The 144179-nt window shown below is 43.2% G+C and overlaps 4 protein-coding genes, 1 non-coding gene and 1 pseudogene across 5 annotated transcripts; 4 read left to right on the top strand and 2 right to left on the bottom strand.

Moving 5' to 3' along the window:
* Window positions 1-52338: 52338 nt before the first annotated feature.
* LOC133915895 (RNA-binding protein L-like) lies at window positions 52339-57838 on the top strand. Its single transcript, XM_062359280.1, has 7 exons — window positions 52339-52822; window positions 54862-55345; window positions 56157-56212; window positions 56294-56424; window positions 57098-57194; window positions 57283-57450; window positions 57535-57838. The coding sequence occupies exons 1-7, from the start codon at window positions 52538-52540 to the stop codon at window positions 57535-57537; spliced, it is 1224 nt and encodes a 407-aa protein (XP_062215264.1). The 5' UTR covers window positions 52339-52537; the 3' UTR covers window positions 57538-57838.
* A 19870-nt stretch (window positions 57839-77708) lies between these two features.
* LOC133914266 (uncharacterized) lies at window positions 77709-81934 on the top strand (annotated as a pseudogene).
* A 2294-nt stretch (window positions 81935-84228) lies between these two features.
* On the top strand, window positions 84229-85320 carry LOC133914665 (uncharacterized). Its single transcript, XM_062357721.1, has one exon. It carries the CDS (start codon window positions 84229-84231, stop codon window positions 85318-85320), a length of 1092 nt encoding a protein of 363 aa, XP_062213705.1.
* A 9677-nt stretch (window positions 85321-94997) lies between these two features.
* On the bottom strand, window positions 94998-95069 carry TRNAE-UUC (transfer RNA glutamic acid (anticodon UUC)). Its single transcript has one exon. It is a non-coding gene; the product is annotated as a tRNA-Glu (tRNA).
* A 6865-nt stretch (window positions 95070-101934) lies between these two features.
* Window positions 101935-103883, bottom strand: LOC133914666 (uncharacterized). Its single transcript, XM_062357722.1, has 2 exons — window positions 103644-103883; window positions 101935-101985 (listed from the first exon to the last, which is right to left on the bottom strand). The coding sequence occupies exons 1-2, from the start codon at window positions 103860-103862 to the stop codon at window positions 101935-101937; spliced, it is 270 nt and encodes an 89-aa protein (XP_062213706.1). The 5' UTR covers window positions 103863-103883.
* A 314-nt stretch (window positions 103884-104197) lies between these two features.
* On the top strand, window positions 104198-105317 carry LOC133915896 (probable cytochrome c biosynthesis protein). The gene is given in 3 exon segments (XM_062359281.1): window positions 104198-104256; window positions 104363-104396; window positions 104398-105317. Coding segments are annotated over 3 exon segments (528 nt in total). The 3' UTR covers window positions 104833-105317.
* Window positions 105318-144179: the final 38862 nt, after the last annotated feature.

The raw sequence follows: 144179 nt of genomic DNA on the forward strand, positions 1-144179 counted from the left end.
GCTTACCGCTTAATTAACTTAACCATGTTAATTCTTGCCACCAGCTTAATGCATGACCCTTGGAGTTGTGCTGTGAGTACCTTCGTACTCAGGGTGCTGCCCTTAAGTTGTTGCAGGTTCACGGGTTGGTGAGGAAGAGGCGCTATTTGCCTACTTTGTGCCTGCCGATCAGGGTGGCAGGCACGTGTTCTACTCCGAACTCGGTGCTCTTGGTATGGAGCCTAAGGGTATGTGGCTCTAAATCCTTTTGTTGTATAGTTTATTTTCTTCCGCTGCGTAGATCTTTTATTGGTTAGGAGTTGAGGGGTTTTGTCTACTCCTAGTTTGCTTTTGTTTTAAATTGTTGAAATCAGTTGCATGCTTAATACTTGTAATGTAAATGTTTATTACTCGCTCTTTATTAATCTATGTTGTGATGTACCTGTTGGAAGGCATGTGTTCCGATCTTTAGGCACAAAACACGTGCCAGGACTACCGGGATGATATTCTGGTTAATCATCGAGATGGTGATTATAAATAATGATCCTCCTGGTGATTAATTATGATATTATTTGGACGGTTACTCACAGCGTGGTATCAGAGCTTGGTTTAATTAAGTAGCCTAAACATTATTTGGAACGTTGTTTTGTAAGTGGTCAACTTCACCTAAACAACTCACTAAGTTTTGTTTATGCCTCTTCATGATCAATATGTACAAAAATGCAATATTATGCCGCTAAGTATAACTGTTTGTGAGTTTCGATGTTTGTTGCGGAGAGAACTGGATGAGAAAGAAACGGTAGCTAGGATTGAGAATACCGTCATTTCAAGTTGCATTCATGCATGCATGATCTATATACATGTATTACGGGATTCTAACAATATATCCGGCGAATGCATTGTGCTAAGTCAGAATTTGACGTTTCCCCTTTGTTTTGTTGTTACAGAATGGTTAGGAGTCATTGCGATGTGAATTATCTAGAGGGGTTGAATGAGAACAACCCTCCTCCACCGCCGACAATGGCGAAGGTGCTCATGCAGATTGAGAAGAACCGCCAGACTAATCAGGCACTTCTGGAGGCTCTCGTGCGCAACATGGCTCCTCATGGAGGGGGTGGAGCCGAGCGCTGAGATGATTTCTCGGATTTTCTGAGGACTCAGCCACCGATTTTCTCGCGGACTGAGGATCCTCTGGATGCCAATCACTGGCTCCGGACGATCGAGCAGAAGCTTGCTCTCCTCAGATGCGAGGATCACAAAAAGGCGCTCTTTGCCACCCATTAGCTTCAGGGCTCGACGGGCGCACGGTGGTTCAACTTCTTGGCCATGCACCCCGCCAACCACCGAGTGTATTGGGCAGAGTTCAGCAAGGCCTTCTGCTCTTTCCACATCCCGAGCGGCCTCATGGAGATCAAGAGGTGGGAGTTCGAGGATCTCAAGCAAGGAGGCCGAACAGTGATGGAGTACATGTAGGTGTTCAATCACCTTGCGCAGTACGCTCCCGAGGAGGTCAGCGTTGATGAGCAGAAGCAACGCCACTTTGTTAATGGCCTCAACTCGAAGATGCAGGACTGGTTGTCTGCACACGAGTTCACCGACTTCATCAAGTTGGTGAGCACGTCTCTAACAGTGGAGTTCAAGCTTAAGAACCACCAAGAGGAGAAGAAGCGCAAGAGGGGTTCCTCGCCTTCTGTGGGTGGGAGCTCATAGCGCACCCACATGGAGAGTCTACCTCCACCATCTCGCATGCTGGCAGTGGGTGCTCTGCGTCCGATGTGGCTCGTGCAGCTGCCGGCTTTCATCCCTCCTCAGGGACAGCCTCCACAATCGGCCGGTTCATAGAGCAGTGTGACCGGTGGCCCCGGCGGCCCATGTTACAACTGCGGCCGTGTTGGCCACTACGCGTGGGATTGCCCTTATCCGAGGCCGGGAGCCGTGGTGATCGCTCCAAGGCCACCACCGGCTCAGTCTGCGCCAAAGTCCTCCCAGGCGACCCACGTTCCCAAGCATGGCTAAGCACGCCACACCACCGCCGAGGACGTTCAAGAGGGTGACACCGTCCTGATGGGTATGTTGCATATGCGTTCTAACTCTGTCGTCGCACCTGCAGTTGTTCTTTTCGATTCTGGAGCTTCTCATTGCTTCATAGCGGCAAGTTATGTTTGGCGTCATGGCTTGACAGTCAGCACCACCCCTACGCCCTATCTTATAGATGCACCTGGAGCCAAGGTCCTTATTAAGCAATGTGTGTCCAACGCCTCGGTAATCATCAATGAGATATCTTTCGGGGAAAATTTGCTAGTGATGAACTCGAAGGGAATAGATATTATATTGGGGTTGAATTGGCTCTCCAAGAACAAGGCCATGTTAGATTGTGCTCAGCGGACAGTTACTCTATGTGGTCCGTCCAGCACTTGAATTCAGTTACAACTGGCGGGTGTCAAGTCTTGTCTTTTTGCTTTGAAGGCTGTCCCCACCAGAGATGTGATGAGTATTCCTGTGGTATGGGAGTTCCTGGATGTCTTCTCAGATGAATTACCGGGAACGCCGCCCGACTAAGCAGTCGAGTTTTCTATTGATCTCATGCCCGGTGCGGCTCCAATCTCGAAGAAGTCCTAGAGGATGCCACCAAATGAATTGGCAGAATTGAAGAAGCAATTGCAAGAGCTGCTTGCGAAGGGTTTCATACGTCTGAGTTCCTCACCTTGGGGATGCTTGGCACTCTTTGTGAAGAAGAAGGATGACACTTTGTGGATGTGTGTGGTTATCGTCCATTGAATGAGGTCATGGTCAAGAATAGGTATCCGCTCCCTCAGATTGACATCTTATTTGATCAGTTGACTGGAGCCCAAGTCTTTTCGAAGATTGATTTGAGACTGGGCTATCATCAGATCAAGGTCCGATTGGAGGATATACCGAAGACAGCTTTCTCGACCCGTTATGGTCTTTATGAGTTCACCGTGATGTCCTTCGGATTGACGAATGTTCCGGTATTCTTCATGTACTTGATGAACATGGTGTTTATGGAGGAATTGGATAAGTTTGTCGTGGTTTTCATCGACAACATCCTTATATACTCTAAGACTGATGAAGAGCATGTTGAGCACCTCCGATTGTTCTCGGCAGACTAAGAGAACATCAGTTATATGCCAAGTTCAGTAAATGTGAGTCCTGGCTCAGGGAGGTAGCTTTTCTGGGACATGTTCTATCAGAGAACGGCGTGGCAGTTGACCCGAACAAGGTGCATGATGTGCTCAATTGGGTGCAGCCCAAGAATGTCACTAACATCTGGAGTTTTCTCGGACTTGCGGGCTATTACCGCCGGTTCATCAAGAACTTCTCAAAAATTGCCAAGCCAATGACTGAATTGTTGAAGCAAGGCAACCAGTTCGAGTGGTCAAGTGAGTGTGAGTCCGCCTTTCAGACCTTGAAGAAGCTGCTCATGACCGCTCCAGTTCTCGCTCAGCCTGATGTGGACAAGGGCTTTGACGTCTATTGTGATGCTTCTCGCATGGGCCTCGGCTGCATCCTTAGGCAAGAAGGCCGAGTCATAGCTTATGCCTCACGTCAATTGAAGCGCCATGATGAGAATTATCCGACGCATGACTTAGAGCTTGCTGCTGTCGTGCTTGCTCTGAAGATTTGGCGTCATTACATGCTATGAAACTTGTGCCGTATCTATACGGATCACAAGAGTTTGAAGTACATCTTCACTCAGGCAGATTTAAATATGAGGCAGCGAAGATGACTCGAGCTGATTAAGGACTACGAGCTGGAAGTGCATTATCACCCCGGTAAGGCGAATGTGGTCGCCGATGCCTTGAGCTAGAAAGCTCATTGCCATTGTCTTAGGGTTGAGCCTGGGAATTCCACACTTTGTGATGAGTTTCCTTGGCTTGGGCTCGAGATGGTTCTAGATGGTTTTCTTGCCAATTTGGAAATCAAGTCCTCTCTCCTAGATGATATTAAGGCAGCTCAGAAGGATGACAAGGGCATGGCCCGTATCCGAGACAAGATGAAGATCGGCCAGGCCTTATGCTTTTCAGAAGATGATTAGGGAATTCTGTGGTTTGGGAACCGTCTCGTGGTTCCGAAGGTTCAGGCTTTGAGGAAGAAGATTCTTGATGAGTCTCACGATTCATTGTTATCTATTCATCCAGGAAACACAAAAATGTATCAACACCTCAAGCCAAGATTTTGGTGGACTCACATGAATTGGGACATAGCTCGGTATGTCTCTGAGTGTGATGTTTGCCGAAGGGTCAAGGTCGAGCATCTTAGGCCCGCTGGTACACTCCATCCTTTGCCCATTCCTTTCTGGAAGTGGGAGGAGATTAGGATGGATTTCATTACCGGCTTGCCAAAGACCTTGAGTGGGTATGACTCCATTTCGGTTATTGTAGACCAGTTGACAAAGTCCGCACATTTCCTCCCTGTCAGGACCACATACTCCGCCAAGCAGTATGCGGAGTTGTACCTCACCAGAATTGTGTGGCTCCACAGAGTTCCGAAGAAGATTATTTCTGATCGAGGCACGCAGTTCACTTCTCATTTCTGGAGGAGCTTCCAAGAAGCTGTGGAGACCGAGCTCTTACATAGTACAACGTATCACCCTCAGACGGATGGTCAGACAGAGAGAGTGAATCAGATTCTAGAAGATATGCTCCGAGCTTGTGTTCTCAGTTATGGGAAGAAGTGGGGCATATGCTTGCCGTTCGTTGAGTTTTCTTACAACAACAGCTTCCAGGCTAGTATTGAGATGGCGCTATTTGAAGCTCTTTATGGCCGGAGATGCCGAATACCGATGAATTGGTCCGAATCTGGTGAACGGGCTTTCCTAGGTCTAGATTTGGTAAAGGAAACGGAAGATCATGTTCTGAGCATTCGAAAGAGTCTTCTCACGGCTCAATCCTGGTAAAAGAGCTATGCGGATCGCTGCCGCCGAGAGCTCACTTTTGAGGTTGGAGATCATGTATACCTCAAGGTGTCGCCCCTCAGAGGAGTTCGCCAATTTCAAGTGCGAAGCAAGCTGGCGCCTCGATATGTGGGGTCATTCCAGGTTGTTGCTCGGCGTGGAGAGGTTGCATATCAGTTGGAGTTGCCGTCATCTCTTTCCGCCATACATAATGTGTTCCACGTGTCACAACTCAAGAAATGTGTCCAAGTCCCGACAGAAGTCGTTGATGTTGCACCCCAAGAGTTGCAACCAGACTTGTCATATTGTGAGCGACCAATCCGTGTCTTGGATGAAGTAGAGTGGAAGACGCTATGAAGTTCCATCAAATTCATCAAGGTTCAATGGAGCAACCACTCAGAAGAAGAAGCAACTTGGGAGTGTGAGTATAAAATCCGCTCTGAGTATCTTGAGCTTTTTGAGAGCTTGTAAGCATTGTGTAAATTTTGCACAGTTGGAACATTTCGCATGTATGTGTTCATCACCTTGTTAAATGGAAATGTGCATTGGATTCTATCTCTCCCAGCATGGTTCCTAGACTCATCGTGCTCTTCCCTGACTCGTACCGAATCTCGAGTTAAGCATAATCACGTAATCACATAATTAAGCATAAATATGCTTCTTAAGCATTATGTTTAATTTTGTGTAATTCGTTTGGTGACACTAATGCAATTCGTTTGAAATCATTTGGATGAGAGAAAAAATTCCGGGAGAGAAAGGAATTGAATTTGCAGTCAAACGTACTTCTCTGTCTTGTACGTGGGCCCACCGGCCGGCCCCACCATCTCTCCCTCCACTTGGGCAGCAGCCCCACCTTCTCCCTCACTCCCACTCCCGTGCCTCTCTCCTCTCCCATCCAGCCAAAGAAAGGGAGCAGCCCCCTCTTATCCCCTCTCTCTCAAACTCTCTCTTCCTCCCTCAAATCCGAGCTCAAGAGGAGGAATTAAGGTATGCATGTGGTACTCACGCGATCACAAGCTCATGAGCTATCCATCCCTCCAACTCATTTTCATTTTCCCGGAGGATTTGAGCCGGATTTGGTGTCTTTTGGTGTTTAGGGTTGAAATATGAAAAGCACCGGATTTCTTCGCCTCCTGAACTTTTCCCTTCGTTTCCTCCTTCAATCAGCGGTCCACAACCTCGGTAAAGGCCATTGGGTGAGTCCCCTAAACTCCAATGGCAAGAATCCACCTTTTGGATGGTTGGATTTTGAGTTTTGAGCTAGGGGTTTGAAGTTCATGAGATCTTGATGAATTAGAAGGAATAGCCGAGTTTTGATCGATTTCGGCATATGCATGTTGTCCTACACGGTAGAGGAAGTCAATGTGATGCTCTAGGTCCAAGTACCCACTCCAAATGTCGCCAAAATCGTCGCCAGTGAGCTCCCAAAGTGCCCTCGGCGACCACCAGCGGTCTGACTGTCAACCCAAGGTCGGTCAAACCGCCAGGCGCAACAACCCTCTGCACGGGGGCAGTCTGACCGCAACTCTTGGCGGTCTAATTGTTAGTATACCTGCGGTCTGACCACTGTATACCCAGACAGCACAGTTACTGCTTGCTGAAACTTGTAAAATTCATAATAAATTTTCTGTAGCTCCAAAAATTATAAAATAAATTTTGTTGGTTTGATAATAACCTACTCTACCTATTAAAAATATCCCCAGTCATGAAATAATTAACTAAATTGCTGAGATTAATTAATTATGTTAAATATTTATTAATTCACCGTTAATTCATCATAAGTCCAAAATTGATGAATTCAATTTTGCTAGTTTCCTTATGACTTTTTCTATCTAGGAAAAATGTTTTCATCCATTATATGAACATTGTGGCATATAGTTGCACTTCATTCATACTCATTGCATTGCACGCGTTATGTTCATAGAGCACGCCGAGCCGTCGATCCCGGAGACCGAGGGTGATCCCGATGTGCCCCACCTTTGTGAGCTAGTGCATTAAGATAAGCATCTATCATATTGCACCGTTTTAACCTGAAGTCTAAATTGTTAAATATGTTTATGTATGTATGCATGTGTCGTCAGGTACCCTTGGGTAGAACCTGAGCCGTTGCATTCTTCTACCTTGGTCACCTATTCATATATGTTCCTTGTAGCCCAGAGATGATGTTCTGTCTAGGTGTAAGCTTGACTTATATGCTTAGCAATGCATTAGGTCATCGGTAGAAGACGAACGGCGGTGTACTCCGTTATTCGTGAGCTTAGGGTCACTCCTGTCTTACAGTTATGTTTATGGTTACAAATACTTGATGTCAAGGTGGTTGAGATGTGGTGGTTGGTTGAGTGGTGAGTATGAGGAGACGTGTGAGCGGTGCTAGGAGGGTGTTTAGCCTGCCCGGATGTGGAGTTCCCCTAGGTAGACGGTAGAGGAAAACCAGGCACCGTAGACCGCTTGCATCGGTTAAGCACCGATCGTCAGTGTAGTCGGTTTTAGTACTTACCTTACTCACCACACGCTGATATAATGGTAGGCAAGCCGAATACCTTCACAGCTGTGGTTTTGTGGGCATGAACAATGACGGTGTGAGCGGGTGGGCTTGTAAGCGGTACTAGTTTGCTCAGGGAGTAGTTCTAGTACAGCCGCGCCAAGCGTTGCATGCCCCGCACAGTTGGGGCTGGTTGGGAAAGGTTGTCATGGGTACCCCCTTGTGTGTACTTAAGCAGGTGGCACAAGCCGTATGATCCTCGTTTCGTGTGGGTCCAGGAGTATCCCCCTGCGGGGTGTAAAAACAGTTTGAACTGTCGCACTCTCAGTTATGAGTATGTCTATCGCTTGTTTGCACCGGTCGTAGAGTCTCGGTTGTGGGTGATGTTTCGGCTACGTGTTTGTGGATCGGTTATGTTGGAGTTATGTTGTAGTGATAGTGGTGTTGGTTCAGATATGAGATGGTTTGGTGTGGTCATGTTTCAGGTATGTGGATGTGGTTCAGATACAGTGTGGTGGTTTGGGCATGGTGATCGAGTTGGCACCGGTTATACTTTGATACACTTGTTGGTTACGTTTATATATGTTCAGTTGGTGGTGCGAAGTTGTTTCATATATGTTGGTTAAGCTAGTTGCTGACACCTACGTCCCGGTTGTTTACCGCCTAATTAACTTAACCATGTTAATTCTTGCTACCAGCTTAATTCATGACCCTCCTCGGCCCCTCCTCGGCCTCTTTCTGTCGCCGAACGCTGCTGCAACAAGCTCAGAGCCCCACCATCTGCTCTTCTCCATCACCGTACGCCCTCAGCTCCTCTCTATCATCGAGAAGGCCATGGTGATGATACCCTCTGCCTCCTCTCTCTCTCTTTTTTACTTATACCCGTCATGATCCATGGCCGGTGGCCCATTTTTGCTCCACTCCGGTGAAGTTCCGTCGACTGGCCGCCACCCGTGCCCACGTCGCTCGGTCTAAGATCCCTTCGCCCCGGCCTTCCGATCTTCATCCAACAGCCTTGCATACCCCTTTGTTTTGCATAACCGGCCAACCGTGGACATGGACCGACCTCCCAGGCCATGGTCCATGGGTCCATAGACCAATTCCATGAGCTTTTCCAATAGAAAATTAAATCCGGTTTCACTTTATGGTGTCATAAATAACATTTTCAATTAAAATTAAAGCAATTTGGCTATTTCTCTAAAAATCAACTAAAATTTGTAGAAAGCCCCTAGAACTTCAAAAGCTCTATACTTTTTGCTCGTAGCTCCGATTTGGGTGATTTTCATGCTCAAATGTTTGTAGTGACATATAGAATCTTTTTATAGAGTTTTTACCTAGATTTAGTACTGTTTGGTGTACTGTTTGGTGTACTGTTTTTAGTAGTTTCCCTTGTCTACTTTTTCCAGTTTGTCATATAGGAGGTGAGCAGTTCGGGAATTTTCAAGATCAAGCTTTCGAAGACTTTGAGCAACCCTCCACTGACGGCAACTGTCCTTCAACATTTTGCCCCTGTTTTAAGATTCATGTGTAGCTATTTTATTCCTTCAATGCATGCTTGTCTAATTGGAATCCTATGTTAGGATTTACTAGCTTTGTATGATTATTCCTTGTCATCGTTGTTTAACCATAGGTTAAAATGGGTAGTATATGCTAGTGCAATCATAGTTAGGGAAAATATTAATCTTGACTAATGCCTATGCAACATAAATCAGGAGTTCTTTTGTAGCAACATGGTATGAGGATCCTAACAGGATGGTTGGTTTGAGGTGGTGCTATGCCGCAGGCTTGTGTTTGTTCCTCTGTGGGGTCCTAAGGATCAGTTCTTGAACATGTAACCAAGTAAATCTACACAACCACCAAGGAAATGGAGGAATCCACCCAGGAGATGAAGAAATCTGGTGTTCCTCGTGTTTCAACCCTAAACACCAAAATTAGTCGTAATCGACTTGAATCCGTTAGAAAAGAGCAAACGAATTGGAGGGATGGGATGCTCATGATCTAGAGATCGTGTGGATACCACATACTCACCTCGAATTCAAGTTCTTGAGGGTGGATTTGAGGGAGAAAGAAAGAGCTTGAGAGGAGAGGCAGAGTGGGCTGCTCCCCTTTCTTGCTCGGGTGGGAGGGAGGGCATGGGAGAGATGGAGTGGGAGCAGGTGGCTGCATGTGAGTGAGGGAGATTGAGTGAGGTGTGGGGCCAGCCAGCTAGGTGGGTCCCACATGTAAAAGAAAGAAGTCCATTTTCTGTGAAATCCATTCTTTTCTCTATCAAATTCCTTTCTCTCATCCGATTGACTCAAAACAAATTGCTCTAATGTGCCAAAACAACTTACCTTGAAATTAATCAAGATGCTAATGATGCATAATTAGACTTAATCCTATGATTATGAATTTTGGGATGTGACAAACCTCCCCACTTAAAAGAATCTCGTCCAAAGATTCAGTACGAGTTGGGGAAGAGTACGGTGACTCTAGGAACTTCAATGTTTTTATAGTAACAGAAAGATTTGAGGAATGTCCACTTGCCACCCTGTGAGGAATAATACCAAAGTAACACTCACGGATTGAAGAAGCACTCAGGATAATCGGCATGAAGCTGATCTTCACGCTCCCACATGGATTCATCCTCAGAGTGATTACTCCATTGAACCTTGAGAAACTTAATAGACTTGTAGCGCGTTTTCCGTTCGGCTTCATCGAGGATATGGATTGGATGCACACAGTAAGACAGGTCTATTTGCAACTCCTAAACCACATCAATACTTCGGTCGGGACTCGAAGACATTTCTTCAATTGTGAGACATGGAAGACGTTGTGCACGGCGGAGAGGGATGGAGGTAGCTCTAGTTGGTAAGCCACTTCACCACACCGGCCAATAACCGAAAAGGGCCAACATAACGGGGGGCTAACTTTCCCTTCACCTGAAAAATTCCTATGAGAGGAGAGACCTTAAGATAGACAAAATCTCCAATCTGGAACTCCAGCTCACACCGGTGACGGTCAGCATAGCTGTAGGTAGATGCTGGAGAATGGTTAATACATGTTCTTCTGCCTCTTTGATCAAATCTGGGCCTAGAAAAGCTCTTTCGCCGGACTCAAACCAATTCAACAGCGTTCGGCATCTTCGGCTATAGAGAACTTCGAACAAAGATATTTCAATGCTTGCTTGATAACTATTGTTGTAGGAGAATTCCGCAAATGGCAAGCAAACTTTCCACTTCTTGCCACACGTGAGAACACAAGCCTGTAACATATCTTCTAGGATTTAATCTACTCTCTCAGTTTGACCATCAGTTTGGGGGTGATATGCGGTGTTGTGAAAGAGCTCAGTTGCCATAGCTTTATGAAGGCTCCTCCAGAAATGAGAAGTGAACTGAGTGCCTCAGTCAGATATGATCTTCTTTGGAATCCCATGGAGGCAAACAATCCTAGTGAGGTACAACTTAACATATTGCTTGTCCAAATACGTGGTCTTGACACGATGGAAATGAGCAGACTTTGTCAATCGGTCCACAATGACCCAAATCAAGTCATTACCTTGAGAAGTCCTAGGCAATCCAGTAATGAAATCCATGCTGATCTCCTCCCACTTCCAGGAGGGAATGGGTCAAGGGTGGAGCATATCGACTGGCTTGAGATGTTCGGCCATGACTCTCTGGCAAACATCGCATTCAGCAACATATCAAGTGATTTCATGCTTCATACGAGTCCACCAGAATCTGGGCCTGAGGTCCTGGTACATTTTAGTAATCCCAGCATGGATGGATAGCAATGAATCGTGAGCTTCATCAAGAATCTTCTTCCTCAAAGCGTCAACCTTTGGGACAACTAGCTGGCTCCCAAACCACAGAACACCTTGCTCATCTTTAGATAAACATGTGGCCTTTCCTACTTTCATCTTATCTCGGATTAGGGCCATGCCCCTGTCATCCTTTTGAGATGCCTTGATTTCATCCAGGAGGGTGGATTTAATCTCCATATTTGCAAGAAACCCCTCTGGAACCATCTCAAGTCCACGCCTTCTAAAATCATCACAAAGCATGGCATTTTCGGACAAAACCCTAAGGCAATTGCACTGAGCCTTCTGACTCAAGGCATCGGCAATAAAGTTCGCCTTTCAAGGATGATAATGCACTTCCAACTCATAGTCCTTGATCAATTCAAGCCATCTCCTCTGCCTCATGTTGAGGTCGGCTTGGGTGAAAATATACTTGAGGCTCTTGTGGTTAGTATAGATGTTCCAACATTTCTGAGGAGATAGTGGTGTTAAATATTCAGGGCGTATACTACGGTTGCAAGTTCTAGATCATGTGTGGGATAATTTTCCTCATGTGGCTTCAATTGGCGTGAAGTGTAAGCGACCACACGTCCTTCTTGCATGAGAACACAACCAAGCCCGATACGAGAGGCATCATAATAGACATCGAAGCTCTTGTAAACATCCAGCTGTGCTAGAACTGGCGTTGTGGTGAGACGAGACTTCAAAGTCTGGAAAGCCGTTTCACACTCCTCAAACCACTTGAACTTGACATTCTTCTTTAAGAATTTGGTCGTGGGCTTGGCGACCTTAGAGAAGTTCTCGATGAACTGGTAGTAATAACCTGCAAGTCCAAGAAAACTTCGAATGTCAGTGACACTTCTGGGCTGCACCTAATTGAGAACATCCTGCACCTTGCTCAGGTCAATTGCAACTCTGTTCTTTGACAAAATATGACCTAGAAAGGCGACCTCATTGAGCCAGAACTCACATTTGCTGAACTTGGCGTAGAGTTGGTGGTCTTGAAGGTGGCCAAGAACAACTCGGAGGTGCTCAGAATGCTCTTCTTTGATCTTGGATTAAAAGAGGATGTCATCGATGAAAACTACGACAAACTTATCGAGTTCCTCCATGACGATTGTGTTCATTAGATAATGAAGAATGCCGGTGCATTAGTCAAGCTGAAAGATATGACAGTGAACTCATAAAGCTCGTAACGGGTCGAGAAAGCCGTTTTTGGAATATCCTCCGATCGGATCTTGATTTGGTGGTAACCCAGCCTTGAGTTAGAGAAAACTCGTGCACTGGTCAATTTATCGAACAAAATATCAATCCGAGGTAGTGGATACTTGTTCTTAATTGTGACATCCGCAATGTTTCGTCCTTCTTCTTCACAAATAGTGCTGGACATTCTCAAGCTAAGGAGCTCAAATGAGTGAAAACCCTTCGTAAGTAATTTTTGAATTTGTTTCTTCAATTCCGCTAACTCATTTGGCGACATCCGATAAGACCTCTTTGAAATCGGGGCCGTACTGGGCAACAACTCAATGGAGAACTCCACTGTTCGGTCGGGTGGTATTCTTGGCAACTCTTCTAGGAAGACATCAGGAAATTCACATACGACTAGAATATCTAGGAGATTCGTGGCTGCGACAGCCTTCAGACTATATAGGTGGAGACCGCCCTCTCCAAGGTGGAGAGAAACCCAAACCCTTAGGATTTTGAGAGAAACAACTCTCTTGGCACAATCAAGCTGAGCACCATATTTTGTTAGCTAGTTCGTTCCTAATATAACATCTACTCCTCTAGTATCAAGGAGGATCATATTTGCAGAAACTGAACTCCCTCAATAAGAACATTGGCCTTCAGAACGACTCAGTTGGCCCATAACTTAGTGTCAAGTCCATCAACGATATAGACAGAAGGTAGAGTCTCGATAGCCAACTTATGACTCAAAACATAACTATCCCTGATGAAACAGTGAAATGCCCTCGAATCAAAAAGAACAACTGCGATGTGAGAATTCACAAGTAGCGTACCGACAAGCACGTTATTGTCCTCTCGAGCACCCTCGGCGGTGGTCTAGCACACTTGGGCACGCTTGGGGACGTGTGTAGCCTAGGAGGACTGTGGAGCGGGTTGAGTGGGTGGCAGCTTTGGAGGAGTCACCACGGCTCCTGGCTTCAGGTATGGGCAATCATGGGTGAAGTGCCCGATGCACCAACAGTTGTAGGACGGGGTTGCCAGGACCACCCGTCACACTCACTTGAGAACCGGCGGATCTTGGAGGCTATCCTTGAGGAGCGAAGAAGGACGGGCATCTCACTATCCACATCGGCCTTGGAGCAGTCGAGGCTGACATGTGGGATGTAGGAGGTTGACTCTCCATTCGTGTGCGTTGAGAGTTCCCGCCCATGTATGGCGATGGCACCATCTTGCGCTTTTTCTTCTCTTGGTGATTCTTCAACTTGAACTCGACCGTGAGGGAGGTGCTCACTAACTTATTGAAGTCGTTGAACTCATGCGCCAACAGCCAGTCTTGCATCTTGGAGTTGAGGCCGTTCACAAAGCGGTATTACTTCCGCTCGTTAGTGTTGACCTCATCCTAAGCGTACTATGCATAGTGATTGAACACTTGCACATACTCCATCACCTATCTGCCTCCTTGCTTGAGGTCCATAAACTCCTACCTCTTGATCTCCATAAGACCCTTAGGAATGTGGAAGTCACGGAATGCCTGGTGGAACTCCGCCCAAGACACCCGGTGATTGGCGTGGTGCATGGCCAAAAAGTTGGACCACCACACACCCGCCGCACGCTGAAGCTGATGGGCAGTAACGAGAGCCTTCTTGTGGTCCTCGCACCTAAGGAGGGCGAGTTTCTACTGGATTGTCCTCAGCTAGTGATTGGCGTCGAGGGGATCCTCAGTCTGCGTGAAAGTGGGCAGTTGAGTCTGTAGAAAATTTGAGAAGTCATCTGGACGCTCGGCCCCATCTCCACCGTGAGGAGCCGTGTTACGCACGAGAGTTTCGAGAAGCGCCATTTGAGCCTAACGGTTCTGCTCAATTTGCATGAGCACATCCGCCATACTCGGCGGTGGAGGCGGCGGAGGATTGTTCTCATTAGAACCCTCAAGAAGGTCTCAGCGGGTTCTCATCCTATTGTTATGATAAGATGAAAGAAATGAAAGGTCAAATCCCAACATCGTGTACTAGCATTAGCCGGATATAAATTGCAAGTTATGCACACTAAGGCATCACACATCAACGAAAAGTGCACATTCAAATGTGCGGAGAGTCCGCAAAAATCTCCTGAGTGTCTGCAAAAATGCGGAGTATCCGCAAAAATCTTTGGATTGTCAGCAAAAATGGGGAGTATCCGCATACTTTTGCGGAGAATCCGCAGTTTGGGCAAAAATTCATATTAGATCTTAACAAGGGAAAATGCATGCTAATAAATATGGTGTGAAATGAACAAGGAAACATAGAAGCATGCTCGATCCTTATCTTCACGTTTCTTTCCCGAATGCATCTCTCCCCAAATAATCATCACAACCACATACATCACCTTTCGCACGAAGAGAATAAGTATTCACGAGAGTGGTGCTTGTGCAACTCGCCGCACAAGCGACGTTTCATACTTGGTTGCCCACGTATTTACTTCCCGTACCGTCACCTTACGGGACACCCCATATAATTGCCACATGGGTAGACGATCATAACTACCATCATATGGTGGATGTTCATAAGTTATTGCTAACATATTCACTTTCGTACCATCGCCATACGGAATACACTAGGCCCCCACTTCGCACTGGTTAAGCCACCCAATACTTGCCGCTATCGGGATGCGTTAATGCAACATGATTAACAATAACATGACAATAAGGAATAACACAATGCAAACACAAATAATTTATGTGCAGCAACCAAAAATGCATTATGCTTAGGGACATAGTATAGCAAGTTTATACATATTAGTATGACAGGATACTTTAGTGGGTTGACACACTTGCTAACATACGTCCTAAGTGTTTTTAGGCTACTTCATTAAAACAAGCTCTGATTCCATGCTATAAGGAACTGTCCAGATAATATTCTAATTAATCACCAGGATGATCATTATTCATAATCATAACCTCGATGATTAACCAGAATATCATCCCGGTAGTCCTGGCACGTGTTTTGTGCCCAAGATCGGAACACATGCCTTTCCAACATATACATCACAACAAATCTTAAGAAAGAGCGAATAATTAACATTATATTACAAGTTCTTAAGATGCAACAAGTTATTACCATTTTATAGCAAAAGAGAGCTAGGAGGAGACTAAGACTAGCTCAACTCCTAACCAACAAAAAAAACTAAAAAGCGGAAGACTAAAACTATACAACAAATGGAGGATGGAGCCATATGCCTTTAGGCTCCATCACAAAAGCACGCAAACAGAGTAGGACGCACTAGTCATGCCTGCCACCACCCTCAGCAGGCATGAAGTAGCCAAAAACCAACTCCCCATCACCGGTAACACCTGAAATAGTAGTATGAGTATGAAAGTACTTGCAAGACTTAATCTATAAAGGGGCACTTATAATTATCCTGACTCCAAGGATTATGCATTTGGATATTATAAAGAAAAGGCCACATGGGTAAGTAAACTTCATATGCAAAAGCAAATTTGACATAAACATGTGTGAGCACCAATACTAGACCAAAGTAACAAACTAGCCCATAAACATCAACTGAACATAACGTAAATAGAACCATAGTAGTAACGTCTATAACGTAAATAAAAACCATAGTAGTAACGTCTATAACGAACCATCTCAACCATACCAATCCACATTCGTAACTCTACAACTACTGCAAATGGACAAAAACATGATCATGACTGAGAGCGCGGCATTTTAAAATATTTTTCACCCTACAGGGGAGGTACTCCTTTACCAATACGACTTGAGGACCATACGACTTGCATGACAACACAGGTCCATACAAGGGGTACTCATGTCAACCTTTTCCAATAAGCCCCGACCATTTGAACATGCATCGATAGGTACAGGGGTTATCCAGAACTACTCTGGGAGCAAACTGGATACCCCAACTAGCCTCATGCCTGACACCATCGATCCGCACACCAAAAAGCCACAGCTACAAAGGTAATCGGCTTATCGTTCCCATATGCGACATGTAGTAAGCATGGGAAGTGTTAAAGCCAACCGCAACAATGATCAGTGCTTAAACGTTGCAAGCAGTCTACGGTGTCTGAGTTCCTCTCCTGACCTACCCAAGGGAACTCTACATTCGAGCAGGACAAATACCCCTAACACCGCCCACATCTCGTCTCATCTTAACCACTCATCCAACCAACATCACCAACCCATCATTGTGATCAATGTGCAAGTAAGTAAATCCTATGCTTGCGAACGATAAAACATTTCAGCGTTCGACTTCTACTAAGGACCTAATCGCTTGCTAAGCATAACGAATAACATTTTAAGTTAAACAACACCATATTAAACCCAGGCTACAAGGATACAAATTAACAATTAATCAAGACAGGAGAATTAGTGCATCAACATAAGTTCTACCCATCATAAACGCGACATCAACTCGAACTCATGCATAACATACATAAAGCATAATTTATCACATTAGACACATATGATCCAAACTACTAGGAGAAATATGCTTAAATGCTTGTCTTGCTGCTCAGGTGACTGCCTAATGCTACCCGCGCAACACTCGCAAAATTCTAGTAGATCGGCATCGCTTTTAGCCACGGCCAGGTCACGCGCCAGTTCTTCGCTCACTAAACAAGAACGCGTGCAATGATGATCGTGAATGAAGTGCAACCATGCATGCCACAATATGCATAAGATGAAATGCCATAAAACTAATTAATTCATGCCACAATATGCACAAGATGCATGCCACAAAGAATTAATGGTGAATTAATGAAGCCTTAAAATAATTAATTCATTCCAAAATGTTAACTAATTATTTAACAGATGAAGAAATTTTTACTAGGTAGAGGAGGTTATTATGAAATCAACAAAATTGGTTTCATAATTTTTGGAGCTACGGAGAATTTATTACAACCTTTACAATCCTCACATCGCCTTATAAATAGTAACTACGGAGCCTCCGCGAATTAGTCTCCAATGCAAAGGGAGACATGTTTTAGATAGTTTATAGAGTCTAGAATTCACTCATCAACCTAACAAGACAATTCCTAACTCAAATCTCATCTAAATTCTCTAAATTATCTCAAAAGCTCAAGAACCCTAGAACTTCACTCCAACTAGAAATTGACCAGCCAAATCACTCATTCACGCTAGGGATAGCCTAAGAGACATACCCATGATGCTTGTGGTGGTTGGTGACCGTCGGCTGATGAAGGAAACGGAGGAATCCCCCTTGGAGATGAAGAAATCCGGTGTTCCTCGTGTTTCAACCCTAAACACCAAAATGAGTTGAAATCAACTTGAATCCTTTAGAAAAGAGCAAATGAATTGGAGGAATGGGAAGCTCATGAGCTAGAGATCGCGTAGATACCACATACTCACCATCCAAGTTCTTGAGGGCAGATTTGAGGGAGAAAGAGAGATAGCTTGAGAGGAGAGGGACAATGGACTTCTCCTCTTGCTTGCTCGGGTGGGAGTGAGGGCATGGGAGAGAGGGAGTGGGAGCAGGTGGCTGCACGTGAGTGAGGGAGAGTGAGTAAAGTGTGGGGCGGGCCAGCTAGGTGGGTCTGACATGTAAAAGAAAGAAGTCCATTTTAACTGTGAAATCAATTCTTTTCTTTCCCGAATTTCTTTCTCTCATCCGATTGACTCAAAACGAATTGCTCTAATGTGCCAAAACATTTTACTTTGAAATTAATCACAACACTAATGACACATAATTAGACTTAATCGCGTGATTACGGATTTTGTTCTGTGACAATTATGATATTCAAAGTAGGCAAATAAATAAGCTATTCCTAAAAATTGGACAGTGAATTCACTCAAACATAATACAAAGGCAACAGATGTCAGCAACAGGTGATGAGATAAATGGGGGAAAGAGCAAGAGATAGCAGCGGCTAGGCCAAATGCCTTTGCCATGTGGTCCAGTGGCGGACTTCGCTTGGGCATGGATGCTTTAGTTGAACCCCCCAAATTTTATTTGTTATTTAAGAAAATAAGCTGCACTTGCCATCGTTGTGAGATATGTCATATGTGAGATTTGCACATGCTGCATTATGTACCCCAATTTTAATTTCATTTTTTGTTGTAAAAAAAGATAGATAAAGTTTTACCTTTATAATAGAAAAATTGAAGTTTTTCTAAGTGGTTTAAATAGTCACCGAGCATATGAATAGTTTTTTCATGACAATAATTTGTAAACGGAAAAGGTACCAAAGGAACAAGAAAAATATGGCTATTTCTTTTTTCAAGTTTTGACATCCTGCTTCTAATGAAGTATAATTATGACCTTTCTTATGATCCTGTCATTCTTCTCCTTTTGGTTACGTTGGTGCTCAAATCAACTTACGATAGTCTGTTTCTCAACTTTCCAAGTGAATAGTGCATGTAGGATGCATGTTTGCATTGTTATTCTTTGTGAGCATGCATGTTCTAATGTCTTCATATGATTATATGGAAAGATTATTTTTTATATTCATGCACTCTAGACAAGATGTTGCCATACAAATCAATTAGCAGTAGAGTGTGCCTATTGTGAAAGGCATATGCACTAATCCTAATGATAAATACTATATGATGTTACTTTTGGATAATGTATTAATAGAAAGACTTGGTAATTTAGTGGCCTATACTTGTATAACTAATCAGATCTCCTTTTGAGTCGTTTAGCTTTTTGGTTGCATTTCAGATGATATAGTTGAGAGAATACCTGGTTTACTATTTGATACTGATATGTAGTGAGCAACTAAGGGCAAGGTTAGTTATGTAGCTTTGACCAAAAATGCTTAATGATTAATTGCTTTTATCCCAAATGAGGTTGTATTTGGTATATAATGTAGTTTCATCACGCATTATCTTTATAGGATTGATCGGAGTCATCGACCTCGAGCCCTCCGCCGTCGTCCCCTCCCGGTAAGTGAATATGTTCTCACGGACATATGAACATCTGACACAATGGTGCTTGTGGACCTCTTGCCATGTGATGCGAATCATAGTCGTGCACCCAAGGCGCGGCTTGCTTGGGAACATCCCGTACAGAACGGTACAGGGTGATCAATAAATGGGCAACTACGTATGCGTTATTCGTATGGCGAAGGACACACGGAGGCCGCTCGCATGTGTTTAATTGACATGAGAGGTCTAGCAGTGGTCAATATGTGGGCAACTGCATATGTGTTATCCATGTGGTGTAGGACACACAGAGGTCGCTCGTGTGTGTTTAATTGACACGAGGGGTCCAGGATGTGATATATATGTTGCTTTATGTGTAGGTGTTACGTTTGTGATGAATATGGGACCCATTAATTAAATTCTACCAATTTTTTTAATTTTGTACACTAAAATAACATGACTAAATTCAAGTGCTTGAACTTTGGAAGAGATAATAATGCATTTACATCAAAGTTAACAATGTAAGGACATCATCGTTAACACTGCTTGTACCTGCAAGGTACTGTATTACTACAACTTGCGTTTACTAGTATTCGGACTTTACTATGAAAAATTTCCAATGGTAGAGGCCGTGACTTGCCAGGGAACATATGCGCAGTTAATGAATTTCTCTCCCATATGAAAAGGGTCATCTAATATTAAAGAGTTTCTCAATATTGTTCAAGAGAACATCCGTGACTTGCAAGGGAACATATATGCACTTGTGATCCTAGTGGCCATTATAGGTATATATGCTACTAATCTAGCATTGCAATAGAGAGAAGGAAAAGTAACAATGGAAGTACTAAAACAAGCATAGTAGTGACAGGATCAGACAAAGTACACTGCAAACACCAGTGAAGAACCATATTGGAACAAGTATATGACAGAAGCTATAAAGAAGATATAATTTAAATTGAACAGTATTCACTTTGTTCAAGTACAGTTTACCTGTCTAATGATTTAATATACTATACGAAAAGTTTAAAACACATACCTTGATTCCTTTTCTTTCCTCTAAAATAATATTACTCATTGCAATTTTGTCTTTATTGCATCTTGCTTGACAATGGCATATTGGAACGATAAATTTCATTGATGAACCATTGCAGACTTGTCAGTTTTTTCTAGGCAATAATAATTCAGTGGTCGAGTAAGTACCATAGGGTAGAAGATGACAGTTACCCCTAAGAAACTAGAAGCAAGCAGGAGGCCGGATAGGAGCCCAAGCCTGCTTGCAATAGAGGGTGCCCCGGTATAGAGGACGTTCGCAATAGAGGCCTCCCTGGCACTGAGGCCACTTGCAATAGAGGGCACCCCAGTAAAGAGGACACTCGCAATAAAGGCCTCTCAAGCACATAGGCCGCTCCCAATAGAGGGTGACCTGGTACAAGATGAGGTGGATGCCAGCATGAGGTCGGATAGGAGCCCAAGCCCGCACCAGCCGTCCTCCTCCAACAGCAGTGAAAGCTCGAGCTCGTATGATAGGCTAAGCCCTGTTCCGTGCGATCGGAAGAGCCAATGTAGGGAAAGTGGCAACGACTATGATCCCACTTGAGAGGTATTTAGCTGAGTCAATGTATTTTATACTTCTTAAATGAAGGAATATTTTTTGTTTATGTCAACTCTCCTTTTTTTTCTCTAGAGGGTGAGGGTGCAAAGATCTCCGTGTCAATCATCTGTGGCACAACCTTCCATGCCAGAACCTTCTGCTTCCTCTATGCCTGAAATTTTGGGTCTCTCTTGGGGTTCGCTAAAACGAAGACGGGGCGAGCGAAGCAGAAACAAGTTGCCATCCGACACTTATACAATAACACAAGGATGTGTTGAAGGGGAGCATGTTGCACCTCGTGAGCCATGCACCAAATTCCGTAACAGTTGTGGATTTTTGTCAAGGAGTACGTCCTAATCACAATAACTAATTGCTGGTTGCTACCAAATGAGACGAAGGAATTTTTGTGGGCAACATAGCAGAGAACCATCTGATTCCCCTTGGGAATAGAGAAAGCCACCATACAATATTCATTGAAAACTATGGGAAATAGCTTCTAGGGCTGGAAGAGTGAGCTGAATAAGGACTTCATGAAGAAGAACTTGGTACCCTTTAATAAATATGAAAATATTACGCTAGACCAATGGGCGGAGTTTGTTAGGTAAACGACCACACCAGAGGCAATCAAACTGGGTGAATCATTCAAGCACTTTGCAAAGAAGAACAAGTACTACCATCACCTAGCTCGTTTGGGTACACCCCCAAAATTTCTAAATGGAGGAGACAAGAAGAAGAGGCTGCCCAGGCTGGGAAACCCAACCCTGAAAATTGTGACGAGCGAAGCAGGAACTGGGTCTACGCACGGTCAAAACGAACTGAATCTAGGGACTTAGCCTTCAAAAGCCTTGAGACCACGGAAGTGACCCAGAACATTCATGGGATTGCTAACAAAGGGTCTCTAGAGCCCTACAGGGAGAATCATCTACTTATCAAGACCCTGGGGAACAAGGAACACCTGGGTCGCACTCGAGGCATCGGATCAAAAGTGGGCTGGGAGCATGGGTTCCCAGACGTGCAAGCCAGTATAAGACCCGTAATAGATATAAAAAGATCATAGCGGAAGAGATACAAGAACATGTTAAGGTCCAGTTCATGAAAATGTGGAATGAAAAGGAGAAGCAAAGGACGACATTAATGATGATAGAGCAACCAACCATTCTAAGCTTTTGGAGCAGCGTCAGATCCACGTAGGTCAATAATCAAGGATACCCTGTGGATGATATCACAAAGGTTACCTCTTGCATGCTAAATGTTCGAGTTGGCAAGGGAGACTTCGCTATCGAGGCTGCCATGGGCCAGGCCATTCCATGTCATGTGTTTCACAATCACGACATTCTAGCTGGTTACGCCAAGGTACAAGTGGACTCAGTACAACCACTTTTCATGAAGTACAAGCTAAACATCAGCACACCTGAGGGTATCGAGATTCTCGATGAGGCTACTGGCAACTTCATTATGTGGCCCAGATAGGATATCACCTTCAACTGTCAAAAGTCACAATCTCCAGCGTCACGGCCACTCCCGTGCCCAGCATCTCTGCCTCAGGCACCTCCACCCTAGACCAAGCCTCTCCACCTCAGGCACCTTCGCCCTTGAGCCAAGCCACTCCACCTCAGGCATTTTCGTATCATACTTCATTGTCTGCGACTTCGGCAACTCTGCCTCCAGTGTCTGCAGCTTTGGCACCTCCGCCTCTAGTGTCTACACCTCCACAGCCTTCACCTGAGCATCAGAGAGTCCCTCATGGTTACCCCATACGAATAGACTCTAACATATTCAATGAAGATGTGACTTATGTCCTCCAAAGCAAATGCATTATCCACTCCAGAATCTCCAAGGAAGGGCGATCTCACGAAAGAACCGGTAAAACATTGTGAGATCATGTGATGAAAAATTGGTTTGATTGATGAAATTGGCAAAGCAAAGTTATTTAGCATAATGATATTTGGTTGATGTTCATAAGTTGCTAAGATATGCTTGGATAGCATAGTTGTTTTAATGCATTATCATTAGTTGGGTATGCTTATGATAGCGTGTTGGTTTTGCTTGGAGTTTGCATGGTGTTACGTGAACTGATCTTGAGTTAAGTCGGGAAGGACTTATGCTCGTACTCGATTGTTGTTTGATTCAAGTGCAGGTGTTGCTTGAAGGCAAACATGGTCGATGACGGATCGACGAATTAAGTTCAGGGAGGAACTGAGGTTTGGCAACTACGCTCAGGAGGAACTGAGATTGTAGTGATCGAGGATGTCATGCGAGACGTTCGAGCTGAGAAAACAATGCATATGGAGACAAGGCTTCGCGATGGATGTAGGAGGCGATCAGATCATGAGAGGACGTCAAGACTAATTCATGTTCAAGTCAAAGCAAGCACGTGGGAGTCGTTTGGTGGCTGGATTTGAGACAAGAGTTAGTTTTAGAGATAAACTTTGAGTTGGTTCCGTATATGCATGTATGCATGGAAGATGTGCATGCATGATTACGTAAGAGTTGTTGGCTAATTAGCTTAATTAGCAGAAGTTGTTTGTCCTCTTATGATTAGAGGAGGATAGAGACCAGATTGAATATGACAGGGAGTTGTATTCAATTCGGTAATATTTTGTGCGTGAGGCTACCCTATAAATAGAGAGGTCTGTTGTATTGGGTAGAGTACAACAGAGCGTAGAACAGGGCAGCACAACACAGCAGAAAGATAGAGAAACTTGAGAGAGAGTTGTTTTGGGATTTCGTGAAAATCCTTATTGGACTCTTTGGAGAGGCATCTTGTAAACTCATCTATAAATGAAAATCATGTTTCGTAAGTTGATGAGTTGCTGATTCGGAATTTTCTCTATGTTCTATATTCTGCATGTTTGGTTTTGGTTTTCTAATCTCATGCTTTTATCAAGTTAAATCTTGGTTTAATCCATCTAAAACCTTGCTAGAATATCTAGTATTTGATCTGAGAAAATTTTGGGTGGATTTGGTTTGTTCTCGAGTAGCTTTTTATCAACTTGACTAAGCTTTGGTCTCCTCGATATTGGTTGACATAGTCTATTTCGACTAGGAATAACTTTTGATAACATATCCGATTTACTCGGTATTTGTTGCTTTAGTTTCATATTTGAACCTAGTTTCTGCTGATAAAATTTGAGAGTAAACCGACCAGCAGATCTTTTTGTACATCGTTTTTACTAGAGCATGTATAATATGTTTTCAGTGGAATACCTAGTTTAAATCGAGTTTCAATTTGGGTGAGTTAATCTTTGAATTTAGTTTCTGCAATCATTCACCCCCCCCCTCTGATTGGGTACTTTACGCATATTCGATCCTACAATTGGTATTAGAGCCTTAATCCTTTCTAATTGATCTTAATTGGTAATTAGAAACATAGCTTCAGATAGGTATTCCACAAAATCTTGTGTTTTCGATGGAGTTGATTTTTAGTTCTGGAAGGCGAAGATGGAGGCCTATATTCAAGCACAGTGCTTTGCAATCTGAGAAAAGGTCTACAAGGCATATGTGGTCCCTGAGAATAATGAAGTGACGGCATAGAACATGTCTCATGTCGAGGCGAACAGCAAGGCAAGAACCTAATTATCCAAGGCTTGGGAAGGAGTGATTTTGATCAAGTAATACATCTCAAATCGGCGTACGAGGTATAGAAAGCACTCTGTGACTATCGTGAAGGTTCAAATACTATTAAAGAGGTATGTCAAGATTTATTTAAGAAAGATTACATGCATTTTGAGATGAAGTCTGGTGAGTCACTAAATGATTTCTTTGCTCGGTTTAATAAAATTCTTAGTAGTTTCCGTGCTGCTAATATTACATATACTAATGCTGAGAATGCATGTCAATTACTAGGAGTTTTAAATATGTCAGTGTGGGAGATGAAAGTTACATCTATTAGATAATCTACTGTCATAAGTTCACTTACATTAGATGTACTTTATTATAAATTGAAAACTCATCAGCTAGATGTTTTTGCTAGGAAGAACGTCAATAAATCAATTGCTTTGGTCTCTCAACCCAGCATGTCTCATATTGGATCTTCTTCATCAAGTTTTGGATTATCTTCTTTATCTTCACTAACTGATGATCAGCTTGAGTTGATTCCTGAAGAAGATTTAGCACTACTTTCTACTCGGTTTTCTAAAGCATTGTAGAATGTGCGTATGAGGTAGAAAGGAAGTGGAGGTCCTCAAAGATGCTATGAATGTGGTGATCTCAACCATATTCGTTCCAATTGTCCTAAGCTTGCAGATAAAGCATCAAAAGAGGAGAAGAAGAAAAAGAAGCGATCGTTCAACAACAAGAAGAAAAAGAGCTTTCTCAACGGTAAGGTTGTGCATCGAGTTCTATCAGCGCTCGAACAAGTCAACTTGAGTGACGTTGATTCAGAGAGCAACGAGGATGACACAACATCTAAGAGCAAGACATTGCATAATTTGACTGGATTGTGTCTCATGGCAAGCAACAAAGAAAGCTCAACCGAGAATGAACTTGACAGTGACGGTATCGAGGCTTCTCGAGCGAGGAAGGAGAACATTTGGCTACTCGATTCCGGATGCTCATGCCACATGTCCAGTGATAAAAATTGATTCTCCTCCCTTGTACATGCATCTCATGCTGAAAGTTTTACTTTTGGAGATGCTTCTTTTACCTCAGTTGTTGCGCTGAAAGTTTTACTTTTGGAGATGCTTCTTCTACCTCAGTTGTTGCAAAAGGTACAGTGCAGGTAAATGATAAGTTTATATTCAAGGATGTTGCTTTAGTTGAGAACTTGAAATTTAACTTGCTTTTTGTCTCACAAATGATTGATGAAGACCTTGAGGTGTGCTTTAAGAAAAATGAATGTTAAGTATTAGATGCTTCCGGTGATCTGGTTTTCAGAATCTCACGTTTTGGAAGAGTTTTTAAGGTTGATTTTGATGCGTCACCTTCTTCTAAGCTTAGATGTCTTGTTGCTAATGTTTCTAAAGATTTATTCTTTTGGCATGGTAGACTTGGTCATGTTAGTATAGATCATCTCACTCGAGTAAGTGGTTTAGATCTTATTCGTGGCTTGCCTAAGCTTAAATGTGATAGCGAGTTAGTTTGATCTTCTTGTAGACATGGTAAAATGCAGGTTCACATCCACCTATTACCATGGTTATGACAAATGCACCTGGTCAACTTTTACACCTTGATACTGTTGGTCCTTCTAGAGTATAATCTTTTGGAGGTAAATGGTATGTGCTTATTATTGTTGATAACTACTCTAGATATTCTTATTTACTTTATGGCATCTAAGATGAAGATTTTGGTTATTTTAGAAGTTTAATTCTTAGATTTAATGTTGATCTCCCAGGATCTTTGAGAGCGATTGTAAGTGATAATGGAACATAATTTAAGAATTCTTCCTTTGATCACTTTTGTGCTGAGAAAGGTATTTAACTTTACTCAGTAGTGGTTGACACAGTCTGCTTCGACCAATAATAACTTTTGATCCACATATCCGATTTATTCCATATTTTTTGGGTTACTTTCATATTTGAATCTAGTTTCTACTGACAAAATTTGAGAGTAATCCGACCAGCACATCTTTCTACACATCATTTTTACTAGAGCATGTACAATCTATTTTGAATGGAATACCTAGTTTAAATCGAGTTTCAATTTGGGTGAGTTAATCTTTAAATTTGGTTTCCGCAACCATTCACCCCCCCCCCCCTCTGATAGGGTATTTTGTACATATTCGATCCTACAAATATTAAGTACCCGTCAGTTTGATTTCTTGCCTACACCGGATGTTCCTTAGAAATATGAGAATCACAAGCCATTTCTGCCATTGTTTCAACTCCAAGAAGGTTCATGGGAGATGAGGAGATTTCACAAATAGTAAATGAGGGCATGTCACACGGGGTTCTCCATAATCACTTCTTCTATCCACGCTAAAATTTTTCTTAGCGAAGACTCCTATCTCATGGTGAATTTTAAGGACATGTATGCTTTGTTACGCCGCAACAAACTCGACATCAATCTCATAAGCGTGTGGTGCCTGTAAGTGCATTCGATCTACCCCTATGTTCATATATCTACCAATATATGCTATATAAGCTAATGGGATATATCTCTATCTCCGAGAAGGGGATCATTGGATGAGAGAAAACCACCTATAGTTACCCAGGATATCTCATAAATAAGGAAGTTTGTCTCTAAGAACAGGAATGAAGACTTCAGAGGACCTCCGAAACCCCAATATATATACGGAGCATGAGAACCTTGTAGAGGAAAAACCTTTAGAAGTACTGACAAAACACTAGAAGCCATGACACGCATGCGAAAGCTCTACATCCACCAAGCTTTTCGTAGCCAGATCTTCTTTGACTATACACAAGAAAGCCACCCAACTAGGATAGTTAGATATATCTAGGTTAGCCACACACCCCTTTGTAACAGTCTCATTAGCCAGATCTTCTTTGACTACACACAAGAAAGCCACCCAACTAGGATAGTTAGATATATTTAGGTTAGCCACACACCCCTTTGTAACAGTCTCAGAGATCAATATAAGACAAACAAGATATAGGGTTTTTATCCTAAGGGAGGTCCCAACCTGTATAAAAACTCCTCCATGTGTTCCTTTGATTCGTTTACTTAAGCATCCTCCTACAGCTTCAACAAATTTGTAAGATCGACAGTTCACCAATCGTCGACAGTTGGCACCGTCCATAGAGATCATGACAATAGGCGTTGAAGATTCTACACAATATATGCCATCAACTTCGTGAGGACCGATTTCTCGGATGAGGAGTTGTACTAAAACTTCACCCCTCCCACCGACGAACTGGCCATCGATTGAGTGAACTTCCACTAATAACTTTCAAAGGATGATTCCAGCGATGAGGTAAGTCGCTTCAATGATCAATGTGCCAAGGACTACAACATCGAATTTGAACCACTTAGTTTCCAAGACAATCGCCAATACGCTATTCCCCACGAGGTAGGATCCTTCCCGCAGCTTTTGACAACATGGATTGTTGAGATACCTACCTAGAATAATCTAATGAGGAATCCATGATGGATTTAGACTCTTCCTCTAGTGGAGGTTACCCCCGAAACATTTTTGCCATTGAACACGGGGGTGATGATCTAGTCAATCGTGGTGACGATCGTGTAGGCATGCAGATCCCTCCCACTACAGGTCCGAACGACAGCCAACTTCCATTGGCCACACCTTAAGACCAAAACCCTAATGGAGCGTAGGGTTTACCATCTCCTGACCTTCAAGCAGGGGGCTTGGTGTAATAGATTTGCAATGGCGCAAGGGTTCCTCCTCCTACAAAAGGCTCTCATGCATCCTCCGACTACAAATCTGACAACCCCCGCCGGTAAGGGCTAGATACTAAGAGTATCTCTGTAATAATAAAAATCATATTGCCTAAGAATTTGCTTGAATTCTTTTCCTACCTTACTCATCTTCCCGTGCATCCTCATGCCCGACAACGGGATAATCCGCTTCTCGAATCCTTCATTATGCTTTCTATTTAGACTGCCTAACTGGAAAACCTTTCCAGGTAGATAGTCAGGGGCTTAACAGATATTTAGTATTGGAAACCCAAAAAAAATTGTGTATGCCCTGAAAACTAATTCTAACAAGAAGGGAAGGATCATTACGTTGCGATCTCAGGGTTGTGAAATGGCTCCTTATCGCGTTCCACGAGTGATTGGGGGCTATGACGCTTTCCACTCAAGTGGACCTAAGGCCAGCCATAATAAGTGCTCCAATTAGTGACTGACGTGTCCTAAACTAATCAAAGGAAGAAGCAAGCAAGGGAATGATGATATGCTGCTGAATGCATCCATTACTGAGTTCTCCCATCGAATGCAAAAGCATTTAAGATAAAAAAATTCTTACTAGTCTAACAAGCTATCAAGTTATTACAGACTACAGAGTAAAATTCTACGGTAGGGACCCAACCCTGAAATCCATCACATCCACAAAAGCCTTTGCTAGCCCAATCACCTCCATGACCTTCTGCGCCAACGACTCATCCAACTCCTCCCTGAAGTCCTCCTAGTGAACATCTGTGTCAATGTTTGGGTAGTGGGCCTTCAGTATGGCCAGCACAAAGGCAATAGCTTCCTCTGCGCCCCACTTGCCTTGGCTCGAGAGGTGCTCGGCCACTTTCCCTCGGAGCCCCTTGTAGGCCTCAGCAAGCTTAGTTGCCCGGGTGGCCAGTCTGGCAGCTTCAACGTCTCCTATGGGCTCCACCTAGATTCTGACTCCATTGAGCGCCTCCTTGAAGATGTCGAGGGCCACACCGAACTATTTCTGAATGTCGAACATTTAGGCCCCCTCCTGAGCGAGGGCGTCATGGGTTTCAGAAAGTTCTTGACAAGGTGAAGAGGTGGCATGTTTCGGTTGTCAGAGGCTTACCTTTTGTACAGCGCTCCAGCTCAATGCATGCCTTTTCCTTCTCGGCGGCCACCTGTGAAAATTGGCGACACACCTTGGTGATCTCCCTCTCGAGTTTGGCTACTCGGGTGGTCGCCTATTAAGCTTCCCTACGGACTCTCTGCAGCAGTACCATGTACCGCAATACCTATCATTCCATCAAATAAGCGGTTGTTTTGTAGGAAAGCACTCACCATGAAGAAGAGGTGAAGACGTTGCCCGAGTCTCAGACGCGGGGACCTTCTATGATTCCCCACCAGGTCAAATCCCCTAGAAGCCTATGCACTAGGTTTGAAGAAAGAGCTTGAGGGAACAGAGGCTCCTCTTCTCGCTCTTGAGAGCCAATGCACAGGGTTTCATCGGATTTTCTCTCGCCTCCCTCGGAGGACATAACATCTAGAGTCTAAAGAGGCTTGGGCTTAGGAACTGGAGATGGCACTCTGAGCAACCTGTGAGAAAAAAGATCTAAAACTTGTGCTCCTATCAATATAGGAAAGACGCCTATGACGATGATGCATACATAGAATGTTTCCTAGCTAGGTAGGGCATCAGCAGGACTAGGATGGACGTCGGCCTCTTGAATGTCTTCTCATGGTCTTCTCCTCTTGTCCCCGCTTTTGGTGTGGCTAGGGTTGCACCGCCTGATGTACACACAACAACGATAACCTTTCCATCATCCTTGGCTAGTGCCTAAAAAAACTCAGAGGTAAATGCTACAACTACAAAGGCTTTGGCTAAATTCTTAACTTACCAGAGTAGGGGCTAGTGCTTCAAGTGCTCAGGTCACAATCGTATCCATAGTGGTCATAGTCGGGGTAGAATCTTTGGTGTTCGGAGCTGGTGCTGGATCTGCGGGAGGTGGATTCAAGGCTAGGACCTCACAGGTTGTGGGTGGAGTAGGCAATGTTGGCGGCATGGAGTCATCAATCGGCAAGTCTATGCCCTCGAGGAGGTCGTCCATGTCCAGTACCCCATCACCGATGTAGGATGACGCCTGCAACATGGCACCACCACCACAGCTTCTAGTTGGGCCTCTGATCTGGACCTCGTCCGAGTCCACAATCTGAGCTCCCGTGTTCACAGCCTCCGGGTCAGGCTGCCCATGCCAGGGTACCTTCACAATTTGCATCTGCCACCGTTATGGATCACAACTACCCAGAAAGAAGAGAAATAAAAAAATAATAAGGTTCGTGAGACTCACCGACAACATCCGCTCTTGAGCCTCGAGCTTCATCTCTACGATGGGAACTGGGATGTCTAAGCAGCGAGATGTAGGGCCTAAGTCAAATAGGAGCTTGGTCCTCTAGTCCGCCACCTTCGGTAGAAGCTCTATGAAAACAACAAACAAAGACAATTCGTAAGAAATGAGTTCGCAGATTCTCTAAATGGTTACTTGGGATCGATTGGTACTATCTCACCTCCTTAGGCTGGGTCCATCTTGATTGTAAGTTTCCAAGCACCAGAGATCCTTGACTTCAGAAGGCCCTGGCGATGCTTGATGAAATCCCCAACGACGTCATACGCCGTCAACCCCTTCTCCCTTAGGTACTGGACGTCGTTTATAAGAGTCCGACAGACGATGGTTTCCTTTGGCTCCTCCATCCATGAAGCCCTCAACAATAGAGCTAGGCCCTAGTAAGGAAGTCCTGACGGGCCAGGTTGATAGTAGAACTACTTCTTGTGCTACCCCGACTAGGAACTCTTGGCGGTTCAATCAATATACTCTGCCGTCTTCCCTTCTCGGATGCGAAATACCTGAAGAGGTCGAGGGATGGGTGCATTCCCAGGAAGGCCTCACACAAATGTGCAAAAATGCTAAGCATCACAATTGAGTTGGGTTAAGGTGAATGAGTTCTAGGCCATAGAAAAAGAGAACCTCAAGGAAAAAGCTGGAAGGGGGAAGAAAAAACTGCAGTGGAAGAAATTGAGGAAAACTATGGTCTAGGCGGTGTCTCTAGACTTGGGATCATCTTCCCCGCCACCAGCGTGCAAGCGATTAAGGCTCGAGTAGGGATTACCTCATCGTGCACCACCTTGACAAAGGCCTCCTTTGAAATCTTGGACTCCTGCCAGGTCAGGATCGCGCTCGCCGCCACACAGGTGGTGGAGCTCTCCACCTTCTCGATCTTCTTTCAGCCCATGGCACTGGAGGAATCGCAAGTGGAGGGTTCTTGGGATTTTAGGAGGCAAACAGAAGCGAGATAGGCGCTAAGAGATGACGAGAGGTAGATGATGGCGGAGAGGTAAATGTTGAGTGGGCTCCCCATCTACTTTTACATAGGGCAACGACACTCAAAAATAGCTCTTCATCTAACATTGTGGCACGACTTGAGGCCACAATCTCCTTCTTTACTGTCACATCACATTTAATGCTCGACGTATGCAGAAGCAGTTGGAGCAGTAACCCAAGGAACCCAGGGCACCGTGCTATCATGCGCATATGTTTTCCCAACATGACTATAAATAATGGATAGTTACCATATCAAGGCACCATAGGGTTTCCCGGAAGTCTATGGGCATATCTCTATCTCCAGGAAGAGGATCCTTGGATGAAAGAAAACTACATGTAGTTACCCAAGACATCTCATAACTAGGAATCTTTATGTCCTAAAATAGGAAGGAGGACTCCAGAGGACGTACAACACCCTCATATATATATAAGGAGCCAGGGGACCCTATGGAGGACAAGCCCAGGCAAGTCAAACCAGAGCAACACGATCCAACATAAGCGGAGTAAGTCGCCAACTAGGTTTAGATCCATCTAGGCAAACTACACACCCTCATGTAACAGGGTCATACCAATACAAGACAAACATGACGTAAGGTGATTATACTCTTAGAGGCCAAAAACTATGTAAAAACCCATGTGTATTCTCTTGCAATCTATCTACTCAAAGCATCCCCTTTTGCTTCAACAACTTCGTTAGATCGGTGGTTCACAAATCGTGATAGCTAGCGCTGTCTATGGGGATAATGGCAAAAGCATTGAAGAATCTACACAGAACATATCATCGACATCACCCAAAGTTTCACAGAGAATCAATTTTTCAGATGAGGGGTTCTATGACAACTTTACGTCTGTTCCTGACGAACTGGTGATTGGTTGGGCGGATTTCGACGAGGAACTTTCTGGTGATGATTCAAGTGATGAGGTAAGTCACTTTATGGATCAATGCGCCAAGGATTACGATATCAAGTTCGAACCACTCGACTACCAAGACAACCATGAATGCCCTATTCACCACAAGCCAGGATCTTCCCCCATAATTTTTTATAACATGGATTGTCGTGATACCTATCTGGAGCAATCTGATGAAAAATCCATGATGGGTCTGCCATCAAGTCTGCTATGCAAGCCTTCCACGACATAATACCCATATCTTCAGTCATACCCATTGGCCAGATATCGCTCCACATTACCTTTGGGAAGCATGATAATTTTTGGACATAAAAGATTATGTTCGACATGGTTGACTTCAAGACGTGGTCATTCCCATCTTGGGAAGACCTACTCTCTCCAAATTCATGGCAACCACGTACTACGCTTACCAGTGCGTGAAGATCCTAGAACCAAGGGAGTCATCACTATCCAGGGTTGTCCCAAGGTAGATCTTCGTTGTGACAAGCGAAGTCTCGATATGGTAGCTCAATACAAACCATGCAAGGAACCTCGGTCGTACAAGGAGCTCAAGGATCAATATGGTAGCTCAAGGACCAAGGTGAACAAGGAGCCTCAGTCGTAACCGTGACCACAGCGCCTCAAGACGCAAATCCAGAAACCCGGGGCTGGGTTCCATGACTAGTTTGGAACCCATGTAACAACGCCTATGTTACCCCCGAAGTAATAAGTGTTATTACTTATCGGCTTAATCTAGTCTGTGTCATTTAAGGTTTCAGATTTTAGGTCTACAATAGCTCGTGGGTTGTTAATAAGCTCTATAAGTCCCAAGCATAAGTACTAAGAGTACCTTCGTAATAACAAAGATCATATTTCCTAGGAAGTCATTTGAATTTTTTTCTTGCCTTACTTGTCGTTCTGTGCATCCTCATGCCCGACAATGGGATAAGCCACTTGTCAGGTTCCTCATCCCAAACGCGCACCCGGAGTGGCAAAAAGCTTTTCTCGACCCAAAGGCAATATGAGTTATTTTCTCTTTATTGTGTTTCTATTTAGACTGTCTACACGAAAAAATTCTTTCAAGCAGATAGTCAGAGTGTAAAAAGTACTAGGTGCTAAAAATTGAAAATGACATATTGTGTACCCTCTGAAAGTAAATTCCAACAAGAAGGGAACGATCATTACGTTGCAAACTCGGGTTGCAAAAAGACTCCTTATGGCGTTCCACGAGTGACCAGGGGCTACGATGCCTCCCACTCAAGCCGACCTAAGACTGGTCATAATAAGCGCTCCGACTAGTGATTAACGTGTCTCGAACTAATCGAAGGAAGAAGTCAATAAGGGGGATCACGATATGTTGTCAAATGCATCTAGCACAAAGCATTTCTATCAACTGCGAAAATCGTTTAAATTCTTACAAGTCTAACAAATCTACCAAGTTATTTATTACAGACTGCAGGATGAAGTTTTAAGCTAGGACAACATCAATGATCTCAAAGAAAAAATGACACAAGTGCTAATGAGATTAGTGCGGTACTAGAAAGCTATCTAGCGTTGCCACAACTAGAACATTCGCAAAAGATCCTTAGAATTGGAAAACTAGTTTTATGACCTATTTAGAGCCAACATAATGGCAACAAGCTATCCCCGAAGTGGAAGGGTCTCTGCACGGTGGTCGAGCCTACTCGCCTGGGTCTCTTAGCAATGGAGGATGGATGAATCTTCGATAATTCTTGGAACGACAACCAACTCCAAAAGTCTTATGCATAACTAGTTGGGGCTGGATAAATACAATATACTAAGAGTTAACGACAACATATTGTGTTTGTGCCAAAGCAACTTCATTCGCATGGGGATGATGTTCTAAGTTACGAACTCGTTAGATGTGATAAAGGTTCCTTATCGCTTCCCTAAGTGCCAAGAGGCAACGACCCCTCCCACTCACGCTGGACTTAGGGCTGACCTGATTACACTCCTCGATTAGTGACAAAGTCATTCTACCCTAGCAGAAGGAGAAGAGGGTAACACTAAGCATGTTAGGTCATCGCTATCTCCTTGGTATCGAGTTCCTAAGAAGTCCCACCAATTTTACATTCCTTTGTTTCTTACTAACAAAAGAATAAGTTTCTATTCCCATACACAAGTTACAAAAGAAAGCCTAAGCGGACTTGGCGATTCTCCAACTAGCAACCATGATGGATTGGAGTACTACTCAAAGCTATGACCTTTTGTGTCAGGGTCTCATCACATTTCTATTCGTGATCTCCTCTGGGGCACACCGAGGTGGTTGGTACAAAATACCAAGGAGATGGTGATTCCTCAAGCACCATCCTCAAATCTTGTAAGGATGGTGCATCCCGGACAGTGGAGATCCCGAACATGTGGTGAGACGTCATAATCATCTATGAGAGCTGGCCTGCGCCAGCCTGAGCCGGTCTACACCCACCCGAGCCGGCCCCTTCCCTACCCTGTATCGCTGCAGCCTAGGCCCTGCCCTGAGCCGAGCCACTACGTCGAGCCACCACTGGTGAGGAGAGCTAGCGCACTACACCAACAAATGTACTCAATTTCCAAATGTCATCATGATCTTTTGCTAGAAAAGGGTGAATGATTCACTTCACCACCATGTAAAATTTTTGCTATGACAGTTCAACTTTCGAGCCTAGCTAACGACGAGTGTTATCTTCCTCATACTTTGCAAGGACAGGATGATATTTTTGAGCTAATCAAAAAATGTACCCAGATGAAACACCATCTTGAGGACTCGCTTGAGAACTCTGAGGCGTGCGAAATCTTGAGTTGTTAATCTCAGAACCCAGAAAACTCAATTAGACATTTCATCCTAATCAGAAACTTGAGTCTTACTTGATCACATGGTCGGACAAATTTTTTATCTTTGCTAGCCCTGTACTTGATCTGTCGACACCTCATTTCACAGACTGATGGGTCTTGATAATGAATAATTGATAGTTAGCATATCCAGGCACCCTAGGGTTTTCCATAATTCTCGGGGCATATCTCTATCTTCAGAAAAAGGGATCCCTGGATGAAAGAAAACTACCTGTAGGTACTCAAGGCATCTCGTAACTGGGAAGGTTTATCTCCAAAAATAGAAAGAAGGACTCCAGAGAATGTACACACCCCCATATACATATGGAGCTAGGGGACCCTGCGGATGACAAGTCTAGACAAGTCGAACCAGAGCAACACAAGCCAACATAAGCCGAGCAAGGAAATCGCCTACTAGATTTAGATCCATATAGGCTCCCTACACACCCACTTGTAACATGCTCAAATCAATACAAGATAAACATAACGTAGGGTTATTATCCTCTTGGATGGCCGAACCTTTATAAAAACCCATGTGTATTCTCTGCAATTCATCTATTCAAATTATCCCCTTTTTCTACAACAAGTTCGTTAGATCGGGTTCACAAATCATCGATAAAACGTAATCATGATCTCCTATCAGGTAAAAGATTCTCACCACTATCTGAAATCTTTGCTGGAATGGTCCAACTTTCAAACCTGGCCACCAACAAATCCTATCTTCCCTGTCCTTTCGCAATGATGTGATGATATTTTTTGGGCAAATTGGAAACCCTACTTGGATGGAATACATTCTCGAGGAATCATTTGAGAACTCGGAGGCATTTACGAATATATGATCTGAGGACCCCATGAACCTTGTTGGACACACCATCCTAATCAGGGACCCAAGTTCTACTCGATGACACAGTCAGTTAAAATGCTTATCTTTGTTGACTAAGTGTTTGACCTGGGTCCAATGTGAGTAGGATAGCTTAGCCATGTTTCATAATTAGAAAAACGGGCACCATGGAAGTACATGCCACTCAACCAAAGAAAGATAATGGAGAGTTGACTGAAATGAGCACTAAAGATTTTTTGAGAAATCTCCAGCGAACTAGTAGGTAACTACCATATCCAGATATCTCAGAGTTTTCCATTATTCTTGGGGCATCTCTATATCCAAGAAGAGGATCCCTTGACGAATGAAAACCGCTGTAGTTTCCTACGATATCCTATAAATATGGAAGTTTATCTCTAAGAACAGGAAGGAAGACTTCAGATGACGTATGCCACCTATATGTACGGAGCCTGGGGACCCTGTGGATTTAGGATTCCTCAGTGACTTCAGCGCTGACATCTACGTCAGGCCGAAAGACATACTAGAGATCAACCGATCTTCGAAGGCAATCTATAGCCTATCGACTTTAAGTCAGCCGGTCAAGGTGCTCTCCCAATAGATGGCATCAAGAGATCGGGCCTTCCGATCTCACCATAATTCTTGCTAATTGTAACATGAGCTACCGATGAATCAAGGGCTCTGATGAGAATATCCTACAGGACGAGCCCAGATTTACCGAGTTCGATGCGTCTCCTCAAACTCATCCGAGGATGAGAAGGAGTATCATGTTGTCATCTTGAAGTCAAAGATCAAGGAAACCAGGACAATTTTGATGCCCCTACTATCTTGACCATAGAGGAAGGCCTGGCTACTCCCATCGGAGAGAACATCATGATCGTAGATAGAGGGTCTGGTTGCCCAGTCACTCCAGCTCTCCTAGTCGACCTCCTCACAGCTATGGGTAACACCATGGATCAAGGTGCCATGACCTGTTGGTGCCCTGAAACATTTTTGATGTATTCACCAGTACTCAATAGATGTCTCGAATGGCAAAGTGGCTAGAACACACCAAGATCCTACTCAACTACCCCCTTATGGGAGGGTTGAATGACACAACCAGTGCCAACTGGATGCAGGAGATGGTTGAGTGCATCTATGGAGCTCATCATGTGCAGAGAGCTTCGCTCGGGAAAAAAAGCAGCACTCCTCGGGCTAGTCAACCACCAAGAGCAACTCCAGAAGTCATCCCAAGCGTGCACCCGAGTGAACCCCCATCCGGTAGGACCGTTGACGTCAAGCCTCTACCAAGAAGTCGAGGGACGGCGCACATTATGAAGCTCACAATAAGACAAGAGAACATGGAGAACCCTTGCCTAGGCCTCTCCAAGTTCCAGATGTCCGGACTCGGCTAGATTTTGGGGAGTGGGATGACTATAGTCAGATAAATCCTGTGGTTGCCAATTGTCAGGCCTTCACTCACTAGGGTATATCAATCCATCACTTCCGCAGGGCTAAATTTCCTAACAAGTGGTACTAGAGGCATGGTCGGATTGGATCTAGAGGCAGTGTGAAAGATCACGTGGAGGCACGAGGATTATGCATCTACAAGGAATCATGCAATGCATGGGTGGTGTGGGGAGGACACAACATAAGGTGGAGCATAGTGGTAGCTGTTGCACATAGGCGATGTGCGTGTGGTCGTGGCGGATCGACGTGAGTGTCGATGGTGGCTAGGGTTTCTAGCTAGATGTTGTTGTCAAGGTGGCATCAATGTCTTCACTAAGGTGTCCTAGAGGCGTAGCACTAGGTGCGTGTGGATCCTGTGTGGCTCGGTGAAGTAGGATGGTGGTGAGGCTACATGTGCATTGTGGGCAGCGACTATGTCTTCGAGTCATATGTTGTGAGTGAGGGAAGACAACTGCAGGCCACATGCGGCGATGGAGGTAATGATTGTGCTTCCCAGGTCGGTTGCACTTCGTGTCAATTTTTGTGCAATCTAGCAAGGTCGTGTAGGACCTCATCGAGTCAATGTGCAAGCAAACGTCAATTGTGGAATGCATATCGGTTTCGAAGCTAATCCAATCAGGAGTTAGAGGTGGCTCTATTGTTGGTTTAGTGGGCAACCAATGGAGATGCGACCCTTGGCTAGCTGCTCGGCCTAGGTGCTTGGAGCACTAGTAAGGGCAAGTGGTCAGATGGGCATGAGGAGGCCCAAGTGCATGCAGAGGAGAAGCCTATGTGGGTTATTGGCACAATGGGCCGGTGCGGTAGCCCAGGCAGGGCAGTTTGCCAAAGCAAGCACACCGAGGGAGCAGCCCAGTAGGAAGGGGGCTGAGAGTGGATGGCCCATGCGGTGGGACAATCATGCGAGTGGGCACGTCTTGGTGCAGTTGGATGCCGTGGACAGCCAAGCACGTGGAGAGTTCGACCTGAGTGGTTGGCAGGCCAGGCCATGTGCACTAGGTGGCTAGCAGTCGAGGCTCGTGGCCCAACACAACTAGGTGGAGTTGGTACTGAGCGAAGCAGGCTAAGGCATCTTGGGCCACAGTGGTTGTCCAAGCAAGCACAGGAGTTGAGCATGACACCGCTAGCCGAGCTTGGTGTGGAGACCTGATGCAACGCATATGCAGAGCAGACGTAGACTCGGCGTGATATGTAGGTGCTAACAATGATATGTGCCAATGCATTGCATAGAGGATACAAGGGCGGACAGGAGAACCATAGGCGACAGACGTGGACCAATGGGTTCGAGCATGGAGTTTCAACGATGACAGGCAGGTTTAGTGACATACTTGGGTAGGCAGTCAGTGGCAAGGTGGATAGTCTAGCGACTGATGTACAGGCGACAAGACATGTTGTGCAGGCACGTGCATGAGGTGTGTGGGTGTTGAAGTGTGACAAGAGGTCGCATACGCTGATGAATATTGCAACAGGAAAAGGAGGGGAGGCAGTCAGCCATTTGGTTGAACCTCATGCCAAGGTTGTGGTGCTTGGCAAAGAGCAGAAGATGTCAACAATGTTTGGTAATGGTGCACATGGCCACTGACATGAGGTCGACGATGGTGTTTTCAGGAGGGTCCTTAGAATGTCAACATAGTCAAGGAGCAAAGCAGTCTACTAGCGTTTCGTTTGAGGCAGGTAGACCTAAGCCAGATAGTTTGTTGGCATATGGCGAATAGTCTAGGGAAGGTCGGCGGATAGTTCACTTGGAGGATGAATATACCGTGGTGCAAGGCAAATAGGCTAGTGGCGATAGGTCTACAGGTCTCTCTTCCATTTGCCAAATATGCTCCGGTGAGTTCAAACACCCAGAGCATCGGACCATCCAATGAGGCAAATCGTCCTATGACTTCTATAATTCAGTCCAACTTTGTCTCAGCTGCAGTGGCTTCTTCATGTATTGCATCCATGAGACCTACTAACATATATTCTTGACAAACATGTTAGTTATATTAACTATGTTGTCATTAATCACCAAAACCGTAATCATGGCCTAATGGGGTCATTTTCACTATGGCGACAAAAACCTCAACGGTAACTAGTGGAACGTGAGTGGGTAGACTGTGTGTGCATATTACAGTGGATGATAACTCTCATGGCTTGGAGGTTGCAAAGTCACGTGCGCGTACATGTGTGGATATATGATGGGTAGATGTCATTGTTGCATGTGGACTTGATGGTTGCGGGTGCGTGGCCGTAAAAGCACCGTGTGCCAAAGCCAGTTGATGTGGTCAAAACACCACCGAGTCACGCAGCAAAGTCATGGTCATGTCGAGAAGTAGTTCTCATAAAAATAAACATGTCATGAGATGATAATAAACTTGCTAGACATTGCATAGCAATGATAACCCTTTTGATCCAGGGGTACCCATAAATGCACACGCGGTGGACCGTGGCGCGAGCTTATGCGCACTGGTGCCCGTGAGATTGGGAAAATAGAGGAACCCAAAGACATGTATATGGCCATACTCAGGAGAACTGTGGAGAAGTTAGTAGTGTGTGGAGAGCTGCTTGGGCATGTACGGACATCGATTGAGAAGATATGTTGCCATAGCAAGTGCTTCAGTCCAAAAATGGTACAGTAGGGATGGTTGCAAGAGCAAAGGTTCGCATAGAATCATTCAACCTACAAAGAATTCACTTTGTATTTTCTTTTTCTTGAGGTGTGTAGGGGCACGAGAGAAGAAAAATGATGCTATGCAAAGAGAAGAAATTACATAGAATGGCAATGTTAAATGCATGGAAGGAGGGAGAAGTGCATCTGGACAAATGCATGGAAGGATTCAATCATAGAAGCAACTGCATATTTATTTTGTAAGGGGGATGTCCATACAAAAAGACTAAAATCATCTAAAAGCACGAGGTAGTATTTGTAACCTCTGATGCTAGCAACGGTGAGGTCTAAACATCATAGTGAACTAGCTGAAAAGGAAAATGCGTAGAAGGTCTTGAGTTTTCATAAGACGAGTGTGCTTGCCTAGGTGACATGTATGAAAAGTGCTAGGAGCACCTTATTATATAGGCACTAAAAATTGCGCAAAAGATGATGAAAAGATTCATGGATAGGATGGTTGAGCCGGTGATGCCATGTTATGGTAGAGACAGTGACAAGCGCCTGAGCTGCTGGTGTGGAGGACGAAGTGAGAGGATAGAGATCGCCATCGCTCTCAAAGCATCACTGCTCTGGTTTGTAGATGCTTGATTGAGAACCAATGGGATCAAATTCCGCATAAATAGAATTGTCACGAGTTAAGCTGCGAACGGAAAGTAAATTCTTGATAAGGTTAGGCCCAACAAGCACATTAGCAAGGTGAAAATCATGAGTATTTGTGGGGATAGAGTGTGATCAAAATGAGAAATGGGAAGAGAAGAGCCACTACTAATGACAATAGCATTGGAGGACATGAATGGAGAGAGAGAGAGAGAGAGAGAGAGAGAGAGAGAGAGAGGTGAGGGAACTAGACTACAACACCATGTGTGATGAAGCACCTGTGTCGAGGTACCAGTGTAACACCCTACTTTACAACTAAGCCTAATTATTTGAAAATAGGAAATTTTGGCAACATTTCCTCTATAGAACGGTATAACTGACCAAAAGAGATCACAAGCAGACAGTATATAATAAAACTAGCATATATATAGAAATCTTCACGACGCTACCAACGTCATACCACAACGTAAACCAAGCAAACGGCAGACCACCAAAAATACTACTTATAACACCGGTTGAGCTATCAACATGTTGATGAGGTAGTGTGTGCAGCTACCAAGATCCATCCCCACATGCACGTCAACATCTAAACATACTTGTAAAGATTTAACAGGGGGTGAGACGAGCTCAGCAAGTAACAGCTATGAATATAAACACATCTCACTTAGTTCAAAAGTATTTGGGAATAAAACATTCTTCTCACATCAACAAGAAAAGCACATGGTTTTAAAGAGAACAGCCTTTCAGATCATTTGTCGAGAAAGTAACAACAAACTTCAACCCAGTCTTCCACACAATATGGCATTCAACTCCCAGAATTCTGTATTCTTCAAATATCATAAAAAGAAATGTATGAATGTCATGATGCAACTCCATTTGAGAGCTGGACGATGCCGACATCTCATGCAACTCCATGTAGCGGTACGAATCACGCGCGATGGCAGTGATCGGCCTTTTTCACCATATGAAGTGCATAAATGCATATGTATGCATGTGAATTGACGTTGATTCTTTATTCCTTTTTTAATAGCTCATGATAAAAACCACAACTGATTCATGAAGGCAAACTGATTCATGAAGACAAAGGTACAATCCAAATCAATAAGAAAAGCATTGATTTAAATAATCGAATGCAACGTCATCCATGATTTAAATGGATTAGAAAAGAAAACCATATACTTCAATTTTATTTGCAAAAGAAGTAAGACCTGAATATAAACATAGCACAGAACCACACCCCCACGTTACTTGCCTTTTACCAAAAGCGACAAAGAAAATTTCGATCAAGAACGCCCAGAAGCAGTACCACCTATACAGGTATGCTATTAGCACTAAAACCCATTTAAAACACATAAAATATGAAGCGTCCACCCTACGTCGGAAAACATCGCGTCTACGCCTATATTCCGGACAACTGAACAGAGATCTGTATCACATGAAATGATACACTAATTCCAATTCAGAGTCGAACTAAACTTCTCACTAATTAGACTTCGCTCCGATGAACGAAAAAAATACTTTGACTCGAATGTCGTATCTTCGAATCAACAACGATAATCAAAACGAATCAAACTATTGATCACATGAAATGATACGACACGAATTGCTTGATTTGATTTAATCCAACCACAAATGTCCAGAAATTACCGAGAATTCGCCTTCGGAAGATTGACGATGAATCCGACGAAATTCCGAAATTTCCACCTTTTTCCTCTTTTTTTCCCTTTTTTTCCTTTTCTCGTTCTTTTTTTTTTCTTCTCTTTTCTTTTCTTTTCTCTTTCTTCCTTTTCTTATCTTCCTTCTTCTTCCTGGCTTCCTTCGTTCGGCGCTGGTTGCTGCTTGCTCGGTTGGCTATGGCTGGCGGCTGGCTTCTCGCCGGAACACAGAGAGAGAGGGAGAGCAGCAGCCGGCGGCGGCGGCTAGCGGCGCGTAGCAACCGGCGGCAGCGGCGACTCGGCGCAGAGGCGGCGCACGGCGGGCAGTGCGCGGCGCAGCGGCGGCGATGCACGGTGGTGAAGCGTGCTGGTCCGGCGCGACAACGGCGCGCGGTGGACGGTGGCGCGACGCAGCGGCAGCTCGGCGGCGGCGGGCGCGGCGCAGGAGAGAGAGACGCGTGAGAGAGAGAAAAGCGTGAGCGCTAAAGAGTCTAGATGGATCGAGTTGAGGACCGATCCATCCAGTACTTATCCTTTTTTTATTTTTTTTTTCAAAACAACGAACAGTCTAAATCTATTGGGCTCGCTACGGGTATCAAGGTGCCTGGAACGGACATATGAATAGCAAAATGGGTTCGTCTCGACGAGATGAATGCAACCACGGTCTCCGATCGTCCGTACGAGCCTCGGATCAAAAAGTCAAAATTTGGTCATCTCTCTCTCTCTCTCTCTTTTTCTCAAAAATTCAGTATTACATTCTCCCCCCTTAAAGGAATTCGTCCCCGAATTCTGCCGCTTTCATAGCAACTATGGAATAGAGGTAAAATATTTCAAAACTTATGACTCACCAGTCTCAAAGAGCTCAGGATACTCCTTGCGTATTTGTTCTTCAAGTTCCCATGTTGCTTCTCGTTCTGTTTGATTTGCCCAAAGGACTCTCACAAACTTGATAGTTCTCCTTCTCATGACTCGCTCTGAGGAATCCAGAATACGTACTGGGTGGCACTTTACGGTCAGATCTTTCTCTATCGTGATTGATTCAACATCAATTTTATGCTCAGGGTCTCTCAGATATTTTCTTAGCATAGAAACATGGAAGACATTATGTACTCCACTCATTGAGTCTGAAATTCAAGACGGTACGTCAAACTGCCTACTCGGGCTGTGATTAGAAATGGACCAATGTATCTCGGGTTAAGCTTCCCAGAGATACCAAAACGTACAACACCTTTGGTTGGCGACACTCTGAGAAGAACATAGTCACCAACTGAAAATTCTAGGTCTCGTCTCCGGATATCTGCATAGCTCTTCTATCGACTTTGAGTAGCCAACAGGTTCTGACATATTTGGTGCACCTTTTCTGATGTTTGTTGAACCACATCCGGACCAAGAAGTGATCTCTCTCCAACGGAATCCCAACACAAAGGGGAAACACACCTTCGGCCATACAAGGCCTCAAAAGGAGCCATCCGAATACTTGCTTGATAGCTGTTATTATAAGCAAATTCTGCTAAGGCTAAATGGTCTTCCCAATTGCCTTTTCAAGATAGGACACAAGTACGAAGCATGTCCTCCCAAGTCTGAATAGTCCGTTCTGACTGACCATCCGTCTGAGGGTGAAAGGCTGTGCTAAGAGAAAGTTTTGTGCCCAAGGCACTTTGCAAACTCTGCCAAACTGAGTACAAATTTGGAATCCCGATCTGAAATGATCGATTTTGGCACACCATGCAACCTCAGTATTTCTCTGATATACAAGAGAGCCAAATCATGTGCCGAACTGGTTGTCTTCATTGGAATGAAAAGTGCGGATTTGGTAAGCCTACCCACGACAACCCAAATAGCATCTCTGCCTCGAGGTGAATGAGACAGCCCAACAACAAACTCCATAGTGATATGTTCCCATTTTCATTCTGGAATTTCTAAGGATTGCATTAATCCTGCAGGTCTTTTATGCTCGGCCTTTACTTGTTGGCAGACACCACAAGCTGCAACATACTTAGCAATATCCACTCTCATCCTTTTCCACCAAAACTTTTGTTTCAGGTCTCAATACATTTTGGTTTCACCTAGATGAATAGTATAAGGAGTCCAGTGAGCCTTCTCTCAATATATCCATTTTCACATCTGCTTTCTGTGGTACACAAAGGCGTCCTCTAAAGCGTATTGCACCATGCTCATCCACACTAAATTCTTTTGATTTTCCTACTGAAATTCTCTTTCGAACTTCTAAAAGGAGACGATCATGCTGTTGAGCTTCATGAATACACTTAGGTATAGCAAACTAAATAAACATTTGAGTCTCCTTCTGTATCGTACTAGTAAAACAAAAAGAAATCTTCATCCGACTCGAATCCAACAATATAGACATTACTGTTTTAGGAACACCTGTTCTGTTAAAAGCATCTGCTACCACATTCGTCTTCCCTGAATGATACTAAATTGTCAGATCATAGTCTTTGATTAATTCTAACCATCTTCGTTGTCTCAAATTCAGATCTCTCTGAGTGAAAATGTACTTGAGACTCTTATGATCAGTGAAAATATCACATGACTCGCCATACATGTAATGCCTCCCACTCTTCAAGGCAAAAACCATTGCAGCCAATTCTAAATCATGAGTGGGATAATTCTCATGAGTTTTCAATTGTCTGGAAGCATATGCAATTATTTGACCCCCTTGCATAAGCACACAGTCAAGTCCAATTCGAGAAGCATCAGTGTAAATTGTGAAACGCTTACCACTCTTGGGCAAAGCCAAAATAAGAGTGTTCACCAACTTATTCTTTAATGTTTGGAAACTGACCTCACATTCATCAGTCCATACAAATGGAACACACTTCTCGGTGAGTCTAATCATAGGCTTTGCAATAAAGTAAAAACTTTGTATAAAATGTCGGTAACGGCCAGTGAATCCAAGAAAACTCCGAATCTCTGTTACATTGGATGGGCTTTACCATTTCGTTGCCTTCTCACTCTTAGAAGGGAAAATGAATCCAAGAACACACAACATTTCTGTTAATACTGTACAAGCCAATTATGAAACACTCTCTTTGACTAGTTCTAAAACCAAGGCATTAGTTGCCTAGGAACATCCTTTTTGGTGGATACAATCACACCAAGAATATTGTTTGGCTAACTCCACAAACTCGGGTCGAAACCCCCAATAAGAATATAAACCTTCTTCGCTTCAACTTCAACTCTTTCACAAGGAGGATCAATTTAAAACCTTTATGGTTCAAGATTAAAGAAACATCAACACTTCACCTCTTCTACCAACATTACTAACTCCAAAAATACGAGTGTGGGTAGATCTACACAAGAGACAGTCATACTATCGGTAACCACACCACAACTTCTTCAAAGTAAAATTGCATGCAAAACTCATCCTCCTCAAAAGTTGCAAAGACATCGGTTAATCTAACCGACAAGATGATCACTGCGGAAGGCTCATGGAGAGGGTTGAAAATATGACTTCTGCAAACTCAACCCTGTTAATCCAACTCCAATTTAATTATTTTGCGAATTTAGTTTAGCAAGCACCATTTGCAACACTAGTTTACCATCAACGGGTTGAGCGTTAACATACAATGCTTCTTTCCGAGTCCTTAAAAGGCATACCCTCTCCTGAACAGCAACAAAACTACAAAGATACACCCCAATGGTTCATCCTCTTTCACAACACTCCTTTAAACAGGGGAGCAACCCTTAGCTCCCAAACATAACTCTAATCTCAGCACTTAAATTGCGGAATAAACCCCACTCTTCCCTTGAACCAGGGTTTGGATAGACTTACTCCCAATAGAGACAAACTTCTAGCATGTAAACCTACTCAGGCATCTCTCAATCAAATCTCCATTCTTAGAGAGAACTAGGTCACCAACAAAAATCCAAAACTTTCAAGTCAGAAGTTAGTCAATTACTTCTTTAACTTCATTCACTCCACAAGAGCCAACAAGAAACAAAGTTCTAGGATGTATCACATTAAAATCTGTCAATAAAACACCATAACAAGCCCTAACAACACCTTCAGTTATTAGGTCAGGAAAAGTTCCGGCGACCTTAAGTTTCAACATTCACTTCAACGAGCAAAACTCACTAGGTTCAATTGATAATGCTCCCATGGTGACAAACCAACTTAACATCCTATCATGATGTTATAGGTCATAGACTATTCAGCAAACCCTTGGCAACGCCAATGCTCCTACAACCCAAGTATATTCTTGGCTTCAAGCTTCAAAGCAAATGACAGGTTTAGCTAAGCGATATCAGAAACATAACACGATTCAACCAAAATCTCTACCTCAACCCCGCAAGGGCCAACCTTAGGTATTACAATTGTGGAACCTCACAAAACAGGTTTGAAACAACTGATGCATCCTTAAGGAAGGTGTCACTCCATTAGCATCACTTCGATGCAAATCGGTTGTTTCAACGCAATCGATAACTCCAACTCCAATAGCCAGTGGACTATTCCACAAAGGCTAACTTAACAAAATAACTACCTCAATAATTATTTTCAAACATGCATAGATATTCCAACTACAAAAGATTATTCTCAGATATTAAAGAAACTGACACATAAGATATGTAAACATTTCAACTTAAACACGAGGTGTTAATTAATCCTTAAAACATCAACAACTAGGGTACAAGTCTAGCAAAAGATTAGAAAAAACTCCCAGAACCCTATTAGGATCTCGCTATTAACACATCTTCACACAATCGGCAAAAGGATCGCCCCGACTCCATGGGAAAAAAAATCCTACACCATTCTAATGGTTAGGTTGAAAACATTATCACCTTATCTTGTATGGTAAGGCACACTCGATCCATTTCTCCGACATTCCGAAAACGAATAGTTAGGGTCAACGACATGGAGGCCAGTCCATCTCGTATCCAAAATATTCGCTCTGTATGTGGATAGTTGGATCGCATACCTAACTCTTTGTCAACCTCACCTGGCAATGCAGAAAAGGCATCATGGGGCCCTCCACTTAACCCATCTACAGTGCCATACAACAATTATGCTATCGATCCTCTGAAGCTTCTCATGTTCTAATGACCAAGGTAACCACTTTAACGTCCTGACAATTTCACCATTCCAACGGAACTGACTCCAACAACTTAACAATATATATCAACGATAAAACACTAAAGAACATGTGGAGAATCAAACAAGTAACTTCAATAATACTTATGTGAGATAGTGAATATAAGCGAACAAAGATAAACAAGACGTATGCAATGCAATGCATCCCATACCCATTCTATTTGTGCAAGTGTGTCAGGTTCATCATTCAACTACCTAGGACCTAAAGCCTAGGCTCTGATACCAAGCTGTAACACCCTACTTTACAACTAAGTCTAATTATTTGAAAATAGGAAATTTTGGTAGCATTTCCTCTATAGAACGGTATAACTAACCAAACGAGATCACAGGCAGACAGTATATGATAAAACCAGCATATATATAGAAATCTTCACGACGCTACCAACGTCGTACCACAACGTAAACCAAGCAAATGGCATACCACCAAAAACACTACTTATAACACCGGTTGAGCTATCAATATGGTGATGAGGTAGTGTGTGCAGCTACCAAGATCCATCCCCAAATGCACGTCAACATCTAAACATACCTGTAAAGATTTAACAGGGGGTGAGATGAGCTCAGCAAGTAACAGCTATGAATATAAACACATCTCACTTAGTTCAAAAGTATTTGGGAATAAAATATTCTTCTCACATCAACAAGAAAAGCACATGGTTTTAAAGAGAACAGCCTTTCAGATCATTTGTTGAGAAAGTAACGACAAACTTCAACCCAGTATTCCACAAAATAAGGCATTCAACTCCCAGAATTATGTATTCTCCAAATATCATAAAAAGAAATGTATGAATACCATGATGCAACTCCATTTGAGAGCTCGACGATGCCAACATCTCATGCAACTCCATGTACCGGTACGAATCACGCGCGATGGCAGTGATCGGCCTTTTTCACCATATGAAGTGCATAAATGCATATGTATGCATGTGAATTGACGTCAATTCTTTATTCCTTTTTTAATAGCTCATGATAAAAACCACAACTGATTCATGAAGACAAAGGTACAATCCAAATCAATAAGAAAAGCATTGATTTAAATAATCGAATGCAACGTCATCCATGATTTAAATGGATTAGAAAATAAATCCATATACTTCAATTTTATTTGCAAAAGAAGTAAGACCTGAATATAAACATAGCACGGAACCACACCCCCACGTTACTTGCCTTTTACCAAAAGCGACAAAGAAAATTTCGATCAAGAACGCCCAGAAGCAGTACCACCTGTACAGGTATGCTATTAGCACTAAAACCCATTTAAAACACATAAAATATGAAGCGTCAACCCTACGTCGGAAAACGTCGCGTCTACGCCTATATTCCGGACAACTGAACAGAGATCTGTATCACATGAAATGATACACTAATTCCAATTCAGAGTCGAACTAAACTTCTCACTAATTAGACTTCGCTCCGATGAACGAAAAAAATACTTTGACTCAAATGTCGTATCTTCGAATCAACAACGATTATCAAAACGAATCAAACTATTGATCACATGAAATGATACGACACGAATTGCTTGATTTGATTTAATCCAACCACAAACGTCTAGAAATTACCGAGAATTCACCTTTGAAAGATTGACGATGAATCCGACGAAATTACAAAATTTCCACCTTTTTCCTCTCTTTTTTCCCTTGTTTTTTTCCTTTTCTCCTTCTTTCTTTTTTTTCTTCTCTTTTCTTTTCTTTTCTCTTTCTTCCTTTTCTTTTCTTCCTTCTTCTTCCTGGCTTCCTTCGCTCGGCGCTGGTTGCTGCTTGCTCGGTCGGCTATGGCTGGCGGCTGGCTTCTTGCCGGAACACAGAGAGAGAGGGAGAGCAGCAGCCGGCGGCGGCGGCCGGCGGCGCGCAACAACCGGCGGTAGCGGCGACTCGGCGCAAAGGCGATGCACGCCGGGCGGTGCGCGGCGCGGCGGCGGCGACGCACGCTAGTACGGTGCGACGGCAGTGCGCGGCGGACGGTGGTCCGGCGCGACGGCGGCGCACGGCGGACGGTGGCGCGGCGCAGCGGCAGCTCGGCGGCGGCGGGCGACGGCACCGTTAGGCGGGCGCGGCGCAGGAGAGAGAGACGCGAGAGAGAGAGAGAGAAAAGCGTGAGCGCTGAAGAGTCTGGACCATCCAGTACTTATCTTTTTTTTCAAAACAACGAACGGTCTAAATTTATTGGGCTCGCTACGGGTATCAAGGTGCCCGGAATGGACATATGAATAGCAAAATGGGTTCGTCTCGACGAGATGAACGCAACCACGATCTCCGATCGTCCGTACGAGCCTCGGATCAAAAAGTCAAAAATTGGTCATCTCTCTCTTTCTTTTTTTTCTCAAAAATTCAGTATTACAACCAGTCAATGGAGCTAGAAGGCTGTTGTTGGACCGCCATGTTGTTGTGGGCCTGGATCAAAGAGCCATGATCCCATGACGACAAGGTGGAAGACGTCGATGGCTGCTACTGGTGAGACTGAGGTGTACCATGGAACACCTACTGTGGTGGCGCACCAAGATGAGCACCGAGTACACTAGCCCCAGGACCAGTGGGAGCACGACCCAAGGGCCACGCCTAGAACATGCTTGGCCAACGGTTGGCATTGGGAGAGTACATTCCCGATGGTAGTGCAGGCATAGATCGATTAGTTGGCACTGGCAGAGCCACCACCCGACCCCATCTTCTTGTTGCATGGCTTCTTGCTGCTACAGCATCCAGAGGGCGACGGAGAACTAGTGGACGAGGGAGGTGGCACCTGGGCGGATAAGCCAAAATACGCTATAAATGGTAAGCTAGGCGACACATTGTTGTCCAACTGTTGCAACAAGAGTGAAACATGTTGGATTGGCCAAGCATGTTCTAGGCGTGGCCCTTGGGTAGCGTTCCTCGAGAAGGAGGGAGAAACGAACCTAGAGAAAGAAAGGAACTGATGGATGCATCATGATGATTGGGATCATGCCGTGAAAGCGAGGGTTGAGACTGCACAAATCATTCAACATAAGGTCACGATAATGTACCAAGGTGCCCAAATCATGAAGTGTGTTGGCTAGCATCTTCACCTTGGTGCATTAGGCGAGCACCGGCATGTCCCCTTGGTATAGGGTGTGGAATTCGGTGCTTCCATACACAAAGTGAGCTTCTTTTTTTTGTCGCGGAACAAAGATCTCACATAGGTCAACAGTGAGGAGGTAGTGTCATCGGGGGGTTTGAACGATCTGCAGAATCTTGCTGGAAACTGTGCTGTAGATCCAGGAGATGATCGTAAAGTCATTATAAACCCAGTCAAAATCGTCATGCATGGTGGAACCATTGATGTGATCAAGAAGACCGAACATGGCGAAGACAACGTTGAAAAAAGCTAGCTCCACAGGCCATAGTTGGACTCATGAAGATCAAGCACAATTGGAATATGCAACTTATGTTGATGAGCTGCATTTGAGAGGAGGGTGGGGGATGAGTGGCCACCTAAGTAGTGAGCAGTGGTGGAGAGCGGGACATGCCAAATGAGTTGCTCATGGAATAGGGAGGAAAGTAGGGAGGCACAACGGAAACTTAGGATCTCATGGTCATTGATACCATATAGAGAACGAGAGAATGAGAGAGCGATTTGATGCAACACACTCTTCTATTGATAAGTGGTGTTGTACTTATACACGTACAAGAGGCCGATGGTTGTAACACTCAACCAACACTCAAAGTCCCCTTAAACTTGTCTAGAACTAGGATGAAACTTACCTAAAACTTTAAACTTCCACAAAACTTGTCTAAGACTTGAATGAAACTCACTTGAAATTTGAAACCCACCCAAAACTTCTGTGAAACTTGTTTGGAGCTCGCCTCAAACTTAAAACACCCACGACATTTGTGTGAAACTTAGATGAGACTATAGAGAAACTCGCATGAAACTTGCACCCCAAAGGAGCTCATCCATTACTTGCCCAAGCCGTGCTACCCCATAGGGTGGGCTCTCAACGGGATGCTATCTTTAGGCCAAACCGTTTACCCAATCCCCATGGCCATGGTACATTTCAAGCCAGATCCAGTCGGTCCGATCTAGGCCGTCTATTCCAGATGGGACGGCTAAAACAACCTCAACTGCCGCTGTCTCCAATTTTTATCCATCCATCTGACAACATGTTGCTCCTCTTCTTTGTCATCGCGTTTTTAGGTGGCGTTTGGATGCTCACTTGGATTGGGATATGGATATGAAATGGGTTATGGAGACTGGGTTAGGAGTACGTATATCAAAATCTATTCCATATCCAGTGTTCGGTATGAAATGGGTTGGGAGTATGATACAATTTTGATTTTACCAAAATGTCCCTCACAAAATTAAAGCTGAAAACATTGTTCGGCTCAGTTCTTTTCTTCAGCTTCTTCTACGGAAGCAACATGCTGTAGCAACAACAAAAACATAAGAGCAGAGGAATATGATATGAAAGAGGGAAGGAGGCAGCGTACACAATTCTTTCATATCCACTCAAATAAAGATCAATCGAGGCTCTAGACGTCCGATGGCTTGCATCTAGCGCAAGAGTTGCTTTGATCGAGGATAAGGGCCCAAGCGTGGTTGAGCAGATCTTGGTGATGCAGGCCCTGGTCGCTTCGGTGCCGTCGTGCGGTGGATGATGAGCGCAATCAGACAAACGTGCTCGAGGAAGACCAACAGAAGACGAGTTGGGCGGTGTGTTGCTGCTGATGCGAGTTGCATGCAGCGGGTAGCAGGGTGGCTACGAGCGCGAACCGAATCAGGTTACGGTGTGTCGTGAGCCTTGTGCGGGAGCTAACCAATGTCGATGGCGGCATACCTCATCATAGGCTCTATTGAAGGCGACAAGAGATAGAGGAGATGACTCGCTTTCCTCCGTGACCGTGAGACCGGGAGCTAACCAAGCTCTCATATCCTGATTACAACCCACCTCCCCGTTGAGTTTTAATATGTAAAAAATAAACTACTCATATCCTTTTTTAAACCCCACTCATATCCCATTCCCTCGAACCGAACACGGGTTCAATTCTATCCTAATCATCATATCCAAACGCCACCTTAGGGTTTTGATTCCTAAACGCTTCCCAAGCTGCCATGATGCAGCCGCCGCCGCAGCAATGGGCAATGGCGCCGCAGCCCCCGACGCAGTACTACCAGGCGGGGCCTCCCCTGCCGCCGCCACCGCAGTACTACCAGGCGGGGCCTCCACCGGCCGCTATGTGGGGCCAGCCGCCGCTTCAGGCGGCACCGGCGCCGGCGCCGGCGCCGGCACTGTCCAGCGGCGGGGCAGGGGACGAGGCGAGGACCCTATGGATCGGGGATCTGCAGTACTGGATGGACGAGAACTACCTCTACAGCTGCTTCTCCCAGGCCGGCGAGGTGATGCGCCGTCTCCTTGTCCCACGCGATGTGTGGCTCTCTGTTGCTTAATTGGTCGTTAGAGTTTAATCATGCTAAAGGTGCGTGTTTTGTTGGTTGCTAGAGTTTGTATCCGAATTTTAGGTTATTGTTTATGCGTGGCTATGCTAATCTTATGTGCATTATGTGGTCGGTTTTTGTTGTTAGGTCTGCCTGATGTTTGTTTTACATTTACCGATTTAGAAAGACGGGGGGGGGGGGCGTTGAATCATATGCGGTGTTCATCTATTCTGTTTTGTTCTAGAGCATGGTTAGCTGTGTTGACTTGTAATTTTAGATGACAATACTGATGGTATTATTTGATGGTAATAGCGTTCAATTCCAATTGTTACAAGCAAAAGATGTTGGTAATTTGAAATTCGGCAAAGAAGATAAGACGAATCAATTCACATCTTCACGAATGATATTTCCTTTCTCGGTTGCGTCTGAATATAGCCCTGTGGACAACATGAAACAGGAAATCTAAGCAGTGGTAGAAACTTTTGCCATAAAAGGCCTAGGTTACGCCTTTTTTTCTTCTTCCTCTGAATATTAGTATATGTATTGGGTAATTATTGCGATGGATAGGATTTGATCTGATTGTAATTTTGGGAAGCATCATAGTAATTTTGTCAGTTTTACTCTAGGTGTTAGGCTCTTTATAATCTTCTGATTTCTTGAGTACAGTTTGACAGTTTCCTTGCTGAACATTTGTGATATGTGTTGAAGATTACTTAGATCACTGTAAGTTGTTGCTGCATTAACTTTGTCATGCAATCATGCAGGATTGGTTGTTTTGTTAAATAGCAACGGTGCTGCTTTTCATGTATTTGCTAAATTTGAATTTTGTAGTGCACTGCTTGACATTTATTGCTACCAAAGTACTCATACTACTGTTAACAAGACCTTCAATTTCGTACAAATTTTCAAAGTTTATAGGTCTGTTCACATGACTCATGTTTCAATCATTGTACAGTTTTGGTTGTAAGATGCAGATAGGTCATCAAATATCTACATTCCCAAGGGTTATAGGCTTATAGCTATCTATCAGTTGTACAGGTGGTGATTCATGTTATATTTCTGCTTCAGTTGTGTTTATTGATAGATTGATACAACTAGAAATGTGCTAGATAAATGTTCCTTTTGATTACATCACTAAATTATGTGCTTTTCTTTATACATAATTTTGTTAGAAAAATGTCTATTTGACCCCCTTAACTATCAGGGTGTGTCTACTCTACTCCCTAAACTTAAAACAGTGTAAACTCCTACTCCAATTTCCAAAATCAGACCAAATAAAGCCTTAGTTGGTATTGTCCTGGTGACAGATGGCGCAGCCAGCAAAATGCTGATAACTCAACAAATGAAACTAAACATTTTTTAACCAACGGGTCTCACGTGTCAGCAAATATTACTTCTTGCTGCTCTGTCTTTATCTTCTTGATTCAAGCCAAGCTGGTGCCACTGAGGTCACCACCAGCCACATCACTGTGCCCTCATCTCTCAGGCCTAGATATCCATGGCTGTCACAACCTATGCAACTTCGGCCTCAGCAGCTCGGTTTACTGGGCCTGGATCTGCGTCAGTTAAAAAGTGGATCACAGAGGGGTCATCGTGTCCGTCAAGAAAGTACCACACTGAAGTTGCTCAGGCCTTGCCAACATCGCTCATGGGGGTCGTTGCTTTGGTCAAGGAATCATCCCTTGTCTTAGCATATATGTGAAAACCTTATTGCCCTTGTTCACCAACTAGTTGTTTTAGTGTAGTCCTATGTGATTCTTCAGTGAAAGCTGACATTTTCCTCTTTGACCTTACTACCCCCTTCATTTTGTAGGAAAGTTCCGTTACTGATTTACATTTCAGTGTCTGTGTTGTGCCACTCTTCTGTGCTTGAGCAGCTTTTCTGAAGATGCACCTGAACAGATTCATAGTTTGAATTTTTTTTAATGTCATGAATCTTATGTTCCATTGGATATTCTGATTTATTGGCCTAATATTTTGTTGGCATGTTTAATGGTCAGGTTGTTTCAGCGAAGATAATTCGGAACAAGCAGACTGGGCAACCTGAAGGTTATGGTTTCATTGAATTTAGCAGTCATGGTTTAGCTGAACAAGTTCTCCAGAATTATAATGGCCAAATGATGCCTAACGGTAATCAAGCTTTCAAATTGAATTGGGCTACAAGTGGGGCTGGTGAGAAACATGGAGATGATGGTTCAGATTATACTATATTTGTTGGGGACCTGGCCTTGGATGTTACAGATTTCATTCTACAAGATACGTTCAGGAGCCATTATCCATCAGTTAAGGGTGCAAAAGTTGTATTTGACAGAACCACTGGTCGTTCAAAAGGCTATGGATTTGTTAAGTTTGGAGATTTGGATGAACAAACACGTGCAATGACTGAAATGAATGGACAATACTGTTCTAGCAGACCTATGCGCCTTGGACCAGCATCCAATTCCAACAAGAGGAACGCTGCTGGACAGCCACAAGCTCCAAATGGTAAGCAAGTGTACTTCTGTAGCTAGTATTAACTTTTGACTCTGTCTTAGAAAAATAAATATTTCTGTATAAATTCTTCTGCTGGATGACTGTGAACAGCTCTCTTTGATAGTCTGCACGCTCTTTCAAAGTTTATACTTTCTGAACCAATGCCCCTGTTAACAATCCATTTGATTTGGCAGGACTGGTCATCATTGCAAGCAGGATGAGACCCGTAGTCCTATATTGCCCTTTTCCCTATGTGCCATAGCTATGCCCGTTGCATCAGTAGCCTCAATCCTTTAATTAGGTTACGCTGTTACTTTATTTGCATTGGTAGGTACTGTCTTTTTTGAGTAATTAGCAGTTAAGGAGTCTACTTAGTTCACATATGGGGCTTATAGTTGCTTGCTCAAAAATTTCTGCCATGCTATCGTCTGTCACTGGAGCTTTACTTCTTCAAACTATAAGGTATCCTCAAGGATTGCTGTAGATCTTTTTTGCCTACATGGAACTTTTTAGGACTTGTAGAGTTGTAGTGCTATTATTTCTACATTGCAATAGTCAATAGTGTACTTTGCATGTTGAATATTGTCTCAGTTCTAATACTAAATGAAATGCTTCACACTTTTCACTTGGACTATTTAGGTGAGTCGTTTCTTATTTATGTTACTGTCTGCTCAACTTGACAGTAATTTGCACTACTAACATTCATGATTGATCTGTTGAGATTTCAAGTTGTTTATGGACTATGTACCATATTGATGATGTGCTTGCAAATGTTTGACTATGGCTAACATGTGTAGTCTTACTCATTTTCCATTTTCTGCAGTTGCATACCAGAATGCACAAGGAACTGATCCTGATAACGATCCAAATAATACTACTGTGGGTATACTAAATAGTTTTGCCTTTTCAAGCTGAACCACAAATGGGCATTTATTTCTAGACATGCTTCATTGCGTGCAGGTATTTGTTGGTGGCCTTGACCCAAGTGTGACTGATGAGCTTCTGAAGCAAACCTTCAGTCCATATGGAGAGATTGTCTATGTCAAGATACCTGTAGGAAAGCGTTGCGGGTTTGTCCAATATTCCAACAGGTATCAGAAAGTCTTTTTGGTTGTTATTTGATAGCATCATATTTTGGTGACTACATTGTGCAGACTTAGACGTCTTTGCTTATTAGTCATGCCTTCTTGAGATTCCCATTTTATGCCAAAACCTTTTTGTGCAAAGAATTTCATGCGGAAGGCTTACAAATTTGTATCTTTCCTACACTAATGTTGAAAACATAGATTCTTGTGTGAAATTTAAACCGTAGAGGAGATTACAAAATGTAAGATGGATAAATGTACAGATGCAATTTTCTGGACTAGATACTCCCATGGAATCTTTATACTAATGCTTGGCTCAGAATGAGGATTAGAGTGCACCATATCAACATTTTATTACTACCGTCCGATCTAAATCCAAGGGATTAAAATACAACTAAGGAACACTTCCTAGATCATACATCTAGAACCCACCATAGATTTCTAAGAAATACTAAAGCATCTAAAACATGCTTTGGAATTATGCTTAGGTTGAACATGTAATACTAGCTTTAACCATGCATATATCCTTATTTAACAATGATACAATTGCTTCTGAGCATTTCCTGTAATTATTGATAATACAAATTTTCCATAGGAAAGTACAAGATAAAATTTCCACAATGATATGCACATTCAATTCTAGTTTTACTTTTATCTTAGTTATGAGTTATGTATCCAGGGCATCGGCGGAGGAGGCCATAAGGATGCTAAATGGAAGCCAGTTAGGAGGCCAGAGCGTGAGGCTGTCATGGGGTCGTAGCCCTGCAAACAAGCAGGTAGCTTTTGTATCTAATTAGTATTGCTCACCGCTTCTTGTTTTATTAGACAAAAATAATCTGATTTCCTTCTAAATTATTGTTTCAGCCTCAGCAGGACCAGAATCAATGGAGTTGTGGCTACTATAGGTACCCCCAAGGATATGATCCATATGGTTATGCTCGGCCTCCTCAAGATCCTGTCATGTATGCTTATACAGCATATCCAGGATATGGAAATTACCAGCAGCAACCACAACAGCAGCCCCCACAACAGGTTAAGCATATTTCTCAAGGTCCTAGCACAAATTGTGTTAGTCTTGCACAACTAAATTGGTTGCATTGTGTTTTTTCTCTGCAGTAAGGATACTGTTCGTCGCAAACTGTTGACGAGATAGTTAGCACAGCAACTTAGGTGCATTGGCAGGAACAATTTTGATACTGTTGCTTGTGTTATCTTGCTTCAACGTCCTTGTACTCGCAGTCTGTGTTGTAACTTAGATATTTCTGAGGCCTAGAGTGACAATAGTGTGGCAGCTGTATGCGGAGGATTGGAGTGAACATTGTTGTTGTTGCAAGTTTTGTCGCATGTAGTTTTGCTATATGTCATGGGTGCCATATGAAATCGAGCCATCGCTTTGTGAAACCGAACCTCGTTTTTTTCACTTTTTTGACGCGCAATTTACTAAAATATTCAATCTGCATACGTAGTGTGATGCCTGCTTCCTGGTTGATGCCCCTTCTGTAGTTGTGCTGTGCTTGTGTGGATCGCACTGTTGATGGGTGTTTTGATGTTTGATGTATTGCATCTTCTTTTACTTTGGAATATAAGCAATATAATTCCTTACAATTTCAATATTTGACCTAAATTTATCTTTACTCTTCAACATCCATGAGTGAGCACACATGCAAACCACAGTTTCGTATTCACAGGACAAATATTCCCATCTATCATTCTCTTGATCATATAACCTCCAATCCTTGTGCCTCGTCAAATTGGCGTTATAAAAAATCACGAGAAAGGGTCTAATATAAGAAATGGAGGCAGTACACCCGAAAACAATACTCTGAACTCTAGAGTACAATAAAAACGTGAGAAACTGTACAACATTATCAACCAGTCAGTAGAGTGTAAAGCTTATAAAATGGTACGGGTTGATCATTTGAAGTGCTGCAAAACCTGTACCTGAGCATGTCAAACTGGTTAAGCCTCATCGTGCTCACAGAATCGAGCAGGGAAAAAAAGAAACAGGAAGTATATCAACATCTCCAACTCGTAAATAGAAACAATCAAGTTTCCCGTGCAATATACGTCAGAAATAGATTAATTAAGAATTGGTTCAAGTCCTCTTCTGCAGCTTAAAGTTGCAACATACATCTGAACACTGGTCCATAAAATTGTTGCCAAGAATGAGTTAAGATGCTACAGGCGAGCAGTGTTAGAAGGATCACAATGCTATAAAAATGTATGACACAAACAGTAAATCCAAGTTTCTTTCTAAACTGTGTGCTTCATGGTAGTACTACAGATATTGAAGCTAACAATTATCTGTGAATATGATTTCAAACAACTTAGACAGGGCCCTCCCAGAGGCCGTCTAATTCTTTCCATTCACCTCGTTTTTCTCGTCATGAATATTTTTGGACGGTTGTTTTCCCACAAAAAGGGAACTTGACGGAACAGTTCACTGTACTATGTCAAGGTCTACTGAAATATATAACAGAAAAAATTAGGCTGATCAATTCCGATATGTATATTATAAACCTAACAGCTTGAATGACTTGGTGATCCTGATATCTTCGTTGACTCGCACTAGAAACGATGATGCTACTCATTAGTAGAACTCATTAAGATAGTGTTGCATCCTGTAATGTATGTATTCACATGTCAGAAATTGCATTTGAAAGGTGTGCTACATCATACGTTACAAACAGAAGCAACCTGCAGTCTTTGACTAACCCAACCATCACGATCCGAAGTTGAAAATGCAGTGTATGCCACCTTCAGGCTGATAAGAAATCCCCCCAGGACACCAGCATTTGGCAGTAAAAACTATTGGCTTATGCAATACCAAAATGCCTCATCAAGTGTTTTCTTATAGCACCTCTGGAGCACAACTCACTCAGCAAGTCCTGTGCCTCTTTAACAAATCCATCACTTGCTAAACCTCTAATAAGTATAGTGCAGGTTGATTCATTGGGCATGCATCCATTGGACACCATATAAGCAAAAAAAATCAATAGGACAATCTGTTTCCCCTCTTTTGCAAAGCAAAGAAATAACAGCATTGTAGAGCACTGCATCGGACCTTATTGCATGATGAGGACAACCTTAAGACATATTTTTCACCACCACCTAATAATCAAGATATACGCATCGAGTTACCAACTGGATCAATTACAAGAGCACGTGCCAAGAAAATACAAGATCAGGTGAACTTGTTTGTTAATGATCATATCATTAATTTTAAGGAGAATTTTATACTACTCCAATCTTGTAATTTACTTATGTTTAGGTATTTGGATCAATACGATGCACAAGAGGAAGAAGAGTTGCATTGTTTGTTGACATATAGACAAAGAAGAGCTGAGGGATGTGTGGGAGAAAAAGGTTATCACAAGGTGTCTAAAGGTCATATGTAGCTGCAAAATCTATTCATTGGGATATGTAGCTGAAGAAATAGGGGAGCATTGGGATAGGACATATGCATCTATTCAGTTGAAATTGAACTGGTTTTACAAATTATCGTTCTCATTGCTGCAAAATCTAATTCGGAGTGCAAATAGTTGTCCATCAGGCCAATAGACACAATGAATATCATGAACACATCCAGCACCCAACAGGCAAGAAAATATACTTGACTTCATGAATTCGATGTGCTATTAAAGATGACTTTCATCTTCCTGTCTATGGTAAAACATCTATCGAACATGCATAAGTGCACAAAAGCATTCATTTGGGAAATCTGTACAAGCAACAACATGCAGTACAAGCAGCAGCCTACGGTCTACCTCAGTACGAGGTTGCAGGAAACTAATGAACAAGAAGAGGATATGAAAGGAGAGGAGAAGGGAGGAGAGGAGGAGGATGGTGGGAGATGTCGTCACTAACCTTGGGAGCGGAGAAGGAGAGGACGGTGGGGCTCCGAGATGGGGGACGACAGGCTCTGCGGACGGCAGGGCTCCGAGATGGGGAGGCTAGGGCTCCGGGACGAGGACGGTGGTGTCGGGGCTCTGGGATGGGGATGGTGGCTCTGGGGCTCTGGGACAGGGACGACGGCGTCGGGTCTCCGAGATGGCGACAGCGAAGTCGGTGAGGGTGCGAGGAAGGGAAAAAAATTAAGTGTCAAAGAGTGCGAGGCGTCGAGTAGTATTATAGGGGGAGGACTTTCACTGCCGGCTGAAGAAGTCCATCGACAGTGAAAGGTGACCTTCACTGCCGGCTCAATAGGACAACTAGCACTGAAAGGGGTTTCACAGCTGGCCCAAAGTCCACTGGCAGTAAAAGTGGTTTGAATTCATTTAGTCATTTCCTTACATTGTAAAATATAAGGGAAAAGAAAATGTGGTTGCTGATACTCTTTCTAGGAAAAATATGCTTTTAAAAAAATCGTTTAGATGTGCAAGTTCCTGATTTAAAGAGTTTGCGTGATTTATATGCTAATGACCATGATTTCGCTGTTCCCTATGTGCACTGCAAGGAGGGAAAAGGATGGAAAAAATATCACTTACATGATGGATTTTTGTTTCGTGCTAACAAATTATGCATTCCAGAATCATCCGTACGTTTGTTCTTGCTGCAGGAATCTCATGTAGGTGGATTGAACGGGCATTTTGGACGTGAGAAGACATTGTCTATGCTGAGTGATCATTTTTTTGCCTAAGATGAGGCGTGACTTGGAAAGGCATGTGCAACGACGTATTACTTGCCACAAGGCCAAATCGAAGTTAAATCCACATGGGTTATATACCCCACTACCTGTTCCCAATGCACCACGTGAGGATATTAGTATGGATTTTGTTTTAAGATTACCTAGAACTAAGAGGAGGATAGATTCTGTTTTTGTTGTTGTGGATCGATTTTCGAAGATGGCACACTTCATTCCGTGTCACAAGAGTGACAATACGTCGCATGTTGTTAACTTGTTTTTCAGGGAGATCGTGAGGTTGCATGGTGTGCCACGTACTATTGTGTCGGATCGCGATGTGAAGTTCATGAGCTACTTCTTGAAGACACTTTGGGGTAACTTGGGGATGAAGTTATTATTCGGCACAACTTGTCATCCCCAAACTGATGGTCAAACGGAGGTGGTGAACCACACACTTACAACACTGCTAAGGACCATAATCAAGAAGAATCTAAGAGAGTGGGAGGACTGTTTGCTGCACGTGGAATTCGCTTATAACTAGGCTGTGCACTCCACTACTCAGATGTGTCCTTTTGAGGTGGTGTATTGTTTTAAACCGATTACGCTGCTTGATTTGCTACTACTTCCAAGTCAACACCAAGAAAAGGAAGAAGGTATTGTTTGAACTGGGCGATTTAGTGTGGTTACATTATTGCAAAGATCATTTTCCAGAACGATGCAAGTCAAAGTTGCTGCCAAGAGGTGATTGTAGCATCTAGGCTCCTAGGTAAGAGGTAAGAGTTTCGGTGATTAATGACAACCGTATCATTGTGACTAATGTATGCACTTTGAATAGTATAAAAGAAAAAGAAAAACATAATTGACAATGATGTCTTGATACTCTTGCCCTTTAAAGAGCTTCTATGGACGATCAAAGGACCGGTACATGAAGGATAAGGATCTTCTAGTTCTAAGTGTCACAAGGAGATGAAGGTCACTTAGAGTAGTATAGGTTCTATTTCTTTTTAGTCTTTTGATCGTACTATAAAGAGGGGTTAAGAGTTGTAGCTTGACCTAGGTGAGTCTAGACATAGTTGATGCACACTTGTGACTTTCTATTGCTAGGTTGGCCATAAAAGCTTTTGGTTCAGTATCCAAGAAGTTAGAACTCAAGACACGGCTTTGAATTAGATAAATTCAGCGAAAATTCAACTCACTGGATGATACTCTGTAGAAAGAGTGATCTCACCGGAGCAATTTCCTAAGAGTTCTGACTTGAAAATTTGTTGAAGACCACGCCGGATAGTCCGGCGTTCGAGTGGTGAGATCAGCGGAGAAATATTCACAGTGAAGTCTCGCATTAAGTCTACACGCCAGATGGTCCGGCGTAGAAAAGAGTAATCACCGGATGATTTTATACAGAGAGGTTGCAAACTATCATCTGACCCATTTCAATGCGCCGGATGATCCGGCGTAAGTCCTGATTAATCGTCGGAGCTTTAACAGCTAATGGAATAGTTAATGGCTATTTTGTCAGGGGTATTAGCACCGGATATTCTGATGTGAAGTGAGTTATTCACACCGGATCTTCCGGCGTTAAGAAAAATTCTGGGTTGTTAGGCAACGGCTAATTCTTGATCCTTAGCCTATAAATACCCACTCATTTGGACTTCTCAGTATCTCTTGCGACCCTGTAGCAGCTCATACACTTGGTGTGTCATTTAGAAGCAAGAGAGAGCACTTGTGTTAATTCCAAGTTCTTAGTTGAAGATTAGGGACTTCTCTAAGTGCTTCAAGAGTAACAAGTGTGCATCTAGCTGTTGTCTAGGCTTGGTCTTTGTCAAGTGAAGCTTGAGGCTTGTTACTCTTGGTGGTTGGCAACACCTAGATGGTCTTGGTGATCGGAGGTTCTCTCGGTGAGCTCTTGGAGGACTTGTGGGGGCCCCAGGAAGAGATGATGTACTTGGTTTGATGCCCGCCAATCCGGAGATGGAGAAGGGGCAATCAAGAGGGAGCACTTGAGTCTTGGTGACTCAAGGGGGAGCTACATCCTTGGTGGATGCTCCAATGAGGACTAGGGGGAAGTGCCAACTTCTCGAAACCTTGGGAAAAAATCGGTGTTCTCTTCTCCAACTATTTACTTTCCCGCATTTTACTTTGAGTATCTTTGCTATTGCGAGTCCTTCTTTAAAATTCTCTCTCTTGGTTATCTTGCTTGTTTAGTTGCCTTATCCTAGTTTAAATAACGTAGTCGCATTCTCTTTTATCTAGGATAAGGTTTTATTTGTTTAAGCGGTAGAAGTTTTAATTAGCGCCCAATTCACCTCCCCTCTTGGGCCATTCGATCCTTTCAATTGGTATCAGAGCCTCGTGCTCTTGATAGGCTTAAAATCCTAGAGAAGTAGCGTGCCAAGGTTCAAGGGAAAGAACTTTGCCTATTGGAAAGTTTGCATGGCGAGCTATCTTGAGGCTATTTCCCCCGAGTGTTGGCAAGCCACCTCTGTTGGGTTTGATCAACCTTTTACCGAATAAGAAGTTAGGTGGAATGCTAAGGCTAAGAATGCTATATTTGAGAGAATTAGTGAAGAAGTTTTCTCTAGAGTTAGAAGCAAAGAATTCGCTCATGACATTTGGGTCGCTCTTTGTGAAATTCATGAAGGGTCTAGGAGAATTCGAGAGGAAAGATACCATGTGCTTATGAATGCTCTAAATCAATTCAAGATGTTTCCAAATGAATTATGCAATGACATGTATACTCGTATGAACATGCTTGTGGAAGAAATCAATTCCCTTGAACTCACCCAATTGTCCGATGGAGACATTATTCGTAGAATCTTGATGGTGCTTCCCAAGCCACAATACAATATTGTCATCTCTCTTCTTCATAAAAGGGACATCAATGACATGACCATCACCGATACCGTGGGAAAGATATGTGCTCATGAGATGTTCTTGTTTGGAGATCATGAGTCTTCATCTAAGAAAAACCTTGCTCTCAAAGCAAAGATGGTTGACAACAACAAGAAGAAGATGAAGCTTCCATCATCAAGTGAAAGCGATGAAGATGATGATAATGATGAAGATGATGATAATGACTCCGACACCGAGCCTGCTCTTATGAGAAGAACCACAAGGATGATCTCTAAGTTTCAAAAGAAGGGCTACAACTATGATCCCAAGAAGAACAAATTTCGCTCAAAGAAATTTGACAAGTTCGGTGGTGAAGACAAGAAGAAGTGCTACAATTGTGGTAACCTTGGTCACATATCATATGATTGCCCTTATCCCGACAAGAGAAACAAGAACAAGTCCAAGAAGCTTGATGCAAGTGAGGATGAGGACAAGCACAAGAAGAAGGATCAAGACAAGAAGAAGAAGAAGCTCTTAAACAAGAAAGGTGGAGGACGTAAGGCCTACATTGTTGGTGAATGGATCTCTGGTGAAAGCTCAAGTGATGATTCAAGTGATAATGATGACAACAACTTTGCGGGTCTCGCCATTGTCAATGATGATCCACCTCTACCTCCACCACCTATGTGCCTCATGGCAAAAGGTAACAACAAGGTGAGGAGTGAGGAAGATGATAGTAGTGATGATGATGGTCTTTCTCCTAATGATCTATCTAAGCTAATGAATGACTATGCTACTATTATCAAAAGGCAAAAGGCTAAAATCAAGTCGCTTGAAAACCAAGAACTTGAGTATGCCTATGATGCCATTGATCGTAGCTTGAATGATTTGGTTGATATGGATGTAGTTAAGGTCAATGCATCTACTTCTTGTGATGATCTTCTTGATATACCATGTGATGTTACATCATCCTCTAAGACTAACTTCTACACATGGACCTCTTCGGACCAACTACCTACAAAAGTCTTGGTGGTAATCTATATTGTCTTGTCATTGTTGATGATTATACAAGATATACTTGGACTTTCTTTTTAGATGACAAGGGCAAGACCGTTAAGATCTTCAAGAAGTTCGCAAAGAGGGCTCAAAATGAGTTTGAGTCCACACTTGTGAAGATCCGGAGTGACAATGGTACGGAGTTCAAGAACACTCAAATTGAAGATTTTTGTGATGATAGAGGCATCAAGCATGGGTTTTCATCAACCTACACTCCTCAACAAAATAGCGTGGTAGAGAGGAAGAACAAGACCTTGATCACGCTTGCAAGAGCAATGTTGGATGAGTATGGTACGCCGGAGAAGTTTTGGGCGGAAGCAATCAATACGGCGTGTCATGCATCTAACCGAGTCTACCTTCACCGACTATTGAAAAAGACGCCATACGAGCTTCTCATTGGGAGAAAACCCAATGTCTCCTACTTCCGGGTGTTCGGGTGTAAGTGCTTCATCTACAAGAAAAAGGAACGCCTAGGCAAGTTTGAAAAATGTTGCGATATTGGTTTTCTTGTTGGCTATGCATCAAACTCCAAAGCATATCGAGTATTCAACAATGCCACCGGTTTTTTTTGAAGAAACTTGTGATGTGGAGTTTGATGAATCTAATGGCTCCCAAGGACAAGATATTTCTTGTGATGATGTAGGTGATGAACCCTTGAGAGATGAAATGAAGAATATGGCAATTGGGGATATCAAGCCTAAAGAGGATGATGAAGATGTACCCTCTACTTCAATTCCGCACACCTCAATGGCACCCCAAGTTGATAAAGATGAAGACAAGGATGATCAACCACTTCCTTCACATGACGTCTATATCTCTCAAGAGAAAGCTCAAGCTCAAGCTCAAGATGTTGGACCACCACAAGATACACCTCAACAACCACAAGTGAAGCATACACACATTTCCAAGGATCACCTGAACTCGCTCTCGTCAGTGTGCTTCATTTTGTAAACATTACTCGTTTATCTCTTGTTCAGAACCCACACATGTAGATGAGGCTCTCAAGGATCCAGATTGGGTGTTGGCAATGCAAGAAGAACTTAACAACTTCACCCGCAATGAGGCATGGATACTTGAAGAAAGGCCTCAAGACAAGAATGTGATTGGAACCAAGTGGGTCTTCCGCAACAAACAAGATGAACATAGTGTGGTGGTACGCAACAAGGCAAGACTTGTCGCACAAGGCTTTACACAAGTTGAAGGTTTGGATTTTGGCGAAACATTTGCTCCCGTGGCAAGGCTTGAAGCCATCCCTATCCTTCTTGCATTCGCTTCACATCATAACATTAAACTTTATCAAATGGATGTGAAAAGTGCATTCTTAAATGGCCTTATTAATGAACTCGTATATGTTGAACAACCCCCCGGTTTCGAAGATCCTAGATATCCTAATCATGTTTATAGGTTGGTCAAGGCGCTTTATGGACTCAAGCAAGCCCCACGAGCTTGGTATGAACGTCTACGTGACTTCCTCATCAACCAAGGATTCAAGATCGGGAGGGTGGACACCACATTGTTCACAAAGATCATCAACAATGAGCTTTTCTTGTGTCAAATTTATGTTGATGATATAATATTTGGTTCAACTAACAAAGAGTTTTGCAAGGAATTTGGTGACATGATGTATAGGGAGTTCGAGATATCAATGATTGGCAAGCTAAATTACTTTCTTGGATTCCAAATCAAGCAATTGAAGGAAGGGACATTCATCCATCAAGAGAAGTACACGAGGGACATTCTCAAGAAGTTTAAGATGGATGAGTGCAAGCCAATCAAGACCCCCATGCCTACAAATGAACATCTCGACTTGGATGAAACGGGTAAATCAATTGACCAAAAACTCTATCGCTCTATGATTGGGTCACTCCTTTACCTTACCGCATCTAGACCCGATATTATGTTTAGTGTATGCATGTGCGCCCGTTTTCAAGCTAATCCTAAGGAATCTCATCTTAGCGTGGTAAAAAGAATTCTTAGATATCTAAAGCATACACCTAGTATAGGCTTGTGGTACCCGAAAGGCACTAGTTTCGTACTCCTTGGATACTCGGACTCGGACTTTGCCGGATGCCGTGTGGATCGCAAGAGTACTTCGGGTGGGTGCCACTTGCTAGGGAGATCCCTAGTTTCTTGGAGTTCTAAGAAGCAAAACTCAGTAGCCTTGTCCACAGCGGAAGCAGAATACATTGCCGCCGGAGCATGTTGTGCTCAAATCCTCTATATGAAGCAAACCTTGTTAGACTTTGGTGTTCGTCTAGAGAAGGTTCCACTCCTTTGTGATAATGAGAGTGCCGTAAAAATTGCTAACAATCCCATTCAACACTCTCGCACAAAGCACATTGATATCCGTCATCACTTCCTAAGAGACCATATGGCTAATAATGATATCTCTATTAGTAGTGTTCGATCAGAAGATCAATTGGCGGATATCTTCACTAAACCTCTAGATGAAGCCACTTTTAGTAGATTGCGAAATGAACTAAATGTGATCGATTCTTCTAATGTCATGTGATGCCTTGTCATGTAGATGCATTCATAATAGGAGCTTGTCTAACCTTCTTAAGATAGTGGTGAACGCGAGTTTTGTTTGAGATGGTGGTTCTCTAGTTTTTCTCAAGGTATGTTGTTGGGTTCACCATGAAGAAGCTTGAGAAGGGAAGTAATATGACAAGATAGATTAATTTTACGCTTCGCATTCACATGTCATATAATATGCACTCATGTTTACTTTCATGCATGTATCTTGCATTGCATAAGCATTGACGATAGAGAGATCACAAAGGAGAATATCACTCTTTGAGATGGTTATTCACTCTTGATGTGAGCATACAACTCTATAAGTGTGCTTAAATTGATATAAGTTCTTAATGCCAATTGAGTCATGCCCTATCGAATTTAAAGCCTTAATCTTTAAGTTCATAGGAAATGTGACTCAAACATTTCCTTTTGGAATTTTCTCCCTCTTTCTCTGGTTCTTATTTGCCTATTTCAAAAATTATATATGGTAAAGCCTTTTGGCAAATATTTACAAATGAGTGTTTGAGAGGGTAAAGATTTCACTCAAACTGGTCCAAATATGTGTTTTTGTTGAGTGGTTTGTTTGAAATTTGGACACAGTGAGAGATTTTAGTTCAGCGTAATTTTTTATATATCACCGAATGATCCGGTGTCTGCTCAAAGTTATCACTGGATTATCCGGTCAGTTTAATGAGAACGAGCTCAAAAGGATATGCACCAGAAGGTCCGGTGTTCAGAACATGCCTCAGAGGAACGTCCGGTGTTCAGAAGATGTTTTTTGGGCAGTTTAAAGTACTCTCTGGAAAATTTGTTTCGGCGTTTATCCGGAGTTCAGTGCCCAAATCGCCGGACTATCCGGTGTTCACAAACTAGGTCGAATATGCCCCGGGAATTTTGATCCGGTGTCTTTCCGGCGTTAAAATCCTACGTCAGTGGATCTTTCGGCGTTCACAAATTTGAGGGGGCCCCGCCTGTCATATAAATGTTTCATCGGGCGGCCGTCGTTGTTCTTCTGCTTTCTCGCGTCGCCGCCTCCCTCGTCGCCACCAGAACTCACCGTCATCTGCGCCGGCGACTTCTCTCCGCGCCGCCGCCCTGATCACCGCGGTCGCCACGCTGCCTCCTCTCTCCACTGCATATCAAGCTCCCGATGCCACCTCTCTTCCTCCACGCCGGCAAATTTCTTCCACGTCGTAGCAATCCAGCGCCGCCGGCCATCATCTCCGATGAACTCCTTCCTCACCGCCGGTCTCTACAGCTGTTAAGGTGTGGTGAGCACAAAACTCAATCAAAATCTCAAACAAGCCAAACCCTAGATCAAATTCAATGAATTTCATTCAAATTTCTTTCAAATCTCGATCAAATCTTAGGCAAATTTTATTTCATTAGCTCAAATTCCCACTCATTGCCATAAATTGCATACATATTCATCGATCGATGCTAAATTTGGTCAAATTCATGCAAATCCAAGCAAATTCAAGCAAATTCCATCCAAATTCATGCAAATCTGAATCAAATTATTGAAATTTGTGACAATTGACTTTCAATTATCATAAATTGAGTATATGTTCATCATTTTTGAGCTTCAATTGTTAAATTCGTCAAAGATCATCCAATATTACCTTAGTTTCTTGTTTTTCGTCAAATTGTTCAAATTAGGCTCAAATTCTCTGCAAATTGATCCATTCCCTTGTATCGTAATCCAAATCCTAGCATGATCATCATTTTTCCATCTCTTACATGCTTAGGGTATGATTAGAATTCTTGTTCTTGAAAATCTCTTAAAATCAATGCGTTCGCTCATCTCGGCATTATCTTTCATCTATTCAGATGGGTCGTGAGCTCACTGACAAGGGCAAGGGCAAGATGGTTCAGAAGGCTAAGAGGACTCCATCTGAGAAGGAGTGGGAGAGAGCCAATGCAGCAATGGATGCCTACAATAGGCAGCAGCAGGGACAGGGGATTCAGATCAGAGACACTGCTACCCCTGTATGTCGATCTACTTGCTCCCGCTCTGCTAGAGGAGTGAGCTCGACACCTTCCGGTCAATCAGACAGCCAGAAGAGGGCTCGTCAGGAGCCGGAGCCCGAGGAGCAGCAGCAGCAGCAGTCAGAGCCTCAACCACAGGCAGAGAGACATTTGCGTGACTTGACCTCTTACAAGTCACCAAAGGTCAAGAAGCTGCATTTTGTACCTATTGATGAGTGGTTTCCTGAGGAGAGAGAAGAGGGAACAGACCCGAGATTCCATACCCTTTTGCAGGAGAGCTTCTATGTTTCATATCAGAAGCTGAAGGTTAGTTTGAGCGTTCACAAGACGCTCAACTGGAGATATATGGGGATAGCCGCAGGGGGAGCAGATGTGAGGTGCCATTTTGATTCTATTCCAGGCCTTACTGACCTGCTGACAGATGTAGACCATTATGTTGAGGACTGGGTGAGAGTCTTCTATGCTACAGCCTGGATCGCAGAGGACAGATCTTTTGTGCAGTTCATGTTCCAGGGAGAGTTTCAAAGGCTGTACAGGACAGACATTCTCGAGGCTTTGAGGCTGCAGGAGTTTGACAGGAGTTTGCATGAGATTGTCTATCCAGGAGCCAGCGCTCCTCGCCGTGGTCTGACTGGAGGGATTTTCCCGACTGATGACCAGATCTGACCTCTGTTTAGGCTGCCGTTCCCTCTCGGTTCTCGGAGACTACCAGATATGCTGATCCCGGAGGTGCGAGTCATTCATAATGCTCTGAGGCATAGCTTGCTACCGAGGATTGCGAACGCAAAGTCGATCACCAGCCTTCAGCAGTGGCTGATTCTATCCATCTTCACTCGCCAGCCGTTCGATATTGTGGACTTCATTCTGTGTGAGATCGAGGATGTGATCGCCGATGGGATGACGATGGTCAGACAGCAGCCATATGCTCATATCATATCTTTCTTGCTTGCTCAGACCACCAGACCCCCAGAGTTCTTTGAGACTTATGAGTCCTCTCGGTCTTTTAAGGTATATGCTCCAGCTCCTCTTACAGACAGACGTCGTGGTCAGCGAGCGATGGCTCACGCTCAGGAGCAAATCCCTCCTGAGGATAGAGAGAGAGTGGCTGCTGAGGATGAGGCCCTTGCAGAGGCCGAGGCTGAGTTACCATAGGCATTCCTAGACATAGCCTCTGACAGTGACTCAGACTCTGCGGATCAAGAGTTCTTACCGCCTCTCCCTCGACGTCATGATCACGAGGCAGGCGGGTCTGCTCAGGGTGCACAGCATTTAGCCTCTTTTCCTTCAGCACCTAAGACGACCCCCCAGTGCCACCTCCTGCTGCATCATCTTCAGAGTTTTCTCAATTCCTGCAGCAGATGCAGCAGCAGCAGCAGCAGATGATTATTCAACAGCAGGCAGCTCAGGAGGAGAGGCAGTTGAAGTATCAGGCTGATATTATTCGCCAGCAGGAGCAGCAGACATTGATTATTCAGTCTCTCCAGCAGCAGCAGCAGGCCATGCTTGCAGCACTTCAGCAGCAGCAGCAGGCTCTGTTGGCCGACAGGGAGACCAACACTCGGCTATTCTCATACTTGCTTCAGCAGCCAGGGCAGCAGTTGCCAGCACTAGCTCCAGTCCCTAGTCCCCTCCCTGGCGGCTGCACTAGTCTGCTCAGTACTCCGGAGTCCAGCTTTCCACTATCCGCTCTTTTGGCTACCGGAGTTCTCTCAGAGCCTGTCGGGACATCTCAGAGGCCAGTGTTACCATCATTGACTTCACCTCTGCCCACTGGTCCCCTACGCTTCGAGGATACTCCACAGCCGACAGTTCCTGAGCAGCAGCAGCTAGTCGTGTCTCCACCAGTGCCTGAGCCTGCACTTGATGAGCCAAATGGTACCCTTCAGTCAGTGCAGCATCAGATTGATGAGGTGACAGCAGCTGCGGGGCACAGTCCGTCCAGCTCGGACTCTGAGATCGACGGCTCTCAGTTCGTCGTGGCCCCTTCTTCGGCAGCGTCAGATCCTCAATCTCCTCTAGCTCCGGATGCTTAGTCATGTCCTAGTTCCCTCTTTTTGGTGCTTCGATGCCAAAGGGGGAGAGTCTAGTGATAGGGGGAGTTTGTAGAGAGAGAGTAGCTGGAGAGTTTAGTGAGTTTTTGATTCAGGGGGAGCTTAGGTTTTTGGGTAGTTTTAGTCTGGATTGTTGGATCTTATGGTTTTTGATGTAATGACAGGCTATTTAGTTCTCTATATGGATGTGTTTCGCTTGTCATTACATTGTGTTTACTTTCATGCGCGCGCAATTCTTATTTATTCTATCACTTTCTCTTGATCAATTGATATATGCCGATGTTTGCATAGTTTGGTAGGATGCTCTTCAATTTCACATCTTTACTTCTAGTATGTGTTGTCATCAATCACCAAAAAGGGGGAGATTGTAGCATCTAGGCCCCTAGATAAGAGGTAAGAGTTTCGGTGATTAATGACAACCGTATCATTGTGACTAACGTATGTGCTTTGAACAGTATAAAAGAAAAAAAAACATAATTGACAATGATGTCTTGATACTCTTGCCCTTTAAAAAGCTTATATGGATGATCAAAGGACCGGTACATGAAGGATAAGGATCTTCTAGTTCTAAATGTCACAAGGAGATGAAGGACACTTAGAGTAGTATAAGTTCTATTTCTTTTTAGTCTTTTGATCGTACTATAAAGAGGGGTTAAGAGTTGTAGCTTGACCTAGGTGAGTCTAGACATTGTTGATGCACACTTGTGACTTTCTATTGCTAGGTTGGCCATAAAAGCTTTTGGTTCAGTATCCAAGAAGTTAGAACTCAAGACGGCTTTGAATTAGATAAATTCAGTGAAAATTCAACTCACCGGATGATCCTCTGTAGAAAGAGTGATCTCACCGGAGCAATTTTCTAAGAGTTCTGACTTGAAAATTTGTTGAAGACCACGTCGGATAGTCCGGCGTTCGAGTGGTGAGATCACCGGAGAAATATTCACAGTGAAGTCTCGGATTAAGTCTACACACTAGATGGTCCGACATAGAAAAGAGTAATCACCGAATGATTTTATACAGAGAGGTTGCAAACTATCATCTGGCCGTTTCAATGCGTTGGATGATCCGGCGTAAGTCCTGATTAATCGCCGGAGCTTTAACGGCTAATGGAATAGTTAACAGCTATTTTGTTAGGGGTATTAGCACCGAATATTCCGATGTGAAGTGAGTTATTCACACCGGATCTTCCGGCGGTAAGAAAAATTCTGGGTTGTTAGGCAACGGCTAATTCTTGATCCTTAGCCTATAAATACCCACTCATTTGGACTTCTCAGTATCTCTTGCGACCTTGTAGCAGCTCATACACTTGGTGTGTCATTTAGAAGCAAGAGAGAGCACTTGTGTTAATTCTAAGTTCTTAGTTGAAGATTAGGGACTTCTTTAAGTGCTTGAATAGTAACAAGTGTGCATCTAGCTGTTGTCTAGTCTTGGTCTTTGTCAAGTGAAGCTTGAGGCTTGTTACTCTTGGTGGTTGGCAACACTTAGATGGTCTTGGTGATCGGAGGTTCTCTCAGTGAGCTCTTGGAGGACTTGTGGGAGCCTCGGGAAGAGATGATATACTTGGTTTGATGCCCGCCAATCCGAAGATGGAGAAGGGGCAATCAAGAGGGAGCACTTGAGTCTTGGTGACTCAAGGGGGAGCTACGTCCTTGGTGGATGCTCCAACGAGGACTAGGGGGAAGTGCCAACTTCTCGAAACCTCGGGAAAAATTCGGTGTTCTCTTCTCCAACTATTTACTTTCCCGCATTTTACTTTGAGTATCTTTGCTATTGCATGTCCTTCTTTAAAATTCTCTCTCTTGGTTATCTTGCTTGTTAATTTGCCTTATCCTAGTTTAAATCACATAGTCGCATTCTCTTTTATCTAGGCTAAGGTTTTATTTGTTTAAGCGGTAGAAGTTTTAATTAGCGCCCAATTCACCCCCCCTCTTGGCCCATTCGATCCTTTCAGTGATGGACCGTTTAAAGTATTACAGCGAATCAGTGACAAGGCATACAAGATCGAGCTTCCGGGAGATGAGTACGGTGTAAGCTCTACATTCAATGTTGCTGATTTATCACCGTTTTTTGGTGGTAACGATCTAGCGTCGAGGGCGACACCTTTTCAAGAGGGGGGAGATGATGAGGACAACGTTACGACACATTCTTCACCGCCACCTAATGATCAAGATATACGCATCGAGTTGTCAACTGGACCAATTACAAGAGCACGTGCCAAGAAAATATAAGATCAGGTGAACTTGTTTCTTAATGACCATATCATTAATTTTAAAGAGAATTTTATACTACCCCAATCTTTTAATTTACTTGTGCTTAGGTATTTGAATCAATACGATGTACAAGAGGAAGAAGAGCTACATTGTTTGTTGGCACATAAATAAAGAAGAGCTGAGGGATGCGTGGGAGAAAAAGGTTAGTACATGGACTTTCCAAAGGCATTGGAGACTTTCTTTCAAGTTCTACACGGAATCAATCAAGGAGCAGCAAAATAGGAAAGATTGAGGCCGACTCGGACTCGGTTTATTGTAGCCAAACATATGTCGATTAAAAGTACCATAAGTCTCTCATACGAAGTTGGATTGGGCTATGTAAATACCCTCTGGAAACCTTATTTGATAACTTTTCCAACGGATCCAGCCCCATTGCCAAATTCGTATCGAGTCAATCTCAGTCGTCAAAATAATACATCAGTCTTAGGTTAGGTTTCCTTTTTTATGTTGTAATGAGTCCAATTCAGTTTTCATGGTCCTAGTCAGTATATATAGTAGAGTCCACGGCCCATAGAGGGCAGATTACTTTATGCATAAGATTGAAACATAGCTATTCCTTGTTCTTTCATACCAGCGTTCATGCGAAGATAGCTGAGAGAGATTAGACAATCATTGTTTATCGTTCTGCAATCCAAGGTCAAGTTGTCATTCCGCTGGGAATTGGGGACTTGGCGATCGTCACTCGTGGTCTCGCGACGATCATTTACAGGTGTGTGTTGGAGGTATTCCGAAGAGTTAAAGGTTCATACATTGGTGTGAGTGTTCAGCTAGCGACATCGTCTGCTTCACATCTTTTATCATCCGCTCTTCCCAAGAAGATCAGGTCACCTCTGTATCATTGCGGTATCTTGGATGTTGTCAAACATTTGAATAACCTTGCTAATTCTACCTTCTCTGGAGAGAGCACAAGCTATTGACGAATAAATGATTGTGTTTGGGCTCATCCCTTTATTGACCATCATATTTAACAGCTCCAATGCTTCATCAGTCTTGCCAGATTTACCAAGTCCATCAATCAGCGTGCTGTAACTAATCAAGTCAGGACTGCATCCGTTCACTAGCATCTGCTTAAGAAGTTTGACATGCTTTTTAACAGCATGACAGCTTCGTTGATAAGCCCTTATTTGCAGAAGCCACTGATTACCATTGAGAAATATTCCTAGAGCTGGACTGAGATTTTGTTTTTTGTTTTTTGTTTTTTTTTGGGGGGGGGGGGGGGGGCGCAAAGAAGCCTTTCTTTAGCCTGTCTGGATGCTAAGATATTCCTTCGAAAGTATGGTCAGTCATGAGTCTATCTTGAGAGAGTTATGTGCGAGTAGATATATATTTTGGCTCATATGTCATAATTTTGCTAATGTCTCATCTTCTGGATATACCCTATCAGCCGTGCCATTTTCATATATTTGAAAACCGCTCAAGGCTACTATTTGTCAATCCATCGAAAACAGACACATTTACAGTCGGTACATCTTTGCCATTTGACTAGGATGGAGTCACCATCTGTTGAGGATGATCTCCCGCCCCCCCTCTTCGAATGATAGCTCGAAGTCTGCTGGAAGGTCCACCTGCTTGTCACTATATGTTCGTTTTAGGAACTGCATGTGAAGGTTGCGGAGTTCGTGAAGCACCATCGGTCAAAGGATGTAGGCGTGCCTGCAGTCCCAGCTTCCCATGTCGACGAAGACGGTGGCGAGCCTTCGGCTGAAAGCCGAAGTCCGTGCCAGTGGTTCTGATTGACCGCAGCGGACTAAGGTAACAGCTGGTCTTCGCTCTGAAGCCGAAGGCCATCCCGAGGTAACGGAATGGAGAAGACTTCGGCGGGTCTCCGGAGCCGAAGATCATGACTGGATAGCGGGACTCGCTTTGGTCGCCCGTGACAGAGTTGTGATTATGTAAATATGCTTAATTGTACTATAATACCCTCGGATATTCTAAGAATGTAGCAGGTAAGGGGTAGGAACTGTAAACCACGCCTGGAGTGGTCAAGTACGGGCCATAAATAGACCACACTGTACCCGAGAGGGTCATCGAAACAGTTCTACACCAAACACGTATAACCTCGAGGACCCTTCGGCATTTCCGTAAACGATGATTCACCTTATCTAGGATTTCGGTCCCAACACCGTCAAATCGTCTTTCTCCTCTACCGCCTTATTTCTCTGCTCCACCAGGACAATGCGCTTGCTCCCTTGCCCCCACCATCTCTACGAACAGCCATCCATAATAATTTTTATTAATTTGAATTGATCGACTACTAAAAAATATAAGAAAATAGTTCGTGGATAAAATTTCCTTTGCACAAAACTTTAAGAAAAGAAGAAGGCACGCACTCGAGTATTGAATTGACGCTTGCTACCCTATTTGGGATGGAAAAATATTCAATGTAAATTCTTTTCTCGGTGGAAACATGAAAATCCAACAAAATATGTTTAGATGTACCAAAAAATTTGTCACCACCTCATATACATGTGTGGCATTTTTTTCCGAATTTTTCGGTGCATCTGAACGTGTTTTTAGAGGATTTTCATGTTTTCATCGAGAAAGGGTTTTCACTTAATGTTTTCCAACTTGGGTCACTGGCTTAAGCACGCACCTGTTCCCCACTTCCTCTGCTGTCTCCTCGCTTGTATCCGTTTCCCTCCACCGTGCCAAGCGAAACAGCGAGGCCCAGATCCACACCGCCGCGTTTCCCTCTTCCCCTGGATCTCCCCGCCGCGAGTCGCCATCCTCCAACAGATCCTCTGGGTCTGGCAGCCTCTTCATCTTCTTCCTCGCTACCAGGGTTCACGTTACCGACCTCCGGCGGTAACCGTGATTACCGGTCAAAAATTCAAAAAAATTCGGAGAAAATTCATTCGGCAAATTTTGAATTTTTGCGAAAAAATCGTGTTTTTGCCCTCTCGGTAACCGAGCGGTTTGGGTCGGTTACCGAGCGGTTTGGGTCGGTTACCGAGGCGATTTTCTCGCATTTTTGATTTGATCGGTTACCGAGCGGTTTGGGTCGGTAACCGCTCGGTTTTCTCAATTTATCGAGCGGTTTTATCGAATTTCAGCGCAGTTCAACAAAAAACCTAAAAAATGGTTCAATCTTGTGAAATCAATAACTAATTCATCTGAGCTTCAAATCAAGTGAAACAAATTTTGTTGGCTTCCTTGTAACATGATCTACATGATAAAAGTATTTATACTCATAAAAAAGTTCAAAATTTTCTGTGAGAAATTTTATTTGTTAAACCAAGGTAAATGCATAGTTTATTCTTTGCTAATCCAAAAATCATGAAACTAATTTTGTTAGTCTTCTTACATGATCCTATATCTTTTAAAAATATATGAACTCATGAATTAGTAATTGTAACATGCATGATTGTGTAAATGTGTTGCGACTAGATTAATTCATAACTGACCCATCACACCTCAAAAATTAGTGAAACCACTTTCATTAGATTATTTATATTATTATTTACGTAGAAAAAATAATAGTAGACATGAAAAAGTTAATTACAGTGCTGTTTCCTAACATATTCACTTTATGCTTGTGAACCTTGTAAAAATCATAGAGAATTTAATAAAACTCTAAATAAAGTGAAATCAATTTTAAAGATTCTCTTAAAATACGGTTTATACAAGAAAAATATGTGTTTGCATGTTACACTTTTCCTTAACGTGAGTTAATAATTGAGCCGCACGCTTCAATTTTTTTCATTTTTTTCAAACTTTCTCCCTATAGAATATGATGCAAACGACATTATTTTTGAAATTATTTTTCACAGAAGGTCTTAGAATTGTGTCTAGTTTTTTTAAAGATTTGTTTTGAATTTTTTTGAAGTTTTTTATTTTTTCGAATTTTTTGAATTCAAATTTCGGTTACCGTTCGGTTTTTGAAACCGGACTGGACCGGGAAGGTCGGTAACCGCGATTTTTGGGCGGTTACCGACAGTTTTTTTAACCCTGCTCGCTACTCCTCCTGCACCTAGGGTTTCCCGTCAGGTGTGCCGCATACGAGGGGGAGGGAGAGTAAATGACCAGGAATTCGACGTCTTCGGCTGGGGAGATAGAGGAACCAATCATCTTGTCTTGGGCGTTGCATGAACAACAGGTACACACAGGTAGCCCGAGCTCAAAATTAACCATTTGCTACAATGCGGCTATTTGATGATTTCAATCGAGCGAATTGCCATCCCTAAATCGAGCGAATTTGCTCATGAGTGGTGTGCTTTGGATCTGGAAGGAAGACCACTGGAATTAAGAATTCGGGACTACTTAGTGATTATTCAACTGAAAGATACCTTCTTGATGCATTTCCTTGCAATGCTCTTATTTTACGCTGTGGAATTCTAGGACGTGTTTCTGGACCAAGAGTATTTTGGTGTTAAGAAGGAACACTGCTGTTAGCCTGTGATGAAAAACACTGTTGTTTTGTGGGCAGTGACGGGTTCAGGACTAAAATTAACCTATGACCAAAAAAAAAAAAATACTTTTATAATCTTATAATTTTTTTGGATTCTATATACATATCCTACTAGTGTATTATCGTATTAAGGGTATTTATGATCACAGATCGCACTCTCCACCCCATGCCTATTAGCCTGTTTATATCAGATCTTGGTGGCGCTCTCGGTCTTGGCTTCTGCCTCCTGCCTTCCGCAGGCGTCAACCATCCACCTGCCGGCGCTCTCGGTTGGTCCTGGTTTCTGCCTTCCGCACCCGTCGCCTAGGTTAAGGAACGAGGCCTTATGCTCCACTTGTATGAGGGATGGTGCGTGGCTGGATATTATCGAAGGAACTTACTTTTCCAAAAGTTGCTCATTCATTCATGTTGGATATTACTTCACTCTGTAGTTTTTAGGCATCGAACCAGATTCTGATTTTGTTATAAGTGTTTGCCGGCCATTGCTTTTTAAGTGTCAGCTTGATTAGTCTTCTGAATTGATCCATCCAGATATTAGGATGGACGAGGTCACACAAGCTGTTGAGAACCTGAAGAAGGAATGGAGACAAGCAGTTACACAGCTTGAGGAGAGCATTGCTGCAATTGCATCATGCAGGAAAACAGGTAAAGGGACAGAGGAAGCAAATTCTCTTCCTATGCTGAATGGTTCTGCGCAGGATGTTCTGCACTTGCTCAAGTCACAGCAGTTCCGGCTTGATCTTCTAGCACAGCGGCTACCCACTTTTGACGAAGTGCAGTCTGGCCAGGCAACCTTAGAGTCATGGGATGGACAATACAGGAAGTTAGATGGTCTTGTAATTTTCTTTTCATTTTCCGTCTTAGATTATTTTTTGTACTAATTTTTATTTTGTGTTTGCAGGCTGTGTGCTAGCCTGAGGAATGCTAATTTACAAGTGAAAGAGAACATTAGAAAAGCTGCTCAAGAAGAGGTGTGTGATTTTGCCTCGACTATGTGATGGTAATCGGATTGTTTATTGTCTGAGCAATACATGCACGAGGTGTTTGAAAGTGACGCCACATAGTAAATCACTCATTTAAGAACCTATTCATATGCAACCTCTTCTTGTAGGTGGCTATGTACTCACAAGCACCCATGCAACCATTGTTGTGTTAGTTTTGGCAACTTCTGTATCAGAAGTTGTAAGAAACTACCTGTAGGCACCTTGCCACCTTAGAGCATTGTAGGTGCCATTATAACTTATAGGTTATCACTTTATAATTGTTTTTCTCTAGAGGGAGCTTCTTCTAGGGGGTGGAGAAGAGTCTACCATCTGCAGGCGTAATCTCTAGTAAGTTGATTTCCATGATGTCATTTTTCCTTTAAGCCAATATCTGGGATATTTAAGGAGTTGATTGAGTTTTTTATGATTTAATCAGTTATTTGGGAATTCCTTCCATTTGGTTTTGTCTAATATAGGCCAATTGAAATTTGAAAAGTCAGACAATGGCTATCACTAGTGAATTCTCGTTTGTTCTGTATTTTAAACTAAATGTGGTATAACAATTAAAAGTTGTTGTGTTAATGGATTGCAATAATGAAAGAACTGCCTTTTGTATTTATTGCCAAAAGTATAATGTGTTGCACTTTAATTAAGGAACCACCCTTTTACATTTATAGTGCAAGCAACATCTAGTTCTTTTATGTATTGTGATTTGTGACCTATTAAATGTTGGAGGACAAAGGCTGGTATGACATCTACTGCTGAAAGTATCACCGAGAGCCTACGTCGGTCTCGCCAGTTGATGGTTCAGGTTAGCATCTCCATGTGTTTAATTGATATCTTGAATGCTACTGGCTTATTGCTCTTAAACTTGAAGCTAATTGTTATAGATGTCCACATGAAATGGAAATGAGTGCAAATACCTTGGCAACTTTTGGTATGTATTCCTATGCTCTTAATTAAGCCTGTAGTCTGTATTCATAGTTTTTATCATTTTCTGAACGACTATTTTTTTTTGTTTGCTAAATCTCTTGAGCAAAAATAACTTCATCTTAATTTTGATGATTCATGTGATGGATCACTGTGGATAAAAGAGTGGCTGCTTGTAGATGATAGGGATCAATGATTGTAGTTAGTTCCGTACGTTTATATTTGAGCTTTTCTCCGAGTATGCTTTGTTATTTAACTATAAGAAGTTTGTCTGTTGTCAGTAAAAAATTACAGCACATACCTGTAGTATGAATCATAATGTTTTCTTATTTTCTCGCATTTTCAAAACAAGAGTCAAGTTGCCACTTGCAAACTAATTTATTAAAATTTGCAGATGAATCAATAAGTGTTCTCCGGAAGGCTGAAGGTGTATATCAAGGGCACCACTCTTTGCTGATGCGTACCCGTGGTTTGCTCTCCATGATGCAACAGCAAGATGTTCTTGATAGGTAGGTACTCTCAATCTTTTTTACAGTTCTAAACTGGCATGACTGCCAATCAGAGTAAAACGTGGTCATGTAGCCTGCATGCTAGCCAAATAACTGAAAGACATGTCTATATATAATGTGTACAGCTACTAATAGCTCTTCACATTTTGCAAATTAGTATCTACGAACCACACCCATCATCCATGGCTCCACTTGTTGAAAATGTGACAAATGCTATAACTGCCAGTACACAACTATCATTTGTTCGGATAATTCGAGTCATTGCATAGCAAAAACAGTGGCTTGCAGAAAACACGCTGGCATTTGCGTTGCATATATTACACAAGTTTGAAACTAAACAAACATCTAAAGAAAATTAACAAGTATATAAAAAGCCTTTTAAAAGTGTGTGTAAAAGACGTCATAACCACCAGTCAGTCATAGAATAAACAAGCTCTGGCAACCTTCTTTACTACCTCCTCGATGTTCTCTGCGCCTTGTTGCAGACGATACATTAGTTGTGCTTAGTAAAGGTGAAAAGGCACACATTTTGTGGATTGCTTAAGTTAGGGTCATAGGTTCTCTTATGAAAACAGATAGTATTGCTCCAATCTTCAAAGTCCTATTATTTGTAGCTTTGCATCTCCAAGAACGCGTGGGATGCATTAAGGATGCATATTCTCCTTGTTTGAAGGAAGCTTAGTCCAATAACACTCCAGGCATGACTGTTTATTCCTCATTCTCAGCAGTTTGTATGATATCCTGAAACAAAAAAATCGCTTAAGTAATATGTCAGCTGCCTTTTGTGCTATGCAGTCGATTTCTTATCTGCAAGAAAACTTTCTACCTGTCTAATAACAATTTTGTGTGTTGTGCCAATTGCTAATTAGATATGTTTCCCAGGATTATTCTGGCTATTGGCTTTCTCATTTTCTCCTTGGTGGTTCTTTTATCTCGAGATGTATTGGTCTGTTGACGCTGCAAAGGAAACTGGCTGATGCCATCAGATCAGGTTCATTAGCAGCTGAGGACATTGTAGGAAAAGCCTAGCATGGACCTGCCCCAGCAAATGTTCCACCTCCTGCTCCTCCCATTTATGATGAACTGTGATCCACTTTTGTCAATGTACACTAACCTTTGGGAATAATTTTAGTGCGTGCTGTCAAAGGTAAAATAAGGAATTGAAATTCGTCAGATAGTCTGCTGTGATCGTGCACCGACCTAGTGCCAGCCTTGTTCATTTGAAATTTGTAATGGTTTTGGTTACAGAGGTATGCTAGTGAATTTCAGGAGATCTCTTCGCTGGTGAAAACGATAAACTGATTCACTGAAGAAGCATTCACCTGAACTAAGTGTAGTGTTTTTGCCTTCCATTATTAGAGCATATTTACATCACCAACACCATTATGGCTCAAATCGTTCTCTGACTTGTAACCGGTAGAATCGTGTTGAATATTAAATTATGAGGTGTATACACACAAGAAGTATATCATATATGGATATGGTACATCTACACATTTTTAACAACTTTTGATATTGCGGATTCGAATCTGCGAGACCTGTTATACTCGGAGATTTCAAGAATCTATTCTAGGATGGTCTTAATTAGGTTAACCAACTAGTTTCTAGGTGCGATTTGGCTATCTTGTCTTGGTTAACAAGATGAAGAATTCACTATCGACTATGTCTAGATTCAGAGCAGAGACATGACCCTTATATAAAGCAGGGATCTAGACCCTCAGAGGGGGAACTCAACAGACTAATACATACGCAACTTGGCGCAAGCAACAGCAGGACCATAGTCATCAGAGATATTCGACGACTACTTTAGAATAGTTTAGATCCGATCGGCTCTATTGTAAAAGGTCTAGTCATATTGCTTATACTCGAGACAATTCATATACAACATCATCCACACAAGATGTAGGATATTACTCTGTATTGAGGTCTGAACCTGTCTACATCGTATCTCTTATTTCTTGCTCGATCTCTAATCTTGAAGATACCCTAGTTCAATTACGAATATATTATCAAGAACTAATCTTCGATAGTTGGAACTCCAGGTAGAGGCCTTCATCTGTTTTTCAGGATCGATCATGTCTCAAGTGCGCGTCTGTGTCGGATTCCTCGACAACAGCTTCTATGACCACTTTGAGTCAGCGGCAGTCATCTTCGCATCACCTCCTATCGGCTCTGAAATCATCTTCGGAACTATGGCATACCACTAGGACAATCAAGGTGGATTGATCTACACCGATATTATTGAGTCCAGCCTATTAGACGCATACTGCGAGGTTGGGCACCTCGACTGGGATCCTAAGGAACCTAGCGTTCTTCAGCTCATGGACACCGATAGCAACGGTGATCACGAGAGCAGCGATAATAGTTCCACCAGCAATCAGAGCAGCCAAATAGATCGATTCGTATTCATGGTCGTAGCTGTCGATGGAACACCTATTGAACATAACTTGGGAGATCCAGACGCTATGGTAAACAATGGTACTAGAATCCTTGAGGATCTAGCGATGGCGACTGTTGCCTTAGGTGCCAGTATCGCGGAGGAGGTACCCCCGACCATTGTCCCTGACACCACTCTTCATCAACGGACCACATAAGGTCACATGCACCCTGACCTTCAACGATGACTTGCTATGGAAACACCTCCCGGTCAAGTGCTTCCCCTAGCAATAGCTCCAAGATCGAGGAACGAGCTCCCTTGGAACAGCGACCATGGGGTGACGTTAGCTCAACCGCAGCCGAGTATTGGTAGTAGTGCCTTCAGTACTCTTGATGCCAACGTCCAAGGTGCACATCTAATTCTAAGATCTTTCCTAGAATTGGATCCGACAAATCACTTAACCAAGATGGTCAACCAGCTGAAGACTCTGCTCGATGTAGCTCAGATCTAAACTGTTCAAAAATAACCCTAGTGGCTCTTGGTACCCTAGCAGGCAAGGCACTAGTTCGAGGAGTCACGGACACAGACATCCTCGAGTCGAGGGATCGCAACGAGAAGCTCAGGTGGTCGAGCTTGAGCACATCCCTGCAGATCAAACTGTAACTACCCGATCCATAGGCATAGGAATCAGGACAACCTGAGGAACTGCATCCCTCATGATAGGCATGATTTATGGGAGGTGATCGACAATCGTTGTGAGGAGTGCCGCGAGGATGACCGGCGTTACAACAACTACAGATCTCCAACACAAGATGGTCGATGTGACTCCCCTGTCCGTAGGAACAAGTGTGGTAGCCCTCCCCATCACCTCCTAAAGAGTTCGACAGAGGTTGTGAAACCTTCGCACCTGAGCTTCGGTCGATACGATGTCCCGAGAAGTTTAAAGCAAGTTCGATCTAGAAATACGATGAGAAGCTCAACCCTAACGAGTGGTTATAGATATACACCACTATCATTCGAGCGGCTGGCAGTGATAACAAGGTAATGGCTAATTACCTACTAACCGCCCTCGATGGACTTGCAAGGTCTTGGTTATTGAACCTGCCCTCCAACTTGATCCGATCATGGACCGAGCTGAAGGCTTAGTTCATCGCCAACTTCCAAGGTACATTCCAGCGTCTGGGAACGGAAGACGATCTTCATCAGCTGAACCAAGGTAATGAAGAATATCTTTGTGACTTCATTCGGAGGTTTAGTTGATAGGCACAACATGATCCCAGACATCTTCGATGGGTCGGGCATCATCACCTTCAAGAGAGACGTCAAGGACAAAGATCTTGTCGGGAAGTTGGCTACCTGGAAGATCAATACAATCGAGGAACTCTTCAAGCTAGCTGACAAGTGTGCAAATGGTGCTGAAGCCCTGACACATGCCAAGAACCCTCAGTCTGACAAGGACAAGCCCGAGTCTTCAAAGAATGAGGGGAAGAAGAAAAAACCTGGTGACAAGCAGAAGGGTCTAGACACAATCATAGTCGCGGTTGATAGGAGCAAGTCACGCAATGCCAGAGATAATAAGGGCCTGAGACATGATGGCAGGAAGTGGTGTCCTTTTCATCGGACCAAGCAACATGACTTTGATGAGTACCACACTATCAACAATAAGCTCAAAGATAAGCTAAAGACTGCTATTGTAGAATATCACAGCAAACAGGTCAAGCCATACGCTAAGGATGACGAGCCTGGATTCCACGAGGCTAGCCAGAACTTGGCACACATCTTCAGAGGATCCATCGCGTATGAGTCCAAGAGACAATATAAGGTGATTGAAAGGGAGGTCAACCTGGCTTTGACTGGGCCTCCCCGATACCTCAAGTGGTCGGACGTCTTGATCACCTTCGGTCAAGTTGACCACCCAGCCGTAGTTTCACACCCAGGTTGGTATCTAGTTGTGGTCCAGCCCACTATCCTCAACGTCAAGGTCTTCAGAACCTTGGTCGACGAAGGTAGCTCACTCAACCTCATCTTCACCAAGACGTTAGACAAGATGGGGAACCAAAGTTTAGAGCTCAAGACAGAAGCTGAGCCTTTCCACGATATAACTCCAAACCTATCGACCATGCCCCTTGTCCAGATCGAGTTGCTGGTCATGTTCGGCGAGCCTGACAACTTCTGCACAGAGAAGCTGAACTTTGATGTTGTAGACTTCAAGATAACTTACAACGTGATCTTAGGTCGCCCAATGCCTGGTAGGTTCATGGCCGTAGTGCACTACGTATACCAGGTGCTCAAGATCCCAGACCCTAAAGGGGTCATAACTATCAAGGGAGGTCAATGTGCAGTGGTCAAGTGCGACAGGTAGAGCTTAGATATGGTCAAACACTTCGGCCGAACAACAACTACTGCAAGATGCACGGAGTCTAAGCATCAGAAACATTAATCCGCCACTAAGGTCAAGGACTCCAAGCTCATGAGCCTCACTAAGGCCTCCAAGTCCGATGACGCCACCAAGGGTGAGAACAACAATGGTGCTAAGGACAAGAAGACTGGTGGTAGTGTCAAGGCAATGCTGAAAGTACTTGATGTCGACTAGGGGGGGGGGGGGGTGAATAGTCATTTCTGAAAATTAAAACTCTGCAATGGATCAGACAGTGTCCGGAGACTCCGGCTCAATCCGTATCCAGAGTATCTGAGTTCACCTGGATTGTCTAGACTATATAGTAACTCAAAATTAAAGTAAATTTAAGTAAGTCTAATATAGTCTACGAGTTACTAAAGTTAGATATAAGATGTATATGCTCCTTTCAACAATAACCCGTACTCAAATACTCGCAAACAACAATATTGAGGCAAATCCCTAAATAACAATTTGAACGAGTAAAGTGCAAGAAAGTAAATGGAGATAAGATTTGTTCCCGAAGTTCAGCCACCTCACAAAAAAGTGCCTACGTCTCCGTTGAGGAGCTCACAAAAAGTCAGGTCTTTTTCAACCCTATCCTCACGCAAGCGACCATAAAGATCGAGCTAGGGTTCTTACTCAATTCACGGGTAATACAAACTTCTTGTGGCACTCCACAAAGATTGGGTGCTCTACGGGTGACCTCTTGCCGTCTAAAAGCATGAAGCTTCAAGAGAAAAGAACGCAAATTGTAGCTTGGCAAGAACTCAAAATGCTCAAAGGTTTGCTTGTTGCTCTCTTGCTCTAAATCTCACTCCCCAAACCCTAACTCTCAAATCTTGCAAAGATCAAGCACTAGAGGGGTTTGGGAGGGCTATATAATGCTCTTGAGGGAGTTAGTTCACAGGTAGCTCAGCAGCAATAAATGGAGGGGGTGAAGAGGTATTTATAACCTTCCCCTAAAAACTAGTTGTTACTGTGCTTTTCAGACAGACTCTGAGTATCCAGGTTCACCCGGAGACTCCGGGTAGCACAGAAACTCACGCAGCTAACCTGTCAGAACTAGCCGTTACACTGACTTGGAGTATCCAGGTTCACCCGGAGAGACTTCGGGTAACACTTGAGAAAAACCGGCCAAACACTAGTTCGGAGGATGACCGAAAGGTCCGGAAGCATCAGGACCCAGAGACTCTGGACCAACTCAGAGACTCCGGCTTTAGCACCATCGGCAGACAGAGGATCTTTCTCGGAGTCTCACTCGGAGACTCCAGGACACTAACAGCCTGCGGAGTATCCGGACTAACCCGGAGACTCCAAGCTCAGGCTTTGAAGTGAGACAGAGACTCTCTCTTGGAGTCTCAGTTGGAGACTTCGGAACGCTTACACAGTCTGGAGTATCCGGGCTAACTTGGAGACTCCGGGCTCAGACTTAAAGCCAGACAGAGACATTCTCTCAGAGTCTCACTCGGAGACTCCGGAGCACTTGACAGAATCCGGAGTTTCTGGACTAACCCGGAGACTCTGGGCTCAAACAACTCTGCCCTTTTTCCCGGTGTCTGTGAGTGATTGTGTCATACTTTGAGCACTGAGACACTAGTAAGACTTAAAAAATGCATCCCTCTTTATAGTACGATATTTCTAAACTCAAATTCAAAATTAAAATAAATTGAACCCTATGAGTTTCTTCATGCCTCTTCTCATTCTTTTTGAGGGACGTCGACTTCTTTTAACCTTTTTCAATGGGACTAAAACCTGTTCATAAACTCGATAAATTCATTAGTCCCTTAATCGTTTGTCATCAATTAGCCAAAACCCACAAGGGGCCTAGATGCACATTCAAATGCCCCTTGACCCGTTTGAGCCAACCAAGACCATCAAAATAGGGGTCGACCTTGATTCCAAATAGGAACTCGAGCTCATCACTTTTCTCCAGAAAAACCAAGATGTGTTTGCATGGTAACCGTTTGACATGCTCAGGGTCCCTAGGGAGGTGATCAAGCATTGACTAGCTGTGGAACCAGATGCCAAATTTGTGGTACAGAAGAAGTGAAGATTCATGGAGGACAGAAAACAAGCCATCCAGGAGGAGGTTGGCAACTCCTAAAGACGGGCTTCATTCGTGAGGTTCATCATACCATATGGCATGCAAATCTTGTCCTTGTGAAGAAAGCCAATAGCAAGTGAAAAATATGTGTTGACTTTATTGACCTCAACAAAACTTGTCCCAAGGATCCTTTTCTTGTTCCTCGCATCGACTAGATTGTCAACTCTACGACAAGTTGTGCATTACTGTGTTTTCAAGATGCCTATTCAGGGTATCATCAAATTAGTATGGGAGTAGAGGATGAAGAAAAAACTATTTTTTATTACTCCCTTTGGTGTATTTTGCTATGTAAAGATGTCTTTCGGTTTGAAGAGTGATGGTGCTAGTTATCAACTGTGTATTCAAAATTGTTTACAGCCCCAAATTGGGTGCAATGTTGAAGCTTATGTTGATAATATTGTAGTCCAATTTTGAACCAAAGATGCATTGATTGACGACCTCAAGGAAACATTCAATAATCTTAGAAAGTATTGTATGCTACTTAACTCCGAGAAGTGCACGTTCAGCGTCCCATCCGACAAGCTTCTCGATTTTCTAGTGTCAAGTTGAGATATTAAGGCCAACCAGGGCAAAATTGAGGCTCTCGACCAGATGCGGTCACCTCGAACACTGAAGAAAGTTCAAAAACTGTCAGGATGTATAGCAGCCCTTAGTTAATAATCTCCAAGATAGGTAAGCGAGGGATGCCTTTCTTCAAGCTGCTAAAGAAACAAGACCGGTTCGAGTGGATGAAAGATGCGAAGAAGACCTTTCAAGATTTAAAAAGGTATTTTTCATCTCCGTTAATTCTAACCTTGCTTGATGAAAAAGAGGAGCTCTTTTTGTACATTGTAGCTACCCCACAAGTTGTAAGCACGGTTTTGGTGGTCGAACGGGAATGTTCCAAAAAGAAGGCCAAGATTTAGAACCCGGTTTACTATGTGAGCAAAGTCGTACATGATGCTAAGCTACGATACTCAAAAGTGCAGAAGTTGCTGTGTGCCATCTTGATGTCTTCCTGAAAGCGTCGACATTATTTCCAGGCACACAAGGTCACCATTGTGATGATGTACCCACTGAACGATGTTATACGCAATAGAGAGGCAATTGAATGAATCACGTAATAGACAGTTGAGCTCAATGAGTTCAACGTGGACTACGCACCACGTACAAGCGTTAAGTTAGGAGTATTGGCAGAATTCATTACCGAGTGGACAAGTGTTGAAGAGGCAAAGCCAAACTTGGCCAAAGACCACTTGACACTTCTCTTTGATGGATTGCTCACGCTTCATGGCTCGGGGGCTGCCATCATACTCAAATCTCCAATGGGTGACGAACTTAGGTACGCCATTCAATTAGAATTTAAAGCTTCCAATAATGTTGCAGAATACGAAGGATTAGAAAACAGGCTCCGCATAGTTAAGTCACATAGAATTAGGTGACTAGTCGTGAAAGGGGAGTCATAGCTAGTTGTAAACCAAGTGCAAAAGGAGTACCAGTACTTGGATGACAACATGATAACTTATTTGAATGAGGGATGAAAGCTAAAGCAAAAGTTCGAATGGCTGGAAATCACGCACATTCGGAGAGGCGATAATTCCGCCGCAGATGAACTCGCTAGGCTCGCTTCACCTCGCTCATCAACACATGTGGGAATCTTCATCGAGAAAATCCTCAAAATGTCAGTCTTGACAGCCTCGAGCATATACGCTGCCCAACCTGATCAGCAGTCTAGTCAGGTCAGCGAGACAAAACTCACAGACACGGTAGCTGCACTACTCAAATGCGAACCAACTTTGATGACTTCATTCTGAGCCTATCTCAAAGGTCGAAAGATCCCAGACGATGATGTGTCTGCAGAGAAAATTGCTCATAAGTCCAAGCTATATGCTCTGGTAGATGGCAAGCTCTACCAAAAGGGGAGTAATGAAACCTTAATGAAGTGCATCACTCAGGAAGAGGACAATAAAATATTTCTCGATATCCATGGAGGCACGTGTAGTAATAATGCGTCTTATTGCACCTTGGTCGGAAAAGTTTTCTGCCAAGGGTGTATTGGCCGACTGCCCTCAAGGATGCTTTCGAGCTGGTCAAAAAGTGTGGAAGCTGCTAATTTTTCAGAAGGGAAACCACTTGACCAGCCAGGTTCTACACACTATTCCTCTTTCTTGGTCTTTCTTTGTCTAGGGCTTGGATATCCTGGGACGGTTCCCATAGGCCTAAGGTGTTTTGAAATTCCTATTCATGGCTATTTGACACATTCACTAAGTGGATAGAGGCTGAACCTATAGGAAAGATAACCGCATAAGTGGCTAAAAAGTTCATCTGGAGCATAATTACTCAATACAACATTCTACATTGGATAATTATGCTCCTAACGGTAGCCAGTTCATAAGCGGGACCTTTACTACATTCTGTGAAGAATTTGGCATCAAAATTTGTTTTTTTTCGGTAGCTCACCATCAAAGTAACGGTCCAGTTGAGCGCACGAATGGTATAGTTTTACAGGTTATTAAGACTCGGGTCTTCGATAGGCTAAAATCTTACTCCAAACGCTAGGTAAAAGAACTTCCCTCAGTGCTATGGGCCGTCCGTACCTCGCCTAATAGGGCCACCGGTGAAACTCCTTTCTTTTTAGTCCAGAAGTAGAGGCAATGCTTCTAATTGAATTGCAGTTTGGGTCATCGCAAGTGGAAAGTTGCTTAGAAGAAGGACAAGAGAAATTACGAAGGGATGATATCAATCTACTTTGAGGAGTACTGTGATCGAGCATCCATTTCAGCAGCTAAGTATCAGCAAGCATTGCATAGATATTATAGTAAGAAAATCCAGCCTAGGAAACTCACTGCTGGGGATTTCATTCTATGAAAGGTGCAGAAACATGCTAGGAGGCACAAGTTATCACCTAAGTGGGAAGGACCCTACATAGTAGTCGAAGTCACCCGACATGGATCAGTGTAGTTATCTACTACAAATGGTGAAATATTCGAAGACTCATGGAATATCGATCAACTTTGATAGTCCGATTCATAGATAAGGTAAATTAAAGGTAACTCGATTACATTTTTGATCAGATTGACTATCCTATTACATATTTTTCTTTCTGATCTGTGTGGCTAGCGCAAAGTTGACAGAAAGGATTCACCCAACTCTTACAAATAGTGAAGATCCTGAAGGTGACATGCCCTAGAGGCAATCATAGAGATGATTGTATCATATCTATATTTATGTACTTTTGAATAATGTGTTATTTCAAGAATGACTATCATTTACATTGATTGTCAAGTATGTGACTTGTTCGTGAAACTCTTTGTTTGTATCATGATGTTATTCTAAATTGATCCCTGATCACGGATCATAGGTATAGAGATACCAGATCAATAATGTGGATATTTATGTTGGAAAACATGATGTTGGATAGACCCACCTTGACATACTACCGGGATTGTTATTTATGATGTGCCATCAGTTGTTATATCAGATGGTGTACCTGTAGGATCCTTAGACCTGAGACCGTCATTGATTTCAAGAATGTGTAGTCACATACATTGTGGCTGCCAAATACTATTCTGTAACTAGATAGTCATAAAGATAGTTTTCCGGTTTGTCATGAAATATGTTATGGGGTGTGAGCAATCAAGATGGAATTTGCCCCTCCTTAATTATGGGAGAGATATCTTTAGGCCCCTTGAGGTAGTTGGATTGAGAAAGTGCATGGCCATGCTAATATGATTAAAGATTTAAACATGATGAACCCACTACTTGATCGAGTGAATGATTGAGCTATCACAAGGGTGGCACGTATCTCATCTTGAGCTTGACTGGTACTTTGAGGAGAAGGGACCGGTGTATGTGTACATCAAGGTTCAACCGATATGATCTTTGTGTATACTTGGGAGTCAATATGTCCAGCTATTGACCACTATTGATTTCTATTTGGTAAGAGTTTCTGAGTCGTAGCCGTTTATATATAAACATAATGGGTCACACACTTAATGTGTTGGAACAAAACATACGGATTGGATTTGTATATGAGTTTGATTGGATTGTGATCCATGAGGTGTTAGAGTCCTAAAGGGCTTCCAACGTGGGAGCCTATTAGCGGGTTCTATATAAGGATAGGCCACTTCGAAACCCTAGCTGCAATCTTCTAAACGATCAACATTTCAAGAGGCAGACAGCACTACTGGAGTAAGATCCTTCGTTTCCATGAAAACTACCTTACTATAATCAGTCACATTTGCCCTCTCATTGAGAAAGACATCATAATCTTCTGGAAACAGATCAACGGGTAACGCTTCTATACCGCTAACTGGTATATACCTGAACCATACAATGGTATAAAACCCAAATTTGACAAGAGCATAGAAATTCCCACATACAAACGATGTTCCATCCTTGGATTGGATTGTCATAAGATTCACTAAACATTGTGTGTATTTAGCGGTCAATGTAGAATTTAAAGATTCTGTTAATCTTTGTAAAGATGTCCATAATCTGCTTCGCATAGAGAGTTCACCAAATTTCATAGGAGAGAGACTCCTTAAAGAAAGCATATCCCTTAGATAATTATAATGAAACCTCACAATTGGTTGATTGAATTCGATATTATTGTTGAATAAGCACATATTATTCCAATTAGGACTATAATATCTATAACGGATTTCATAGTGCGTTTGCACATATTCATTTATATATTCTTTTAATATACGTGGATCTTGCAAACAGTTATTGACAATTTCCCTCTTCCTCCTCAAAGCAGTTATATGATTACCACTACCATATTCTATAGAATACGATTTGATTTTCTCGCTCAAACTATTGAAGGAATAGATAGTTTTTTTACAATCATCCAAATATGATACGTTATTCAAATCCTTATACTCACTATATTTTTTCTCGAATATATAATAAAAAGCTACTAATAGCTTCCGTTAAATGATGAAACATTTTCAGGGTCAATTTTGTTTTTCTATTAAAAATAGGTAAGGATTTATTCATTTTTTATGTTGCGTACCTTATACTCTACACCACAACAGGAACCAGTTATCAATTTCTTGAATAAAAGGAGGGATGAATAAGAAATTGGTGTTCCATCTACGAGATTCATACACTCAACTCCCTAATAGTCTAGATCTACTCCCTAATAGTCTAGATACATAGGCTATGACTTTATGTCAGCACTTATTTATGTTCAAAAGCACAATAGCACATGACGAAGTTCAAGTGTCTTCTCTTCAGGAAAATAGAGCACAATTGTTGGATTATATGGAGCTGGATATCAGTCTTTTAGGAGGAGTGCTTTTATTCTATTTCCCGAGGCACTCTTCAACGATTGAGGTGATTCCCGAGGCACTCTTCAACCACTCTTAGTGCTATCGTCAGGGTCACCAGCCTACTGTACCCTTCTTTCTTATTCAGGCCTTGTCTAGCTTAAACAGAAGAGGCTTGGTTAGCTTCCTTCCTATCAGGCAGGTGCTGTTCTTTGCAACCTACTATTCTTTAAGTACGCTGTGAGTAAGCAAATAGGTCACTTGCTGGCACTAGACGCCACAAGAATCGTTGGTATACAGCTTGTGTGCTTAGTCTAGCCTTGCTAGCAACCTCTTGCTACCAGAGGACTACCATATACCGTTCCTTGCTGTTACCGCAAATCGATCAATTCGTTACTTTTCATCGGAAGAAGTAGAAGTAGCACGCAACTCGGAAAGAAAAAACCTCTGATGCAATGCATCTTTTGCATAAAGATGCTACTAATGTAATGCTTAGAACTGATCTATTGCAAGGCACTGATATTCGATTCCTATCAGAACAACTCATGTGTGAAGTAGATAGATAAGTAGAGTAGCTTTAGCTTGCTTTGTTAACTTACGTAATGTTGCGTAAGATATGTGAATGTAGTTACGTGAGCTTGCTTGCCTCACATTCCTAATGTATTGTTGACAACGCTTGCAATAGGGCGTAGTAGTGTTGCGCTGGGTCGTCTTGTTCGGAAGCTGATTGAGAAGATATGCTGGCGAAAATAGGATGCGTAAACCTTGGACTCATCATAGCTATGCTATGGCTATGTACTAGTTGACGAGCTTGCCTCCAGTACTTGATAGATGCCCATGACTCTCTATCTTCAAGTGATCTTTGCCCATAGGCGTAGTAGTTGTAGCGAAGCGGCATATATCGTAGTTGTTCGGATAGCAAGCTACCTGACGTGATAAGGCTACTAGTGCCCTCCCTCCACTCATGCCTACTTTCACTAACCTATAGCTATTGCATGCAAGCTATAATCAAATAGGTTCCATAGCTCCGGCAACGTTGGATTGGATTCAGGACGAATGTGTCGTTAAGAGGGTTTTATTTTCAGTGTTCCTCTCTTTTTATTCAATTATGAAACATATCTTCTCTAATCACATGAAATCCATGAAAGCCAGTGAATACTAGAGCCAGTAAATTAGAAAAATTCCGAAAAGAAGACTTGTTCCATATGCAAATGCAAGAAACCAGTGCGTAGAGAATGAATCCCTGAATGGTTATAAAGCCATACCCAATCGACTTGGATTGCGTTTTTTTAAAAAAAATCATATAATTCGAGGTACGGTTCCTCATCTATGGAAGTCGCACCAAATATTGGAAAAATCAACTCGTAATTGAGCCGAACATAGGGCCAATCACCTATAAATTTTTTCACGTACGAATCCAGAGAACTAAAAATGCTTAGTAAAACGACTGGAAGAGAACCTATGAGCGGCAATCCACGAAAAGGAGGTTCGTTAAAGGCATCATATTCGGACATACTCTGCCGTAGCTCATTAGCTACATCACAGTAGCTCAAAAAACATTTCCACACTTTAGGATCTGCATTTACACTTTTTTTTAGGTTTAAAAAAAGCATATTTAGGTCCACACGTGAAAGAACCTCATGAATATCGAAGACTGCTACTGAGTTGACACCATTCCAAGAATGGAATTCATTCCGCAAACCAGGACCTATATCATTACCAAGATAAATATCTCCAGACATTACAGTTTTTCCATAAATATGGACCTTAGGATCGATAAACTTTTGCGCTTTTATTAATAACACATCCGATAACGCATCAATGACAATACGATCCTCGATTGAAAGGGGAATCACAAAATGGCGCCTATAAGTAGGATCACCTTCTAAGACTGGAAAACTCAGAATGTCGTCTTTTGTTACATAACCTGGGCCCTCCCGCCGAGATGGAAAAGTCAAATCAACCAAGTTGTCTATTTTTTGCATTTCATAATTACCATTTTAAATAGAATTGACTAATTCCTCAAACTTGATTTTATGCACAATTTTGGAATACTTAAACGTGTACTCTTTGTGCAAACAATTAATCAAATCATCTAAATCTATGGACATATGGATTTTTTCGATTTTTTCTCTCGGTGCATAAAACATGAGAAACATGGAATGTCAGAGTAATTCAAAGGAAAAATGTATTTTCGGCCTTCTCCGAAAGCTCCCGGACCACCTTTTCAAGCCAGATAGCGAGCGATCACTCAGCAATGATACCGCCGGCCGGGAATAAGTACCTATCCCTTACGGGAATCGAACCCGTGTCTTCGACATGAAAAGACGATGTCCTAACCACTGGACGAAAGGGACCAAAAAGCAATTCTTCATATACCTAAGAAAAGAGAATAGAAGTGGTTCCTTTTCTTTCTATACGAAATTCGACGATTTCGTTTGTGTTCATGTTGGCGATTTCAGATGTGAATGAGGCCGGTCGTCTCCCCTTCCTACGGGTTCCCCAGTGACACATCAACCACGCCCCTTCCTTTTCTCCGATCATAAATAAAGCCCCCTGATCTCTTTCTTTGTCTTTCATCCCCCCGTCCCCTTCTTTCTAATTCAAAAAAGAAAGGGGGGGGGGGCGGTAAGGCGCCTATGGTTTGACAGGCTCGCAACTTACAAAGGGCACTCGCTGCTCGCAGGCCTGCTCTTTCTATTATGATTTCTATGTCTATGAAAGCTCCTTTGACTCCAGCCCCATAAGCTATTCTTTCACCAGCACCTGCACCTACGAGACGACTATTGCTATTATTTTTCATTGCCATTCTTCTTCCTACTTCGAGGGGATCTGAAAAGAGAAGAAATGGACAAAAAAAATGAGCTAAAGCCAAGCGAACAATTAAACAACTCGAGTGAAAAAGCCAGGAAAGAAAAGCTCTAACTTGAGTAAAAAAGCCAATAACCAAGATAAAAAAAGCTCGGCGAGCGAGTAGGTTAGGTAAAAGACACTAAGCTAAGATTAAAGGTAAGTAACTAGTATCGATCCACGGGAGCAAGGAACAAGAAAGGTCTTGAGCTGCCAAGAAGAATGTACCTGGGTCGGGAGCAGGGGTTGGTGGAACAACTGGACAAGCCTAAGTATCTAGCTTTGCTCACCTTGTTGAAACTAGCCCCGTTGCAATAGAGAAATCCTTTCCCGTTGAGAATGAACAGCTTTACCAAGGCATTCCACTGTCTTTGCTGGAACTGCTGTCCTCACTGAACTAACTGCCCGTTTCACTTGTCCCGTAGCTGGCTTGGAATAAGAAAAGTCTTTTCTTCCTTCCCCGTGAGCTAGAAGGAAGAGAGAAGCTGTGGCTGGCTTTGTTCACTCGGCTGGCTGGTCTATTTATTGATATTTTGTCTTAATAGAGAAGAAGCTTTTTCCTGCGAAGATCAAGTTGAACGGAGAGTTCTAAAGGTTTTCCTGATGTACCAGTGTCTGTGTCGCTTTCCAAGTAGTCCTTTCTTATTTAATCAAAGAAAGGGCTTAAAAATCCAGAACTGCTAACAAACCAAGGATATAAGAATATTCATTAGGTTAATCACTTTTCTGTGTTCATTAGTTAACTTCCCCAGATAACAAATGTCTAGAATCTCCAGATAAGGAAGTACTCTTCTCAAAACACAACTGCTAACTACAGATAATTCTGCATTTGCTCCTTGGTTTAGACTTTAGAACAGCACTAGATCTTAAGTAATTGTGGGAGCAGACCCCCTAAAGCACCAGACCATTTTATGAACCAATTGCAAGTAAAAGTAGTCTTTGCAGCAAGTTAAACAATAGTATCACAAGTTCACAACTATGAATGCTCACACTCAGGATAGACGCCCAGCTTTATTAAGAAAGCCAAAGTTCATACAAGAAAAAAGGAAATAAGGAAAGCAGGGGACACCTGCGTTACAATGAGGTAATCTGACTTATAACGACTCCTGAACAACTCAAACACTAGAAAGCACTAGTATCACCAAACCAACAACTGAGCTTTCGACAGACGGACTTAGTCTTTCTTCAGGTCCCGCTAACCTAGTGATGTAGAAGATTAGCGCCGGATGGCACAAGGCGCTTTGCATCATTTAGTGTAAAACGCAGCCTCTCCACAGAATTCTGCTGCATGCTGGGCCCTGATGGTGGAACTGTCATTTTGGGGAAGAAGAAAGCCGCCCCCTTTTGCGGCAGAGTGGGCAGCATCGCTTTCCCTCGCGTAGCTTCGATGCCATGAAAAAGCAGAAAAAAGACAAGAAAAAGAAAAAAACAGTATCTTTTGGATTCTTGCCATTAATTACAGGAAAACTAATTGTGGAGCTGTAGGCTTCAAAGTAAGGGGAGGACCGAGATTATATACCCAGCAGCAGCGCGGGATCGAAGGGCTTGGTTGGAAGGTAAGTTGGTGGTTGGTTAGGGGTCTTTCCCGCGTGATAGGCTTGGCGCTTCCCGCCTGATAGATAACCACCACCACAGGCCCTTTTACATGCAAGACTGCCATGCGGCACGAATTTAACGGTAGGTACAATCCTGATAAGTTTGCTGCAGTTGAGTCATGCCTTTGTAAACAAACCTTTCCCACCTTTAACAAACGATCCAAAACCAAGAAAGAAAGAAAAGAAGGAATTTTAGCACAAGGTTCGCCAGACTTGCTTCTCGCTGCGCTCGATCAAAGAAAGAGAAATCGAACAAGAGCTGCGCTCGACCAAGAAGTCATGGGGCTAGCTCGAACGATATAAAGATGGAATCAGCAGTGTCAGAAGGTACTTCAACCAAAACAGAGTAGCATGGCCGGGCAGTAAGCTTTCGAAGCCTGTGTTCTCCGAATAGCAATAGAATATTTTCTGACGCAGATGGTATTTTCATTTTTTCAAGTGCTATTGCCTGGATGGTGTTCTCGGTATCGTTTTCTTCAAGAAGGGAAGGAATCGGGGGGATAGAGTTCCGGGCAAGACTGTTTGGCTCTATGTTCAGGAAAGGAATGCCCTCAGGGAAGAAAGAGGAAAGTAGCATAGCAGAGAAAAGAATCTCTGTTCTCAGTCTAAGTAAGCCCGTCCTAGCAATAGTGGCTGAAGCTGGTCTCGATCTCGAACTCAAACTGATGCCTAGCTGCCTCCATCTCCGCTTCCTTCTACTACCAGCGTGCGCTCATCCCTTGCTTGTTCTTTCAGGACTGAGTATGATGAAATATTTTGAGATCTGACTTACTTTAGTCCGTATCGTCGGTCTACTTCTGACAAGCAAAAGGCATAATATCCCCAATGAGTCAGGAATAGAAGATGCCAACGTGTTGAGACCGACCTAAAGATCTTGTCAAACAATACAGGCTTTCTTCCAAAGAATATCCCACTTTGTTGGCTGGCCTGGAAAATCTTCCTAGCCTTGACTGTCGTTGCGTTTAACGAGCTTGACAAAACTACCTCCCCGCTTCTCAAAACAAGGCAGATTAAGGGAGAATGCCATCTTTTTCGTAGATAGTCTGAGTTCGAGCTACTGGACTGGCTTCGGCTTCTTCCTTCGAGTTAGAGTGCCCAATGCTAATATTCTCAAATGCCTTAACCGTAATGGGAGTGGCACATTCGTTTAGACTTCATCCTATATACGCTTATGGACAGGCAGAAATGAACGGATACCATTCTCCAAAGATAGTAGCTTAATTAGCTTAGGTTTCAATCCTAACGCACGAGAAGAAAAACGAAAAGCATGGGACTTCCAGTACGATAGGGCCGGACCTCAATGGTCCTTTATGTCTGAAGCGGATGTGGGCGTGGTCAACCGAATCTGAGCCGTGTGCACTACCAGGCGTCGGAACGCTAATCGGAGCACATAGAGTGGGCGGTGGCAAAGCAGTCATCGCGCGTGTGTGTATCTCTCCCTGAGAAGAGGCGCATGGGGTAGCGAGGCAAATCGTGTTTCATCAAATGTGACATGTCTTGAGATGAGTTTTTTCTGCGTGCGGGGATCATAACAGCAGTACCCCTTGTGCTGATCACTATAGCCAACGAAAATACATGACTTTTTTCTCAAAGGATTGACTTTGGCCACACCGTCTTGATCAAAGAGCTCGGGTTACACAAATCTCCCTTCTTTGTGTACTGGAACAGCTACCACTTCCTTAGAACAGCACTAACTTACCGCTCTATACTATATAAAAATAAAAGAAAGAGAATAGCTCCATAACTAAAAAAATAGTGAACTGCCATGAATTACACACACGCTAGTAGTGGCTCGGCTAGAGGACTACAGCAGCCGAAGCCGTGATTTGTATGGTATGTCTTGCCCTCAATGTCCGGTTGGTTGGTAAGTCACTAAATCCCTATCTCCCGGTGGTCGAGTACCCCCGACGCGTCGAATGGGTTGTTTAGTCTGACTTCTTGTGCTGGCCCGACATCATTCTGTCTCCCGCATTCTCTCCTTTCATCGGTTTGTTTTTTTGACTTCGCTTCGCGATTAGAGTTGTACGCATCATGCATGGGAATCCTTCCGTCCTTGATGTTAACGCTCTCGTGCTGACTGTAGGTCCCGGGTCAAAGGCATCTCGAAGGAAGCTGCTCCGCATATGCGATCACCACACCTCCATGTACCTACAGATGAGGGCTCCAACGCCTACTGTACAATCATGTGGGAAGTGCATCCTGCACACCAGAAAGTCAGTGGCGTACGCCACACCCCCTCCCCCTGTACCTACACCCATTGAAACGTTTATTGTCTGACAATCTCCGACGCGACGCGCAACGCCCCATGCAAATCCCTACGTCGGTCGATCGATGCGCACAGAAGGAGAGCTTGTCCATAACGAAAACGCGTATGTTAAGTCGGTCAATCGATTAAACTATTTCTGTATAGGGGCAGCCGGGCCGTATTAGCAAGCGTGACGTGCCGGACTGACCCAGCACGTCTTTCTTTCCTGGCAACAGAAGATGCACAAAGTGGTTTCAGTAGCACTACCGAGTTCGCATCAGCGATTTTCTCACCAAACAAGCAACGGATTGAGCAACTAGCGCGAAAGCCGTTGCGCTAACGCGCATCCGTTTTCTTGCTTGGAATCAATGGGTTTTGTCAATGAATTAATCTACCGGCATCGGAGGGAGAAGCGGAGTCGGGAGCTGGAGGAAATAACACTTTTTGATGGACGAGAGAGGGAGAGGCAGTTGTTTCATTTCATTCGTTGACCCGGAAGGTCGTACAGCTCCATAATCTGAAGCGCAGGAAGCACTGACGAAGGATGGTCTAAGCCTAGAGCGGGAACAAAGCAGAGGCGGGGGCTATGACTAAAGCCCCCATGGATTGATACGGAACCCCCCAGACCAAGTAGTCGATCTGCCAGCACCATCAAGCAGGTACCGAGTTGAACCTCCGCTTTCAGTAGTTTGATACTCGGGCTTCAGTAGCCGATAGGAGGTGGACCATAACTCGTTGACCATGCAAAAAGGGGCAAAGGCTCGGGCTCTGATATCAATCAATAGCAGCCAGCCAGTTAGTTGAACCAATGCCAGTTGACCGTGTGAAAGAAATAGATCCAATTGACGGTCACAGAACCACTACGGGATAGTCCGTGAGACAAGATCGGGATCCAGATTCATATCCCTCAACCACTAGTGGAAGACCTTTCAAAGGAAAAGGTTGGTTGGGAGCGGGAGGGAGTCAATTACAGAAAGAGTAGAGACGGATATGGGACTGTAGCTCCGACCATGTCAACTATGATGCTCTCGCTGCTGCCAGTCCTTTCACCAGTGAATGCTGTCATGCGCTACTTCCCGAACCTCCGTGTCTAGGTCCTGCCGAAAAAGACTGCAAATGATTTACCATCCATCCCACTCATATAGGTACGTTATCGGATTTTGCGGATCGGGAAATGGATCGAACCGCGCGAAATGGTCGCCTCGGAATACAGGGCGCAACGGAACCAAAGTTCTTTGTTGGCGTGTTGCGTAACAAGGGCAAGAGGGGGTGGAAGCGTTCGCCGACTTTGATAGGCAACGCATTGCAAGCAAATAGAGCAGAGAGCTGACCCTTAGTTTCTATTAGAGTCGCGAGCTTGTTGTAGTCGGTCCTAAAGGGAAAACCTTGCAGCTTACTTGCTATATCCCCGCGTCCTTGCACGGCTCGTTTTCTTCGAGCCCTGCTTCTCCCTTCCCCCTCTCCCCAGGAACCGACCATTTGGAGTATAGCCAAGTGGTAAGGCATCGGTTTTTGGTACTGGCATGCAAAGGTTCGAATCCTTTTACTCCAGAGCATACTTATTCTAGTTCTAGAAAAAAAAAAGAAAGTCTCATCCCTAATAAATAAATGAAAGTAGATTTACATTCTTATTCTATTTCTAGGGGGAATGTTGAGGCAAACTTACGATGCTGACAAGCTGGTTAGGTGCCGAGTTGGATTAGACATCGCAGGTTTCAGTTTAAGAATTGGGAAGAGGTTAAGAACCTAGTGGAATCCACTGCGAGGGGAAGTGCTGAAGTGAAGAAAAGCCCCAATTTTGGAGAGGATTGCATAATTGGAGAGACTGCAAGAATTGGAGCAAAGCCGTGATCTGGTAGGCGACTGGTACAAGTGCTAGACTAGAGCTAGACAAGAAGCGTTGAGCAGGAACTTGAGCAATTCAAGAAACCTTAGAAGAAACTGGATATGTTGCAACAAGAAGGGCTTAGCAAGAATCTTGAAACAGGTATGATACCGGCACATATCAGCCTGATGTGATGTACCTGAATTCATTCATGTTCTGTGGAGTCTTTCGTTTTTTTCATATTATGATTTAGTCTCAGTTTAATTAGGAAGCAAATGCGGTTTCAAGATGAACTCAACCTCGAAAAGGAATTCAATTAGCTGTGCAGTTAACCCATTTATCTTTCATAATAGGTTGAAATGGATATTGCCTGTCACTTGAAAATAAGGTTGTTTCTTTTAGAATTCAGCACGTTTTTTTTTCATTGTTGTTAAACAGGTTGACGTTCCACTGGGAATGGAATAACAAAGGCTTTTGGCAGTTTGTGGATCGAGATGTGATTCGCTTTTTTAGTAATAGTTTCTTTCTTTTGGTGTGCTCTTCCTGGAACTGGTAATAGGCTCAATTTGGTGCATTCTACTTTGATGTTATGGTCTTTACAATCCTTGAATTGTTTGAACCTGACTCTCATTAATGGTCACTATATTTGCTCCCAAATGCGCTTATTTTGATTGTCTTTCTGGTATTTTATTTGGATTCTATTTATTTCAACCACCAACACTCATATTCTTAGCTCTTTTTTCAGCATGGATGCCACCCTGGAAAGTTTTTTAATAAGATTTGACAGACGTTCCTAGGGCTTCCAAATACATTAGCCAATATGAGACGTAAACATGTCAGTCAGCCAGGTCTAAAATCCACTTTTCATTCAGTCTTATTGCTTTCTTTTTGAGTCCTAAAAAAATTTGCAATTATGGAATCCTATCTTAAAGGCCAGCCCTATATTTTCTTAAGAAAAATTGAATAGAAAATTTCATGAGATGGGAATTTGTATCAGAGAGAGAAAGAAATGGCTTCTCTGCTTGAGAATTTTTTGCTATGAGGCTCTTTGAAGATCCAGGTAGACAAAGGATTCGTCATGGGGAGGCAGGCAAGGGGAAAAGGGATGTTTGCTTTGGTACCTGTCAATCATTTTGAATCCCGCTTTCATTGACCTTGAAGTCTGAGAGAAGGCTTTTTCTTTCTATTAAAAGATCACAAATCAGAGGGGTGATCAGTCCTCTTTCAATCCTTCATCTTCTTATGAGTAGCCGCCGCAGGGGGTCCTCAGTCTGAATCCTCCACTAGCATTGGACCAACAGTCAGTCTAGCTCTCGCTCTTATCCAATTTCCTTATCCTTTCAGGGCAAGGTCGGAGTAGTAGGCAAATACAATTTCTTTTGTTGCATGCGGACCCGCTTGTGAGACTGAAGAAATTTAAGCTAAATGACAATCTGAACCTACTTGCTTACAGGATCTTTAAGAAACTGTGGACTTTTGCACCTTTCTGTCTAGCTTGAGTTATCTTTTAGTTCTCTCCCCTCGGCAAAGTGGATAGGAAAGAGTCTTGCTTCCATTCCACTAGCACAGAATAAGGAGAGTGACTTTCTCTTTTGAACCTCTTAAGCTGACTTGAAAAAAAAAACAGTGGTACACCCCTCAGAGATATAGGGACCACCATGCTCGTCCACTTTCTTGATAAACGACTCGATTCATTTTCTCTTCCTTGCCGCTGAGACTGAGACATATCAAAAAGATCTATTACTAAAAGGAGATTGGGATCATCCTGTGGTTACCGGATGATGGGAATAACTAAGCAGAAATTTAGAAATGAGCATGAAATGTCTATAAATGAATTTTCTCATTATTCGTTATTTCCGGGTCTTTTCGTTGCATTCACTTACAACAAGAAACAACCACCAGCGTTTGGTGCAGCACCTGCATTTTGGTGCATTCTTCTTCCTTTCCTTGGTCTTTCGTTCCGTCATATTCCAAATAACTTATCTAATTACAACGTATTAACCGCTAATGCACCTTTTTTTTATCAAATCTCAGGGACATGGTCTAATCATGAGGGTAGTATTTTATCATGGTGTTGGATCCCAAGTTTTTATGGATTCCTTTTTTGTTACCGGGGTCGACCCCAAAGCCATAATGTCTCAAAACGAAGAGGCTATAGAGAAACTTTTATTTTTTCCTTTGTCTCGAACTTCGTGAAGAACTCCATTCTATCTCTCCAACAAAAAAGTGGGGCTGCGCCCCAGTTGTACACTCCCTTCGTTCGGAGAACCCTTGTTGATTCTGAACTTCGTTCGCAAAGTAAGCGTCCTTTTAACGGGCCAGCCCTTTTTAATGCGCCGCTTGACCCTGTTTTGAAAATGAGCTTTGCTCTTCTGGGCGCTGGGCGCTCCCGTGGTTCGCGAGAAGGAAAAAGGACTAATCTTTTGTTACATCTGGCACGAGATGAAAAAGAGAGAGCTTCGTCTATCGATGAACAGCAGATTGACGGAGCTCTTGGCATTGCTTTGTTTTTCTCTCCTTTCCTATCAGCGAGTTCCGATCCTTTTGTTCGAAATTTCTTCGTTCGTACCGAACCGCTTGCAGAATCAAATCCTGTTCCACAAGATCCTATATCAGCTATACATCCTCCTTGCATTTATGCCGGAGACGTCGCCAGTGCTATGGGCTTTGGGTTATGTAGATCAAAAATGATGAATGGGATTGTGGCACTCCACTCGCCGCCAATGCGGAAGGATGCCGCCGAAAAGAATGGAACGCTGCTTCGCTCTGCTGGATGCGTCGGATCCCATATAAGAAGCTCGCTCTTTACCCGATCATTCAAACATTTTGTGGGCGGCGCGCCTGCTCTATTGTTGCGTAGCAATAGAAGCCTGCTCATGCTGCTTCGGCGGCGCTTTTTCGCCTTCTCTTCGCTCTGGACAGGAGCGCTAATGGACACGGGGAGGGAGCAGGCGAAGCGTGTCGTTCGTAATGGAAAGAAAGACACCACTACTTCGCCTCTTTGTTGGACCGCCGGCGCGAACACATTGGTCTCTGACCAGGACCAGGAACCAATTCGAATTTGGATCTTGACATGTCGGTTGTTTTTAACCGTAGGCATCTCGCCAGGAAGTTGGTGGGCTCATCATGAATTAGGTCGGGGTGGCTGGTGGTTTCGGGATCCCGTAGAAAATGCGTCTTTTATGCCTCGGGTATTAGCCACAGCTCGTATTCATTCAGTAATTCTACCCCTTCTTCATTATTGGACCTCGCTTCTGAATATTTTGACTCTTCCATGCTGTGTCTCAGGAACCTTTTCAATACGGTCCGGATTGCTAGCTCCCGTTCATAGTTCTGCTACAGACGATACACGAGGAAGATTTTTATGGCGGTTCTTCTTTCTAATTACAGGCATATCTATGACTCTTTTTTACCAGATGAAGCAGGAGGCATCGGTCCGTAGAACCTATAAAAAAGACATGGTTGTGGCGCGAAGTACTCTTGTGCACCTACGTCACTCGGCTCGCGCGCAACCCCGCCCCGTTATGTTATGGAATAATTTCGCTTCTTGCTGGGCTGGTTATTCAGAGCCAGCAACTGGCTGCCGGATTTTGTCCCGTCCGTAGCGCTTCGGAAGTCACTCTGGCGTGGCGCTGCTGGATACTTCTGATCAATAGGAATAGGAGGAAAAAAAAGCTTATGATGAGCATCTATTGGAGTCGATCATTTCCAAGATCTAATTCGAGTTTCTTATTATGTAGTGGAAACGCCTCACAATCTTCTGTTTTACGCTTACGCTTAAGGGAAGAAATGTTCTTGGTGGATGCAGGCCTTGGTACCCCCAAAATTTGTATGCAAGATGAGCTTACAGGACTGCCAATCAAGCGAGCCACCAGGTTTGAGAATAAGGTGGGATCCAAGAATGTAGTGGCTGGTGAATCACTGATCAAAAAGCGGATTTTTGAGAGATTCTTCATCGATCTAGTGGCCGGTGAATCACTGATCAAAGAGCGAGCAGCCGCCAGGTTTAATGATTTTGTGGGATCCCTGGATGTAGCGGCTGGCGAACCGCTTCTTCTTCCACAAAGATTCAGACAAAACCGAGCTTGGATAGAACTGAAGAAGATTTGGCGAACGAAGAAAAAGGTAAAAGGGTTTAAAATTAATAAAATCAAAGGAGGTTATTCAGTAGCCATCGCAGGTTTCATTACTTTTCTTCCATTCAAATTCAAAAAAGCTCTTAAAAAAAAAGGATAGCGAATGCTCGATTCACCATTGATAGCTTTATCCCTAAAAGGAGGGATATTGTGATAATAGCGGCAGATCAAACAAGAACTTGATGAAAAAAAAGAAAAGATAGATAAAATTCTTAATAATCCGAAGCCCACCTTAATCCATTTTGTTGAGGATCTTGCACTTATTCCGGCCCTATATTTACATATCCAAGAAGGCAGGCACACGACTGGATATCAAAGGTGGGGCTCGAAGCTGCCATCTCCAACTAGTTGGTTGAATTCTTTAATCGACAGGTGAGGCGGAAAGTAGGTAATCGCATTCCGAAGCAAGGAGTTAGGATCGACAAAGCACCATTTCCTCCGCTATGTCTCGCTCTTCTATCAAGTGAAGAGCTCGCTGTAGCTGAACTGGAAGGCTACCAAAGGGCGCTAACCCTGTCTTTCCCAAAAAGTCTCGTCTTGTTTACTTTCCCTAGGGAGGACAAAGATTAACCAATAGTAGTCCCGAGGATTGTATGAGCAAGGTCCGAACTGTTTCTATTAGTAGCAACATGAGGAGCCCCGAAGGGAGAATAAGAAAGATTAACCGACGCCGCGTTTTCAGAAGAAGCAATTGGATAAGAATCATACGCTGTGAATGAGCAGACGAATCGACCGAGGGCTTACACACAAGAGCAGAACCTAACTCTACTTCTTTTTCCTCCTTTCCTCTTTACTGCCCCCGCTATCCTATCAACAGGTCAGTCAATAATATCTGTAGTGGAGAAAGAAGAGTAGCCCCCCAGGTCATCAATTAGTAATAGAATAATCCCAGTAGTAGTCCTCTTGCCTAGCGGAGTCAGCCCTTAATGGGCAGACCAAAGATTGGACATCGTTGTCTAAGCGTGCTTGCTTTGCGCACCGGCACAGCTGAATGAGAATCCGCTGGCTCAGATTGAGTGGCTCACTTCCTTGAGAAGGGCTTTCTATAACTAAGAAATGAGAATTGTTGACCCATATGATCTCAGGCTCATAAAGAGGATGAAACTGAGAATTTCATTCACACTTTGAGATTGAGCTCGTCAGTGATCTTTTCCAAGGTGTCTAGAGAAACCTGCTTTGAACATGACATTCGTACCCAAGGAAAGTTTTGGCAGGCATTACTGTGATCTTGAAGCCCTTGCTAGGAGCTAGTCGGTACGGCTCACTACTAAAGAAGGTTCTGGCATGCTTCGACTTATCCCACTGCCCGCTAATATGTACATGGCAATAGAAGACTATACCCACTTTTTCGGGGAAGGTTTTCAAAAGCGCTTAATTGTGTGACGAGTTTAGACGAGTAAATAGGCAGGGCCGTAGGAAGAGATAAAAGATTTCGCAACATCCCACTCTTCTTCATATTCCTTCGTGGTCCGCGCTCGTCCAACCGAAAGAATGGGAATTTCCCAACTTATATCCAAAAAATCATGTATATAGATAGTTATGTATTTTTCAAACAATATAGCTCTGGTAACCACTTCTTCCTTTCAATCTACTAGCGCTCAAGCCAATCCTCCTTCATGATTCGTCTCCTCAATCATCTGTAGGCTGTCGATCGCCTTTACTTGCCTTCGATTCTTCTGGACTGCCGGACAGGTCAACCCTTGAGCAGTACTGAGGGGTTGGACTGGAAAGCATACTTTATGTGATTCCTCCTTCCCCATTGTCCTCTCCTACCCGCCTTTCCCACATCCATCAAAGGGATGCTCGCTTGTCAAGCTATGTGCTTTCTTTCCTTCGTACCAGCACATGATGTTTTGAATTCCTTTCCTTATTTCGCTTGCGTGGCCTTTTCAGTTTCTTCGATTCCTTTCTCATTTTCAGTTGGTGCCGAGACCGAAAGAAAAAGAAATAAAGAGAATTTTTCGCTAACCATTTGAATAACCAAAGCTGTGTAGTACTGACATGGGCCTATTTTAGGTGATTTCTTGTGGCAGGGTATAAGTGGGCCTGGCCCAAGGTGACTAATTAAAGTGCAGCTGCAGTGCCAAAGAAAGAAATTTCATGTGGCAAGCATAGTGGCATGCTCTCTAGTCGGCGAATGAAGGATTCACTTCACTAGCTAGCCATTGGCTTAGGCTGCGACCCAAAAGCGAAGGAAAGAATACGACGGGAAGGATATTGATGTTCTAAAAAATAGGAAATGGAAGTAGATGAGCGTCTGTCAGGTGCTTGTTGACATGCCTCTTTATATTGGAAAAGAGCTTTCGGTTCTATTCCTTTTTAGTTTTAAGTAAAGGCTTTTTATCGACGAATAAATAAGCTCTTTCTACTTTGCCTTAAAAGCTCGTCCTAAGGAAAGCAATTTGAACTTGCTTGACAAGATAGCAGAAGTTCTAGTTATTACAGCTAAAGCGATAGCAACTCATGAACGAAGTGCTCGACCATAGATAGGGAACGAGCGGAAAAAAACTAGTGAGTTAAGAAGGGTTAGGAGCCATAGAAGAAAACTTTTTTCTTTAGGTCAAGGTGATAGAAAACCATTTTTACAATGGCACATAGCTGGAGGCCCTTCTATCTTCTATCCTATCTTATTATGCCGACGCCTTTCTCGGCCAAATGATAGAGGCGCTTCGGACAGGTAGAAGGACTAATTAAGTCTATTGGGTTCGGCCACACCAATAAGAGCTTGTATAGTTTGTATAGCGAACAAACGCTAAGAAAGAGCTTAACCACCAGTGAGTGGATTAGTCTACTCCTTCTTACAAGTAAGATACCCGCGCGATGCTAGGACAAGAGAAATCAAACCATTTGCAAAAGACCAGTTGAACTTTTTTATTCTCTTTCGCACCACTCCTTGACATCGTACCGGGTTGCATCTCGACTCTTTCTCCGTAACTTGGGCACGACATAACGTCACCAGGAGCTCGAAGCGTTGCAGTTGGCTGCGCCACAATTTCCAAAATATCTTTCAATACAGTAATGCATTCTATTAATACTAGAATCTAATAATTCCCGTTATCTCAATGTATACTTCAACGGCAGCCTCCTGCTGCACAGTGCATTCAGATTGGTTCGCTGGCGTGCTGTTACCCCTTTCAACACTTCAACTATGCAGGATTCTTAGAAAGTTGGTGATGCATATGCTCAACCGTCTACCTTGGGGGCTGAAACACACACAAATGATGTCCCGTCACCTTCCCGTATGGCAACAAAAAGGTGCTCATATTGACCAAGAACTACCTCTTCCCTCTACTGATGTGCAACAACCGATCGGAACTCCGACTCATAAATCACGTATATAGACATTTGGAATGGATATCTTGATGCCTTAGAGATTAGACAGGTAGCGAAACGTTCCGTTGGTCGGCAACGTAGAAGGCAGAGGTTGAAGCAACAAATTTGCTTCTTACGAAAACCTTGCCTTTATGAAAGTACGCTGTACTGGACTTTCTTCCCCTAGTTACGCAGAAGAGCAAGCACTGAAGCGGATGACCGGACCTTACCAACATACTAAAAAAAGTAGGATTGGCAACCGAAAAAGAACCTTATTCTTCTTCTTTACCAAGAGCGTATCTAGAGATAGAGAAATTGCTTTTGAAACTGAATGAAGTAAATACTCAAAAAGTATGATATTCTGCAAAAATACGAAATTCTGAGAAAAGAAGAAATGGACGCAAATATTATGGAAATAGATCTCGAGAGATCGGTTTAGTAAAAGGATCCGCCACCATATTCCCTGTAGGAATGTACTCTAAGATCACCTCCCTCTGTGCTATCATGTCTATAAAAAAATGATATCGCATCTTTTTGTGTTTGGTTTTTCCAGGATACTTGGGGTCTTTTGAGTATGCTAAAGCAGCCATACTATCACAATAAATTGTCACAGGACTCATTGGAATTGTGACAACCGAACATTGCTTTAGGAATCGACTCAACCAAACTCCCTCTTGCACTGCAACTGAGCATGCTATATACTCTGCCTCCATCGTGGACAAAGCTATACAGGACTGCTTCTTGCTACTCCAAGAGATAACACCGCTACCAAGCCAAAATGCGTATCCCGATGTCGACTTGCGTTCATCTGGATCGCCTCCCCAATTGGCATCACTATAAGCAACCAGACGCAAGTCTTTCCCTTGGTAGCATAGCATGTAGTCTGCTGTACCCTTCTGATATCTCAGAATTCTTTTGACCGCAAACCAATGTTCCGGTCCTGGGTTGGCTTGAAATCGGCTGACCAAACTCACAGCATAACAAATGTCGGGTCTAGTACACATCATAGCGTACATCAACCTTCCTTTTTTTTCTTTTCTGGCAGAAAACGTACTTAAAGAAAAGAAAAAGAGCGCAGTTCTTTCATTTCGGTATATTTATATATAGCTTTCGCCCTTTAGTTCAAACAAACTTCATCTCCTGCGTCGGCTGTTTCACCTCAAAATGGCCTACAGTACCTCGACGAGCACATAAGCGAGTTCAACCACATCGTGAACCAATTGAAGTCGGTCGAGTACCCATTGGGTGATGAGTAGAAGGCACACTGCTTTTTTTTTCCCCTCTATGCCGGATAGTTGGTCCACAACCTTACTTATATGTTATGTGGCAACGAAAAATTCTCTACTATGTCCGTGACCGCATCGTAAATGAATAGATTCGTAGGAAGGAGCGAGGCAAGACCAAAAGATTTTTTCCACGTTTCGTTATCCATGTGATATAATACCTAACTCTGCAATTTCTTTCTACTGCAGTGCCGGAATGCAAGCAATGTTCAGTTATAGGTGAATACCCTCCCTCCGTCTCACCAAAAGCAAGGAAAGTAGGAGTTACTTGAGGCATAAAAGCAAGAATGCCAGGATTTCCCATGAATTGCAGAGAAGTGGACTGGGTCTGATCGTATGAAAGAAATTCCTCCTCGATCAACATCGTAGGGGACATCGTTGGTTAAGTGGCGGGGGGAAAAGCTAGTTCTTTCTAAAAGCAAAGGATCCATAAAATGAACCAATCGAGCAACTACGGCAATGCTCGATGCTATTTCGGGGCCTATGAGTAAGCGAAATGAAAGGACAGGTCAAGTACAGGAATAGGTAAGGTTTTCTGTCGCATTTCTTTCTATAGCATTGCAGAATTGCTTTATGCACTTGTCGGCCTACTCAGCGAATGTATGGATTCGGCCGGGAGGTTGGTAAGCCAGTCTAATGCTGGAAAGGCTGAATTGGAATAAGTGGATATGGCTTGCTCGCCAGCGAATTACGTGCAGGAATGGAAAAAGGACAGCAGGTTAGCCCCGGGCTTAAGCCATTTGAACGAAGGAATGTTGAAGGCAGGCGTGTAGCTGGGTGAAAAGGTTTGGCTGTTAGGAAAGTAAGTTCAAGCAGAAAGAATGGAAAGAAAAACAATTGGTTTAGAATAAGTAATTTAGAAAGTAGTAGTTGACTTTCTTAAGCAAGTAGTGGGGCAAGCAAGATAAAGTAGTAACGAATATAGGAAGAAGGGTTACACAGCTTTCTTTCCTATTAGTAACCGCTACGCGCCTTGCTACCAAGTGCCAGTAGTGTAGGAGATCCCTGCAATAAGAGTAGTGAGTGAAATCGGTTGCTTGTTGCTAGCGGGAAGGAAGGAAAGGTCAGATTACCAAAAAAGCCAGCTGCATGTATACTCGTAGGAAAGACAAGATCAGATAGAACCGATAGAAAGTAAGAAGGGTAAGCAATCCTCTGAGCACAATCCAGCAGGTGGTAAGCAATCCTCTGATTCTTTTTTTATAGTCGTCCGTCATTCGATCGATAGTGCAAGCCTAAAAGTCAGCTATTTAAATAGTCAGGTATTGAAATAGCATGGTATTAAAAGGGTACCGAACTTCTATAATAGTACCGAAGGCCTTTTCTTGTCTCACCGGATATGAAATGCAACCTTCTACTAATAGTATGGGGGATAATATATTTGCCTCTAATTAGTACCCTAAGGATACTCTTTTTTTCTGCACGAACGATATAGAACTACTATCTATGTATTTGGTTACCTATGACCTATTACCAACTTAACTATGTTGGTCTTTCCCATTGAATGTCAGTCTTGAAACATTGCCTTGTATATTCAGAACAGTAATGAAATGTCTCTGAATCTGGTATCCAAACGTTGTAAGTCGTACCCGGTTATACGTATCACCCAACAACACGTCAAGGATGGTATCTCTTGAATAGGCGTATGAAAGATTTCTTGCTTCTTTCGAGGAACCGGACACTGGCGCTTGGGTAAGGCATTCTCGCAGCAAAATCCTTCGTGAGGTCTATCTACTGGGCTTGAGTTTGAGGTCTACATCGTAGGTAGGGTCTTCTAAAAACCACATGAGCCTTCACTCTTCTGTCTGAGGAGGGCAAATATAGGTATAAAGCCTGGGCGAGTGTCTTTGTCCAGCGCGAGAAAGCTCGGAATTGAATGCTTTGAATGCGCAAAATGAATGCTTTGGAACAGTTGGTACTTTCTGATCGGAAGATGCTCTTTGACTTTCGCCTCTATTGTTCATACTTATTTATGTGCTGCCAGTCGTACTCCTGTGAAAAATCCCATTTTTGATACAAGATAAGAAACGCTTCGCGCCTCGCATTTGACGGGCGGAGTTCAATGGATGCTATTTCTCCTGAGCTTAATCTCGGAAGTGAGTTAGCGAATAATAAATTCTTTCCATTTTTCCAGATCATTCTTTCTTTTCCCACGACTCCGGGTTGGTTTTGCAGTAGAATGAGCTGCAGACTCCCAGTGTTATTTCAACCTTAAGTTCCATCGACTTAAGCGTAAGCGCCCCACCTCTCTTTTGAGAGTGCGAGAGATTTCCGCGGCCTGTAAACACATGGTTTTTCCAGCCGTGACCCTACTTTACTTACTGATTTTAAAACCTACCTCCGGCTGCCCATTGGTTAGGATCGCCCTTTGGTTGGCGGAAGCGAGAATCATCTTTTTCTTTTTTGAAGTTTCCCAGTAAAGAAAAAACGGAAAAAGCTTATATTATATATAGTATCTGGCATGCCTAAAAGAGATAGCTGGCTTAAAACACGACACAAGTAGGACGCACTGAGGCCGAGCTTTCCTGCTTGAGTAATTGTCTTTCCAGTAGAGCTTTCCCTTGTTAAGTAGAGAATTACTGTCCTTCACTCATATTTTGAGAAACAGTACGCAGCACGTATGGAAAAGTCAGCCTAGGCAGTCAACCTTTTCTTGACTTCACGAGTTTCAAACCTGTCTGTTAGAGGGGAGACCTTGGTTGTGGAAGTTTTCCAAGAGAGTGAGTTGTAATTGAGCTTGATTTACTTGAAGGCCGCTGGCCGGTGCTTTTTGACTTGAATACCTATAACGGAACGGCTTAGCGCCCGCCCTTACGATTGAGATTTATACATTTTGAAGGGAAGCATCGAAGGGGCTATTTCCGGGTGTCGTACTGATCTGATCCGTAACTGGCGATCTGTCCTTTTTCTTTCACGATGAGCTGGATGAGCTGAGCCTACTAGAACGTTGTACCTTATGGTATCATAAGATAGAGTTAGTTGTCCTACGCGTGAATGAAGACACTATAGAATCTCATTTCTCTTTCTCATACATAGTATAGTAAGAAAAAGGCCGCTGGTCAAAGGATTCAGTGTTGGCATTCTGCTATAGATCGTATAGAAAATCCGTGGGTGACATCCTGGTATTCCGATTGTCCTAGCGCTAGCACATCGATACCCTGCACCGGGCCCATTCGCGATGGGATCAGGGTTACTGACCGTACGATCCGACCGGGATAGCATAGTGAGGCGACAGACAGTAAGAAAGAAAGACTGCTGCAGGCCCGAAGACTACTACCAAATCTGCGATTGCCTGGAAGGGCGACTTACCACTTTATCCATATGTTCCGGGAACTTCAACTTGGCCGGAGGGGCGGGCACTAAGATAAAGTTCATCAGCTGAAGGAAGAAAGCCAGCACTTCGTGCCGAAATGCGCCACAAATCAAACTAAAAGACTACCTGATTAGCTTGACTTATTTGCAAAGGCAAAGTTCATGCAACCCACCCTTATCTACTTCCTTTCGTTGCTTGACGGCAGATCGATCTAATCCTCGAGGAAAACTCATCAGAAAGGCTTTTCCCGCTCTAGTTGCTGTAGCTGGAAAGAAAGACGAAGTGCCAGTTCCATGAACAGAGGCCAACCCTAGCTCTGGAGCAACTAGTCAAGAAGTATCTACAACTGAGTAATTAGACTGACTACTTTTCCTTTCTCTGAAAAGAAGCTTATGTATGTTCCGATTCGAGGTAGTATAGGCACGCACCTTTTCTTTGAGAATAGCAATAGCTGAAGGCAAGGCACTTTATGGTTTGAAGCAGGCACCCAGGGCATGGTACCACAAGCTCAAGACCTTTCGATAGTCTCTCGGCTTCTTTCTCCTCTAGCCGTTGAGAAGCAAGCCTTTGCAGTGCTCGCAGTGCTTTTTCCAGGTAGGCAAGCAAGCCATTGGAGTGCTTCATAGGCTGTGCTTTATCAAGGCAAGCTTCTCTTTCTTTCGCCAATGAAGTTCATATAAGCGTATAGAAAGCCTTCTTTTCACAACCATGCACAAACCAAAGTGCTGCTGAAACGTGAAATCCATGCACCAACAAGTTCCAGTTCATAAGCAATGAAAAAGCAGAGTATATGGGAGGATAGTGGCTAAACTGTTCACTTGAGGAGAGTGGGAAGTGACTAGTCCGATAGGAGAAGAGCGGAAGTGCGATCTTTCGATCCAATCTACGTCGACAAAAATCCATGTCTCATGGCACGAGGGCCATTGCGACTTGATGTTGTAGCTTTACCGTCACAGTCTGTCCTCAAGAGAGGCATCCATTCCTGGCCAGACAAAGTTCCTATTAGTTCTCTTATAGGAAGCTAGTATACCTGAATGGCCTCCGGTAGCTGTCCCATGCAGTTCTTGCGCTATCCTGGCTCTTGCATTTCCTGCGGTCCCCACATAAAGCCTCCCTTTTTTCCTTAATACCCCTTCCTCCTCTTCCCAACCATCTTGTCCTCCTCTCGCTTCACTAATGCTCTTCTTAACTTCTTCAGCTAATGAGTCTCCTTCGTAGCTTTGTTTCACTTCTCCTATCCAATCCGGCAACAACTTGCTCACAAGGGTGCAACCAAAGAATTTGTAACGACACAATGATTTGAAGAACAATAAAAAGATATGTAAAGAACACAGACTGTAAAGGTAGAAGATCATTTCCGGGTAGATAGGAGAGCTATTAAAATCCACAAACATGAATCAGAGTTTCGACTGGGTTCTCCAGATTTAACCAAAAGAAGACGAGTCTACAAATAAGAGAATTTCTCATTTTTGGGTTTATACCGAGCAAAAACATAGAATTTCCATTGAAGAAGGAAGTAAGGATGCTAGCCGGAGAATCAAGAAATAAATACTTCCCATTCCGATTCTTTTTTAGTTCCCAAGATAGAATTTCTTTGTTTATGGCAAGAGCGGTGGGTGACAACGTGCAAGACTAGATAGGTTTGGCTTTGATCTGATCAATAGGAATAGAAGGAAGCGTTGGAGAGGTACCAAATGACTGAAGAGGGGAACCCATCTGACCACATGTAGAGCCAGCCCATAAGTAAATTAAAGAGAATTTCTTCATCTTCCAAAGTATGTGAGTGAGGTAAAAATTCCATGGATCGATCTCATCACTCACATCCAACAGCTAGTGAAAGATGTAATGATGAAGCTATAGGAGAAGAAAAAGCGTTGGTTTTGATTGGTAATCTTGAGTTGTCATCTTTTGAAAGAGAGTAACTTGCTGGATGGAGAGCAGCTAGGAGAATAAAGTTCATCTTTACCCCATCTTTCATTCCAACTCTATTTTCTTGTGTGCGATCCTTCTTTCAGGTTTGGAACCCAAGAAGCTCAATGGGCTAGTTTCAAGTTCGATCAGACACGAAATCTGGTATAGCCACCAGCCTAGATAGAACGGGCGGGGGAAGAAAAACTAGGAGCGAGCCACATTCAAGAGGGTTGTCAAAGGCCCTCTCAATAGAGCTATTTTGTCATTGAATCGATGGAGGGAAGACTCCTTCGGTAGGTGCCCCCGACTCTTCCTGTTTCAGGGTGGGATCTTATGGCTTAATCTCTGATTGCGCAGGATTCATCTTTGTTTGGTAACCTCAGACCCTGAACCAGGAGTTGGAAGCGCCTTTGCCAGACTTTCCAATTGAACACGATGCGGGCGATGCAACTCGGCAAGGAGAAGGCTGAACCCTGGTGCTACACTACAGTAGAAGCTTTGGCAGTTTACCATGGCTCGATGTTATAGTTGTCATGCTAAAGCCGTTGATAGCTACTTTGCTTGACGAGCTAAGTAGAAAGACTTTGTGGATGAATCCACAACTGATGGTGCTTTAGGTTGATCTGATCCCTAGTTCGGATTCGGAAAGGCTCTTACTCTTTCACCGGTTAGGTTCCCGGCTTGTGCCCCTAGCTAGTAGGTAGGTGAAAGCGCTTTTGGCAATTGGCTTTTCGAAAGCCTTTTCAGGGATTTGTTTTCCAGGCTGTTACGCTGTAGCTTCCCCAACTGATTGCTTTGAACGAACGTCAATCAATGTCCGACTTCAAACCGACTTGCTTGCCTTTTGAGCCTTCCTTTAATGTGGCACTGAACCCTGGCAGAGACCTTCTCCCATTGCCCATAGTAAGCCAGCCAAGAGTACCCTAACTTAAGAAGTTCTCTTAGCTAGCGCATGTCCATTAATGTGACCACCGCATGCTCCTGCATGAGTTTCATGAATGGTTTGTTGAATCGTGTCGTCACATCGTCGGTTGGTTCTGTCGATCATAATAAAGTGACAGTGGCAAATATGTTGGCTCATTAACGAGGATTAGGCATTTCTTTCATTCACAACAGTGAGTGACCTACAGCAAACGTATGCGGCTACTGAAATGGATAAATCTTCTAAACAATCTTCTAGCCACGTATGCGGTGCTAGCACATTGGTGCTCGGCGATTTGCCCAGTATGTATGGATACCATAGACACTTTTGCTATTACAGTGCTGATCTCCTCGGCGTGAAGATTGTGATGCTCCTGTCCGGCTGGTCGACATACCTGCTCACCTGGTCGTGGAGCACGATACAACAACTCGGAGCTGGTCTAGGACACAACAAACCTGCTCGATGAACTGGTCGAGAAGCACGACCACCTGCTCAGAGTTGGTCGAGGAGCATCACAAGAGACCTTGTCGGCGACCCGGTCGATGACCTCATCAAGATCACCACCATCTTCACCTCCATGTTGCACAGCCCGCATGGTTGACTCTTGCGCCACCCTGGTCAGCATCAAGGAAATGCTAGAGGAAACACGACCTCCGATAGACATTATGTTCCCTCCTCTTAGGTCTCTCACTCATTTCCTTGTTGTCAGAGGAAACGATGATGACTCCCAACAGAACCATGGCGAGAGGTCTTGGGGTGAGAGATCCTATTTCTTTGGTTTCTGAAAATTGCTCAGGAGATGATGGTGGAGTGGAGGCTATATTTTCAAGTTCTATGAGTACTACTGAGCAATCCGTAGGGAAAAACAAAAGAAGATTGGAGTGAAAATGAACAACTTTGGTTCCCCCTATTTATAGTCGTGGGAACAGATCAAATGGAAAGGTTTGGAGCCATCAAGATCTGATAATGATGGTTAAAATTCTGAGGTCGCTTTAGGTGTCTGGTGATTCAAAGCTGACGCATCAGGTGGAAGTCGAGATGTCACTAAGGCACTATGGTGCATCCAATCTCCGCGTAAAGGGATGTTGCGTCATTATAGCATGTCACATCAAAGGCTGCAGTGAAAACGAGCATGAACATGAGTGGGATTTTAATGCTCACCTGCCTGACTGTTCGAATTCACTTGATGACTCTCTAGTCAATCATAGACATATGCTCATAGGTTTACGCCTTCGAGCATATGGTCGAGAATAATGAGTCGATTCTTATGTTTTACTCTCCACTCGATCCAGTCATTGAACAGAGAGTCAAGGGTTACATCATATATTTTTTATGGTACATGTATTTTCTTTCTTACTCTCCGATCGGAAAATTTTCTCCTCGACCGGAGAGTTAGGGGCTACATAGTAATACCATATTCTGTAAATACATATTTTTTGCAAAGGTTTATCTAGCTTTGTGTCAACTACATTTGATAGAACCAATGGAGGCATGTTTGGGTTGATGACAAATAACTACACCTCATAAGGCATAACAACATCAGAGATTATCAGACATCTCACACCTAATGGCCCACAAGGTTCTGAAGTTCTAGTGGGTCCTATGTGTGTTTTTTATTGAGTTCATGTTCGCACGCTAGTCAATACGCAAGTTGGCTAAAAGTTTGCAAAAAACCATAGTGCAACCTCTTTTTCTTAGTTTCGTACTAGTTTTCTTTTCCTTATTCATTCGACTACTTCGAGTGCTTACTCGAGGTTCGATGCATCTACTAATATGTATAGTTGAACTTTCAGCTATCAATGGATATTCAATCAGCGAGTTTCGAGGATGGTTATAGCATGTACTAATTAGTTTTTACATCTACTTATGCTAACTCTATTTCATCAATAAGGGAATAGTGTCAAAAACATATTGGACAAACAAAATAATAGTAATGTTTACAAACATCCCCAGACCATGGATCAAGTTCCAAATATTTTGAGTCAAGAACCACATACAATCAGCTAGAAAGACTGCCCTCACTTTTGTCGTCAGGTAGCCTGAGTGCTAAGGACTCAACAAAGGCAGAAATCAGAGATTTGATGTTTTAAATAATATTTATTTCCTCCTCTGCTGAGCACCCAAACCCCTCCGTCACTACTGATGTGTTGAGGTTGGGGTTGTAGATCTTGAGGCAACTAATCATTGTCTCAGCACTTATGGAGGGTGACTGGTTCATACGGTCGAGGGTTTGGTTTGGTCCCTCAGCTTCTGAAGCGCTGTGACCACAGCATCCTGTTCGGCAACCATGGCATTTTGGACAGATTTTGCTTTCTTCAAAGCACCTTTGAGGTCTTCGAGATATTTGCCCTTCTCAATAAGGTTCATTGCATCATTAAGAAGGGTGTCTTTGTTTTTCACGAAGGACTCAAGAGGTAGGAAAGCAATTAAAAACCATTTATCATTAGTTGCACGATGTTTGAATCACACACTAGTGATTTGTGGGTAGACCAACCATTTATTCTTTCTTGGCTAGTGGCAAGAAGCGCATCCTTTTCATTCTGGTAGCTGGTGTGGTCAATCTCTGAATACCAAGCCTTGGCGACTGCTTCTTGAATACATGTAACCTTGATGAGAGCCTCTATCATCGCCCAAGGATCATCAGTTGGGGTTGATGCCAAGGTCTCAGCTTTGTTGGACTGCAAGTTGGTTTCAGGCGCGTCCATGGAAGGGTTTTCTACTCGAGGAAGCTGAGGCGATGTGATAGGAGAGGTTGGAATCAGATCCTCTTGCAGTTTGTTTCTTCAACGTCTCCAGGGTGATGGTATGCAATTAGCTAGATGAGGAAGGGAATGGAAGGTCGCAAAACAAGATAAGTTTTCAACTCAAACCTTTTGGCAATTGGAATGCGTGAAAGGATGTTTGACTTCTGCCCCTTGATTGTTACTTTCTTCTTCATCATACCAGCAGCTTGGACTGCTTGTGTGAAGGGATGACCTCGGATTTTGATGAAGCTAAGTAATTCCACAATGACTCATCATCATTATGGGGGATAGCTTGGTACGAGTTACCTCTCCTACAAAGTCATTGGGCGCGGTGGTCTCTTGAAGAGGCAATCAACAGGGTGCTCGAGTTGTTCCCTATAAAAAGGTAACCCATACAGATCGGGCGTTAGTTGGTATATGCTCAATAATTAGAATAGCAGCTAAGCAAGTGGTCATTTAAGGACTCAATTTTAATACCAGTTGACTTTTTTCCCCTCGTGTGCTTGAGGGGTGATTGGTCGGATGGCTAGGATGATCTCTTGGATCGAAGAGACCTTTCGACCTCTTAACTGGCCGTTGTTTTCCCCTTGTCCATGGCGCAGAGGAGGATGTATCTTCTTGGTGGAAGGCTAGAACCTAAAGTAAAAAAGACAAATCAAGTCGAACAAGTAATGATCAGTACTACTCTCTTAATCCAAGCCAATTCTCACTGGTGGTCGAGGATTCCGGATGGAGTAGGGCTGAACAGAGCATGGTGGCACTTCTTCAGCAAAAATTTGCTCAATCGAGCAGCAGTGTCCTGCATGGACAGGGCTAAAGAAAGGAGTTACTCAAAAGAGTTCGACTACAGCAGCATAAGTAGTAAAATGCTAACTAAATCTTACATCCGGCCGCGTCCTGGGAGCTATCGTTATCTCCAGCATAATCCCAAGCGGAGTGATCCTGTGCTTTCAAGGGGAAAGACCTTCAACTAATGAAGTCTTTGGCCATGTGCCACCCGGTTAAACCACTCTACCTAAATTCGCTAATCTTCTTGACATAGTGTGCAGTGTGGTTGGACTCGTGGTGCTTCTCTGACTAGGACAGATTTGGGCAGGGATGAAGGCCCTTATACACTACAGGAGAGGTGAATGGGTTGGGGTTGGAAACATAAAACCAATTTTTCTTCCAATCTTTTTGCTAGGAGGAGATTAGTTCAATCGAGATGTAGAAATTCTTCATTCCATTCCACAGTTGTAAACCACAACCTCCAACACATTTATTTTTAGTGTTCCTTTTCAGATGATAGAAATACTAGAACAAATTTAAGTTCAGCGCAATACCAATGAAGGCTTCATACGGATGGAAAAACACACTAAGTATGGTTATCGAGTTCGGATATAAATGGTGAGCTCGATTTGGTAGCAGTCGAAAGTGGTGAGAAGAAATTTGGAAGGGGGAACATTGAAAGTGCAACGAAAAATTGGTCCCAACACCATAATCTCATGATAAAACTAGCAAGATGGGAGTTCCTCACTCGATGTTGGCCTCCAGTTGGCTAGCTCGTGAGGAGGAACGTGGTAGAGGGTCGCAGATTGGTGTTTCTATAGTAGTGGAACCTTTGAAGCCGCATAGTTGTGTCTCCACAGCCAAGCATTGTTGAAGAAAGTAGCATATCAATTGATGCATTCAATCTTGCCCTGTGTGAATTTATCATAAACTTCACAAGATAAATCTATATTGATTTCTATCTAAACATTCTCTAAGTTTATCTAGTGTGTCTACTCTACCATTCAAAAGGGTTTGTAACTTACAGCCAATCATAGAAAACTACTCTAGGAAGGAAAACACGCAAAGGGCAAGATTGAAAGATGGTAGAAAGAGCAAACTGGGTATAAGGAATTTTATCCTATGGTATTAATGGTATAAATGCCACCCCTAGTCCATATTGGAGCAGCCACCTAGGCTATAGCTCCTGGATGGCACCCGATCATGACTCTTGAGCCATCTAGGCCTCAAGTAGATTGAGCCACCAAGTCACCAAAGTAAGACCTCACCACAAGCCTCTCTTCTAGTCACTTGCTGCCATTTTCACTTCGGAGCTTGAGCCACTAAGGCAAGGGTCCCCACGTCTCCATATAAGAGTCCTGCAGCTGCTTCACACCAAGTCAGAGGGTCAACAAGTATGAGCTACCAAGGCTTATGGTGTCGGCAAGTCACCAAGACTCCACACGTCGACGTACAACTTGGTACAATGTAGGATCACTCCTTGATCCTCTCTCTAGGTAGCAACACCTAGCAACAGCTCTAGGCCTGTTAGCACTACTCACTCCCTAATCTTGTGCTTAATTACCTTGGATGATCACTTTTAGCACGTTGGTGGCTTAGGTGTCTTCTCAAGTGTATATGAGCTTCTCTGGACTCTAGCACGCTCAAATTACCCAATAGGGGGGGTATTTATAGCATCAAACTCGCAAACTAGTTGTTGCCCCAACGATCACATTTTTCGTGAACATTGGATGTTTCGGCGTGCACCACTTCCATAGACCGGTCCATCCGGTGTGCATCCTCCACTTACAGCCTGCCGTTGCCAACTGCCACTAGCTATTAACAAGCCGTTGAAGCTATGTGAATCCTTTGGCAATTCCTCTGATGCATACACCGGACCATCTGGTGTGTAGAATTCCTTTCTCCACTGAGCCGAGAGAAAATATTTTGGAAAATACTACACTAAAACCTCCGGTGTATACGCTGGATCATCCGGTGTATTCAAACTCCTTTTGCCACTGAGAAACACCGCTCCTGGAAAATGCTCCAGTGTAGCCAACTCTTCATTGCCAAACCATCTGGCGTGTACAACCTTTAAACGATTTTTTGAGAATGCTTCAGTGTGTACAAGCCTCTGAGCGCTGGACCATCTAGCGTGTACAAAACTACTAGGGAAAATTCTCCAGCATGTACAAATACATCATCGCCGGACCATCCGACATGTAAAATTTTCCTAGGACTTGTCTAATTCAATCCAATATTTGTCCCGCTTCGGTGGCTTCGTCATGTATTGCATCCATCATATATTTGGCAAACATGTAGTCCCATTGACTATGCTATCATTAATCACCAAAATCACATCATGCTCTAAAAGGGTTATGTTTGGTACAATCTCCTTTGATGACAACACAACCAAACCGTGTGGCAAATAATAAATGATGTCAATTGTAGAGTGCACATATGATGAATGACAACAATTGTAAAGTGCACAAGGCCTTACCACTTTGCTTGTATGCATGGTAGGAACAACCAATGATACCAATTGTAAAAAAAATCAATGACACCAGTTGAAAGTGAACCAATGGTATCAATTTGAAAATGGATCAATTGTAAGGGAAATATCCCATCTTTGTCATACCTTGTTCTTACCTTCAATTTTTCCCCCTTCTGTTGTGATTGTCATGGAGACAATTCTCCCCATTTCTCTATCGCTATTATCTCCCTTGATCAACCCATGTAAGAACTCTTTGCTTTTCACGCTTCATGCCTTGACATCACTTGTAATACTTCTATGCGCACTTCTTGCATCATGCCACCAAAATTCTCCCATCCGATGAACAATCTTGCATCTTGCATCTCTCTTAATAATCATGAAACTTGAACTTGCTTTGGTCATCAAAATTCCCCTTTATCAACAATCTCAAAAAGGCTACAAACACATGTTAAACTTAAGGGAAAATGTTAGAGCACAAGGGAGAGATTGTCATGAACCATGATCCAATAAGATGATATCACTTGTAAGAATTCAATTCTATAGGGATGCAATTGAAATGAGCTATGTGGATACTATTTGAAATGAAAACTCATGGATTACAATTCACAAAAATCACATAATGTAGTTTAAACTCCCCCTATATGTGTATATTGAATACATATGATGATACCCATTTGTGATGAACCACATGTAGGTATATAGCAATATATGCACAACTAGACAATATGTAGAGATAGGAAATATAAGCCATATTATACATAGAGGTAACTTAAATGTATGAATACATTGACAATTATATCAATTGATGAATAAGCATTGCATACCTCTGAGGACTTATAGATTACTCCATGAGACTATAAAATATACCACTTGCACTTATATATTACTACATGAGACTACAAAAGATACCACTTGCACTTATAGATTACTACATGAGACTATAAAAGATACCGCTTGCAGCACATGTTAGTCTTAAAATCACAACCCATAGGATATACTCCCTCTAAAAGTGTGCATACAAGTGTTGAATACTTGTAAGAGACATGCACTTAGATTGGACTCATGGCACATAAAACATATCACTTGTAGAAAAGTGCCATGAAAATAATCTACAACTAATAAACCATATAGGTTGCTTATGGGTTAGGGAGAAACACAAATAACCTACCATATAAAAAACCTATACTAGGTATTGCAAGAAAATGAAATATGCACGTGCAATCCTAGACAAGGCAAAAGTACTAGATGCGAAACAAAAATGCATGAACAAAAAACTAGCTACCATTACCTCTTTTACGTTTGGATGGTGGATTTAGGTATATGATGATCAAAGCCTTCATCAATGTGTCTAATCTTGTATATTTGGCTTCTTTTGCTTGAACTATCACTTCATCTTGTGTGCCTAGTCTCCAAATCCTCCGAACTGACCCATGGACTTCAAGTCTTCTTTGGAACCCAAACCGATTAGGGTCCCTTCATGTTGGTGATGATTTCCTTAGGCACCAAAATGGGTTGGTTCCACTCCCGATCCTATCGCCTAACCATGTGTGCAACCACTTTACCATTGTTCCTCTTCTTGAGTTTGTAATAGTTGCTCTTAGTCTTAATCTTGTAGTTAAGCTTGGTGTAGATGTTGGAGGGCTTTTTTGAGAGGTTCATCATCATCTTCTTATTTTTGGTCTCCTTCTTGACTTTCTTGCATTGTAGTGCTTGTGGCCTTCTTGCTGACACTTGAAGTATGTCACGGTGGACCCCTCTGTAAGTTTGTTCACTATGTTGTCATGGTTATCTTGAGGAGGTTCGACATGATTTTTTCCCTTCAATATTGCTAAGTCCTTCTTGAGCTTTCCCACTTCTTACTTGAACTCATAGTTCCCTTGTGCAATGAGATCATTACCGGATTCTATAATAACATTCTCAACATATGTCTCACTACAAAGGAGTGAGCTAAATAGATCAATTAAATTATCACAAGAAATAGAAACATCAAGCTTAGGATTGAAATTAAAGAGAGAGGTAGATTGCTTCAAAGAGACCTTAGGTTGAGATTCAATGCCCTCAAGTTTTGCCTTAAGCTCTTCATACTCCTTTCTTAGCAATTCAAATTTGCTCAATAATTATTTATAATTAGAAACAAAGGTAACATGAATGCCATTAAGAGCATTGAATTTTTTAAATTCTTTAGCTTATTTTTAAAGGCTCTCTGTTGCTCATTGATAAATTCAAGAATTTCTTTTAGAGTGAATCTTCATCATATTCATCATCACTTACATCGCTTTCTGTACCTTTGACCATAAGGCACTTGTGTGATGATGACTTACGTGATGACAACTTTGAGGAAGAACTTCTCTTTGAGGAGTGGATGATGAAGCTCTCGTCATTTGAGTTTTAATCTTCATCTTAACTCACCCATCTTCCTATGCTTCCAAATGCTTTGGGTCTTTCCCTTGTCTGCCTCTTGTTATTGGTTTTTTTCTCCTTCTTGATATGATCAATTTTGTTGATCAAGTCTTTAATAGAGATTGGACGATTAATCTTAGCATTGATCCTCTTGATGTTCTTCTTCAATGTTGAGATGAGCTTAGTGATCTTATGATCCATTTCTTCATCACTTGAGGTGTTTTGCTCATCTTCTTTATTACTTTGTTCATCTTCATCACCATTATCTTCGCTTGAGCTTTACTCTTGCTCTTGCTGCCGCATATTTTCTTTCATGTGTGCACAATGAGCTTTTTTGCTTGTGAGGGCAATGTTCTTAGCACCAGATGAGGATAACACTTCAACCCCTATGTTCATGGTCATCTTATGGGCGTGGAGTACTTAGCTTGGAGTCATCTTGCTAATGTCATTGTTGTCATAGATGACGGAGATAATTAACTTGTACTTTGAAAGAAGAGCTTGAAGTATTATTCTCACCACTTAATCGTCTCCAATTGGCATTAAACCTAGCACATTGATCGCATTGACAAGAATATTTAAACGTGAGTACATGTTATTAGTACTTTCATAGGCAAGTTGTTTAATGCTATTGAGCTTACAGGCTAGCACATGATATTTCTCATTGCACACATCCTTTGTATCTTCATGTATTTCAATGAGGCCAGGCGTGGTTCCGAGTCGTGGGAAGGCTTCGCGGGTACGAAGGGGTGGCACTAAGGAGTCCGATGCCTTTGGGGGTTGAGCCTTTAGCTGAGGGTCTAGAGATCAAGGCTTCAGAGGGATCTGAATAGTAATCTTCAATCATTATCCTCAGGCTGGTTTATTTTCCCTCAACATATCCCCTACGTCGCCATAGAGCCTGTCCCATCGCTCCACCACCTGCATCATCCCGATCGACCGACCTGTCCTGTCCCGTCCCCATGTGTTGCCTATGCACCTGCAAAATAACTCTTGCCATGCCTGTCAGGCCATCGACAGGTCACGGCTGCTTTGCACCAACCAAACCGTGGACGATCGGAAAGGGGACCTAGGGAAGGGAACTACTCAAATGAAAAAATATTTATTGTGATTAGACTGCTATGACACATACCTGCCCCGCGACTAGAGGAGACTGGTTGTGGGGTTTGCTCCTATGACCTTGGGACTGGTCGCAGAGCCCGGTCAGAGTGTCGGGTTGCATGGTCACTGGCTGGCCGTACGGTACGGTTGCCGATTGGTCGTGCGCGGGGACCGTGGTTCCAGACAAAACGTGGCTTACAGTATCTACTGATATCATACCGGCATGGGTCTGCCCGCAAGGGACCCCACTATTCTTTACACCGATAGTCACTTTTAGCACTTTGGTGGTTTGAATGTCTTCTCAAGTGTATATGAGCTTCTCTAGACTTCGGCACACTCAAATGGCCAAGTGGGGGGGGGATTTATAGCCTTAAACCCACGCACTAGTCGTTGCGTTAACGGTCACATTTTTCCTAGACTCCGGATGTTCCAGTGTGCACCACTTCTAGACACCAAACCATCCGGTGTGTATCTTCCTCTCACAGCCTACCGTTGCCAGCTGTCATTAGCCGTTGCAGCTTCGTGAATTTCTCCGATGAAGCCTCCTTAGTATGCGCCGGACTATCCAACATGTAGAATTCCTTTCTCCACTGAGACAAGAGAAAATCTTCTAGAAAATACTCCATCGAAGCCTCTGGTGTATAGGCCAGACCATCTAGCATTTTAAAACGCCTTCTGCCGCCGAGAAACACCACTCATGGAAAATGCTCCGGCGTAGCCAACTCTTCATCGCCAGACTATCCGGCGTGTACAACCTTTAAACCATCTTATGAGATGCTCTGGCGTGTACAAGCCTCTAAGCACTAGACTATCCGGCGTGTAAAAGATTGCTGCGGAGAATACTCCAGCGTGTCCAAACACCTTATCGCCAGACCATTCGACGTGTACAATTTTCCTAGGACTTATCCAATTCAATCCAATCTTTGTCCCGCTTCGGTGGCTTCTTCATGTATTGCATCCATGAGACCTACTAAAACATATATTTGACAAATATATTAGTCTCATTGACTATATTGTCATTAATCACCAAAATCACATATATATCCTGAAAGGACCATGTTCGCTATAATCTCTCCATTTTTGGTGATTGATGACAACGCAACCAAAGCAAGTGGCAGATAATAAATGATGTCAATTGTAAAGTATGCAAATAATAGATGACAACAATTGTAAAGCGCACAAGGCCTTACCACTTTGTTTGGATGCATGGTAAGAATAACCAATGATACCACTTGTAAGAAAAATCAATGACACCAATTGAAAGTTAACCAATGATACCAATTTGAAAATGAACAAATTGTAAGGGAAAGATCCAATCTTTGTCATACCTTATTCTTACCTTCAATTTATCCCTCTTTTGTTATAATTGTCATGGAGACAATTCTCTCCGTTTCTCCATCGCCACTATCTCCCTTGATCGACTCATGCAAGAACTCTTTGCTTTGCACGCTTCTTGCCTCGTGTAACCAAAATTCTCCCGTCCGAGGAACAATCTTAAATCTTGCTTAATATGTAACTTGAACTTTCTTTGGTCATCAAAATTCTCCCCTTTGTCAACAATCTCAAAAAGGCTACAAACACAAGTTTAACTCAAGAGAGAATGTTAGAGCACATGGGAGAGATCTTTATGAACCATGATCCAATAAGATAATACCACTTATAGGAATCCAATTGACAGGTATGATACCAACTTGTAGGATGCAATTGAAATGAGCTACATGGATACCATTTGAAATAAAGACATATGGATCATAATTCATGAAAATTACATAATATATTTTAAACTCTCCCTATATGTGTGCATACATACGATGAGACCTATTTATGATAAACCACTTGTAGGTACGTAACAATATATGCACAACTAGATAATATGTAGAGATAGTAAGTTTAAGCCATATTATCCATGAATGTAGCTTAAATATACGAATACATACCAATTGACGAACGAATAAGCATTGCATACCTTCGGGGACTTGTAAATTACTCCATAATACTACAAAAGATACCACTCGCAACACATGTTAGTCTCAAAATCACAACTCATAGGATATGCTTCCCTAAATGTGTTCATACAAGTGTCGAATACTTGTGAGAGATGAACTTATCATTGATAACAATAGAGAATTTATCCTATAGATTGGACTCATAACACATAAAGAGAAAAAACTACTTGAAAACAAGTGCCATGAAAAAAACCTACAACTAATAAAATATGTAGTTTGCCTATAGGTTAGAAAGAAACACAAGCAACCTACCATATGTATGAGCTAAGTCGGAAGGTCAACAAATACGAGCCACCAAGCCTCACGATGTTGGTGAGTCATCAAGACTCCAAAGTGTTGACGTACCACTTGGTACAATATAGGATCACTCCTTGATCCTCACTGTATATAGCAACACCTAGCAACAACTCTCTTTAGCCCTATTAGCACTAATCGCTCCCTAATCTTATGGTTAATTACGTTGGATGATTTTTTTTTAGCACTTTTGTGACTTGGATATCTTCTCACGTATATATGAACTTCTCTGTACTCCAGCACACTCAAATAACATAGTGGGCGTATTCATAGCCTCAAATCCGCAAACTAGCCATTGCCCCAACAGTCACATTTTTCATGAACACCGGATGTTCCGGTGTGCACCACTTCCATACACCAAACCATCCGATGTGTATCCTCCTCTCATAACCTGTCATTGCCAGCTTTCACTAGCCATTAACAAGCCGTTGCAGCTCTGTGAATCCTCCGGTGATTCCTTCGATTCATGCTTTGGACCATCCGATATGTTCAAACTCCTTCTGCCACCAAGAAACATCACTTCAAGAAAATGCTCTAGCGTAACCAGCTCTTCATTGCCGGACCATACAACGTATACAACCTTCGAACCATCTTCTGAGAATGCTCCGTGTGTACAAGCCTTTGAGCGTCGGACCATTCGGCTTATACAAAACTACCAAGGAAAATGCTTCTATGTGTACAAACGCCTCATTACCGGACCATCTAGCGTGTACGATGTCCTAAGACTTGTCCAATTCAATCCAATCTTTGTCCCGCTTCAATGATTTCTTCAAGTATTGCATCCATGAGACCTACTAAAGTATATACTTGACAAACATGTTATTTCTATTGACTATTTTGTCATTAATCACCAAAATCATATACATACTCTAAAAGGGCCATGTTTGCTACAACGATCAAGTGCCTGCTCAATAGAAGGGAAAATCTTTGGCACAAATAAGCAAATGGGTGTAAATATGCAAATACGAATGTCGTCCATCTAATCCCCATTCGAAGGTTGTGGTTGATCCCACTATCCCACCAATAGAAGGTTGATTTGCATAAAACCCCTCATACGGTAATAAAATATCTTGAAATAACCCCTCCACTGGTGGGTTGGTAGGATCAACCGTGATCTTCAGATAGAGATCGAACGGACATCATTCACTTTTTATATATTTGCACCCATTATCTTGTTTGCACCAAAAATTTCCCCTCAATAGAAATAGCTAACTGTAGAGTTTTATCCGATGAATCCCAAAATCTGGAGAAACTCATTCGTTCCACAAAAAGAAGTTCTACTTTAGGTAATCAGATAATAATATAACGTATATATCTTGTCTTGCTGGGTTACCTGAAGTTATATGTGGGATGGGAAGTTCTTAAGAACTATGCTTGATGGTTTTTGAGCAGTCCATCAAAACACCATGTAAATGTTGTTACCTGCTGGTCACGAATTCCTTCATTTCTGCAGGGTGCAGGAAGCTCCTAACATTTAGGATATCTATTTTGCGTTTATTCAGTCTACAAAATTTAGTATCAACACTTGTACTTCTCGAAACACTGGAGTGTGGAGCGACCGTGAATGGGAAGACCCACAAGTTAAAATGTCTTTCCTTTCTGCTCATGACGAGAATTTTTGAAATCCTTTCTTGTTCCACACTTGTACTTGGTGTAACCGTGCACCTGTTAAATTTAAACATATTGTTATCTAGGGAAAATGCTGTGAACAAGTCTACTTAATCAGTGTTTGGCATTTATGAAGCTTGATTAACCGTTATGCGATGACACAAGGGAAAGGTAATATGTTTGGTGTCACTACTATGGAACATGTCATAAGTAGCGTCTCATTAGTATCGGTTCGGACGTAACCAGTACTGTTGATGTATCAGTGCCGGTTCTTAAACTCCCACGCGTGAACCACGATTGAGGCGCCAAGAACGGCACTGATACATCAACAATACTGGTTACGCTCGAACCAGCCACGAACTGGCACTGATAGTGCCTTTCAATGCCGGTTCTTGGTGCCTCAATTATTGCTCGTACGCGGGAGTTTAAGAACCAGCACTGATAGTCACTATCAGTTCTGATAGGAAGTAGAACCGACACTGATGCCTCTGTTATATGTATATCGAGTAGTTAGCCGCTCTCCTCGTTTGCTCCATTCAGCCTGACGCCACTCCTCCTAACCGACCGCCACCTCCTCCCTATCCACAGCCTCCTCGTCGCTCATTGGATCGTTTCCTCCTCATCCTCGTCCTTATCGTGCGTTGGCCCACTACCGCCTCCTCATCCTCGCCGTGTGCCAGCCCACTGCCGCCTCCTCGTCGCCTCCTCGATGTCCCCATGGTGTGTAGCAGCGGCAGTGGAAGTGGAGGGCGTAGATCTATGTAGCATGGAGACGACCACTCCATCCTATCTGGCCGCCCGGGTCCGGATAACTACCCTCGTACTCCTGGCCTCTAGATCCTCAACAGCGTATCCCCTTCCTACCCGGAATACCATGAAATACCTGGGTTAGTTCTCAAATTCAAGTTAGAAAATTGTAGTTAGCAAATTATAGTTAGCAAATTGTAGTTAGCAATTTTAGTTAGCCAATTTAGGTCCTGAAATTAGATATGTATTTTAGTTCAAAATATGTTGGCTTATTATTAGATGTGTATATCATGATATTCGATGTGTATCGCTATATCGGTGTTTTAGACGTTACCATCACTTCGCAGTGAGTAACTAGTTTGGTACTTCCTTGTTCTGCAATTAATGACTTGATATAATTGCGAGATTATCCACACGTGCCGATTGATATGGCATTGGCGTTTTTTTTTCTCTGGGCATATAGATGTACCTATAACTTGTCTTAGGTACATTTGTATGCTTAGAGATGAAAATCCATTTGCTATAAATTTTAAGAAGGTCAATTAATATTGTAATTTAACAAATTTAGAAAGTAACATGCCGATCGATGTAGATACTTCCTTATCTACAATGACTACATAACATTATTGTGGACCTTGGTGGCACACCACCTGTGGTGACGATCACATTGGCTAATAACAATAAAATGAAGATCACTATTTCTTTTAGCATTGCTTTTCCTAAAGAAGGATATATCACTTTAACAACATCAAGCTCCGAAATAGACCAAAAACTTATGGCTGAAAGATCTGCTGTTCATGCGCTTCTACAATCAGTTAACCTGCAACTTAGATACATGTTTTTGGACTACAGCTATTTCAAATTGAAAGTGCTTGAACAGAATGAGGATGTGCTTGCAATGGCTTCTAGGCTCTCGTGGTTACATGCAGCTGAAACGGTTGGTGACATGAACCTGTAGTTTGTAGCTAGGATTATTTCAATAAATATTAAAAATTTCCTTTATATAGTTGCTCTTTGTCTGTTTGATTTTTACCGGAACACTTGGATGCGAATGGATCATAGCATAATTTCAATCTTATGTCTTCTTGCTCAACAGTGGAGGTACACATTACTTGGTTCTCAATGCAGGAAGGTCCGGGAAGGAAAGTACCAGTCACATCTTAAATTTCAGTGCGATAGTAACAGTTTCGTTATTTACGGAAGTCCAATAGAACATCTGTTTGAAGCAATAGCTAGTGCGCTCATTTATACACTGAATCATTTTGATGCAACATTTGGAGTTGAAATTTTAGATATCAACTATACATGTAATAGTATTTGATGTAATTTTAGAAATATCTGTAGTTTGAATTAATGTATTAATGTTTATCGTGACTTAAATATTAGAAAAATGGATGCATGTGTATGTGATGTATTTTGGATTGTACAATTTTTTGGCTGCCGAATATCTATCAGTGCGGGTTCTATTTTAGACGACACTGAGAATAAGTATTAGTGCCAGTTCCTAATAGGGAACCAACACTAATAATTCATTATCAATGCCGGTCATGAATAGAACCGGCGAACCGGCACTGAAGGTGATTTTTAATACCGGTTCCATATCCGACACTGATAGTCAGGGAATATCAGTGCCAAGTAATCAGTGTCAGTTCAAAACTCGTCACTGATAGGGATTTTAAACCGACACTGATGAGATATTATACAGTAGTGTGTTGGCGTGTGAGGTGACTTGTGGTTGTGCACATTTGACCTACTTTCTGTGGTGCCACTCAGGTTTCGTGAAAGAGTGTTTGGCAGGTTCTAGAGGCCCCTTTGAGTTATGCTTTTAGTTGTCGACATCTTCCATTATTTTGCTTTGGGATTCTTGGTTATGTAGTCAACGTGTTTTACGTTCTGGTTAGCTGTTGCTCTTGTTCTTGTGAAAAACTAACGCATAGGCACGTTTAGAAAATCATGCACTTGGAAAATTGCAGTGGATATCATGACTTTTTTTACTGCAATTTTTTTCTCAAATACGTATGAGAACTACATATCATCACAATAAAGATAGAAGGTTGGTTGTTTGTCCGATTATAAATCTTACATGTGGTTTGCAATTCTACTTTCTTAGATTCTATTAGCTACCTTTACTTTCAAGGACAGTACAACGCTCGGGTGTACCAAAGAATTTTCTGGTGGAATTAATGTGATTTTGCATCCAGAAGCTATGCCCCGAGAGTAATGGTCGTCGCCCTACGTGGATAGCGAAATGCACCACGAATGGTCCAATTATTCTTAAATTGATGCCACGCAAACAACACCTCTGTATTGTTTACCATCATAAATATTGAGATCAATAAAGTCGAAATTTGGACATTGCGATGCACAATCAAGCCATATGTACTAACGATTTCATTTTTTTTTCCGTCATCTGTTATTATACCTAGTTGTCGACTATTTATCAGCTAATTATCTTATCTAATATGACTTCAAATATCTTTGCCAATTATTGGTGTATTACTCCTTGTGTAAAGTAAGCTGATCATCATGCTTCTCCATGTTACGGTCATTGCAAATATGGATCTTTTACGCAAATCTATCTATTCAATAATAAAAGGAGATGATTCTTCCTCCGGTGACTAGAAAAAAAAAGAAAATAGCCTATAAATTCTCACAATAAAATAAAACATCTGATCCTTAAACCCTCCTCACGTAATGTCGTAGAGGCATCCACCATTAATATCGCCACCCTCATATGACCTGATTTCTAACTCACGCCTAGCTCCTTCGTGCACTGATCCCAACCCGCTCATCCCACACTCTGATGCCGCTAATGGCCAAGCCCGACCACCTGGACCCCCGCTGCAGTAGTTGCCCTCATGCATTTTGCACCCCGGCACCGTCCGAAGTGGACTCGGCTGCGTTAGCCCCCGATAGATCAGTCCACCTTGGCCGCCGCAATAGGCTAGACGAGCTCGGAGCTCATCGTGGGAAGACGATTGTTAGGAGGACGTTTGTGAATGGATCTTGCATGCAGCGGCGGATCTTCCAGGGGCTGCAGGGACTCATGCCCGGCGCAGGCTGCATGGGTCTGCCAGTCTCCCCTAAAATTTTGTGCTGAATTCACCACTGCTTTGCATGCCTTGATTGATATGTGATGCTAAAAAAAGACAACATGCATGTATTGGGGGACAGGACCGTATCTTGGGCTGTGCGAGATGAGCGATGGCATAAGCCCCATCTTAGATCAGGGCCCCTAATTTTATAATTTGAAAAATTGCATGTAGAAAGTTATCCTAAGTGTCTTGAAAAATAGTTTTTGTAGTAGTGAGTATAGTTTTTCATAGATGTTTTTTCTAAGTTCTACACTTAATTTATAACAGTTTCTAAATTTATGATGTAGCATGTCTATGAGAAGTCAAGAATACTGTTATTCTTCTGAAGGGATTAATTGAATCAATGATAATAATCACCAACTGTTCTTGAAATTTGAAACAAAGGAGCAATCACGTATGAGATAAGGGGACAAAGGACAAATATAAGCTCATAAAAAAGTGCAGACAATACAAGCCAAGAAGTTTGAATACCAAAGCAGTAATATTGCAAGCACGTTAGCCTTAGTAAATCTTTTTTCGACTGAAACTACGGTAGGCACTAGGCTGACTTGAACCTTCATTTATGGATGTAAGGTGGTTACATCATTATTTGCGAAATAAGAGGGGGGGGGGGGGGGTTGTTACATCAGTGTTGGTGAATGGCCTCACGGGCCCTCTTCGGATGGTGAGTTGAAGATCTCTAATGGACACGGATTGATAAAGATTACAAATATGTTATTTCAGGATAATACTTATCGCCGAAGGGGACCTTCGGATAAGTGACGAAGGCAGCACCAAGCCTTCGGACTAATCAAAGGCCTACCCACGTCACCCTTAGAAAATCACCCAAAGGGAGAGCCAAAGCTGTCACCACAGGCGGAGCCTCAGAGGGGCCTTCAGAGGTCAACCGAAGGCCGATTCGCATGCCATGTCGAAGCTGGTCAAGGGTGCGCCGAAGGTCCCATCTGTGATAGACTTTCGTGGGCTAGGCTTAAGGAGTGATGTTCGTCAGAATACAAGGATGGTGAAGGGTGAAATTGTAAAAATGCCAATGTACATGGAATGTACCGAATTACCCCCAAATATGCCGAGAATATAGCAGTTAGAGGAGTAATGATGTAAATTGTAACAGGGAGGGGTTGAGTATGGACTATAAATAGGCTATCACTATACCTTAAATGATAGTACATTAATGATATTGCACAATTTTCATAAGCGCATGTCATCGTAACAAGCCTTCGGCTGCCTCCAAAGGGCCAAAGGCCCCTATGTTCAGTAAACGAATTTCCAACAGTTGGCGCCGTTCGAGGGGATCGAACATTCTGAGGCCATGCAACTCAAGAAGAAGCCAAAGCATGTTGATACATCAGCAACTTTGCCGAACCAACTGCTTCCAATGGGGGCTTCGGCAGAAACACTCCTTTCAGTGGTGCTGGAACCGGTCAACATTTCGGCCGATGTAGGCAACGACAACCAGCAGGGACAGAATGGTGAGAATGTGATGGTGCCAGCAGGCGATGGTGAAGCTCGTGAAGAAGAAGCTCTCCAGCAAAATGCAAATGCATCCGTGTGGAGGGTAGAAGCCAACCTTCTGGCCTGTTTCAAAGCTTCGGCAAATCCTTCGGTAGAAGAGAGGGGGAAAGCACATCTTGTGAAGAGCTGGATGACTTCGATAACTTAGAAGAGTACAAAGGATAAGAAGAAACTGAAGAAGAAATAGAAGTGAGGCTAGAAGATAAAGAATTGGAGAGGCAAATTGCCCAGCAAAAGCGCATGCTTGATAGCTTGGCAGTAAGTCAGAAGGCCAGGGAGTACCGGTGGCGAGCCGATGAAGCCAGAAGAACTCTGGAGAAAATGCAAGAAGAGATTAGCAATGGGCAGGTGAGCAGACCCGCCACATGATAACACCTTCGTCCACAGTTGCGGCACGGCTAGTGCAGGACCTTCGATATAGGCCATGTGCAGGTGATCCATAATCATCACTCTCTGTTGGTTTGCAGAACCAGCCCTAGCCTTCAGGCTTCAAGATGCTGAGGGTGGTAATATTTGATGGAGAGTTAGATCCAAATGAATTTGTTATGAGTTTCGAGGCAGCAGTTGATTCTGTTGGGAGAGATGACACAACACTGGCGAATGCCTCTGTGTTGGCAGTCAAGGGGATAGCGAGGTCATGGTACTCCGCATTGCCTCCACAATCCATTTACTCATGGAAGCAGTTGCATAATGCCCTTTATAGTAATTTCCAAGGGAATTAAGCAGAGAAGATTACCACCAGTGACCTCTTCGCAGTGAAGAAACAGCCAACGGTGACACCGTAGAAGTATATGCATCGCTTTATGCATGTTCTCTGCGAGGCGAAGGGCTTGAGCAAAGATACAATCATCAATGCCACTATCTAGGGCATCAGAGGAGGACTTTTGGTAGGAAAGCTTACACGCAAGAAACCGGAGAGTGTGCAGGAGTTCTTCGACAAGATGGAGGAGTATGCAAGGTCTGAGATGGACCATATTTGGAGGAAAAGTGAGTTGGCAATGTTTAAAACGTCAAAGCCAAATTCAAGAAGAGACGTAAATGTTGTCCAGTTGAGGGACAAGCCAAAGCGTGTGAAGAAAACCGAAGAATTTGAGTACACATCAAATCAAGAGGTCATCGAAACACAATGTGGGGGTGCTCGAGGCCGCCTAAGTGGCAGACACCATGGAGGCTGAGGTGGTCGAGGCAGACGGGCTTCGCAGGATCCAACTGCATTATACTGTGAGTTGCATGAAGAAGGTGCCGGTCATAAGACTAAGCAATGCCCACATGTTATAGCCATGAAAGAAAACTTAGGGAAGCATACATTCGATCCTGCAAGAGTCATGCATCACGCCACAAATTTCAGGCGCGATGATGCGTAGGAATCCAATTAGAGCCATGACCCAAACCCCTCAGCATTTGTTACTTAGTGGCGATGATGGTTGTGGCATACATACATTCATACACCTTTGGCCCCACTAAACCAAACCTCTGAATAGCTTTTCAGGTAGCCCTCCCACCCCCTCCGCCAAAGCCAACAATAGAAGATCCCCCTAGAAAGTAGCAGATCGGTGAATGCAATAACCTAGGGATTCAATGTTGTGCTGGCAATCATTGGAGGATCCAATCAGGAAACTAAATCGAAGAGATTGTGAAAAGAGTATGTGCGAAGGATTAACCATGTTGGTGAAGTGGTCTCATGTGCCAATCACCTTCTCACAGGAAGACATTAGGATTCTAGATTACCTGCATACGGATGCCTTCGTCACCACTGCAAACATCTCAGGGAACAAAGTGCACATAATCTTCATAGAAGGTGGGAGTTCGATAGATATCATTTTCACTGATGCTTTTGATAGGATGGGCCTGCAGCAAAATAATCTTCGGCATGCTGGATCTCCGTTGCTAGGCTTCAGGGAAAAAGCAATTAACACTTTGTGGGAAAAATAGAGATCCTGGTTTCTTTTAGCGAAGGGTCTAACTTTCGGACGGAGGATATCACCTTCGATGTGGTTGATATAACCTATTCTTATAATGCAATTTTCAGGCGGGGAATCCTAAACAAATTTGGAGCAATTCCACACCATGGTTACTTGTGCATGAAAATGCCTGGTCACGGAGGTGTCATAATAGTATTTGGAGATCTATAAGTGGCCCATAGAATTAAAGTGGGAAATACTCTAGCCAGGCAAAATGTTCATGTAGTGGCAGAGCCTTTGACACCTGAGGAGTGCGATGAAGGCTACACCCGAAGGCTAGACCATGAAGGTGCGACTATGTCAAGACATGCTAGGCAGAGTAGTTTTCATTGGAGCTAAGATGACAGAGGAGGCTGAGTGAAGGATGACATAGTTCCTTCACAACAACAAAGATGTCTTCGCTTGGTCACCGAAGGATTTGCTAGGAGTAAATAGAGAAACCACCCAACATACACTAAATGTTGACCCATATGCGAAGCCAAAGAAGAAAAAGCTTCGGAAGGCTTCAAAGGAGAGGGAAGATGTAGCAAAAGTTGAGGTGCAGAAGTTGCTTGACACCAGGGTAGTACGCGAAGCGTTACATTTTGAGTGGTTGGCCAACCCGGTGCTAGTCAAGAAAAGTAATGGGAAATGGAGGATGTGTGTAGATTTCACATACCTTAATAGATCCTGTCTAAAGGATGACTTCCCTTTGCTATGCATTGATCACTTAGTAGACCTCGCTGCTGACTGTGAAATGTTGAGCTTCCTGGATGCATATTCTGGTGGGTACCATCAGGATTGGATGGTGAAGGAGGATAGGAAAAAATAAGTTTCGGAACCTCCTTCGGTATATATTATTTTGTAAGGATGGCCTTCGGTCCACCTTCGCTAGACTAGTCCAAATAGTGCTGAAATCACAGTTGGGCCGAAATATCTCTACATATGTTGATGACATAGTAGTCAAAAGCATCAGGGAAGACAAATTCCACGATGACCATCGGGAAACCTTCAATAATCTGCGAAGTGCAGTGCTAAAGCTAAACCAGAAAAATATGTATTTGGTGTGTGATCTGGAAGATTGCTAGGCTTCTTGGTGTCAAAAAGAGGCATCAAAGTAGATCCTCAGAAAATACAAGCAATACTTAACATGAGGCCTCCCCAGAGCAGGAAACAAGCGCAATGCTTGGCCAGAAGATTGGCAGCTTTAAGCCGATTCATTGCCAGATTCGTAGAGCGAAGCCTTCCTTTCTTCAAAACCCTTAAAGACTCTGACCCTTTCAAGTGGGGCATGGAGCAGCAGGATGCCTTCAATGAGTTAAAGAAATACCTGATGAAGCTCACAGCTCTAACCAGCCCAGATCTGAAAGTCTGGGTTGTTGCTATATATAGTGGTGTCTCCTTCGATAGTAAGTGATGTACTTATGCAAGAGATGCAAGTAAATGACAAGCCGCATCAATTTTTGGTATACTATGTTTTGAAAGCCTTGGCAGGGCCAAAGAGGTTCTATTCTGAGATGGAGAATATGTCTTATGCTATGGTGATGGCATCGCGGAAGCTTTGCCATTATTTCACAGCTCACAAGATAATAGTACATACCTCCTTACCCATCCACGACATGTTTGAAAATCACAAAGCCACATGAGAATTAGAAAATGGGTCACAGAGATTGCACCATTTACATCGATAAGGCCTGCCAAAAGGAAAATGGGTCAAAGAATTGCAAAGGTCTTATGGTCAGTAAGGACAACGGTAACGAGACCAACAAGGTTCACGCCATTTTGCTTGCTCTTCAGGGAAGAGGCAATGACTTTGGAGGAATGTAAAAATAAATGATATAGAATCAAGGCTGAATCAGCTCAAAGCAAAGAATTGATATCCAAGGATGCACTGGAGGAGATTAGAATGCAGGTCATCGAAAACTCAACAAAATATCAAGAAGAAACTAAACGATGGAGGGACAAGAAAATATCTCCAAAGTAGTTCATGACTAGAGACCTGGTACTGAGAAGGCTCCCAAATTCTTCAACTGTGGGAAAGTTGTGCAACAAATGGGATGGACCTTTCTTGGTAAAGGGTAAAGAGTTCAGTTAGGCCAGGGTCTTATCACCTTGGCTACTGTCGAAGGGGAAGAGATTCCGCACACATGGAATGCGAATAACCTTCGCAATTTTATGTGTAGTGAAGATCAAAGGGGTGCCTTCGTATTAATGGGAGAAACACCTGTGGTAGTTTTACATTTATGTAATTTCAAATTATGCATTTGAATCCAAACAATGTGTAGGTGCTATACTCTTTTCCTCACAGGGGGAACCCTTCATTAGGGTGTGAGGTTTTTAACGAGGCAGTGACTTTTGTAAACCCTATTTAATCTATATGTAGTTACCCCCAAGAAAGCTTGTACATTAGGAATCTGTGCATAATTCGTCATCATCGTCAAATATTTTCTTGTGCGCCAAGGGAATCTTAAGCTTGGGAAGAATGAAGCTATCAAATATTATCTTCACGTCTTTCACCTCCCCGAAACTTGGCTCAAATGAAGTAAGCTTCAGGGCTTCAGTGTTGATTGCCTTAACATCGCGTAAGCCACTATGACACATGAGTCCCTTGCCGCCACGGTGGGGTGAAGGTGGCGAAGCACTCTCCTCTTCAGTATCTATGGCTCTGTGACCTTCGGAGGAGCTACCCTTAGAGCGAGAGCTGGAGGATGAAGTGATGGAGGACGACTCAACTCCGGCTGCTTTGGCATCTTTTGTTCCTTGAGTTCTTGGCTCCCCCTCCGCTGGTTCAGCAACAACATGCGGATCCAATGACTCATCACTGAGTATGATCGTGGCGAGGTCCACTTGTGCAGAAGCACTAGGCTTCAGTGAAGCAACGGGAAATTCTTGTGTGCTCTTCGGAGGCACTTGTCAAAGGGGCACATCACGAATGGCTTCTGAGCCTTTGGCAACCTTTTCATCGCCCAAGTCATCGAAGGTCATTTGATGAAGTCTCTTCTTCAGAGCGGGAGATTTCTTTTTTTTTGCCTCCTTGCAATGAAGGGTTTTTGTTTTTCCTCTTTTTCTGACTTCTAGCAACAAATGCTTCACCGGTCTTGGTGTTTGGGGAGCGGCCATCTTTGGCTTGACCCGATGATGACAAAGGCAGCTCTGGCCTGTCCTTGCAAGCAAAACCTCATAGATCAAAAATCTGGTTGAGCCGACGGCCAAGAGCTTGGTCGGCGCAATGTTGAGCCTCACCTTAGGTGAATTTCCCCAGGAGAAGCATAGCTCTGGTCTCCACTTTGCCCACTGTCAAGTCTAACCTGAAGCACATAATGTAAGCAAAAGATAGAAAGCCAAAGCACAATTAAGAAACATGATAACGAAGATACTTGTAAAACATCTAAAATAAGGTTGGGGGCGGTAGAGCCCCTCCGGCCCTTTATCACCGAAGGTTAGAATGGACCAGCCTTCGCTGAGGGGCCATACTCCGGACATCATGAACTATTCTACGAGGTCATGCCTACTGAAGTGCTTCACACACCTGGTGAAGGCTTTGAATGCCGCCCTCTGGGAGTCATTCAATTGTACATATGGTGCTCGGTTCCTCTTAACCTCTTCACACTTGGACACAAAATACTCTTTTCCACTACTATAGAACTAGGCTTATATGTCGGCCTATAACTACCGGTTCCTCATGGGCCCGCAGTGATGGGGCATCACTGCTGGTTCATTAGCCACGCGAGAAGAATCAGCCATTGTGGCTTAGTTTATCTTGTGTAGTTTTTGGAGCCGATTTAATTTTTAAGTGTCCTAATTCACCTAAGTAGACACACTAGATAAACATATAGCATAGTTGCATAGAAATTAATATAGGTTTATCTTGTGTAGCTTTTAGAGCTGGTTTAGTTTTTAAGTGTCCTAATTCACCCATCCTCTTAGGACGTCACTGATCCCTACAACATATATATATATATTTTGCTCACAAATATTTCATTCATAAAGAGATATTTCAGTCACGATAAACACTAATCCATTAATTCAAACTATAAGCATTTCTAAAATTACATCAAAGACCATTATGCGCATAGTTCCTATCTAAAATTTCAACTCCAAATATTACATCAAAATGGTTCAGTGCATAAACGAGCGCACTAGCTTTTGCTTCAAACGGAAATTCCATTGGACTTCTGTAGATAATGGAACTGTTGCTATCACACCAAAACTCAAGGTGCGGCTGGTCCTTTCCTTCATGAACCTTCCAGCATTGCGGGCCAAGCACTGTGTACTCCCACTGTTGGGCAAGATGACGTAAGATTGAAGTCAAGCTACGATCCATCCTCATCCAGGTGTTTCAGTAAAAATCCTATAGGAAAAGAGCAGAAACATAGAGGTAAACTTAATATTATTAAAATAATCTTAGCTAAAAGCTACAGGTTCATGTCACCAACTGTTTCAACTGCATGTAACCATGAGAGCCTAGGAGTCATTACAAGCACATCCTCATTCTATTCAAGCGCTTTCAATTTGAAATAGCTATAGTTCGGAAACATATATCCAAGTTGTAGGTCAACCAATTGTATAAGCACATGGACAACAGATCTTTCAACCATGCCTTTGGTTTGTTTCGGAGCTAGATGCTGTTAAAGTGGTATATCCTTCTTTAGGTATTGCAACCTCAAAAGAGATAGTGATCTCCATTTTATTGTTATTAGCCAATGTGTTCGGCACCATAGGTGGTTTGCAACCAATGTTCGTAATAATATAATGTAGACATTGTGGTTCAGGAAGCATCTACATCAATCAACATGCTTGTTTCTAAATTTAATTGTGTCAAAATTTGTTAACTGCAAACTGCAATATTAACCGACCTTCTTATAGTTTCTAGCAAATGGATTTTCATCACTGAGCAGGCATATGTACCTGGGGCAAGTCACAGGTACATCTATATGCCCAGAAAAAAAAACGCCAATGCCAAATCAATCGGCCCATTGGAAGTTTAAGTCAAAATTGACCTAAGATAATGACTACCATAGATGTTTAGGGTTTAGTAACTCAAATTTGTTAAAAATGGTGCAACAACATGTGGATAATGACTCAATGATAGTCTTCAACATCTTTGAATTAGCATTAGCCACTTGTTGTTGCACCATCTTTAAGAACCCAAAACTCTAGGAAACATCTCACAAATTATCATCATTGGCCTAAGAACAAGGCATCACAACTTTGAATTACCATCAGCCACATGCTTTTGCACAACCTTGAAGAACCCAAAACCCTAAGAAACATATCCAAGAACAAGTCAGCACAACAAAATTGCTAATACAAATTTTAGGATCTAAATTGGCTAACTACAATTTGCTAACTAAAATTGCTAACTATAATTAGAGAACTAGAATTTGAGAAATAACCCAATGTTTCGTGGCCCTTCTGGGTAATGCATGGATACACCGTCGACAATCTAGAGGTCGAGAGTGCGAGGGAGGCCACCCGGACTTAGATAGGGAAATAGGATACAACGGTCGCCTCCATGCTGCCTGCATCTACACCCTCCACCTCCACTGTCACTGCCGCTGCTGCTCACCATGGGGACATCAAGGAGGCGAGGAGGAGGAGGAGGAAGAGGAAGTGGTGGTGGTCTAGCACGCAAAGAGGATGAGGAGGTGATGGTCCGACGTGCGATGAGGAGGAGGTGGCTGGCCAACGTGCAAAGAGGATGAGGATGTGGCGGTCCGGCATGCGACGAATAGGAGGTAGCGGGCTGGGGGCATGACGAGGAATAGGCAGCGGGCTGGGGCACAAGATGAGGAGGAGACAGCGGGTCGGGGTGCACGACGAGGAGGAGACAGCGGGGGGAGAGGGCATGATGGGGAGAGCAAGAGAGTGGAGGCATGGCGACGACTTAGGGGTAGTGATATGTAGGAAGTAATATCAGTGCTGGTTGACACCTACAACTTGCACTGATAAAAAGTATTAGTACCACCGATTCATGATTACCAGTCGACACTGAAGTACCAGTGTTGGTTTTTCCTAAATCACTACCTCAAAGTCAGTATTAGGGTCAGTTCGACCCCGGATCAATCATTGAATGAGCGCTAGAAGTTATGAATCGATACTGACACATCATTGGTTTTGGCCTAGCCGGCACTGATGACCCAGCTCAGATGACCAGTTCTGTTGCAGCTGTTCATGATGGGGTTGCTCCAGCCTTTGCGCACCGATGTTGAATTGCAGAAACCCTCATTGCTCCATATGGCCATGAGCTTGGCCCAGGCATATGAACAATGCTTGGAGGATCAATCAGAGGCCATGGCGACCGCACACAAACCTAAGACAAAGGTGACAGCACCGCTGCATGTCGCGCCGTCTACTTCAACTCCCTTCTTGGTCAAACCTTCCGTTTTCTTGGCACCCGTCCTAGCCGCCAAACGGTTACCAACACCTACTGGTGACACCTCCAAGTCTGCTTCCGACGCCTTTTGCTGGAAGAGATGACCGAACACCAGGTGAAAAGGCTCTGCTTCAACTGCCCAGGGAAATTCACCCCCACCCATCCCTGTTCCGCCACGGGTTTTGTATTGGATGGAGGTTACTGACAACAACGAGCAGTCACCAAAGGAAGACATCGAAGAGGTTCAAATTTCCCTGCTTGCTCTCACAGGCATCCGCATGATAAGATGATACAGCTGCTAGTTACAGTTAACGGAGAATCTCTTGTTGCGCTGATTGACTCTGGCTTGAATCATAATTTTATCGCCGAAGATGTCATGTAGCACTTGGGGATTTGCCTGTCCCCGCTCCAAACACTCACGGTCATGGTGGCCAACGGAGATCAGGTGTCCTGCACAGACCGACACCGCAAGCTTCAAATTGTAATCCATGATGAGACTGTTGACATTGACATTACTCCATCCCTCTTCAAGGCTATGATGTCGTGCTTGGCATCCATTGGCTCCGTCGCCTTGACCCGTTTGTATGGAATTTTGACAACTTCACCATGTCCTTCTGGTGGCAAGATAGGCACATCACATGGCGAGATCTAACCACAGCATCACCGGACACGGCGTCCCTACGCCTCACCGCGCCCGACCTTATGGCGACTCTCCTGCTTTTGATACTGTGTTCCAGGAGCCCCGCAAGCTACCACTAGACCGACAGCCCACCCATCATATTGTAACACCCTGATTTTCAGATTTCTCAAATTTCTAAAATTTTCTAAAAGTATTGAATAGCTTCACTAGTAGTATAGGTTTAAAACCTATTTTTTTAATCAATCAATCAATATAGGTTATTATTTTGTGTGCATTGCATGCTGAGTTTTGTTAGGAGCCAGGTAAATGCATTATAGTTCTTTCCCTTTTATTTCTCTTTGGTGTTTTGAGTGAAAAAGATTTTGAAAAGGTAG

This window comes from Phragmites australis, chromosome 4 (genome assembly GCF_958298935.1).
Source record: "Phragmites australis chromosome 4, lpPhrAust1.1, whole genome shotgun sequence".
NCBI classification, from domain to species: domain Eukaryota; kingdom Viridiplantae; phylum Streptophyta; class Magnoliopsida; order Poales; family Poaceae; genus Phragmites; species Phragmites australis.

What these genes read in the sequence shown, in the direction of transcription:
- LOC133915895 (XM_062359280.1), top strand. Translation starts at nt 52,538, where the DNA reads ATGATGCAGCCGCCGCCGCAGCAATGGGCAATGGCGCCGCAGCCCCCG. An exon ending in TTTGTCCAATATTCCAACAG is followed by an intron (nt 56,425 to 57,097) that starts GTATCAGAAAGT and finishes TTATGTATCCAG; the next exon opens with GGCATCGGCGGAGGAGGCCA. An exon ending in GTAGCCCTGCAAACAAGCAG is followed by an intron (nt 57,195 to 57,282) that starts GTAGCTTTTGTA and finishes TTATTGTTTCAG; the next exon opens with CCTCAGCAGGACCAGAATCA.
- LOC133914665 (XM_062357721.1), top strand. Translation starts at nt 84,229, where the DNA reads ATGATCCCAGACATCTTCGATGGGTCGGGCATCATCACCTTCAAGAGA.
- LOC133914666 (XM_062357722.1), bottom strand. Translation starts at nt 103,862, where the DNA reads ATGCAAGGAGGATGTATAGCTGATATAGGATCTTGTGGAACAGGATTT. An exon ending in CCAGATGTAACAAAAGATTA is followed by an intron (nt 101,986 to 103,643) that starts GTCCTTTTTCCT and finishes AAAACTTTCCAG; the next exon opens with GGTGGCATCCATGCTGAAAA.